The following is a 107,025-nucleotide window of genomic DNA, read 5'->3' on the forward strand; positions in this document are numbered from 1 at the left end:
TTGGATCCTGCCTTGCTGTGGCTGTGGTGTAGTCAACCCCTAGCCTGGGGAACTTTGTATGGTGCAGGTGGGGCCCTTTAAAGACAAAAAAAAAAAAAAAAAAAAAAGGCAGGACAATATATGCCTCCTTCCATGGACAACGAGGGGCAGGATGAGCCCCACAGCCCTGTCCAGACACAAAGGGCCTGGGGAACAGTTCCACTGTGTGCTGGGAAGGTCAGAGCATTGCAGACACTTGTTACCTGGCACTATAACGTCTGCCACGGTAAGGGAGAACGATAAAGAGCAAGTATATAAGCCAGAAGCTAGTCTGTGCAATCGCAACCACCAACAAGAACACATAGCTTTCTTTATTAAAGGCGTAAAACACATAAAGGAATACGCATAACGAGAAGGAATGTGTGTCTGAGTCCTTGTGTATCTGCAGCGTTTTTCCCTGGACTGGAATTTGGCCAGGATGTTTTATTTTTTATTTATTTTTACATATATTTTTTGCTTTTTAGGCCCAAACCCATGGCATATGGAGGTTCCCAGGCTAGGGGGCGAATCAGAGCTATAGCTGCTGGCCTACACCACAGCCACAGCAACGCCAGATCTGAGCCGTATCTGTGACCTAACCACAGTCATGGCAATGTCAGATCCTTAACTCACTGAGCGAGGCCAGGGATTGAACCTGCAACCTCATGGTTCCTAGTTGGATTCATTTCTGCTGCGCCACGATGGGAATTCCTGGCCAGGATGTTTTAAAATTGCTTCTTTGGGAGTCCTTGTCATGGCGCAGCAGAAGTGAATCCGACTAGGAACCAGAGGTTGTGGGTTCGATCCCTGGCCTCGCTCAGTGGGTCACGGATCAGCGCTGCCGTGAGCTGTGGTGTAGGTCGCAGACACGGCTTGGATCTGGCATTGCTGTGGCTGTGGTGCTGTGGCTGTTGTGTAGGCTGGCAGTGGTGTAGGCCGGCAGCTGTAGCTCTGATTAGACCCCTAGCCTGGGAACCTCCATATGCCATGGGTGCGGCCGTAATAAGACAAAAGACAAAAACAAACAAACAAACAAAAAAATTGCTTCTTTGGAAGATCCATTGTGATGCAGTGGGTTAAGGATCCAGCACTTTCAGAGCTGTGGCACGGGTTGCAACTTCAGCACAGCTTCCATCCCTGGCGGAAAATTCCACATGCCACAAGTGTGGCCTAAAAACAAAAACAAAAACCCCCAAACAAACAAAAAAACACAACCCACTTCTTTAAAATGTCCCACTGGAGTTCCCATTGTGGCGCAGCAGAAATGAATCCAAGTGGTAACCATGAGGATGCGGGTTTGATCTCTGGCCTCAGTCAGTGGGGCGGGGATTCAGCATTGGCTTGAGCTGTGGTGTAGGTCGCAAACTTGGCCTGGATCCTGAGTTCCTGTGGCTGTGGTGTAGGCCGGCAGCTACAGCTCCGATTTGACCCCTAGCCTGGGAACTTCTATATGCTGTGGGTGCGGCAAAAAAAGGCAAAAATAAATAAATAAAACATCCCACTGCACTTTAGCTTTATTTTTTCCCCCAAATTCTATTAGTCGGACGGTGGCCCTCCTAGCTAGAAAGGCTAAGTCTCTCACCTTTTCTACATCTTCTTTCTTTTTTAGTGGCCCTGCAACATATGGACTCCCAGGCCAGAGATCAGATGGAGCTGCAGTTGTGACCTACGCCAAAGCCGTGGCCATGCTGGATCCTTCAACCCACTGGGCCCCACCGGGGATTGAAACTTCATCCCGGAGCTGCAGAGACACCATTGATTGTGTTGTGCCACAGGGGGAACTCTTCACATCTTTCAACTCTGTTTCTCTGTTTTATCTTCTAGGGGATTTTATTAAAAAAAATTTTTTTTTTGCCTTTTTTAGGGCTGTACCCATGGCATATGGAAGTTCCCAGGCTAGGGGTTGAATCAGAGCTGCAGCTGCCAGCCTACACCACAGCCACAGAAACGCTGGATCTTTAACCGACTGAGTGAGGCCAAGGATTGAAGCCCCATCGTCATGGATACTAGTCAGGTTCATTACTGCTGAGCCACCACAGGAACTCCAGGGATTTTATAAATTTAATAAATTCTTTTAATTAATTTATCAAAAAAAGTTGTTTGACAATCCTATATTTTAATTTCCAAGAAGCCTCCCAGGGTTGTGCTCCAGTGTGTATTGAGGGTCCTGGGAGGTGGGTGTGCCTTACAGATAAGGGTCCCTACAGGCCACTGGTGTAGCTATGGGTGCTATTGGGTAATGTGGCACCATGGAGGGTGTTCCCCAGTGGGCAGGGCTCCAGTACTGACTTGGTTCCCTCGGTCATCCCCTTCAAGGTGACACTCCATTAGAGGATGTGACCCCTTGAAAACGATGTCTCTTAGGGATGACCTAGCCCAGTGCAGACACCAAAACTCTCTTGAAGGTGGTGTTTGTCAGGGAACATTTTCTGGGACAGGGGCTGGCAGTACAGGCCTCCTTGTCCCTATGGTTCAATGCAGACCCTGTCTTCTGGCTTTCATTTATTATTTTTAAAATATGTATTTATTTTTAGGGCCACATGTGCAGCACATGGAAGTTCTCAGGCTAGGGGTTGAGTCGCAGTTGCATCACAGTCACAGCAGTTTGGGATCCGAGCCAAGTCTGTGACCTGTGCCAAAGCCTGCAGCAATGTGGGATCCTCAACCCACTGAGCGAGGCCAGGGGTCAAACCTGCATCCTTATGGATAGTAGTCAGATTCTTAACACTGAGCCACAAACTTAGGGAACTCCTAAGAAAGAAATGAGAAGGATCTCTTTGTCTGGCTTTTAACCCAAGTATTTTATTTTTTCAGATGTCCCTGGACTCCCAAGCGGTCTTGGTCAAGGGCAGATCCTGAATTGTACCCACCCTCCAACTATACCAACCTGTAGGGTCTCAGCCCTGGGCGGTAGTCTGGCTGGGCCTCTGCTTCTCCTGGCTTGCTCTGCAGGGACCCTGCAGTGGGGTGGGGTGCAGCCCAGGTCCCTGGGCAGAGCGGCCCCAGGGGGGAAAACCAAGAAATGCAAGAGCAGTCACAGCAGCTGGGAGGGGCTGGCCCCCCCCAGGAATCACCCCCCCATGGAGAAGCCCCCTGGTTGGTGATCCAGGCCCTGACAATGACCAGGAGCTTCTCCCTGGGGATGAAGGGCACCCCTATCCCTCCATGGGGACAGTCATGAGCTCATGGCCCTGCTTAGGCACGGGGCAGTTCTGGGCCTGGCTGCTCACCCGAGGAGGCCAATCCAATTGGGGTGCAATGCCAGGGCCCCATTTCCAAACCACAGCCAGGGGAGGGGTAAAGGCCCAGTGCTAAGTGCCAAGTAGCTGTGGTGGCCACTGCAGGGTGGGTGCCCCTCCCTTCTTCTCCAGAGAGTGGGGGTGGCCTGCTCTGCCCTATTTCCCTCCCTCTTCCTGAGCACTCACCTCTCCAGAAATGGCTCACCTGCTCTGCTAGGGCATCAGGAACAAGGCCAGCCCCCCATGGGGTGTGTGCCCAACGTGCAGTGCAGAGAAGACAGACTCAGAACCGGTTCTGTGCAGAACACCTTGCAGGTGACAGCATGGGGACCACAGGACAAGAGCAGACTTGAGGGCAAGATGGAGGTGCCAGGCCAAAGCCCGAGGGAGCGAGGCCAGGTGAGGCTGGTGCTCTGCTTCCGGGAAGGTGCTCACAGCCGAGGCTCCTCCCAGAGCAGCTGGGCACTCCAGCAGGTAGGAGCCATGGGACCCGGGGAAGGAACCCAGGGTGGGTGCTCACCCCCACCTGCCACAAAGCCCCACAAAACACACAACCACCTTTTCATCCAAAATCAAGGCTGTATTTATCTTCATTGGTTGATGTGAAAATATTTAAAATAACCGGAGCCTACAGTGGAAACATGGGGTTGAAAATACAGAACCAAACAAAGCAAATGGCTAGAGATGGGTGAACTGAGGTTCAAACGCTGAGGACACAGGTATGGACGTCAGGAAACAGGGAACACTGATGACAGGGCACAGTGACGTTCACGGGGTCATGAAAGCAAACCAGAACCCAAAGGAAGTAACGCCAAGGCCTTGGCCGGTGGGAGAACATGAGACCATGTCTGCCGGTGGCTCCGCGGAGGAGACAGCTACTCTTCCCCTTGTAATCAGCCTTTGGACTCCTCACCTCCCCAGTCTTGTCTGGTGTGATTCTGTGAACACTGCACAGACAGCACCAGGGCAGACACTCCAGGGAGCGCGCCGTGGTCCCCCAGGCCCGGGCCGTCCCGAGCGCTTGCATAGTTGAAGGATGCTGCTGCAGTCAACCATCTGAGGGCGTTTCCAACTGACAGCCAGTGAATTTTTTTTTTTTTTGTGACCGTGTTAAACAAATAACCAGAGGAATTTCTAGAAACGATTTTTATAAAGTCTACCTAGGTTAAGAATTTAATAACATCATATATTTATATTAACAGACTATGTACACGGTTTCATTTGTTTTTTTTTTAAAAAAACAAACCAAAAAAGAAACCCTTTTACACTTCTGCATAATAAGGCAAAAAAAGTTTTGTACATTATTAATTATCTTAATATATATCTGTAACTTCTGTTCCAAGTACCAAGGGAGGGCCAGGGCCGGGCCTGAGTGGGGGCCTCACAGTGCGTTGGACAAAATGACCGTTTTTTTGTTTTTTGTTTTTTCTTCATAAATAAGACAAAAAAAACCCCTGGGGCTCTGGAGAGGGATCTGAGGCCATTAAATTGCAAATCCAAACTAAAAATAAAAAAGCAAAAGTCTTTTTGTTTCTTTTAAACGTCTAAAGAGCACAAAATTGAAAAAAATACAAATCTGTTAAAAACGCTTATCACCTGTGGGAAAAAAGATACAAACTTGAAGTTTTCCTCCAATTGCTTAATGTCGAGCTTGGAAAGCGAAAGATCACTCCTGGCAAAACCGTGTCTGAAATCCCTGGCTCCGCAGGCTGCAGGTGGAGGAGCGGGCGTCACCCCAGGACCGATGGAACTGTGCTTAGGTTCTAGAAACAACGTACAGTTAAAAAAGTTGACAGCAGTGCTTTCGTGGAGGGGCCTCTGTACATGCGGCGGGCGCGGCCCCGCGGGGACTACCGCGCCTCCACCTCCTGGGGGTTGCGGGACGGGGAGTAGTCGCGGGCCTCCCCGGGCGCGCGGGCCCCGAGCGGCGTAGTCCTGCTCCGCGGCGGCCCGGGAGGCGTGGGGGGCCCGCCCGCGGCCACCAGCGGGGGCGGTGCGCCAAGGGCGGCGGCGGCGGCGGGCGGGGGCCTCGCCAGGAGCCCGTTGTGCAGCGCGGCGGCGGCGGGAGCGAGGCGCGGGTAGTGCAGGGCGCCCAGCGCGGGCAGAAGCGCCGCGCCGTCCAGGGCAGGGCCGGCGGGCAGGTGCGGGGGCCGCGCGCGCTCCAGCTCGTCGCGGCGCGCTTCCCGCAGGCGCTCGGGGCTGTAGTCGTGCGGCTCGCGGTCGCGGTAGGGGCGCTCGGGGGGCTCGAAGAGGGCGGCGGGGCCGGGGCCGGGCGGGCCGCGGCGGGGCGGCTCCAGGCCGCGGTATGCGTCGCGCAGCGGCTCCCACGCGAAGGCCAGGCGCTCGCGGCTCGCGGGGCCCGGAGCGAGCTGTGGGGGCGCGTCGCCGTCCTCCCCGCGCTCCTCCTTGACCTTCACGTCGCTCTGGGGCCGCTCGGCCGGCGCCTCGGGCGGCTTCCCCAGGAGGCCAGCCAGGCGCAGACTGTCCCCCAGGGCCGCCTTGCTGAGAGGAGATGGCGGGCGCACGGCCAGCTTGGCGCCCTCCTCCTTGGCTGGGGAGCGGCTCTCCTTGACGCGGGGCTCGGCCTCGCGCTCGGCGGGGACTCCGGGCCGGCCCGGTTCGCCCTGGCCGCGGAGCAGGAGGCTGCCGCCCGGGTGGCCTAAGGGGGCTGCGGGCGAGGCCCGGCTCAGCAGGCGCGTCTTCTCCAGGAGGTCCCTGGGAGCGATAAGACACCTGGCTCAGCCAGGCAGGAAACCCCTGCAGCAAGCTCCTCTGCCACCAGGTTCCCATCTTAACAACATAAGGCCATGGTCTGCTACTGGGACCTCAAGGTCCTTGGGTGTGTGTAAGGGGCTTGTAGGATGTGGGCAGGCCCTGGGTTGCTCTCTGGGTTCTATGACAAAATGGTCCCAGCTGCTTCTATGCTAATTCAAGGCTGCCCTCTGCTTTGCTCTCTTGAGCCCCACCCTGTGAACTCCAAGTCCTGGCACACAGACTGCAATGCCCATGAATGAAATATCCTAAATTCAGGATTCTGGAAGGGTGGAAAGTGATAGGGCCAGACAGGGAGCCCAACTGGGCTCCTGTCCACATAGCTGGCTCACGACTCTGCAAGAACCCCCAAGTGCTAGACTCTACTGCTGACCTGGTAGTGTGGCTCCCACTTCCCCTGCCACAGCCTAGCCTTGCCACCTGGGGGGGCAGGGCTGGGGGTTACACAGACAAGCTCAGCCCCATCCTCCAGCCCAAGGGGCGCCCCACAAGTGTACCTCCCAGGCCCCCCCCCCCCCCGCCCCCAGTGGCTCAGCAGCACCCTCCAGTGCGCTGCAGCATCTTCTGCCCTGCTGATCTGAGCTCCCTCCAGAGGCCCTGCTGTGACCCAAGAGCAGACCATTCATGCTGGGGTCTGGGAGGGAGCAGAACCTGGGTAGTACCTGCCCAGATCCTGCCCCAGCAAGGGTCCTCTGTGGGGGCAGGATGGAGAGTGGAGCCTTCACACTCTCCCAACCAAGGAGGTCTAGAGAGCAGAATTGAGTCTGCCAGGTGCAAGGGGCTCCCAGGGCTGGCAGAGATGGCTGGGGGGGTGCAAATGCTGGGAGGGGCAGGGGCCGGGGTGAAGGGGGGCAGGAAACAGGCAGGATGGGGGCACAGGACCCCACTCACCGCTCCCGCTCCTCCTTGCCCTTGTCCGGCTCTCGGTCGTGGTTGGTCAGGGCTGAGACCCGCTCCGTGTCTATGGGCTTGGGCCACGGGGGTGGCGTGGGGAAGGAGGGAGGCGCCCGGTGCAGCCGGTTCCAGGCCTCATGGGGGCTGGTCAGCCCGTGCAGCGTGGGGCCCTCCTTGGGGGCAAAGATACCGCCTGTGGGAGCTGGGGGGTGGCAGTGGGAAGGTGAGGCTGGGCCACTGTTCCGCCTGCACTGAGTCCCCTGCAGAACCATCGGGCAGCCAGGGAGAAGCACGGATTCCTGATCCCAGGCCCGTAGCAAAGGAGGTGGCAAAGAGAGGGAGTCTGTGTGGCATCCGGGGAGCCCACACATGCACAGGTGCGTGTGGAGGACGCAGGTGTGGGCACCTGTGTGTGAGGGGAGGGCACATGCGGGGGAAAAGCAGATGGCGCGGTCACTCACTCAGCGCATGGCTGCCCAGGCCTCCAAAGGCGTTGCTGCCCAAGCTCCCCAGGCCCCCGAAGGTGCTTGATCTGCTGAAGGGGTCTGTGGAAGCAACAAGGCTCAGAGATCTCCATGTCCCCACCAGGCCCTCACCCCCATCCCGTGGCTCCAGAACCTGAAGGGTGCCCTGGCTCTCCAGGTCTCCTCCCCACTCACCTACATCCCCTAAGTTCTGAGGATGGCAGGAACCAGCCAGACCACACAGACCTCAGGAGACACCTACCTGTCAAGTGACCAGTGGGCAGGAAGCTGCCAGGATGGGCTGAGGGTCCAAACGGGTTGGTAGTGGGATGGGCGGCACCTGAGGGGAGGGGCAGGGTGCAGGTTGATGGCAGCCTGAGTGCACCTGGGGCCTGTCTGTGGCTTGTTCTCAGGGTGGGTGCCCTAGCCCCCATTCCAGGCATGTAATAGGTAGGAGGTGGGCTTTTGTCTCCCTAGAATCTGGAGGGACCCTGAGGGAGAGCAGGGAGGGAGGTGCTGCTGGCAGTGGAGCACCCAGAGGAAAGGGGGCAGAAAGAAAAAGTCTTTGAGATTGAGGCTCCAGGGGCTACTCCCCAAGCCAGAGACCCTGGAGTTCCTAACCACAGCTAATAAGTGATCCAGGTTTCCTATAGTAGTGGGGGCCTGGGTGCCAATGGACACACTGGCCCAAGTCAGGGCTGCTGAAGACGGCAGCTCCCCCTGTGGTGTCCCCTGGCTGCCAGCCATGGCCTACCGGTTTCACTGTGGTTGATGTCAGCCCTGGCTCCCCTGATGCCCCTCAGAACCGAACGTGGAGGGCAGCCGAGTGGGCCCAGTCCTGAGAAGGGGCTGCTGGGTCAAGGGCTGATCCAGCCACTTAGGGTGGGGCACCCACCCTTCAGCCTAGAGGTGAAATTTCTGGACCAGTGAAGTTGGTGCCCATTGTCTCTCCAGCTCCCTCTACCGGTGAGACCCCAGCAACTGCATGCTCCTGCCTGCCTGCTGTGGGTGCAGCAGGTGGGCTCTTCCATCCAGAAATGCACAGGTTCTCATCTGCACAGAGCTCCCAACTAGAAACTTAGCCTCACTCCTAAGTGACCCTCAAAGAAGTCAGAATGTCTAGGAAATAGCTGGCCCTAAAACTAATGAAGACCGTGCATGGGAGCACTGTGGGGTGCACTTAGGGAAATATGTCACCTTAACAAGCTTACACCACGAGAAAAAAGGAACTGATATTCTCAGGGATGAAAACAGTTGGAAGAAAGAAAACACATAGGAGGAGCGAGCAGAGACAGACAAGCAGGGTGAGCGACTAGGCGTCACAGACAGATGGCATAGCCCTGATCTCAGTGGGGCATGTGCTGGGGGAGGCAGACACAAGGCAGGACTGGGCTGTGGGTGGGGAGCTGCTGGCTGCCAGGGTTGAGGCCCAGATAGAGGCGCTCTGCTTTCTGAGGGACCCTGACACCTGGAGGCCACCCTGCCCTGGCTAGGGTCTGGAGGCCATCAGGGCAGTGGAGCCAAGGCTGGGAAGAGCTGTCATGCTCCAGAGGCTGGCCAGTGTGACCCTGTCACACCAGTGTGCTGAAGAGGCTGCCCTCACAGAACCCCACAGTCACGTGCAAGGAGGCAGCGGGCAGTGGTGAGCATACACGAACTTGGGGCAGGGAAAGGGGAGGGCCAGGAGGGGTCAGGAAGTGCTCTCTGAGGGATGGCCTCCTGCGAGGGCCTGAGAGCTGGGGAAGGGGCAACAGCAGACCTGTGGGCCAACTGACAGCGGAGCTTCCACCTTGGGCTCTGACCTCAGAAAGGCTGCCCCCTACTGGTGGCAACTGGGGTTTCTTGTGCCAACAACGTGGTTCATGCTGAGCACCTGCTTTCCTTCTGTGTGTCTGGAGTTTGGTCTGTGCGGACAGAGGGCCTATGTAGCTGGCCCCCAATAAACATCCTGGGTGCTGGGGCTCCGTGAGCTTTCCCTGTATTGTCACGGCTCCTTGCTCTGGCCCTCAGGGCAGCAGTCAGGAAGGGCCCGCTGATTCTGACCCTCCACCCTTCCTCCTTGGCCAACTGCTCTGTGTCCCTTCACTGCAACACATACAGCTCTGTGTGTATGTGTATGTGACTTGTCCAGAGTCCTGGGAGTGCTACTAGTCTGTGTGTGGCCCCAGGGACCCTGAAACAGCAAGACTGTGGTGTGGCTGTGAGTGGGGAGCTTAGGGGTTCACGGGAGCAGTTTCCTACTATCCTGAGAAAAGCCAAACCCTTCCTGGGGGCGGGGCATGAGAAATGAAGTCACAGTGAGGGGGTGCCCAGGCAAGGGCACACACTCAGGGCACTGGTCAGCTGTGAGGAAGTGTCTGTGGGGGTGAAGCGTAAGGATGGCTAACCTGCGGTCCAACTGAGAAACACTGCCCAAGTGGCCAGAGTTCTGCTCCCGCACCAGCCAGAGAGAAAGGCAAGGTGGCTTCTGCCCACTGGATACCCCCTTGCTGGCACAGTGGCTGGGTCCCCCACCTCCCGTGGGCCAGGCTGGCTGCCTTACCCGAGCTGGAGAAGAGGGGCCGGGCCAGGTCCTGCGGGTAGTGGAAGCCAGCGAATATGCCTGGGGCAGGGGGTCTGCTGAACAAGTCCAGCTTGGTGCCCACGTCCAGCTTGTGGGGGTCCAGCTGCATCTGCCGAGACAGAGCATGTGCAGGGGCTGCCTGCTGGAAGGCTGGGCACTCGGTCCTCCCAAAGAACCAAGCCCGCAGCCTAGACAAGGTGATTCCACCTGGTCCACTGGCCTAGTCCAAAAAGTGGAGAGAAAAGTGAGGTTTATCCCAACATGTTTCAAGTGACTCAGGGTGACTCAGTCACATGGGATCCATAACAGAGATTTTTTTTTTGTCTTTTTGCCTTTTCTAGAGCCGCTCCTGCGGCACATGGAGGTTCCCAGGCTAGGGGTCCAGTTGGAGCTGTAGCCACTGGCTTATGCCAGAGCCACAGCAATGTGGGATCCGAACCACGTCTGCAACCTACACCACAGCTCATGGCAACGCTGGATCCTTAACCCACCAACTGAGGCCAGGGATCAAACCTGCAACCTCATGGTTCCTAGTCGGATTCGTTAACCACTGAGCCACGACGGGAACTCCCATAACAGAGATTATTAACTGAGGTTTCCATTCCCTTTTATATGGTCTTTGAAAGCTGGTGTCTTTTATACTTAAAACACTTCTCAATTTGGATGCTGTATTTTCATTACACATACTTTGGGTTTGGGTTTTGGGAAATTGAGATAAAAAAGTACATTCATGTACCCTAATCATTCTACTTTTCCAATGACTAAATTTAGCATAGATATTAACATTTAATTTTTTTTTTTTTTTCTTTTTAGGGCCATACCTGTGGCATCTGGAAGTTCCCAGGCTGGGGGTGGAATTGGAGCTGCAGCTGCTGACCTATGCCGCAGCCACTGCAATGCCAGATCTGAGCCACATCTGTGACCTATGCCACATCTTGTGGCAATGCCAGATGCTTCACTCACTAAGCGAGGCCAAGGATGGAACCCACATTTTCATGGATACTAGTCAGGTTTTCGCTTGTTTTTTAGGGCCACACTCACGGCATATGGAGGTTCCCAGGCTAAGGATCAAGTTGGAGTTGTAGCCACCGGCCTACACCGAAGCCACAGCAACACCAGATGCGAGCCACGTCTGTGACCTACACCACAGCTCACAGCAATGCTGGATCCTTAACCCACTGAGTGAGGCCAGGGATCGAATTTGTGTCCTCATGGATACTAGTCAGATTCGGCTCCTCTGAGCCACAACAGGAACTCCAAAATTTAAATCTATTGAAGTTAAGTAAAACTAAGAAGCCAGTCCCTTGGTCACAAGGGCCACAGGAGGCCTAAGGCTGGACCAAGTACTTCTTGGGTCTACCTGCTTTGGCGATAATGACCAAGGGGTGCTCTGGCCCTAGTAGGGAGTGCCCCCTCCCAGCTCCCTCCCTGTGCCTCCTAGGGGGTCCCGTCCAATCATTTGCGTGTCAGAACCCAGTAATCTTTGGCATTTCTAACAATAAAGTGACTTGTCCTTTTGTAGCACATTTAGCATGAGATGATTTTATTTTTTATTTTTTTTTGTCTTTTTGCTATTTCTTTGGGCCACTCCGCGGCTTATGGAGGTTCCCAGGCTAGGGGTCTAATTGGAGCTGCAGCCACCGGCCTACGCCAGAGCCACAGCAACGCAGGATCTGAACCGTGTCTGCAACCTACACCACAGCTCACGGCAACGCCGGATCGTTAACCCACTGAGCAAGGGTAGGGACCGAACCCGCAACCTCATGGTTCCTAGTCGGATTCGTTAACCACTGCGCCACGACGGGAACTCCCTGAGATGATTTTAAAATATCGTGCATGGGCGTAACATGTTAACTGAGATGGCAGATGAGGGTATTAAGACCCTTCTGAGACATGGGGTTGGGGGCGGAGGGTGGTCCCCATCCTGGCCTCCTGTGAGGGGCCTACCCTGCTTCCTCAGTGCCCTAGCCCAATGCCCCTGGCTGTGGGTCCCCAGGCCTCCTAGGGTGCCTGGCAGCACCTGCTCGGCCGGGGACAGCCTCGAGCCCCGAGCCGGCCTCTTGTTCACCACCTGTCCCTCCCAAGAGCACACAGGCTCCATAAGCACTTTTAGTCGCTTTTGTCCATTGCTGAAAAGCCAGGCACACAGCAAACACTTAACAAACACTTCGGGGAAAGGATGGGATTGACAGGTCCAGCACAGGTGCCCATGGTCACCCCTGCAGGGTCTGCTCCTCCCAAAGCTCTGCTTAGTGATCAGGGGGGACATGACCTTGAGTCTCCCACACACGGCTGCCCTGCCTCCTCCCTCGCCCCAACCAGGCCCCAGGCAAGGGGCACACTGCAAAGGGCTGAGGGTCTCAGACACACACGTGCCCGTGTGCACACGCAATGTGAATGCTGGGGAGGACACGGCCCCCACAGGGTGTATTGGGGACGCTCTCACCCGTGGGCCTAGTGGGCAGGATGCAGTCTGGCTCACCTTGATCTTCTGCTGATGGTGGAATATCTGCCAGGCAATTTGCACGTGTACTGCACACCACTTCCCGGGCTTCTGCGACAGGGCAGGCAACAGGCTCAGCCTGAGGCCAGGACCTCCCTGTCCCGCCCCCTGTCATCTGGATTCCTGCTGTCACAGTATACCCCCATAGCCATCCAGGAGGTACCCAGACTCAGATCCTCCTCGAAGTCCTGCCAGGCCCCTTCCTCCTGAGGTGAGGCATGCCTCCACACACACCTGCATGCATGTAGACCCCACACACATGCACATGTAGACACACACACACACACACACACACACAACCACACTCACCCTGACTGTTGTCCGGTACGTGTCGGACACCTGCCATTGACAGAGGAAGAAGCATTAGGCCCAGGTTCTGTGAGCAGTCGAGGTGGGGGATGGGACAGGGCCAGGCCTATGTGTGCCTCTCCACCAGGGGCCTGGCTGGCTGGGACATCCCCCGGGGGAGGAGGGAGGGATGGACATAGCTGCCACCTACCCCTGGGGCTTTCTGCAGGAGGGTGTGAACAGCGCTGGCCCGGCCCGTTACCTCGAGTGGGTTTGAAGTCTGAGGGGAGAGAGAGACAGGGCGTGAGACCCCAGGCGCCTGTGCCCGCCTCACCCTGCCTGTGGGGCCCTGCACACCGCCTCCTGGGCGGGAGGCCTGGCCTCCCACCACATCCTCAGTCCGGGGGTTTCTGAAAAGGCGAGAAGAAAGAAACAGCTCTTGACTGATGCTCCTGGGCCAGGGCAGTCCCGTTTCAGGGAAGGTGAGTGAAGTGACCCCAGGCCCTGCTCCCAGGGCCTCAGGGGTCCTTCCTGCTGGGGCCTTGTGCGAGTGGACAGCCCTGTGCTGCTGCCATCCAGATCACACCTCGGCACTGCTCCCCCCACCCCTGACCCCAGTGGTCCCAGCTGAGGAGGGGGAATGTGTGCAGCAGGGCTCCCCCAAGCCCCTGGTTAGGCCTCCTAACCCACCGAGGCTCAGGATGCTCTGCACTGAGGTCAAGGCCCCTGGGGGGGCCCCCTGGGATCACAACAAGCACAACCACAGGCGAGGTGGCAGGAGCCTCCCCGGGAGGCGGTCCTGCAGCCCCACCCACTGTGCCCACCCCCTCCAGGGGGCAGCTGGTACCTTGGGCTGAAAAGCACCCTGCAGGGATCCAAAGGGACCTGGGTGTGGGAGCGGGGCGGGCAGTCCTGGGACGGCCGGAGGGAAGGGCGGGAAAAACTGCAAGAGAAGGTGGGAGGGGCGTTCCAGGGGCCTCGGCCAGCGCTTGGTAATCCTGGGCAGGGGCTCTGGGCCCAGCCCTCTGGTCCCCACCCCATCGCCCCTGCACTAGGTGGGAGGCTACAGGGACAAGATGCAGCCCCCGCCCTCCACACTCCCAACCTCCACCCCATCCTGGAGAGTCCAGAGCAGACTGTGTGGGGGCCAGAGCTCGCAGGGACACTCACGTTGGAATGTCGGAAGTAGGGGCTGTCCAGCTTGGGTGTGAACTTGTCAAACTGGAAGGGAAGACAGCACAGAGTGAGGTCTCCAGACCATGCCCATGCCCTCTACCGGCCAAGTACCTACCCACCCTGTTGGGCCAGGCAGTGGCCAGAATGGCCATCCTGCCTCCTGAAGCTGATGGCCTTCAGCTAGCTGTCCCCCAGGATCCCCAAGGGCGCTGCCCCAGAGCCCTGAACCCGCTCCATGGGGCCCAGGTTCTCAGATTGGGCACGGCCCTTCCCTGCTTCAATGGTTCCAGCATGGGAAGTGCAGACTTGCCCACCTAGATGTCTACTTATGCCGGCTCAGGCCAAGAAGTGGCTACAGCCATGATGGGGGAGGGGGGCATGGAGCCCAGGACTGGTGATCAGGCTGCGGGACACATCTAGGCCCCCGGGCAAACTAGTGGGTGTCGAAGCAGAAGCTGGGTGGGAGTAGAGGGAACTCTGTCCCACAGCCGCTGGCAGCTCAGGGGAGGAGACCCTGAGGCCCGGGAATACGGTAGGAGTCCTGGTTCCCGTGGCCCCTCAGTCCCGTCCAGCCTCCAGACCTGCTGCCTTGCTGCCAACAGAGACGCTGAGAATCCCACATGGGTGTAACTGGCCCCAGGGCCGTGTCACAGGCTGTGTGGATATGCCCAAGCCCCTAAAAAAGGCCCAGAATGGAGAACTTCATGGAACGACCCGGGGTGGGGAACACAGGAGGAAGGGGCTGGACGGACAGACGGACCGAGAGGGGCGGTGTCAGCCTGCGTGCGTGCGGAGAGCGTCTGCGTGTGCCTGTTTCATGTCCCGCACCAGGGCCGCCCCCGCCCGCCCGCCGGCACGCAGCCTACGCACCGGCGGGGGTGCGGCGGGCGGCAGGAGCGGCGTCGGGGGTGGCCCGGCAGGGAAGGGGGCGAATGTGTGTTGGTGCTGGTGTGTGTGCTGGTGTGTGTGTTGGTGCTGGTGGAACTCCGCCCGCAGCAGAGCTCCCGGGCCCAGGGGGGCGCTCTGGACCAGAAAACGCGCGTTCAGCTCTTGCCTGAGCAGCTCGTGATCTACAAGAGAAAAAGAGAGAGACAGAGAGGCACGTCGGCCGCGGGCTCCCGGCGGGGCGAGGCGGATAGTCACCTGGCACTCCCGGTTTCGGCAGGCCAAGCCGTGGTGGCCGCTCGCTACGTGCGGGCCCCAGGGTGGAGGTAAGAGAGGTGCCTGTGACCAAGTACCAATCAGAATCCCCGAATGAGGCTGGCAATACATGATTGGCTGGCTGAATGAGATCAACAGGCTGGCATCTAAAGGCAAGAGAGAACACCGTGAGCCACCCTGGGAGCCCCCAGACAGCCCTGCAAGGGAGCCCTGCCCATGGTGGTTGCCACCCGGGGGGGGGGGAGCCCATCCCAGCCACCTCCATATCAGTATCCTGGTCCCATCCTGGGGCACCAAGCTGCCCGTAACTGGGGCTGGGCTGATTCAGAATCTTAGAGAAAAACTGGAGACCCACGGAGAAGTCCTTAGTGACCTAAGATTTGGCCGAGAGGGAAGAGGGCAGCTGCTGGTATCAAGCAGGGAGGGAGCGGCCAGGCTGGGCCAGCCGCTGCTCACCTGGGGCTCCTCTACCCACAATTCAGCCCTACCCACCACACCCTCTCAGCCTAACGATGAGGGATGGGAAGAGGCAAGGCAGGCCCTGGGAGCTGTCATCACGGTGATGGAGCAGCGCCAGGCTTCAACAACTCCCCACCCTAGACTGCCTGACCAGGGCTCAAGCTAGAGCAGAGCGTGTCTGTATCCATGTACACATGTGCGCACCCATATATCTGTGTGCATGTATGCATAACTGAGGCCCTGGCGGGAAGCTTCCTCTGCCCTAGAAAAGGCGTACTGCTGGGGCGCTGCCACCTGACCGGTGGGATCTGGAGCGGCCGGTGTGAGAGAAGTCTATACCTCCGACCCCCTTCCCAGGGGCCGCGTCCCTCCCGCCCAGGGGTGAGGACCCCGGCCCAACCAACCGCACCAGGAGACCTACCGGCGGGGTGTCCTGGGATGACCAGGCTGTTGGCCGGCAGCGCCGGGGGCGGGGGCAGTGTCGGGGGCGCGGCGAACATGGCCGCCGCGTGGTGCTGGTGCTGGGCCTGCGAGCGGAGCGCCAAGTGTGAGGTAGAGAGGTGGGGGCCCGGCCCGTGAGGCGACAGGGACGCGTGCTTCGCGAGCCCCAGGCTGGCGCCGCTGCTGGCGCTGCTGCTCCTGCTGCAGGGAGGGGGGCTCAGTGCCCGGCCGCGCGCCCCGCCCCCGCCCCGCCCCACGCGGCCAGGCCCCGCCCCGCGCCCACCTGAGGCTGTGCAGGCCGTTGTGCGCTGCTGGGCCGTGGCCGTGGCCGTGGCCGGGGAAGGCGCCCGGGGGTAGAGGCACGTGCGTCGGGAGCGGGGCCCGGGGCTGTGGGGGCGCAGGAGGCGGCTGTGGGGCGAGGCGGGGCAGGGCCGGGGCTTCCTTCTTAACCAGCGGGCTGGCCGGGGCACCGGAGGGCAGGGCGGGCACAGGGCTGCGCACAGGGGGTAGGAAGGGCGGCTCGGTGCTCAGCTCGCGGCTGCGCTCCAGACCGGAGACCTTGGGTGCTGCCCCGGCCTTGGCCTCGGACTTCTCGCCCAACGTGGGCCCTGCGGAGAGAGGGGCCACAGTGAACTCAGGGAATCCAGGACCCACGGTTTCCAATGGGGAAACAGGGGGCGCTGGAGCCTTGGTCACAACACCTTGGGTCCCATGCAACAACTAGGGAGGAGGCCACCCATCCAGAGGGCCCACCAACAGGGAATGTCCTGGACCTCCTGCCTGTGGAGGGGCTGTTAGGGCCCCATTTTACAAAGGGAGACTGAGGCAGTGGCTTAAGCAGGACACTGGGCTGTGAGCCCATCCCACCCACCACCTTTCCTTCCTCTGTGGGAGCTTCACTTGTATCTGCAGCTGCTCTTTCTGCAAAGACCCAGGTGAGGGAGTTCACACTGTGAAGTGGAAATGAATCTGACTAGTATCCATGAGGATGTGGGTTCGACCCCTGGCCTCACTCAGTGGGTTAAGGATCTTGCCTTGCCATGAGCTGTGGTGTAGGTGGCAGAGCTGCTAGGACTCCGAATTGCTGTGGCTGTGGTATAGGCTGGCAGCTGTAGCTTGGATTCGACCCCTAGCCTGGGAACTTATATATGCCATGGGTGCAGCCCTAAAAGAAAAACAAAGACCCAGGTGAGGAGTTCCCATCGTGGCGCAGTGGTTAACAAATCCGACCAGGAACCATGAGGTGGCGGGTTCGGTCCCTGCCCTTGCTCAGTGGGTTAACGATCCGGCGTTGCCGTGAGCTGTGGTGTAGGTTGCAGATGCGGCTCGGATCCCGCGTTGCTGTGGCTCTGGTGTAGGCCGGTGGCTGCAGCTCTGATTCGACCCCTAGCCTGGGAACCTCCATATGCCGTGGGAGCGGCCCAAGAAATAGCTAAAAAGACAAAAAAAAAAAAAAAAAAGACCCAGGTGACCCCAGCCTAAGCCCTTTTGGGGCCCTTGACCTGGGGCACTTTCTGGATGACTAGCCTGCCTTGGTTCCCTTTGGAGGAAGTTGCTGCTCCCCAACACTGACCCACCCTCTCCCCACCCACCTCCCTCATCAGGCCCAGACCTTCAGGGAGCCCCTCTGCTCATTCTAAGCTCTCCTTTTAAGGTTGCTACAGGGCCTCAGGTCACATGCTAGGGGCCAGATGGTCAGCACGTGTCCACCACCTTCCATGGGAGTGGCTTTGCCTTCAGGGGATGACAACTCAGTTCCCAGGAGTGGAAATTCAGGTTATGACTTATGTTTGGGCTGTTGGCAGACCCTACTTCCTCCTCCAGGCCCAGGGACTGCAAATGGAGCGCTGGCCACAGCCTCCCCCCGTGGCTGCAGGGTGGTGTGACCTAGGCTAGCAGAGTTAAAAGAGGTCTGGACCCCCTGGGAATTCTCCTTCCCTAGGCCCACACCTCCCTATGCAGCCTCCGCCTTGGGTCTGTTTGTTTCAGGGACAAATCTACAGGAGAAGGCCACTGCCACCACCCCTGCAGTGAGGACAGGAAGCAAGGGCCAGTGGCTTCAGACCACTGTTCACCACTGCCCAAGGATACTGGCCCTCTCTCCCCTCCTGTCCCTCCCACATCTCCATACCAACCCTTCACAAAATAAGAGCAGCCATCAGCATGGAGAGGGGGCTATGCAGGCCTGGAGGCAACCCCCGACATGTGCCACCAATGCCCCAGCCCTTCTGTAGACTCCTGGAACCTTCTAGAGCCTCCTGCCACCGCGAAAGTGTAAGCATCGCTACTGATCACCCCATTTATGCCTCTCTCTGAGCGCCTCAAATCCTTGGCCAGTTCCCTGAACTCTGCTGAATTGTAACCTCCAGAACCTGTGGCTGTGTCCTTATATGAACAAAGGGTCTTTGTAATCAAGCTACGAATCTCAAGGTGAGATCAGTCTGGAATCAGGGTGGGCTCTAAATCCAGTGACAGTGTCCTTGTAAGAGGCCACATGAAGACAGAGACAGAGATGGAAAGAATGTAGCCTGCAGGCCCAAGACGCCAGGTTTGCAGACAATCCCAGGAGCTGAAGAGGCAGGAAGGACCCTTCCCTGGAGCCTCTGGAGGGAGTGCAGCCCTGTGCACACTTGCTTCCAGACTTCTGGCCTCTGGAACCTTGAGCAGGTGAATGCCTGCTGTTTCAAGTGGCCTGGTTTATGGTCATTTGTTGAAACTGATACACACCCTGTGTCAGTTCTGTTTGAGATGCCAGCTGGTGCCTCCTGGACCTCTTGGGGGGGGGGTCTCCTTACCCTGACTCTCCAGCAGGAGTCTGCTCTGCTGCAAGGCTCTGATTTGAGGAAGGGGCTTCTTGAGTTGAAGGCAGGATGCACTGCTGCAGGGGCCCCAAGGCCTGTCCTGTTCAGTCACATCCTGAGGCCCCTTCTCTGCGCTAGGTCCAGTGATACCTGCTTCGGGCCACAGTCTTGACTGACAGGTGGGGTTACAAAGGCCTGTCCTGGCCTCAGTGGGACCAATGCCACATGGCAGCATGGGTGGTTCATGAGCTGCTGGCCATCCTCAGAGCACCTGACCCCATGATTCTGGGGAGGGCCTGGGGAAAAGGCGTTCCTAATGGTCCCTAGGGGGTACAGGGACCCCACTTTGGGAACCAGAGCTCCAGAGCTGCCTGACTCAGGCTGAGACACTGGCCTCACTCTTAGCCTCCCCTGTTTCCTTGTGGTTTTCTGAAGTGGGGTGTGGGGTCACATCCCTCAGAAAGTCACAGCACCTAACTCCTGCCTCAGGCTCTGCACCTGAAACCCTAGACAGGGCCTAACTTGGAGCCTGCCACTGACTTCAGGAGTGTGTCCTGTCCCTTCTTAGAGGCCAAGAGCCCAGGGACACACTTACCTTTATCTGCTGCTGGGGCAAAAAGCTTCTCAGAGCCCACAGATGCCTGGAAGAAAAGAGAAGAGAGTCAGAGGCCAGAGGGCCTTACAGGATTGGGGCGAACCTGGCCTTCACCCCGTCCCTGGCACCCCAGAAACAGGTCTGGGCAGGTCCCATGTGCATGAGGGCAGCCCTGGCAAAACACGTCCTTCTGAGCCCATGGCCCCCATGTAGGAGGGGGACCATACCCAGGCCCAGATGCAGGTATTTGGACACAGGTCGCTCGGCCTGTTATTGGGAAACAAGAGATGCCCCACTCAGCAGGGGGTACAGGGCTCAGTGTCCCCACTAGGTTCCCAGTCTTGGGAATCTGGCCACCACAACTCAGAGCCGGCCCCAGGATCCCAAGGGCTGCACCAGGCCTGGCACTAGAGGTGGTGGGGTGGCGGAAGTGGAGTGTGGATGCCCCCTGCCCCCAGCCTCAGGCTGCAGGTCACCACCCACCACGCCTCAAACCACCTGAGTATTAGGTCTGGGGACCATGAGTGTCCAGGGTGGAGTGGGCCACTCTGAGCGGGCAACAACCCGATTCAGGGGGTAGTGTGGCCATTTCTGATGGGTCCCCTGCCCCTGCTCAGGCCCTCCCCTGCTGGGGAGACACCTATGTGTGTGCAGGGCCTTGGTAAGGACAAGCGGGACAGAGCGTGGCCCTCCTGCTGGTTCACAGTATGGAGTCCGGTAAGGCTGGCCTGAGCAGACCTCTTCTTTCTAGTTGGTGTTGTTTTCAAAGAGTTTCACAGTGATGATTCAAATACCATATAACACGGACATTGAAGGTACACAGGCCAGTGGTTTTAGTGTGTTCATAGCTGTGAGCACCCATCACCTCAGTCAGTTTTAGAACATTTTCATCACGGCAATCCTCTGTCACCCCCAGCCCGGGGCACCACACCTGTGCTCTCAGTGTCCCCATCCTGGACATCCAGGGCAGGAAGCAACCAGTGCTTCCTGGGGCGTGGGGCAACTATCAAAGAGCACGAGGCCTCCCCCACTGGGATGGCCACCATCAAAAAAGATAGTAGAGGCGTTCCCATCATGGCACAGCAGAAACAAATCCAACTAGGAACCATGAGGTTGCGGGTTTGATCCCTGGCCTCCCTCAGTGGGTTAAGGATCTGGTGGTGCTGTGAGCTGTGGTGTAGGTCACAGACGGCTCGGATCTTGCATTGCTCCGTGAGGAGGTGGAGAAACTGGAAGTCTTGTGCACTGCTGGTGGGGATGCAAAATGGTGCAGCCACCGTGGGAAACAGTTCGGAGGTTCCTCACAAAATTAAACGCACAGCTACAAAGTGGAAGCAATGCAAGTGGTCATAAATGGATGGATGATAAACAAAATGGGGTGTCTACACCCAGTGAAATATTATTCAGCCTTTAAAAAGGGAGGGGGACTTCCCATTGTGGCACAGCAGAAACTAATCTGACCAATATCCATGGGGATGCGTGTTAGTTCCTTGGCCTTGCACAATGGAATGGGATCCAGCATTGCCATGAGCTGTGGTGTAGGTGGCAGATGAGGCTCGGATCCTACATTGCTGTGGCTGTGGCATAGGGCAGCAGCTGCAGTTCTGATTCAAACTTCCATGTGCCATAAGTGCAGCCCTAAAAAAGTTAAAAAAAAAAAAGGAAAATTTTGGTACATGTCGGAACGTGGATGAACCCTGGGGACGTTATGCTAAGGAAAATAAACCACACACAGGAGATCTTTCCGGATCATGTGAGGTTCCTGGTGGGCTCAAATACACAGAGACAGAAAGTAGGATGGTGGGGGCTGGGGAAGGGGGATGGGAGGTTACTGTTTAATGGGGACAGAGTTTCAGTTTGGCAAGATAAAGGTTTCTGGAGATGATGGTGGTGAGGCTTGCACAACAACATGACTGTATTTCACACCCCTGAATCGCACACTTCAAACAGTTAAGATGGTAAATTCTGTTATGTGTATCTCACCATGACATATAACAAAGTTAAAAAATAAAGCACGAGGAGTTCCTGTTGTGGCTCAGCGGTTAAAGAATCCGACTAGGAACCATGAGGTTGTGGGTTTGATCCCTGGCCTTGCTCAGTGGGTTAATGATCCGGCGTTGCTGTGAGCTGTGGTGTAGGTCGCATACTTGGCTCGGGTGCTGAGTTGCTGTGGCTCTGGCATAGGCTGGCAGCTACAGCTCTGATTCGACCCCTAGCCTGGGAATCTCCATATGCCGAGGGAGTGGCCCAAGAAATGGCAAAAAGACAAAATAAATAAATAAATAAAGCACAAAAGGGCTTTCTGGGATGATGAAAACATTCTCTGACTGTGGTGGTGGGTATGTAGCGTTAAATGTTTGTTGAAACGCATCAAGCTGTACACTTCAAATAGGCCCATTTTGTTGCAGGTAAATGGTGGTGCAGGAGTCACCTATAAGATGGGGACTGAGGCAAGAACAGACTGATAGGTGGGATGGGACAGAAATGAAGAGTCCTGGACAGAGCCAGGCACACATGAGGCCCAGCACAGGCCAGGGCCCAGGCTGGGGAAAGGGTGGGAGCCGCTTGGAGGAAGGCTCCCTGGGCCAGCATCACTTCAATGCCGCTGATGGAAACAGGGAGTGCAAAACCCCGTTGCACAGGACGCCCTGCTACTTCCCACTCATGCAGGAGTGGGGTCACCTTCCTAATCACGCCCTGAAAACCTGCACTGGAAGAAAACAAGTGGCAAATGCAGCTCAAATACACAGGCCCCTGTGCCCCGGGCTGGACTTGAACCTGGACTTAGGAGTGCCAACCAGAGGCACAGAGAGGCTGAGGCCGGGTGTGTCCTATGCTGGAGTGCCGTGGCCGTGACCTCTTCCTGTGCTGGATCCCCAGGCATTCTGTGTGGTGAGAGAGCCTGGGTCATTGTCTCACCTCTGAGGAGACCCCATGGGAATGAAGGGGTTCCCCAGGGCTGGGGGGGTCTGTGGTGGCAGGAAGGTAGGGTCGGCGGCGTGGTGCCCGCCCACCCCTCAGGGCCAGGACCCCCCAGCCGAGATCTCCGGGTGGCAGAGCAAGGTCTCAGGACCAGGAAGAGGACAATTTACGGCTGTCTACTCTGCACTAGGCACTGTCCCAGTTCCGCCAGGGGCTAAGTCACATGTTGAGGTGTGAGACCAGGTGTACCCAGCATCTTATACCCTCCTGAGAAGGCCTAGGGGTCACCTACCTCCCACCGGCCCAGGGCCCACCAGAGACCCCCAGGCCTAATAGCACTGGGCCCTCACAGTACTCCAGGAGGGGTCCTGCTGTCACTTCCATTTGAGACCACACAGCAGTTGCTGTCATTATCACCTGGTCTCATTAACGCTCTCACAAGTCAGTTCTCCACAAAGCAGCCAAGAGTATCTCTAAAAACCGAAGCAGAACAAGTCACCCCAGGACTGAAAACATTCTGGTGCCTTCTCACTGCCCCAAACTACAGCCTGAACTTCTTCCCCAGCCCCTGAAAGGCTGTGCCCAGCTTGCCTGTCTGAGCCCTGACCTCACCTGAGCAACCCCCGCCCCCTGGCCCAGTGGCTCCAGCCGTGTCCTCCCCTGAGATGCAATGACCCAGAGCAGGGACAGCAGCCCCCCTCTACAGAGGCCCCCTGGGCTATCCGCACGCAGCCAAGAGGGTCCCCTGTCATCAGCAGGTGAAATGAGTGCAGGAGCTCAGTCTCAAAGCTGTCGTTACCTTCCAGGGGCATGGTCCCTGGCCACCAGGAGGGGGAGGGGCCTCCCCCACACCCTATGCACCAGCCTCACTGGAACCTCCCCCTCTGATTAAGGCAGGGCAGCCCTGGTTCCCCCAAGGGCTGTCACTCTGAGTTTGTTCCTGTGGGACAGGACTGCCCTCGGTCCCAGCCTGGAGGGATGAGCAGCAAGTTCAATTAAGGCTGCAGGCACCCCTGTGCGGCCCAAGAGGCCCAGCCAGACCGGTTCTGGTTCAGTTCAAGGCCCCAGGCTGGAGGACCAGCTCCAGGGCCAGGAGGTGGCGCCCCAGACACTGGGAAAGTGGAGGGGAGTAAAGGAGAGGGCGAGTGGAGGAGGGGGCCAGCTGTGGCCACAGGGAGTGTCTTCCCTACCCATCCCGACCCCTGGGACTCTACCCAGGCCAAGGCAGGCGGCAGGTGGAAAGCCATTCTGCCATGTCCATCAGGTCCCCACACCCACACTGCACAAGTTAAAGTTTGCTCAGGGAAGTTGGGGGATCCAAGTCCCCACAGGGGTCGTGGGTAGGTACTGGCACAGCCAGGGCCTGGACACCTGGCAGGGCACAGCCTCGCCCATTGAGAAGGCTCTCCACAAACACCCGCAGGGCCTCTGGGAGCCTGGAAGGTTCCAACTCTCTTCCCAGCACAGGTACTAACTCTCCCCACCCCCGCTGGGATTTGCTCCTGCTCAGGGTCCCCTTGGTTCTTTCCCTTCCAGGACCAGGGATCTGGAGCTGGCCAGCTGACCCAGCGGGTGGGCAGACCCCGAAGCAACCAAAAGACCTGTGCTAATATAACTTCCTGAGGACTAGCTCCCGGGACGTGACCCAGGCTGCGGAGGCAGACATCCTTCAAGCCTGGCACTGAGCCGGTGTGGGGGTGGAAGGAAAGGGTCACTTCAAGCCAAACTACAGGCTGGAGATCCTCAAGCTGCAGGTTCAGGGTCCCAGTGGAGGGGGCACGCTCGGTAGGGCAAGTGTCAGGGCCAGCACTCAGTCCCCCGAGGTGCGCAATCCCGGCCGCGGGCGTAGGTCACAGCGCGCTTTGTCTGCGAGGACCCGACCTGAGGGGCAGCCTCGGCCCAGACACGCGGCACAATCTCCGCCGGCCGCGCCCCGCCCCAGACAAAGAGCTCCAACTCCCGGCAGGTGAGAGCGGCGGGCGCCGGGAACACGGGTGGCCGAGCCCGCGCCGGGGCGCAAACAAAGGCGCGCGCCCTCCGCGACGCCCTGCTCCGCCTCCGCCGCAGGGCCCCCAGCGTCTTGGCCAAGGCCTGGGACCCTCTGCGGGGGCTGCACCCACGCCGATCTGCCGCCACGTGTGCCCCAGGGGCGCAGGCGTAGGTACGTGGGGTCTCCGTGCGCCTGGCTCCCGAGAGAGACGGAGTGAGCAGAGCAACGGGGGCCTCTCCTGCTGCCCGCTCCTCTACAGGGGGCGGCAGCTCCCTCAACCCCGGTCCCCGAAGTCCGAGTCCCTCCCCGGAGCCACTAGCGCGCACTCACCGTGCGGGCGATCCGGGTTCGGTGCGCTCTGTAGGCGATCGCTGCTAGTTTTCAGGCCGGAGCCGGAGCCAAAGCCGGGCAGCATGGACGCGGGCGGCGGAGCGCGGGCTCCCGCAAGCCTCCGCCCGTCGAGGTGGCCCCTCTCCCGGCGCACCGTGCCTAGCCGGAGCCTAGGCCGGGGGCGCGCAGAGCACGCATGTCCGCTGCGCCGTCTCGGCGCTCTCGGAACGTCTGGCTCTCGGTGCGCTCAGGGCTCCCGGGTGCCGTCGGGCACAGCGCGGGGCCCTGAAGCAGCAGCAGCGGCGGCGGGCGCACTGCTGGCGGGCGCGCAGGCGGCAGCAAGGGAGCGCGGCGGGGCGGGGCGGGGGCGGGGCGCGGGCAGGCCCGACTAATCCAGCCCCGAGGCGCGGATCTACCCGCGCGGGGCGGCGGGCTTGGGTTCGAGGGATCACTGCTTCATCCCCGCCACCAGGTCAGGGCGCGCGGTGCCAGCTATACCCAACACTTTATGGACCGTCTCCTCCAAAGCTCACAGCACCGAGTATGGATGGCCTACGACCACTTTACAGGGGGGAAACCGAGTCACAGAGCGGCGAGGTCAAGGAACGGGGACTTGAAGGAAGGACAAGAGCCCCCATCTCCGTCCGCTGAAAGCTCCGCCCTCGGTCTCACCATCTGAGAAACGGAGATGCAAAGTGGGAGAAAGGGGGTCTAAGCAGTTAGTGTAATTGCAAGCTTCGCAGCACGCGCCAGTCCTAACCACCAGTCTGGATCCGCCTGACTACTCCGTGAGCCAAAACCGAATTCAGATCCAGGGGGAACAACTGCCCCTTGAGAAGGCTGAGTGTAGGCGCACAGGGCGGGCACATTTCAGTCCGGAGCACGATCGCAACACCAGGACTCCAGCAGCGCCACTCCCAATCGTGAAATTTGCTGTGAAGAAATCCACACAGGGTAAGGGGACCAAGAGGTGCCTGGAAGGAGTTTGAGGACCCCCCCCCCTTAAGTTGTAGTGGGCTGGAGGCACCAGGAGGTCAGCGCTGGTGAGGGCATCCAGGGACCCCAGCTCAGGGCCTGCATAACACCTGCCCTAGGCTTGGTGATCAGAGGCGGGTCCATTCAGTGGTGTGGGAACCAGCTCCAGAACCATATGCACTGGGCCAGTGTTTGTTTTTCAAGAGGTGGCAAAACACAGGCGAACACATGCACTTGCATGGCCCACAGGAAACCTCCAACCTTACATAAGAAATGACTGATGGTACCAGTCTCTAGGTGGGGCTTTTAAAACCCTTTTGGGAGTTCCCGTCATGGCGCAGTGGTTAACGAATCCGACTAGGAACCATGAGGTTGCGGGTTCGGTCCCTGCCCTTGCTCAGTGGGTTAACGATCCAGCGTTGCCGTGAGCTGTGGTGTAGGTTGCAGATGCGGCTCGGATCCCGCGCTGCTGTGGCGCTGGCGTAGGCCAGTGGCTACAGCTCTGATTCGACCCCTAGCCTGGGAACCTCCACATGCCGCGGGAGTGGCCCAAAGAAATAGCAAAAAAAAAAAAAACAAACCCTTTTGTTCTATTTGAATTATTTACCAACTGTATGCATTCCCTTTACCCCTCCCTGAAGTCTTAACCCCAAATCCTGTTTCCTGCCATTAAAAAGAGTGCATGTGCAGCACTTGCTGGATGTCAAGCACCTTGCTAAATGGCTTCTTCTTCCTCTTTTTTTTTGCTTTTTAGGGCCAAACCCACGCCATATGGAAGTTGCCAGGCTAGGGGTTGAATCGCAGCTACAGCTGCCGGCCTACACCACCACCACAGCAACGCAGGATTGGAGCTGGGTCTGCGATCTACACCACAGCTCATGGCAATTCGGGATCCCTGACCCACTGAGTGAGGCCAGGGAGAGAACCTGCGTCCTCACAGAAATTAGTCATTGTTTCCTGCTGTGCCACAACAGGAACTCTCACTAAATGGCTTCTAAACATGGAATCACTGGGCCTTTACGTCTGTTCTTGGGGACATACTACTGTCATCCCCATTTTGGGGATTTGTTTTGGCCCTGCTCATGGCATTTGAAGTTCCCAAACCAGGGACTGAACCCCAGTCATGGCAGTAACCCAAGCTGCTGCAGCGACAGTGCTGGATCCTTAACCTGCTGTGACACAGGAGAACACCCCTATTCTGCTGATGAGAAAACTGAGCCAGAGAAGTGAAGGGACCTGCTGGAGGCCATGGAGCTGGTATGTGGCTGAGCCACAATGTGAACCCTGGCAAACTGACCTGACCCATGGGCTTAGTCAAGACACGCTCTTCCTCCGGGAAGGCAGCAGAGGCTGGACCTGGGACCTGGGAGAATCCCAACCTTTGTCTCAGGGGTGGGGGTGTCTGTGGGTCTGTGTGCTCCTGGGCACACCACACGGGGACCTGGGGGTTATGTCACCCTCGGGCCCAGCTCCAAGGCCTCTGGCAGTTAGAAGAAAGATGGTCATTCTGAGGGGTGTGTGATCTACGGTTCTGCTGCCGGCAGCAAGAGGCCTAACCCTGGAAATCTGTGAACAGCCACCTTACATGGCAAAGTGGAAGGAAGGTTGGTCATGAGTTGACCTTGAGATGGGGAGACAACCCAGGTGGGCACAGCTTCATCACAGCATCCTCGCTCAGGGGAGATGGAAGAGGATGCCTGGCTGGCTATGAAGATGAAGGAAGAGGCCAGGAACCCAGGAATGTGGGCACCTCTAGAAGCTCAAAAAGGCAGGGGGTGAGTTCTCCCCAAAGCTGCAGAGGTAGGTACCAGCCCAGCCCACACCTTGATCCCCACAGGGAGACTCCTGTGGGACTTCTGGTCTTCACATTGAGAGGTAATCAATGTGTGATATTCAGCCACCAAGTTTGTGCTCATTTGTCACAGCAGCCACATTCAACGTACACTCACATCTGGGCCCCTGATGGACTGCAGAAGAACGGGCCCTTGGGCTGCACAGAGCTGCCGATCCGCCCCCATCGCCAGGCCCGAGTCAAGCTCACAGCCTAGTGGGGGCGACAGGCAAGACGTGTGCAAGACTGGGTAGGCGGAACAGTAAAGGGTGATGTGAAAACTTGTGATGGGCACTGCTCTGAATGGCATTTGGGGAAGTTTTCCCATGAGGGGCATCTGAGCTGAGACCTGAAGGATGAGAAGGACCAAGCTGGGGGGAAGAAGCTCTGGGGAGAGTCCTCCGGGATGGCTAACAGCCAGTGCACAGGCCCTGAGGCAGGAACAACTTCGAGGGGCCATCCAGGGAGGTGGGGTGGGGGCTGAGGGCCTCGAGGGCCAGGAGGGAGCTTGGGCATTTGTGCTGAGCAGCAGGAGGAGCTAGGGGTGGGGGTTTAAGGAGAGATGATAAAGTCTTGAAGACCCTTCTGTAGGATCCACCACAGGGCCGGGGAGCAGAAGGCTGGGCCAGCAGCTGCTGTGACAAGCAGGTTGAAAGGGAGTGGGCAGTGGGCTCTCCTGAGATGAGGACAGGGACTGTTACCCTGGAGATGTCAGCCAGTAGCTGGTCACAGAGCTTGGAGCTCAGTGGGGCCATGACCCTGATGCATGGAGTCAGGGGCTCCTCCCAAATAGAACTACCGAGCCCTTGGGCTGCCCATATGCGTCCTACAGATGAGGGGCCCAGGCTGGGGCTGGTGTCCAGCAGCCAAGCTGCACCCAGTCTCTGCCCAGCTACCTGGAGACCCCACCAGGGCAGTGACAGGTTTTAGGAGCTAGTGGGGGTGGGGAGAGCAGCTGGGAGATTTGCCAGCGCCTCGCCAGTCCAGCCTGACCTTGTCATTCTGATCCAGAACGAGCCTCCAAGTCTGGCCAGCAGGCCACGGCCAAGGTCTCCCTGGGCCCCAGCTCCTCTCTTGGGGCCTCTCCTTGCTGCCACAGCCTCAGATCTCAGAGGAGCCCGTCTTCCTGTAATGATATGGCTATACTTCAGAGATCACCGTGGCACCAACTGTCCTTGAAGAGGCTGTACTCCCTGCCATGCTACCTTAGAGCCACGCTCCCACCCTCTGGTTTGGGAGTAAAATTAGATTTTGAGCCGGTCTGTCTTTAATTTTGTTTAGAAAGGAAAGGAGCTTGATATGAAAGATTTAATGAGGTTAGAAATCTAGAAGGAAATGGAGTGGGAGTAGATTACTAGGAGGAATAAAAGGCAGCTATCAGAGAGCACAGGGACATCAATGTCAGACTTCCAGGCCGAATGATGTAGTCTGATGGCAGAGGTCAGGGCCACAGTTACCCACAGCTCATGGCTCAATAGCCAGTATCATAACCGCACCTGTCATGTAACGCGGAGCAAGCGGGAGGTGTCATCACAGGGTCCGTGGAGGGGCTCCACCCCAGCTGGGGGGCACTGGGAGCGCCCACCCCACTGCCACTCAGCCACATCAATCACCAGACAACCCTTTGCTAGGCATGGCGGTGACAGCCGGCCCGCTCCCTTGTGGCTGCCTCTCTGCAGGGCACGTGAATGCAGAGGCTGCAGACGAAGAAGGCACGTGGGCTGTGACAGACACACCTGCCGAGATGTGTGTGAGGAGGCCAGTGTGGCTGGGGGGTTGTGGGGAAATGGGGTGGGGAACAGGCTTCCTGGGCCCAGCTCCCCGGGCCCGGCTCCCCAGCCTTGGTTGGTCTTTGCCGTGCTGCACAGAGCAACGCCGTGGGTGTGGACTGGGGCCCAGACCCCCTCCACCAGGCTGGCAGGCTCCGCTGTGGGAAAGGCCTGGGGGGTGGGGCAGAGTCCAGAGCGGTCGAGCCCCATGGTGTTGGGAAAGAAGCAAAGGCCAGAAAAACCTAAAATGCTCACTAATGAACACAGATCCTGCTCAACACCGCCTTACCACCCAGAAAATGCAAATTCGGTGCAAAACAGCTACAACGAGAAAACGCAGATTGTGCCAAAGACGGGGATTTCATGCAATTATTGAGAAGACCCTTTGGAAAGCTTGGAGGAGGGAGGATCTGATGGGACTGGGAGAATAGCATGCGGATGCTGAGTGGGACCAAGAGGGGCTTCTAAGGCCACGGTCCCGGGCACCGGAGGCCCTGGGCCCTCTGCCGTCCTCAGAGCTGTGGCCACAATAGCCCTCTGTGGCTCGTGCTGTTCCTGAGGTGGCTGAGTGTGGCCCCCAAAGATACATACACCCAGAACCTCAGAAAGTAACAGCACTTGGAATTGTCTTTGCAGCTGTGACTCAGATAAGGATCTTGATGTGAGCACATCCTGGAGGTGAGGGTAAGTCCTAGGACCGTGTCCTTCTGCACCGAGGAGACACAGAGAAGGGGTCTGGGGTGGGTGTGGAGACAGAACAATTGAGCTGCAAGCTAAGGGAGCCTGAAGTCCCCAGAGGCAGGAAGACTCCAGGGAGCCTGGCCCTGCCCACAGCTTGATTCCAGACTTCCAGTCTCTGGAACCGGGAGAGGATACATTCCTGTGGCTCAAGCCGCCCAGTGTGTGGTACTTGAGTCCAAGCGACATGAGGTGGGCACCCTGACCAACCCAGTCCTGACGGTAGTGTGTCCTCAGCTCGTGTATGAAGGTGCATGGGCCTTGAGCACACCGGTGTATGTGTGCACGTGAGTGCCCGAGAGCGCATGTGTATGTGACACTCTCTGGTGTGAGGGGGTGCACATGTTGGCGTGAGCATGGGAGTCTGTGTGCGAGTGTGCGGTGCAGGGCAGGGATGCGAGGGCAGCTCCCTGTCCCCTGACAGCATCAGCATGGTGGAGGCGGGAGGCAGGCCTGGCTCTTTTCAGCCAGAACAGCTGTCAAGCCCTTCCTTTTGGGGGTAGGGGGCTGCAGGTCCCATGGGGGTGGGGCGGGCTGGGGAGGCACCTCTGGTCCTGCAGGGGGACCCATGGGGCACAGCCCTGTGGATGCTAATCCATCTCTCCACTGTGGGGGAGTCCAGGCATGCAGGGGGGACAGGGTGGGTGTCTGGGCTGCCCTCTAATCCTCGCCCCATCCACCCCGGGAGAGACAGGCAGCTCCCCGCCACAGAGGTCTTCTAGCCTCTTCCTGCCTCCCTGCTTCTCAGCCTCAGCATTTCCACTCAGCTGGAAGGTGCAGGTTCAAGTCCCTCCCTGCACTTGGGTCCCGTGACCCAAGTCTGCACCCCAGCTTCCTGCTGAGCCCAGCAGGCTCGCCCGTCATTACTGTTGTGCTGGGCCTCATGCCACGTGGTGCCTGCGAATGGGGGCCTCCGGGGGTGGGTGCTCACCTCCAATTCTCTATCTCCAGGGGGTATCTTTGCCACCAAAGGCCCTTCCTAGTCAGTTTGAGCCATCACAGCTGTCTCACCTGTGCTGGGACATCCCTCAGGCTCCTTAGACCCAACCCTCCCAGTCTGAGACTCCCCCCGCTCCCTGAATCTCCCTGCCCCTTTCCCATCCCACTGCATACAACTGGGGTCCCACAAGCACCCAGAGAGCTGGGTAGGAGCATGGGAGCATGGGCTCTGGAGGGGCAGAGGGGCAGGCCAGCCAGCACTGGGGCTGCCACCTAGATAGGCGGTCCTGGGTAATCAGTGAGGCCCTGATCCCTGCACAGAGGAAACCCACTATCCTTCCAGTAACTTTCCCTACTTAGGCTACCGTGACCTGAGTTTTCGTCACCTCTCTTACCCTGACCTGCTCCTTCAGCACCCCTGGTCTGCCACCTGAGACCTGGGCATTGCCCCTGTAGATGGCAGGATGATAGTCCTCAAAGACGTCCATGTCCTAATCCTCAGAAACTGTGATGTGTCCCCTTAAGTGGCCAGAGGAACTCTGTGGACAAGGCTAAGGGTCTTACAACAAGGAGGTTATCCGGATTGGCCTGGGGGACCCAATGGGATCACAAGGGTCCTTATAAGTGCTAGGCAGGGGAGTTTCCTGTGGTGCAGCGGATTAAGGGTCTGGTGTTGTCACTGCTGTGGTGTGGGTTTGATCTCTGGCCCAGAAATTTCTGCATGCCATGGGTGGGGCAAAAAAAAAAAAAAAAAAAAGGGAGGCAAGGGGCCACTCAGAGAAAGAGACATGACCACAGAAGCAGAGGTCAGAGTGATGAAGAGGCCAGGAGCCCAGGAACACGACAGCCTCCAGAAGCTGGAAGGTGAGGAACCATGCTCCCTCTGGAGCCTCCAGGAGGAACTAGCCCAACTAGATTTTGGCCTAGTGGCCATTTTGGGCTTCTGACCTCTTGACCTTATAAACTTGAGCTGTTCTAGGCCATTGAGTCTGTGGCATTTTGTGCTGGCAATTTGAGGACACTAGCCACCCCTGCCCCTGCGTATACAGCCCAGGCCTCACCATCATCTGCTAGGACAGTTGCAGTAGCCTGAGAGCCCGACCGTGCCTCACTCTCCCTGCGGACTCCAGTCCTGGCAGATCCTCACTCTGGGGGACCTTGGGCACATGACAGAACCTTCCTGTCTCTTGGGTTCCTCGCTGAGAATGGGGCTGTGGGACAGAGGCCACTGCAGAGGGTTAAGTGGGGCTGAATTGGCTGATGTGTACAGGGCCCAGGAGGTGTGGGCTACGTTTTAGTCATCAGATCATGGTCCTTGCTGGGACCTACACACTGCCCACAATGCCTGCCCAGGACTCTCATGATCAACTGCCGAAGGCCCTCCCTCAGGCAGATCCACAGGAAGGCAGAGCAGCCCTAGGGGTCAAAGCGCTCGGCTCGGCTCGGGGCTGCTGAAGCCAGTCCACCTTCGCGACCCCTGTGAGGTCGCCCTGTGCAGGCACTCCCCGCGCCATCTAAGGCTCCTACCTCTGTCCCCATGGCAACCGGCCTGGGTTGGGGGCCCTGCAGCTGACTGAGAAGCTGGGAGAGAGGGGATGGGGTGGGGGTGAGGGTTGTTCTCAGGAGTGGGGCTGGGAGAGACACATAGAGGAAAACCTCTGTAAGCAGGGAGGCCCTGAGGGGCAGCTGTGGTGGTGGTGGTGGTGATGGTGGTAGTGGGGACAAGTGGAAACACCTGCCAGAGGGGCCTGGGATCCAGAGAGCACCTGTCCTGTGCAGGGTAGCAAGATACACACCCTTTCCTTGCCAATGCACGGAGGCCTGAGGGGTAGACCTGGTGAGCCTCATTTCAGAGGTGAGAATATGGAGTTCACGGGGCCCTAGTGAGGCAGGGGAGCCTGGGCCAGAGTCTGTGCCCACTGAAGACTGAGGACACAAAAAGGACAAGGCTGACCTGGGGCCTGGGAAGAGGATGTGCTGGGGAGGCGGACGCTGGCTCCGCTCATCTCAGTGGCCAGCAGTGGGGCTACTTAGGGCCAGGGGCTCACATTGCCTCCCCCTCCACTGGAACCCTTGCCTCCACCCCAGGCTTCAGAGACCACCTGACCACCTGTTCACAACATTTAGCAAAGAGGAAACCGGGGCTCAGAGGGAATCTGGCCCTCAGGCCGTGTCTGACCCTGTGCTGCCACCCGTGGAGGACCCCGTCCCTGCAGCCAGCTGCCTGCCCACCCCATCCCAGTCCTTTCTCGTTCCTGCAGCCCAGCGCTGGAAGCACGTCCTGGCGGAGTGTGTGTGTGTAGTGGAGGTGTGGGCTGGGGGGATGGGTAAGCCTGGCAGACAGGCCAGACAGACACACATCTCTTGAGAGAGGACCGAGCGCTGGCCAGCCAGCCACCTCGAGGGGCCGCTCAGGCAGACGGCAGCCAGTCTGGGCCAGCGGGCTGTCTAATGAGCCCCACACAATTTTTCACCCCATATTTTTCCAATAAAAAAGCAGTTAGACACCAACCGCAGCCATCTGGCTGCCCGGCTCCCGAGCCTTCTGGCAGCACGGGCTGCTTCCCCCGCCAGCAGGCAAGTGCCCAGAGCAGGGCTGGAGATGGGGGGTGGGGATGGGGAAGCACGTTGGGGGGGTTACGTGGGAAAGAGGGCTTCGAGGGGAGGGGAGGGGGACAGCAGTACCCAGGCATGGGCTGCCCTGGTCCCTCAGAGGCGCGGGGAGGGCATTTGCAAGGGGAGGTAATGCAGAGATTTTCCTGTCTGTCTGTCTGCAGGTCCGTCTTGGGCTAGGCTGGCTGGGCGAGGCCTTGCTGATCTCCAACTGTCTGCCTGCATCTGCAGGCACAATGTCCTCAGTGTGTCTGAGTCTTGAGCCAGAGGCAGAGTCCAAGGCCAGGGGGTGAGAGGCAGGTGGGCTGCAGGAACCCAGGGGGTGGCGTGGGAGGGGTGACTGTGGTTCCCTGAAGGTGCATGCATGTCTGACTCTGGGTGCTGGCAGGTTTGCGGGGAGCCAGGCTCTTCCTGCTGTGCCATCTGGGAGGGGACTTCCAGGGGGGCTTGCTGGCCTGCGTGCTGTCCCCAGTGCCCAGCACATGTGTGGAGTTAGATTCAGGGCAGGGAGCTGCGGCTGCTCTCTCTGCTGCCCGCCCCTGCACATGCAGCTGCCTCTCCTCCACTGACCTGTCCTCTCAGACCAGCCCAGGTGGCTTCTGACTGGCTGCTTCCAGTCTACTGTGCGCCCAGGAATGTGGCAGGTCAAGCTGGTTCCAGCTGTGCAATCTGGAAGGCACCCCGTGTGATGCTGCTGCCAGCTTGTTCTAGGTATGGGTTCATGGCCAGGCTCCAGGTGAGGCCAGGGCACTGCTGTAAGTGGACACTGTTGGCCCTCCTGCCCTCGCTCTGGTAATTTCATGAGGTCAGGACTTTCGCCATCCTGGAAACACTGTGGAGACGCTGCGCCTTCCTCCCTGACTGGCTCTGCGCCCAGAGGAAGGAGGTTGGAGGGGCAGGGGCCCTTCTCTCTGCCTCTGGGAGAGGGTTCCTGCCCACTGCATTGGGAGAAAGGGAAGGGGAGGGATGGCAACTTTGGCAGAGGCCCCAGATGAGTGTCCACCCTGGCCCTCTGACCTGCACCTGCCTTTCTTTTTTTAGCTGTGTCCATGGCATGTGGAAGTTCCTGGGCCAGGGATCAAATCTGCACCACGGCAGTGACAATACTGGATCCTTAACCCGCTGAGCCAGCAGGGAACTCCCCTCCCCCACCTTTTTCTTTTGGCCATGGTGTGCAGCAGTAGCTTGATGTGGGTGGGATCTCAGTTCCCAGACAAGGAATTGAACGTGGGCTGTGGCAGTGAAAGATTCCTAACTACCAGACCACCAGAGAACTCTCCCTTCCTCCCTTTCTTCTCTCCCTCCCTACCTTTCTTCTTTTGTGTGTCGGCCTTTTGATGGGCCTGGAGAAAGTTACTCATCACCCTGAAACCCAGCCCAGGTAAAGGAGGACAGAAGGAACTCCGTCTCTTTCTACCCAAACTCTTCATTCCCATCTCCCCAGCTCAGAACCAAACAGCCTCGAGTAACAGGGTGTCCCAGGCACGAAGGAAACGAAGTGGTCTGCACCTCAGATAATGTCCATGGTGCATAATTAGGGTCCCTGGGGAGCGCTGCCAGGGCAAGGCTGTGTGGCAGGGACCTCCCTCATTGCATTTGGAACATCTGAACTTCCAGCAGTGCAATGTGGCCCCTCTGAGCTCATCCCCTCCCTCCCTCCTTCTGCTTCAGCCCCACTGGACATTTTGCACCAATAACATCATGCCTCACTACGCAGGAGGTGATCTGTATGGTCAATGGTGTGGGAGGGGGCATGCAGATGTGACGGCTGGAGCTACAACTGCCTCTGTGGATTAAGAGGTGACTGTGAGGGAAGGGAAGGAAGCCAAGAATGGCCAAGCAGAAAGACAGAGGAGTCTGATGATCATGGAGAGGCCAGGCCAGCCTGGAAGGCCCACATCTGGACTTTTGGTTGAGAATAAGCCACTACTGAGTCCAGTTTTCATTACAGTGGTCAAATGCAGCTCCAAAATGATACAGGGACATATGATGGAAAGTCGGCATCTGCACCTTGAAAGCCAGGACAGAGGTAGGGGGTTTGTTGTGTAGATAATAGAGGTATCTGCATCTTTCTGGTAATGGCAGAGATGTGAGCAGATAAGCAAGGAAACAGTGGTGCCCAGATAAGAGACGGTGGTGGGTGGGGGTGGGGGCTGCTGCAGCATCCAGACCTGCAGCCCAGGTGTCATGCAGGGCCCGCTGAGTCCTCACAGTCCAGCCTGTGCTGACCACCCACATCCTTGTCCCAGTGGCAGAAATACCAAGTTTGTCCCTGCTAGTTGGTGAACTGCCCTGGGGCCCTAGGGGGAGCCCCTTTCCCACATGGCTGCTCCAGGAAGCCCCAAGATCTCCCCAAATCAGGCAGCCCTTGGACTCAGTCCAGACCCCCTTCCACCTGGGCTGAGCCAGCTGCACCACAGTCAGCTGCACGGCATCTGGCCTCTGCCCTCTGCCTTCCATCTCACCCTAATGTCACTGAAGCCCCATGTGCTCATAGAGAAGGCGACCTTGGGAGGCCAGGTCTTTCTCCTGGCTCACCAGCCAAGGGGCTTTCTGAATTGTGGCTTAGCTCTGCCCACTTCAGGGGACTGGTCCCCCCACAAACAAGCAGTGGCAGACAGGGGCTGCCTTACTCTGGGCTAACTCACTCAGAGCTCACCACCACCCACGAGAGGCACCCCCAGCACTCACAGGACAGCTGCGGACACTGAGGCATGGGGTGTGGGAGGCTTCTCTGCTCCCTATTCCTGCCCTGGCTGGCTGCCCAATGGAGTCCATGGCTGTCACACGCAGAGCTGGGGCGTCCCCTGTGCAGTCCAGTCGCAGCGTGAGAAAGACTGGGCCCCGCCCTTCCTCCCCAGGACCCAGAGCCACCGAGGCCCCAGCGAAAGTTCCAAGGGGGTCTGGGCCAGTGCCCAGCCAGGCAGAATGGTCAGCCCCAATGCAGACCTGGCCAGTTTCTCCCAGTAGAGGGTCCTGGAACTCAGACCTCCCCCTTCCTGAAAACCCTTTAGAGTGGGTTCTTCCCTCAGGTGGCACAGGGAATCGCCAGAAAGACCCAAACCAGCAGTTCCAGACCCACTCCAGACCTGCCCAGGGTCGACGGCCATGTGCAGAAGTGCGCGCTTGCTCTTGCGTGCATGGTCAGGCTGCTGTTCGGGGCTGTGGCCTGGCTCTGTCCCTGCCAACGCCCCCGGTCTCCACTCCCAGGGTCGTTGCTCCTGCAGGAGGGCTGGGCCCTGAGGTAAGGGAGAAACATACCAGGACTAGCACTGCCCAAGAAGCCAGGCCGCAGGGCCCCTGGATGAAGCAGTCAGCAGCCTCAGGGTCTCAGAAGCCCCTCCCCACCCCCTCCCTCAGGGCAGCCCTTGGCTTCAGAGAGTGTTTTGGGGAAACTGGTCTCCAATGAGAGGAGGCGCTGGAGGTGCTGGGGCTGATGTAGCACTTTACCAGAAGCCATAATCTAATCAGTTAAAGACATCCCAGGGGGGCACGGCACCTGTCCCAGTGCCCTGGTGGCCTGATGCCCTGGCCACTCATGGCTGAGGGGAGGGCACTCAGGACCACAGACATGTCCCAGCTGCTCTGCCCTCTGGCCACCTTCCCAGGACAGTCCAGACCACAACAGTGACCCCACACAGGGCTTTTGGGCCCACTCATCTTGGCTGGCTTGCCCTTAGAACTCATCTTGTCCGCACCTGCCCCTCTCCAGGGCCTTTGGGATAAAACACTCTCTCTGGGCCACAGAGAGCCACTTGCTTGGCCCAGAGGAGTGACAGTGTCACCCGGACCCCAGGCATCCTCTGCAGGCCTGCCCTGACCCCGCTCACCCCCTGCCAAGCGGCCTTTGCACATTGCTGACACCTCATCAGCTGAGCAGGGCTCGAGCACGAGGTTCGTCTGAGAGGGGGCTGGTGGTCCACTGGTCCCCATTCACGGCTCCTGCCCACACAGGCCAGGACACACTGGGAAGAGGAAACCAAGAACCACACACCACACATACCTCCTGAAGGAGCCACACTCCATTTCACAAAAACTTGCCTGGACACCGGCCAGTGTTCAGTGAGCCCTTCTGTCAGCCTCCCTTGCACACTGTCCCCACTGCCTGGGCACTCATCCTCCTTGGTGGTCAATGCCACCACTGGAGGGGTCCCGCCCTGAGAATGCAGGGGCTCTGCCACCTAAGACTCTTCAAGTGGGCTGCTGGCTTATTCAAGGATTGTGAGCCCAGCCTGTGCAGGTTCCAGCTGTGCGAGCTTAGGTAGGTTCCTTATCCTCTTTGTGCCATGGTCTCCGCCAGAGTCCTGCCCCATGAGGCTTTGGGACAAGCAGACAAGTGTGGGTCTCACTCCTGTCGCTGAGTGGCAACCCCTGCTGTATTCCTGCTGGCATAGAGCTCAGCACCCAGTAGGTGCCCCACAGCTGGGCGGAGAGCTCTGGGTGGCCTCTTCCCCTCCCCACAGGACACAGGGCCCAGTAGAAGACTAGGACCGAGGACTCCTGAATCCCAATGGGCAAATCAGGATTGGAAAGGAAGGCAGGAGGCCTGAAGGCGCCTGGATTATCCCTGTGCTAACATGAAAATTAGAGGCAACTTCACTGTTCCTGAGAAGCAGCGAGTGGGGGGAGGTTGCAAGGGGTAGGCTGCTATTATTGGAGTCTCTATTTTGGGGTGATGTTTATGGCCCACAGCCTGGAAATGCTGGAGGCTGCACTTGGCCCAAGGAGGCGTGGCCCCTGCTCTACCCACAGAGGTCCCACCCCAGGGAACCCTGGACAGAGACAGCTGCCGACGGCCCAGGAGCTGGGCAGGTCCTGTGGTCCCAAAGAGCCTTGGCAGCATCCCAGCACGACACATCTTCTGCATCTGGTCCTTGGCCAGGTGAAGTCAGGGCCTCCACCCCTAGGGAGGCCACAACCCCCCCACATGCCCCACAGGAGAACCATGACCTTTCTGCGTGGTGTCCAGGGCCCCACTAGCTGGGGTCCAGGTCAGCAGAAGGGGCAGTGAAGGGGAAGAGGGCTTACCTTATCATCCCCGTCGCTCTCGCTGTCGCACTGCAAGGGAGAGAGAGAGAGAGAGAGAAAAGGATGAGTCAGCGCCCCACAGCACCCCATGGGCAGGCTGGGTACTAGAGAAGGTGAGAGTGTGGGAGGGGTCTTGGCTGGGGCAGCCCCCACACCGATGGACCGTGGGCGCTGGTACTGGGAGCTAGGAGGGGTCTGGCAAGCCCCTGGGCTGGAGTTCCATGGAGGCCCTGGGAGGGTGCAGAGGGGTGGGCTGGGGAAGGGGCAGGTAAGGCAGAGGTGAAAGGAACACACCTGAGCATCAGATGCAGACCAGCCTCCCACGTCCAGGTAACCCCACTGAACACATGGAGCAGCCCCCCACTCCCTGGGCACCCCCCTCCAAGGTGAAATGTGGCTGACTTCAGCTCCTGGGGTGGCACCTTCTGCACCTGCATGAGGGCATGCTTTATGAGACTGATGAACCAGAGCTCAGGGGAGGGCACCTGGTCTCCAGGGTCAAGGCACTGCCTGGGCAGGGAGGCCCAGAAGCCCAGCCTTGGGGCAGCCTGAGCTCTCCTGAAGGGACAGCATGGGGGGAGGGGCAGGGTGCTGGGACCCCTGCTGAAGACAGGCCATCAGGACAAGCCTGGGGTGGCAGGTGCCCCACCCTCTGTGGACACTCCAATAGAAAGCGCGCTCCCACACTAGCACAGCTGGTTAACGAAAGACTGTGATAATCGTGCAAACAAATCTCTGTTTTCCATTTTCAGGAAGCAGGGCTTTGAAAAGACAGGCTGCTCTAGAAACCACAGCAATTGTCCCCCTAAAAGAACATAAAGGAAAAAGAATCCCTTTCCAGCAACTGCAGTCGTGACACATTTGTGTCAAGTGAAATGTACCGCTGGAAATAAATCTCCTGGGGCCCCAGGCAGACATGCGGGGTGTCCTCCACCAGACCCACGCAGGCAATGGGGCACAGGCCCCCAGCCCTGGAGTGGTTCCATGACAGACTTCACAGAGTCGTGCTGACCTGTCCTGAGCTTTGTCAGCCACTCACTGCAGCCGGAAAGCGACTCTGGGGACAGCAGGGACCCCAGCATTTGGGGGGTCATCCTGAGGCTGACAGCCTTCCTGGTCCAGCAGCCCCAGGGACCTTCTTCCCCCCAGAGGGCCTGGCCCGAGACCTCCAGGGTGGGTGTCCCTTCGAAAAGGAGAGAAGAGACCCTGAGCCCAGTCTCCTGGGCAAACAACCATGGTAAGAGGTCAGACACACCTCACATGGCTGGTCGGCGTAAGCGGAAGGCTTAGCAGGAAGGTGAGCGTGGGTGATGAGGCTGGAAATGTGAGTGGCCAGAACATGCCAGAACATGAGGAATATGCCAAGTTTCATTGCATGGTGAGCTCTGTGGTGGAGACACGTGACTGGCACTTCAGGACATTCTTTGTGCCTGGAGAGAAGGGTAGGGGAACCGGGGGTTGTGGCCTTTGGGGGGGCCTAGAGGGGGAGGGCTGTAGGGGGTTAGGAACCCTTCTGACCCTTCAGCTGATTCAGAAATAGCTGAGCTGCCAGGAGCTGCCGGAGACCCCTAGTCGGATTCTTCATGCTTAATTAGCAGCACTGAGCCCCTGAGGTAGAAACTGCAATCCCATCAAACTGTCAGGGGGGGTTGAGCCTTGCAGGCGGCACACCTCTCCCTTGGGGCGCCTGGAAGCACCCCCAAGGCCTGGCCCCGCTGCACCCCAGGTCTGGTTTCACATTTCTCCCCATGGCTTGCTTTCTGGACGGTGCCCCTGGTGAGAGCTCACGGAGCCTATAATTAACCAAAGAGCTCACCGTTTTCAGCCAGCACAGGCCATGTCGTAAATGAATTCACGTTATTAAGTCCTACTGAATTAATGTTTAACTGCAATAGAGTCGGAATTGAATGAGGCAATTAATCAGGACAAGGAGGGAAAAAGAGCCACATCTGTCTTGTGGGAGCTGCCTCAGCAAGGCGACCTTCACGGGCTCAGGCAGCCCTGGAGAGAGTCATCCTAGTAAGGGTTGGGAGGTCCAGGCCCGGAGTCCACAGAGCAGGGGACAGATCTTAGGCCCCCAGGGATGGGCTGGGTATGGTGGGGAGCCCAAGACACAGGCTCTGGAGCAGACGCCTAATCTGATGTCTGTGCTGCCACCCACGCTGTGCAGCCTTGGGCAAGTCCTATGACCGCTCTGTGCCTCAGTTATGCCTTGTAAAACAGAGCCAACAGCCCACCCACAGGATTGGTGTACAGCTTATATGAGTGAACACATGCAAAACACAAGGACAGTGCTGGGTCTGTACCCATTTCAATATACAGCACGATGGTATTTTTAATACCACCATCACCATCATCACTATCACCATCACTCAGCAGAATTATCACTGTCTTCCAACAAGGCCAAGAACGAAGGGTTCCCCTTTGGAAGGGCTGAATGCCCAAACCTGAGAGTTTTAGGGTGTCTCCCAGCCCTGGAAGTGTCGGCTCTTGTCCATGACCCTGACAGCAGATGCCCCAAAGGTGAGCCCTCCTTGGCCCTGATGAGAACCCCGTGTCAGTCCTTTCCTTCCCTGCTGGCCTCATGCTCCAATCCCACCCAGCAGGTAGCACAGACCTCTACTGGCCCGCAAGTTCCTCCCAGCCTGGCCCGGCCAGCAAACAACCAGTAGGATCACTTTCCCAGGGCTGCCCTCTCTGCCCATCCTTCTGCCAACCCTGGGGGTTACAGTCCTGAGCGCTCGTGTGAGGGACCCCAAAGCTCCTACACCCGAGCGTCTGGGGCCCAGGTGACTCTACCGAGTGGCTGGGGCGAGGCTGTCCTCCACCGCCGGGCTCAGTGCCTCCCTCCTGCCCAGGGGCTGTGTTGAACCTATGGCCCAGGGTGGCTAAAGCAAGGCACACCACCGGGAAGCCCAAGACTACTCAGCGTAGGTCAGAGGCAGATGTGAGCTCAGGGCTCCACATCCCAAAGGCCAAAAGCTCAGCCCCTCCATGCCTCAGGCCACTATGTGTCACCCACACTAACAGATGTGACGTGGGAACACCCGAGGGTCACGGCAGGTCGCCCCTGTGCACGGACAGGACCTGACGAGGGATGCCTGCTACCTCCCAGGCCCAATCGACAGCTTTCTCTCCCTCACCGCCACCCATGGGTGGACGTGGCCTTGAGACACAGCTTGAGACAAGCTGGGTGGTGGAGCCACAGATGGGCTTGGTTTGCCCCCATTTTTTAAAAATTCTTTTGCTGCCAACATTTAAAAATCTGGAGATTTCTCATGAAATCCTGCCTTTTACTGAGAATGGGGAGTCATTCTCTGTGCCCCATCCCTGCCTCTCCTGACATGCAGGGCCCAAGTGTTGGTCCCTGTCACATGCTGGGAACACAGCCACACAGTCGGTTCTGGAGACTGATCCTGGGGCTCTGTCCCACCTCCTCCACTTAATGGCAACGTCGGCTGCTCCATTTCACCTCTCTGAGCTTCAGCTTCCTCATCTGCAGAGATGGGGTGGGGCCTCCACACGGGGGTCGGGGGTTGAGGTTAAACGAATCAGTGTATGTGGAGTGCTCAGAACAGCAGGTGGTTGGCAGTCAGGGATCCATAAATGCAAGCCTCTGTCATCATCATCACCTTGTCAGTGTCATCATTGCCATTAGCACTGTCATCACCACCTCGACCTTCACCTTTGGTCAATTTCTCCAATGTCACCATCACCATTATCACCACCATCACACTGCCACCATCTGAGTTCTCCACGGGGCCCAGGCACACATATCTGTGACCTGATAGTGCCTGTTCCCCAGGAGCACCTGCACAAGCGGTCGGGAGAACTTGGCCTCCGTCATCAAGCCTCTTCCAGAAACCTGGGCAGCCACTTGCCTGGGGTGGGGCTGCTCCTCACCCTCCACAACCGGAGAGGCAGGAATCAACCCAGTCATTCAGCAGCCACAGGAATGGGCCTTTTTATTCTCTCTCGTTGTGAACGTTAATTACCGCTTCCCAGCAAAGCTCAGAGGAAGCCTGTCTGTCTCCCACTTCTCAAACAAAGGGATGAAAAATTCATGGGCAGGGAGACCTTGCTTCTGGGCCTGCTACTCCCCGTCAATGTCCCAGCATCCAGACCTGGCCCAGAGACACCCTTGGGGACAGGGAGGGTCCTCCCTGACCACTGTGGAGCTCCCACTGTGCAGTGGGGATGGAGGGCGAGGGTGCCCTGCAGGGAGCTGCTGGGGAAGGCATGAAGCCACCTCGGCCCTGCTTCTGTCCCCAGCTTCTCATTCAGGCAGCCCTGCCTCCAGCCAGGGGTCAAAGAGGGCAAGGGGCGGCACACTGCCTGGCACTCCGGGGATGAGCTGCGCAAGTGCCACCAAAGCCGAGTGCCACCAAGGCCCTGCCGACAGAGCTGCCAAGAGATGAAAGGGGGCCTGCCCTTCCTCCCCAGCCTGGGCTGCACTCCCCATGGGCATTGTCACCTGGAAAGGCCTGGGCAGCTGCGAACCAAATAAGGCTGTGGTACCTGTGGCCTATGTGTGAGCAGAAAACGTCAGAACATTCCGTCCAGCCTACCTGAGCATGCGGGCAAGGAAGGTCTGAGTTGCTGGGTGCAGCCCCCCACTGTGGGCTGCTCCTCTGTGGCTGGAGGTGTGCCTGGGGCCACCTGGGAGATGGCACCAGTCCTTGGCGTGGGCAGTGCTTGTTGTTTGTGTTCTCACAGCTCATGCGTGCTACGTGTGTGCATGCCAAGACTTGGGGAGTTGTGCTAAAGCTTCTCACACGTGAGCACCAGGGCATCCTGTCCAGAGGGGGCTCTACCCCAGGGTGTCCCGCCAAGTGTCCCAGTGAGTGTGATCTGCCACGGGGCCATGGGGCCCTACAAGTGAGGCCCAGGAACACTGGCTGTGTGGATGGTCTGTGTCTGCGCTTAGGGCTCCCGCCCTCCTGTGGCCCTGCAGGGGCTCCAGCTCATTAAACATTTCGCTCTGCTCGTTGGCGCCTCCTTAGAAGAACTAGGGGAGAAGCATGGGGCGTTGCATCTGGGCAGCAGAGTGACCTCCTCAAGGTGGAAATCTATCCTTCCCCGTTGATAAAGGCATGAGGTGTCACCTTCGTTTCTATTGCAAATGTTCCACTGGGATATTGATCACATGCCAATTAAGCGATTCAGCTAAAATAAGAAGCCAAATGAGGGACTGTGGAACCCCAGCCACGGGCTGGGTACTATCTTGCGGGCTCAGCTCAATTGTGTAAATAAGCACCGCAGCAGCTGAGGGTTTCAGCCAGGCTCCCCTCCAGGGAGAGGTAGACCTGGGGGGCCTTGGTGGCAGGGGCACCAGGAGTGCAGCGCTGGGCTTCAGCTGTCACATCTGTGGAATGGGGAGGCTGTGGGATCATTGGGCGACTGTCTGAAGAGTTGGGCGCAGGGCTGGGGAAGGCTGGCACCATACTGCCCTCTAGGGTAGCTGCCTAGAGGTATAAGCCCCATTTTGCAGATAAGAAAGCAGAGGCAAAAAGGGGCTTGCTTACAGCCACGTGACCACCGAGCAGGGGCCTAGAGCTGGGTCCAGACCCCAAAGGGCCCTGTGCCTAGACCCCAGACAAACCCCAGGGCCAGGGCTTTGGGCTCTGCTGGGTGTCGACCCTGAGACTACAGGGCTGGCAGGAGAGGGGCAGGAGAGGAGCAAAGGCCCAAGAAGTGGAGCTTGGGCTTCTTCACACTTCTTAGCCCCTAGCACAGACCCACTGCTTACAGATGGGAAAATTGAGGCAGAGCGGCTGGGAGCCCACACAGGGCATGGCTGGAGGGTGGGTGAGCAGACTCTAGAACCCACGGTTGTAACCTGGCCTGTCTGGTCAGGCCCCACGCCGGTGACTCCCTTGTGGCGGCTGAAACTGGACTGAGGTCCTAGCACTGCCCCTCCCAGGGCCCCAGGCCACCTTGGCCCAGGAAGCACTGTCACAGTTGAGCCTGATTAATTATGCACGATACCTGGATGGCAGATTCGGAAGATCCCATTCTTGTTTACTCAGCTAATTCACTTTTTATGAGTGTTTAGGCTTTAAAGCAAAACAAAGCACTAATTACCCAGTTAATGAGCAATTAAGTGAGTGCAACCTGATAGCCAGAGTGCAGCTGGCCTTAAGCAAAGAGGTGAGGGAGACCCGCTGAGCAAAAAAGCAGGCCAGCACAGGTGAGGCAGCGGGGACAGGAATCTGGGGGGCCAGGGCGGGGCAGTGGGAAAGAGGGGCTGAGGTCCCTGCTCCTGCCTCCACAGCCTCCTGCATTTTCAGACATGGCTGAGAGCAGCCTCTGAGGAAAGCCCATGGTGACACGGTGCAAGGCTTGGTGGCATCACCCCAGGCCCTGAGTATGAGCTGTCGCTGTGGACACGTGGCTTATGAGCAGCCAGCTGATGGTCCCTCTTCAGTGGGGAGAGTCAGGGTGGAGCTGGTGCCTGGCCAGAGGGGAGGCTGGTGCAGAAAGGCCACCCCTCCTAACCTGCCAATCTCAAGAGGACCTTGGAACAGAATTCCGCTCCTCCCCACGTCTGGCCTGTGTGACCTGCCTGCTCCCCAACCCCTCACATCACTGCCGGTCTGGCCTCCTCAGCCTTCTCTGAGCTCAATGTGGTGCAGAACCCACACAGCACCTGTTCAGTCCTGACCTTGCCCTGCAGCCATCTTCAATTAATTGCTAATTTGTTTGTCAAAAGTCTCATTTGCTTGAAACCCAAGTTTCAAGGAACAAAGATGTCATTCCTACAGTACAGTGAGGACAAGGAATGAATGAATGAATGAATGGAGTGTACACACAGACCTGGGACAGCGGGGCTAGGGAATGGATGGATGACTTATGGGGTACACAGACAACCTGGATAGGAGGGCAGAAAATGATGAATGAATGAATGACCTGGGGGTACACACACAGAACTGGGACAGTGGGGCAGGGAATGAATGAATGAATGACAGGGGTACACACAGACCTGGGACATTGGGGGCAGGGAATGAATGAATGACTTATGGGGTACACACAGACCTGGATCGGGGGGCAGGGAATGAACGAAAGAATGAACAGATGGATGACTTGGGCTCTGACCACTGACCTCTGAACAGCCCCACCCTCTTCCTCCCCCCAAGGGGTCTTGAGGGAGTGGCCTCCAGAGGGTGCTCTGGGTTGCACAGAGTGGGGGCACTGCCTGTGCTGGGGAGCCGTCCCCACAGCACTGCTGAGCACCTCACAGGATTCTGGAATGTTCTGTCAGACGAAGTCCACAAAGCTAAAAGCTGCTTAGTTAGTATCACTGGAGTTTTGACCCTGTTATGAAAAACACAAAACTGGAGTTCCTGTTGTGGCTCAGGGGTAACGAACCCGACTGGTATCCATGAGGTTGTGGGTTCGATCCCCGGCCTTGCTCAGTGGGTTAAGGGTCAGGTGTTGCTAGGAGCTGTGGTGTCACAGCTCAGCTCAGATCCTGTGTTGCTGAGGCTGTGGTGTAGGCTGGCAGCTGCAGCTTGGATTCCACCCCAGCCTGGGAACTTCCATATGCTGTGGGTGTGGCTCCAAAAAAAAAACCCACACAAAATCACTTTGTATTTTCTCTGGCTGCAGTTACCACAGGTATGGAAAAAACTGGGACACCGTTCCGTGGGTAACTTTTCCCAGAGTGACAAGGATGTGCAGGGAGCACCCCTTAGCCTCTGCTCTGTGGGGGACTCGCCTTCTGAATGGGGTCATTTTCCCCAGACTTCTCTCTTCCCAGCAGTTTCATCGAGGGCTGTGCAGTTTAATTCAATTTGAGGGCTCTGTGGCCCCCATGGTGACGCCTGATGCAGACTGCTGTGACAGTTGGCGTGGAGGGCACCTCCACCCAGCTGCCATCTCCCCACTGCAGCTAGCGAGGCTCTGTCCTTCCAGGGAGCCCCCTCACCCCACCACCAAGCCCCCTGCAGCCTCTGTCCAGCTCAGAAGCAAATCCACTGCCCCAAATGGGCCGAAACTGCCTGTCCCTCCACCCTCTGTCCCCGCTGTGCCTCACCTGTTCTCACCAGCAGCTCCTGGTGACAGACCAGCAGCCATATCACTGCTCGGTGCAGCCAGCAACACCCATCTCATTCTCGGGACAAACAAGACATCCCCAAATCTGCACAGGGTTCAAGGGCCACCAGCTGACCTGGCAACCCCCCAGCCACATGTGATCATAATTACACATGCCTGCACACACACCCCCGCACTGACACACACTCACTCATGTGATCTTATGTGCTCTGTTCCCCTGAGGAACACCAGTGTCCCGGGTACCCCGAGGCCAGGCCCCTCCCCGGATGGCACCCCCTACATCCCCATCTGCTCTATGCATATTTGCTGACACACCACACCTCTGATGCCTCTTTCCCATCTGCCCCTCCCTCTGCAGCCCCCGCTAGAGCAGGGGCTTCTGGGGTATCTTCAATCCTCTGATCCTGGGGCCTGAGTGGTGCCTGGCTCACAGTGAGGGTGCCACAGATACTTGGGGACCACTTTAGGACTGCATGCTTGGGGGGATCCCTGTGGATTTCTTCCCATGCCTCCCTCCACTGCCCTGCCTGAGCTGCAGGGGGACAGGCGGGGCCCCTCTGCTCCGGGCTCAGGGGCCTTATTGGGGCCTCGGTCCATTTCCTCCTCCACACCCGTGGACAGCGTGGCACACTGAACCCACTCTCCCTTTTTCTCATTAGCGGCTCTCCCAGCGCAGTGCTTGCTGGGCTGGCATAATTAACGAGCCCATGTCAGAGCGTGAATAAAAGACGGCCCCTGGCCCGCCGCACGCGGCTGACCTTTCGTGGAGTCGACTGTATTAATATATTCTCATGTTGTCAGACTTGGGGCTCTAACTGCCTTATGAATTATTTATCAACACAGAAAGTCTTAACCAGAACAGTGTTAACATTAATTCCTAACCTTCTGTGTCCCCGCAGCCCCGCCTGTGCTGCATAATTGAATTTCAGCTTCCGAAGGGATCCCAGGAGCCCAGCCTGGCACCCACTTGCTCTTGGACTGATCCTCCCCCTGGTTGTGGCTCCTGCACATGTGGCCACTGCCTTGAAGGGCTCCCGCAGGCCTGTCCAGAGTGTTGTGTCCAGCTTCCAGGGACAGGATGGTGGCCCATTCACCTGACTGGACAGGAGTCCTTTGGCTCATGCTGCCTGCAGAGGCCATGCAATCCTAGGCCCCCAGGGGGCCTGCATTGCTCTATGCAACTTGTGGTCAGGGGATAGGCAGGAAGGCAGACCCACCTAGGGACCGCCTTGACCAGCAGCTGAATGACAGGAATTAACCTGTCAGGTGATACAAGGGGTGAGGAGGCCCTGGGGGCTCACAGGGGCAGGAGGCTCCCCACTGGAGGGATGGCTGCACCCCAGGCCATGTCAGTAAGGGGTGCTTGCTGCCCCTCCCCTCCTGCAGCTTCCCCAGATGGTAGGGGCAGGCCAAGAGGGGCTGGCAGGGCAGGTCCAGGGCAGAAGATGTCCCCTGCCTGCAGAGTCCAGTGAGAGGAGGCTGGGGAGGGCCAGCACAGGCAAGGGGGTTGTGTCCCAGGGTCCACACTGGGTGTGATCCCAGCCAAGAGGACCCTGTGGAGTGACCATGCTGTCCAAGGCTCAGCCTCACCGTCCCTCCACAGGCCACCCTCTAGAGAGGGTGCTCCAGAACCCCTGGCCCTCAGAAGCTGTTATGATGAACACTGCTGTCCTAAGCAATTAAGTCAGGGCAACTGGTTACCCAGCAGCAGATGACCAATACAGAGTGAAAAGAAGCTACGAGACTGGCGGGCATTGGGGTGGGATCCCGAGGTGCTGGGCCGCAATACAGTGGGGCACCCTCTTGGTCACTCTACCATCCAGGCCTGAGGCCCATCCCCTCCGCTTGGACTTGGGCTGGCATGGCTGAGCTGACCAATGGAATATGGCACATGTGCCACCAGGCCAGCCACCCCCATGGCTGCCTTGCCCTCTGAGAGCCCTGAGTTGTCCCACTACCCCACAGGAGACCCTCATGGAGGGTCTCAAGCTGCCATGAAGAAGGTGGGTCCATCCCCAGCCAGAACACAGGGGTGTGAGTGAGGCCACTCTGACCCTGCATGTGTGTGGGGGGGAGGGGGGTGGAAGGGGGAGGGGGCTCTCTGGTCAGAGGCTCTGCACTGCTAGATGGGCTGGTGCCTCCTCTTTCATGGGCCTGCTCCAGTTTGAAATAAAATAATGGTTGTGGGGGGGAGGCTTTCAAAGGCAGTTACAAAATGCTGTGGAGACTGGAGGATTTTCTTGGAAAAAAGCCCTCCTGCCCTAAGTCCAAGCCGCATTCAGATGACAGCGCAAGGTATGCACGGGTTGGGCCATCACCCCCAGGGCCCGGACAACCCAGTCTGGGGGCTCCCAGCATCAGGCCGCCAAAGCTCCCCCATGGGGCAACCCCACAGTGTTTGGGTGTCTGGGACAAGCCTTGCTGAAGCCACAAGTTAGTGGGCCCCTCCCTGCCCCCTCTTGGGCCCCTGGCACACTTGCACCCCACACTGTATTTGCCCTTAGCCTGACCCCCTGCTGGCTCTTCCTGGGACGCTGCCCCTGACCAGTGGCACATTGTACCCAGAGGTACCCCACAGAAGCTTTCTCCCATTGTCTCCCCACTAGGGCAGGGACCTCAAGACTTGCTCAGCTGTACTGCCAGTGGAGCTGGGCCCCGGGTGGGCGGTGCAGAGGCCACAGGCTTCGGTGATGCCCTAGGCAGACATGTGGTGGGTGACAGTGACCTGCCCCACAGTGCAGAGCAATGGGGCTGGCAGTCACAGCAGATGCCCCGTGGGGCAGATCACTCTAAGAGGCTCCACTTCTTGCAGACAGAGGACTGAAGCAAATGGTGGTGCCCAGCCTGGAGGTGCCTTCACCTCCTCCTCTCTCGACCTAGACCCTACCCAGCCAGCCCCTCTCCCACCTGCAGGGCTTCGCAGAGCCTTGGCAGGCAGGGACTAGTGGCCTTTCGCTCTGCCATCCATGCCCCTCCACCACTTGGCCCTGGGGGCCCCCACAGGACCTGCAGAGGCAGCTCTGCCAGTGTTCCTGGCAGAATAAAGCCAGAAGCCAGCATGTTTATTAACCCCAGAGGGTTAAGCATCCTGCTAAGTCAAAGGCGAACTCTTCTCCTTTTTTTTGGCTTTTTAGGGTCACACATGTGGCATATGGAAGTTCCCAGGCTAGGGGTGAAATTGGAGCTGCAGCTGTTGGCCTACACCACAGCCACAGCAATGCAGAATCCAAGCTACATCTGTGACTCTACACTACAGCTCACAGCAATATCGGACCCTTAACCCACTGAGCGAGGCCTGGGATCAAACCCACATCCTTATGGATACTAGTTGGGTTCATTACCCCTGGGTCACAATGGGAATTCCAAGGGCTGACTCTTCAATGCCCAAAGCTCCCTCTATACCCAGCACCCTCCCCCTGCACCATTTAGGCTTTAAGAAGCTGCTGCCAGAAGTGCTCGTCCCTGTCCCCCCAACTCCCTCAAGGCCTGCCACAGGAAGCTCAGGAGTGGAGGCCCCCAAGGCCATGACCCTTCTAGTGCCACATCCACTGATTCAGAACAGTGATGATGAAGGAAGGTCTGGCTGTCCTGGGCACTGTCCCCTCCTGTCCCTCCTCCCAAAGGTAAACCAACACCCCCACCCCACCCCCATGTTGATCTCCACATCAGGGACCACTTCCTTGGGAATAACAACCTCGGACCAATCTTCATGCCACGTTCAAAATACCTGACAACCAGCCTGAGGGAGCGGCACCCACCCCCCACCCCTGCTCTGCCAGGAGAGGAATTGGATGGATGACAGGGGCAGGGGGACACAGGCTCTGTACCAGCCCCAAGGAAAGGATTTCTATGTCCTCCAACTGCTCAAATGTGGGCCACGGCTGCACCCCCAGAGCCCCTGAGAGACGGGCTGGGTGAAGAACGGGTGGACAGAAAAACGGATGAACAGAGTAGGTGGGTGGGTGGTGGATCCTCTGACGAGAAGCAGGTCAGGCAGGGATGGTCACCCGCCAGCCCTGCCGACCTCTGAGCAGCGGCCACCTCCCAGCCTCCGGCTTAAGTTCCCTGTGCTCCAAGGCGGGAGGAGAATGCAGCTCCCGACTCCAGGGAGAGGCTGGCCGGGTTTTATTGCTTTTGTACAAATTATAGCTGCTCGGAAGTGGCCCAAGGAGCAGGGTAATGGATGTCATAAACCTGCCTCATAAAGACAGAGTTTGTGCCACAGGGCTGCACGAGGTGGCTTAGCAGAGGCCTGGAGCAAGTGGACAGCTCTGTGGCTCAGGGGCTATGGGCACTGAGCTGCTAATGGGGGTGTGTGGGTGGCAGGCAGGTCTCAGGACGGCTCAGGGCATCCCCAGCACCTGTCAGTCCTCCCATGCTTCACTAAAGCTGAGTCCCCCACCATGTGCTGCACCTCATCTTTAACCTCCACTGTCCCCAGCTCCTGGGGGCAAAGCTGGCAGATGACCTGCATGCGACCACCCAGATACCCTGCGCTCTGTACCCACCACAGGGGGCCACCTGCTCTGCCCTCCTGAGCCCCAGACCTAGAGCTCCCAGAAGGCAGGGTTGTGCCCCTTCTGCCAGAGTGGGTGACAGTGGAGCCAGGAGCCACAAGGACCACTTCCAGGAGAAAGGGGTGGCAGGAGGCACACGCGCGTCAGCACACACGGCTGCATGGCCTTCGGCCTCCAGGTATGCCAAATAGCTGCTGGGGCCGACGGGCTACTGCCCAGAGCTTTGGCTAGAGCTCGGCTGGCCTGGCCCATCAGGCCAGACAGGGCCTGGCCCATGGCAGGTGCCTGGCAGATGTTTGTGGGGTGACATTAGCGGTCACACATGTGGGCATGCTTGTGTCTCAGCAGAAGCTGCTGTGCCCATCTGAGAAGCCTTTTGGGGCAGGGCTCTGTGCAGTGGCGTGTGCTTCCTGGGGCTGCCCAGTTGCCCATGTCCCTCTCACAAAGTGCTGACTCTCACAGACATGGGGTGGGGGGTCCATAGCCCCTCCCTGTGAACTTCGGGGGCTTATGACAATAGAGGATCAGGAAGCCATGCCACACAACCTGGAGCCTCAGCCACATCACTGCTACTGCATCCTCCTGACTTGCTCTCAGGACCCTGAAAACCCACCACCATGCTGTGAGGAAGCCCAACCAGCCCACAATGGGGATGCCCACGTTAGGGGAGCTGAGGCCACCAACCATGAACTGGCATCAAGCTCCAGACAGGGGAGTAGAGGAGACCTCTGTGACCACCCCCCCCAGATGTCAAGGTAGTTCCACAAGGAGCCTCGAACCCCACCCTGCCCCCTCAGACTTCCTCAGCAATTGAGGGGAAAGTCCACCCCTTGTTGTCAGCTCTGCCTGGGCCCTGCCAGCTGCTAGTTTTAACTCTGCCCCACTGCCTGGGCTCTCAGGTGAAGGGACTGGCCAGGGGCACGCCCAGGCCACAGCAGCCTCCCTCCACGGTCCCGTGGCAGGGCACCAGCTGGGCTCAGCCATGTCTGACGGCACCCACTTGGGCCAGGAGCCTGAGGTGTGGAGGCCCTGGAGACCCAGGAGATTAGCAGTCTAGCTGGGAAATTAGCTGTCTGCGGCCCAACCAACAACTTAGAATTCATTTCCAGAAATCCCCTGAAGGCAATGAAGCCAATCAGCTAATTATGCAGTGTGTGTGTGTGTGAGTGCAATGAAGCCAATCATATAATTATGTGGTATGTATGTGAGTGTGTGTGTGTGTGTGTGTGTGTGTGTCTCTGCCCTGGCAGGTTTGGCAGGTGGGGTAAACTCTGGGCAACTGGGCTGGAGGCCGCCTCTCACACAGCCCTAGGCCTCTGAGGTGCTGCTCGCTGCTCTGCTGTGCAGAGTTACATCCTCACCTCTGGTTCCTCACGCATGTGGTGGCTCCCTCCCACCTCAGGGCCTCTGCAGGGCTACCCCCCACCCCCGCCATGTCTGGGTGAGGTCTCTGGCCCCACCATTTACACCAGCGTCCCCCTAAGCCCGCCTCTTCTCAGCAGCACTCGCCACCTCCACGGAGGACGCTACTTGTTTGTTTTACTCAGCACCTTCTCTACCAGACCCGGAGGCCCTGGGCACAGGGACAGAGGCAGGGACGCTGGCTCTGCCTCCTCTCCAGCAGGGCTGACCACAGCAGGGCAGATGCTCAATCCAGGTTTGATGAAGGGAGGAAAGAAGAGATGCATCTGGATGTGCCTAAGCCAAGGAGGGGTGGGGGGGGCTCAGCTGAGACCCATCCCAGCAATTGAGAGGGGCTGGGCTCAGAGGTGCTCTGAGGCCTACGGCCAAGTGGGCGCTGTTGCCGAGGGCTGGGGAGGGGTCAGGTGGGTGCTGAGGAGCCTGTGGAGGGTGGTGCTGGGTGGGAGAGGTTGGCAGGGACAAAGGGGCATGTCCGGAGCAGGGCCAGCCTTCCCGCCTGGGGCTTGGCTAGGAGTACATCCCTGAGCAGAGGCCCCTCCTGATGGAGGGCGCCTGTGGCAGGCTCTCAGGTCCAAGGGCCTCAGTGTCCTCATCCAGAGGGTGGGCAGCCATCACCATGGTGGCAATGACCACCTTGGGGACAGCTGTGAGGACCCCTGCCCAGGTCATCGCAGGCCGGTCCCCTGAGAACTGCTTTGGTGTCACGGCCAGCATCACTGCTGCTGCTCTGTGTCCTCTGCTCCTGTCTCCAGGCAGCCACTCAGCACACGTGGGGTGGGGGCAGGGCCGGCTCCCCGCCTCGGCAGGCGTCTCCATTCTCATTTCTCTTTAATAAAGAAAACTCCCGAGTCCCCTGCTTCGGCAGGAGATGAATCCTCATGTCCTTGGTTGCAAGCAGCCAAATTAAGAAAATTACTTTCTAACTAATTTTCTTGCGCTAACGAACATCTGATGGCGGGCTGGGGAGGCTGCACCAAGCTTTCGGGACAGACGCTTTTGAGGATGAGCAATAATTGGGGATTTGCTGGGGATAAATCTCAGCAAATTAAACCCCTTCAAGTACGCCTATAAACCAGGTCAGATGACAAACGCCTCATGTCGCTGAGCAAGTGCAGGGACGCTGTTGGGAGAAGCAAGGATAAGCATAACCCCTGCTGGGCCTGAGGACCCAAGCACAGACATGCACAGGCGGCAAGGGGCACACAGGCTGACACCTACACGCAAAGCCATGTAGCCACAGGTCACATCAAGATACCCACGGCAGAATCACCGTCACACACCTACAGAGGTACCCGGGAGAAACATGTAATGCTTCCCATGCAGGCGCGCAGCCCCGCCATGGCCGTACAGGGTCACCACCTCTCGGACACAGGCATGTGACAGACACATGTCAACACTCAGGGGTACACACATTCCCCTTTCACTGAAAGCCACAAACACCCGACCTGTCTGAGGGCTCTACCGTCAAGTCAGAGGCAGGATGGCAGCCGCCCTGAGCTGCCCCTAGCCGCAAGCCTGTCTGCTGGCAAGCGTCCTCTGAACTCATTCCCACTCCTCCAGCCACAGGGGCAGCCCCACTTGCCACCATGCCAACTAGACAAGAGGGCCACCAGGGTTGGTTGACCCCGTGTGCCCTGAAATGCCGGCCGGCACATGTCAGGGACCAGCAGACACACCTGCTCGCACCAGGGCCTGGCGCACACACACAGGCTGCCTGCAGACACGGTTCAGGAGCCCCCCATGGCTGAGCAGCAGGCGGGGCCCCTGCCCACCACCATCTGTCACTCCTGTGCAGCGGCAGTGGGGGGTTAAGCTGCAAGCAGCTGGCATGTTAATTACAGGTTCTTCTCCAGGAAACATTCGAAACAGCATTTTGGGGAGAAGACCACGAACGACACATGCTGATTTGGAAGCAGAAGGGCCGCCCAGTGGCTCTGGCAAGGAGGCCCGGGGCAGGGAGACAGACCCCAGCTGGCCTGGGCATCTCAGACACAGCAAGAGTCGCAGCCTCGTGGGACCAGTGCGTGCTGGTGGGCATTCTGGCCCCCTCTCCCCATCACCGTCCCAGCCTTCCCTAGTCCTGACCTGCACCATGCAGCATGTTACCAGCTGCCTCCCACAGCACAGGCCTGCTGGAGTCTGGCGCTGGCCTAGCCTGGCCTGAATTCTGCTCTGTCAACTCGGTCAACTCCAGGAGCAGCTGGCATGTCAGGGCTGCCCAGGCCCATGGGAGGAAGGAGCAGCAGAGGGCCACCAACCATGACTGTGACCACAGATGAGAGCACCAAGGCTGCCCAAGGAGGGCAGAGTCTCTCCCAGGACGACATCCCTCTGGTGGCACTTGGGACCACTGCCCCGAAGGGTGCACCCCTCAGATCAAAGGCTGGAAGACATTATGGCCTGGCCTGGTAAGAGGCGGAAGGCGCAGCTGCCCGGCTGACAGACCCTGGGGGTCAGGGAGCTGGGGGAGGGGAGGGAGAGGGCCAGGGATCCATGGCTGTCCCTGCCACCCAGGGAATTAATGGGTTAATTACACACCCTATAAAAAGCCACTGTGATTTAGAGAGCCAGCCTGTCAAACCCGGGAACTCTGGAACTCACAGTAAATCAGAGACCGCAGGGATGAGGCGGGCGGAGCCCAGGCCCCTGCCCTCCAATGAGCCAAAACGGCTGTAAATCTGCAGAAATGGCTTTTATGGAGCTCTGGGTTTTATGGTGTCATTAACGTTCCTCCTGATACTTAAGGGGAAATGAAATAAAGTCATGAGGAGGGGGCTGGGGGAGAAGGAGGCTGCAGCAGGCTGGCTCCCTCCTGCCCCTGTCCACTCCCTCTGGCCAGGTCGAAGGGGGTTGCAGGAGAGGGTGTCAGGGCACAGGCTGCTCCAGGACTGGGCTCCCAAAACCGAGTGCTGCGCCATGAGACCCAGAGGCCACTGTCCTGGCCCACCCCTACTCCTACAGGCCAGGGCTGCAGGGCAGGACCCAGGACAGGCGCTGCCTCTGCACCTCTGCCCACTTTGGCCCTGTCCCCACCCCTCTACAAACCCCTTTCCCAGTCTGGGGGCAGCGTTCAGCACAGTTGGGGACCCCGAGGGTGGAGGGTTGGGGCATGCGGGGAGAGGACAGCAGAAGGGGGCAGGAGACTTACGGAGTAACCTCTGCCTGAGACCGCCTGCGCCGAGCTCTGCGGGGAAGGAAGAGGGACAGTCAGGAACTGGGCTGTGGCCCCAAAGGCCACCCTCGCCTCTGATGACCAGGGGAGTCAGAGCACCTGCCGGGGGTGCTGATGCTGTGACCCTGAGACAGGCCTGTTGGACCACTCCCAGCTCTTTGCTGGGACTGTGGGCAGGTGGGGGTTGAGGACTGGAGGCCCCACAGCCGAGTATCACAGAGCCCCAAACAGCCTGGGCTGTGCCTGAGGACCCGCCCCAGAACCTTTTCACCCCAGAGGAGTCTCCCCAACAGAGAGGTGGGCAAAGCCCCCACATTCCTGAGGGATGGGCTCAGCCCTTGGCCAGCCTCCCACCCCCTTTCCATATGTGGTTCTGGGCTGGGGGCCCAGGTCGATTTGTCCCTTGTCACCCACCAGCCTTCCAGGGTCACAGGGTCCAGCAGGGAACCCCTGGGAAGCCTTCCTGGAGGAGGAGCTGGGTAGGTAAACTTGGGGCCTCAGATGTCAGACAGGGTCAGCTCTGGCCTGGAGGCCATGTGAGGGTGACCCGATAACCCTTGACGAGCTTGCTTGGGCTCAAATGGGCATTTCAGATCTGATGGGAGAAACCAGTTAGGTGTGTTTCACCAGGGCTGACACCCGAGGCACAGGGGGACAGATGACTGGGCAGGTTGGGTGAGGGCGGGCCTCAGGTGTGTGGGACCCACAGACCAAGGTCCAGAATGCAGTGGAGGGGGGGTCCAGATACCAAGATTCTTCTGGGAGAGTGGGTGACCACTGCAGCCAGACCACTCTGCTGAGTAGGGCTAGGGGGCCCCTCCCCCACCCACGCAGACCCTTACCAGGGCCTGCAGCCAGCTTATGGGGGGGTCTGCCAGGCAGAGCTCACCCTGGAGGGGGTCCCCCACCCCCAGGCCCTGCCCATGGAGGTGGGTAGGGTTCCATAACCGCCCCCAAGCTTGCGCCCTCACGCCGGCCCGTGCTGTGCTCAGAACCGCCTCCGTTCATCCTGGCCGGCAATTAGAGGAGTTGGAACTAGGGCAGCCCCCGCGGCCCCAGACAATTACCAGCCTATTTTCCCATCTTGTGGCAACAAGATCGGAGCTGGGCAATTAGGCCCTCCTCCTGGCCTCCCGCGCCGGCCCTCCCCCAGCCCCCATTTAGATGATAATGAGAGACGACTCGTTCCATTTAGCCCCGTAGAAAACCCATCTCCGCTCAGCGGCCACTTCTGCAGCTGGGGGTCAAGAAGACAAAGCCTCTTCCCCGAGCAACGCCTCCTCGTAGGGACCTTTCTGCCTGAGTCCTCCCTTCCCTCTTCTTCCTCCCCCTGAGGGCCCCTCCATCCCCACCCCAAGCCCAAGCTCCCTACACCGCCCCATCCCCCTTCTCTAAGCTCTAGGGAGACCTGAGGCCATGGAGGGTTACCCAGCACCCCCATCACTGGCCAATCCTGGTGGGAGCCCCTGTGTGTTGCCTGGGTCACCCCTACCCTGGGCCCCAAGCCCCTCCAGCCCTCAGGGACCTGAGCTCAGGGACCTATCTTTTATTTTTTTTTTTGTCTTTTTAGGGCCATACCTGCAGCATATGGAAGTTCCTGGGCTAGGGGTCGAATCAGAGCTGCAGCCACTGGCTTATACCACAGCCACAGCCACAGCAATGCCAGATCCAAGCTGTGTCTGTGACCTACACACAGCTCATGGCAACCCTGGATCCTTAACCCACTAAGTGAGGCCAGGAATCGACCCACATCCTCTTGGATACTAGTTGGGTTCTTAACCCGCTGAGCCACAAAAGGAATTCCAGGGACGTGGCTTTTAGACAGGACACTGCAGGGTGTCCCCAGACCCAGGCCACCTTGTGCCTCAGTGGGGCACCCTCCCTCCATGCAGCCCTCAGTGCCCACCTTAGCATCAAGGCAGGAACCAAAAGACACCCTAGCTGACAAGGGTCAGCCCGCCTGGGCAAGTGGGAGCGCTTCCAGGTCTTCACGCGCAGTCCTGGACCCACTCACCAGTCCTGGACCCACTCACCGGGCCAGAGGCACTTCCCACCGGGCTTGTCTCCTGGCAGCCCTGCCTCCTTGTCCACACCCCTGCCCGAAGGCCTAATGCCTGGTCCCCATTTAAAGCCCTCCAGATGGGGAAGTCCTAATTGGTAAAAAACCACGTTTTAATGAAGGGGAATGGGAATTGTGAGCCCAAAACCCTCAAGTGAGACACCAGGCCCTAAGCAAAGGGTTTGCAGTGTCTGCTGAAGGCTGAGGCCTGGCAGTTCCCCCAGGGACTCAGAAATGTTCCGGTGAGCAGCTGGGGTACTCACGTCACTGAGCTGGTCCCGGGAACTGCTCCTCCGGGAGCTGCTGGCTTCTCGGAAGCTGTCGCCGTCACTGTTGTGGTCGCCCCCTCTGGACACCGCGACCTTCATCTGGGGACAGGGAGAGATGGGCTCAGCGGGTGGGGGGGGGGGGAACGCCAGGCTCAGGCTCCTCCCCGAACCCCACCTCTGTCCTTAAACCCGGGGAGGGGGTGGAAGAGGCAGAGCTAAGCCCTCTGTAACACCCACTCCTACCCAGGATGGGAAAGAACTGCCCAGGAGAGCTAAGAGCCAGCATGGTGACATCAACTTCCAGCTCTGTCCTCCTTTTCTCCAGACAGCAGATGACTTAAAAGACTTCTGGATGGGGAGTGGCCTCCCCACCACTTCTGACCATTCCACTGGCCGCAGGTCAGGCCGGTCATCAGGTGTCAAGAGAATTCAGCCCTGCTTCCCGCACACACACCACGCATGGGCCTCCTTCAGTCCTCACCACAAGCAGTCAGGGCTGCGAGGGCTGCAGAGCTGGGTGTGAACCAGCCACTCCTCACTGTGGGTCCCAGGGCCATCACTTAACCTCTCTGTGCCTTAGTTCTGTCACCTGTGGACTGAAGCAAGTAGTAGCCACTAGGGCAGGTGCTGTTCTGTCATTTATCTGCCAGAATTTTGGTGGATCTGGCTGCGCTGAGGGCCAGCCTTCAGCTCTTGGCTCCTCACACAAAAGCCCTGATTAAGCGCTTTGTGCCCACTTTATGAAAGAGGAAACCAAGGCCCAGAGAGGTTAAGTGACAGTGCAGGAAGTGGACCCAGAGTCCTGCTTGCATTTTTTTTTTTTTACTTAGAAACAATTTTTTTCCTTCTTTCTTTTCTTCCTTTTCCTTCCTTCCTTCCTTTCTCTCTCTCTCTCTCTTTCTTTCTGCTTTTTTAGGGCTGAACCTGTGACTTATGGAAGTTAAACAGGCTACAGGTGGAATTGGAGCTGTAGCCACTGGCCTACACCACAGCCACAGCAATTCAGGATCAGAGCCACATTTGGACCTATACCACAGCTCAGGGCAATGCCAGATCCTTAACCCACTTAGCGAGGCCAGGGATCAAACCCACATCCTCATGGTTACTAGTCAGGTTCATTGCCACTGAGCCACAATGGGACTCCTAGAAATAATTTCAAACCTCACAAAGCTGCAGGGCAAGGACACACATCAGACCCTGAGCCTCACCCCCCCAGGCCTAGAAGTCACTGCCCTGAACCACACTGGCTCCAGGCTGCCCTCAGGCCTTCGCCCCTGGACCACTGAGCTTTACCGACCCTTCACCTCTCTGTTTTAGAACACTGCCATGGCTTTGCATTGACAGTCCAAGCCCTGGTCTGTGCGTCTGCTGTCTCCTAGCAGCAGACCAAGGAGGTGGTTCTTGGCCCGCATGCTGCCTAGCACCCGATGACCCTTGCCCTGGGGGCTGCCAATGTCCCTGTGGGACAGTGTAAGGGACACCAGAGGGTGTGTGAATGGCCTGACCTCCCCTCCACCCTCCAGGCCTCCTAGCCCAGCACACATGCTCTCAGGAGTGCTTAGACCCTGCCCCACAGCCAGGGTCTGTGAGGCCCCATCCTCCACACCCAGCCATTCTGCTGTAAGCATCCTTCAGCCCTAGAGACCCCAGCTAGGGTGGAAGGTCAGGATGGGTCAGCAAGGTGTGCTAGCTATGCTCTGGAATATTCTCCCAGGAAACCCTCTCATGGCTTGAGTCCTTCTTCCTGCAGACCCCATGATGGGCTCAGCCAGAAGCCTCTCTCAAGGCAGCCTCTCAGAGTCCCTGGTCCCCAGGGCCACTTGAAGCCCTGAAGTGGGGGTGCAACCCGCAAAGCCACAGGACCCTGCCCTGGGTGGCCAGCCAAGTATAATGACAAAACACAGATCCAGTGTCTCTCTACAGCCCAGAGCCCTGGGGGCAAGGGCCCAGGTGAGGCAAACCCTCTGGGGAAGCTGGAACGCACACCTGAGGAGGGTGGTGGCGGAAGCCCAGGGCTGGGCCCCAGGCCTACCCTAGGCGGGAACACCCCCATCATGCGTCCCAGGGACCTCAGCCTCACTAGCTCCATCCTGCTCAGCTGAGTGGTGAATGCGTAGACCCTGGGCCAATGCTGCCCCTTCTAACTGTCCCTGAGCCTCAGTTTCCTCATCTGTGAAATGGGGATGTCGACAGGGCCCCTCACAGGCACTTCTGTTTGTGAGCCTGAGCCCAGAGCCAGCACCGAGAAGCCACCAGGTATCACTCTTGTCACCAGTTGGGCTCTCACTACCCTTGGGGGATGAGCCTTTCTTGGCCCTGGACCCCATGACAGGCCTCACCAAAAGGAGGGAAGATTGGTGCCTGAGGTGGGGGTGGGGCCTTCCTCACTGCCTGCTGGCAGGGAGCCTCTGCAGAAAACAAATCTCCTAGTCCCATGGTTTTCAAAGTGGGGTCCCTGGACCAGCATCGGCAGCACCCAGGAGCTTGTGAGAAATGCAAGACATCTTCAGGTCCCACCCCAAGACTTCCTGAATCTGAAACTTGAACCATGAATCATGTGTCATCAGGCCTTCTGGGGAAGTTTTGGGGTGGGGGGGTGCTCTAGTTGAGATGGCTCTGATTGTTACTAATCATCCCTGTGAGCCCCACACTCACTGCTGGGGGTGGCAGTATTTTGGGCTGGATTCAGGGCAGGGTCCTTGCCCAAGAAGAGGAAGGCTGGGCCCAGAGACACTGCAGAGAGAGGAAAGGCCTGGGGCAAGGCTGCTGTGTATGGCTGTGCAGGTTGCTCACTGCACAAGGACACCCAGCAAAAGGGGTGGAGAAGCAGGGGCTGAAGAACAACACCCACACAGCTGAAATGTGATGAGGGAGGATGCCACATTCCAATTCAGACATTCACACAAGCTGTCTTCTCGCTGAGCTGGGCCTGACTCCTCAGTGGTGCTCTGAAGGATGGGGCAGGCTGGGGTCTGTCGTCCCTCTTCAGGTGGCCAGTTTTAGCTATGAAAGCCCCATTTCCCAGAAAATCTTATAAAACCAAGTCCTGTGCCCTGGAAACCACCCCAGTTCTGGACACACTAGTCACCTGCTTCTGTTCCTAGGCCAAGAGCCCAAACAGTCCAAGCTGGGGTCTGGCTATCCTGCCTGCCTCCTAGTGGCTCAGAAATGCTGCTGGCCACCTAGGCCAGGAGGACTGAGATGCCATGCCACCATACCAGCTGGGGCTGGAGAGACAAGATCAGAGTCCCCGGGCCCTGATTGTCCTGGGAGAGCAGTGGGGAGCTCCTGTGCCTGTGCCCCCTACCTCTGGGCATTATGGTCCACCCACCCACCCATCCACCCCCCTGTAATCTGACCCATCCAACCATTCACCCTTCCACTATCCACCGTCCATTCATCCACCCACTCATTCATCCATTCACCCTCCCACTATCCACCATCACACATCCACCCACCCGAGGCTTACTGAGTGCCTCTGCGCCTGCTCTATTCCGGGCAGTGAACACAAACAGACACAAGTCCCTGTCCTCCTGAAGCCTACAAAGAAGAGGCCTGCATGGGGTCAGGAGATGGCCACAGGTGCTCTGGAAAGTCAACAGCAGAGCAGAGCCAGGGTCACCAGCGAGGGCCTCACTGAGAAGGTAATACTTCTGAAAGGTGAGGCGGCAGGTTCCAGAGCTATGGAGAAGAAAAGGAGTGGCACTGCAGGGAGAAGCAGGGGTCCCTGGGGGAGCGCCTCAAGAGCCCCACGATGGAGCACCTGTGGCTTCTGTGAGGTATGGAAAATTCCTGAACGCCTAACAATCAGCTCTTGCAAGGTGGCACACCGCCACAGCATGCCCTCAGACTGGCAGGGCCAGGACTCTGCCCTCAGACTGGTGGATATGTGCAAATAGGGCACTGCCCTCAACCTGGCAGGGGCAGGTCATGGACCTCAGCAGTGGGGCAGGAGTTGGTACAGAGAGGACACTTCCCTTAGATCAGCATAGTTAGGGTGCTGCCATCAGACCAGCAGGGTTAGGGACACCACCTTCTGACTGAGGCATCTGAGGAGCACCTGAGGCCCTGGGCTTTCTGGCAGTAACAGAGAAACGCCTCCTTAGCAGGGCAGCCCAGCCCAGGCTCAGCTGCACCCCCAGGAGGAAGCATCTGCCTCCCAGGCTGGTGTAGGTAGGTAATGCATACTCCCCCCTGGTGATCAGACCCTCAGGGTGTGGGGGGTTGGCGGCCAGCCCAGGGGGTGTGGCTGAGAAGGGGCCCAAGAGTCAGGAGACTGCAGTGTCCCAAGGCTGCCCCACAAGCTGCACAGGTTGGGGACAGGAACCCATCTGTGCCTGGGACGCCCTGGCACTCCTCACCCTAGCAGCGAGCAAACTCACCGGGACTCCAGACCCACACACCCCTTCACAGACCAGCACTTGCAGGAACACACTGTAGGAACTGCACCGAGAATCCCAGATGGCCCCCACGTCCAGACACGATGCCCGCCTACTCCTGCACCTGCCCACCTGGCCAAGACCCCCACATGAAGTAGGGTGCACACGAGGTTCCCACGACCCTTATAGCCCTTGTGTGCAGACGAGCAGAAACCGCTGCCCTCCCTAAACCACTCTGTGCCTGCAATGCTCACACTGCCTGTGCTGACAGTGGGATTGGTGGCCCTGGAGCTGCATAGTGTGAGACCAGAACGGCCATATGTGGTAACCCCTGCAGAAGCTCATTAGCCAGTTTCACCCTCCTGAGCATCATCCCACAGAGCTCTCAGGCAGGCACATGAGCTCACACACATTCTCAGGGGCTCTGGGCCCTGACTCATGCCTCTCCTCCTGAATGCCAGCCCAGCCCAGCCCAGGGGTGGGAGGTGCTCTCAGACCCACGGCTGGACCACACTGGCCTCCACACCTGCAGGCCTGGGAAGGGAAGAGGTAGGGCAAGGCCTGGCTGCAGCCCCTGGGGGACCCTGAGAAGGGGGCGGTGGCTGAGGCCACCCATGGTCTCCCTCAAACCAGTGGGGGACAGGCCCTGGGGCGGGAGGAAGGATCAGGCACCCGTCAAGCACCAGAAACCACCCCTTCGCCCCCAGTTGGCTGGGCCACTGTCCTGGTGAGAAGGGAGTCTGGATCAGTGCCCACCCCTGGCCACCTCCAGGGTGCCCTTGCAGAAACCGAGCACAGGCTCCAGACAGCACCCTACCCTGTGTCCATGAGCAAAAATGCATATGCACACACCTGCCTCCCTGCCCTGGGGCCATGTGGCAACTCAAGCCTGCGGTGGAGACCCCTCCACCTTGCACTCCATTTCCACCCCTGCTCCTCACGGCACCCCGATTTCCTCTCGGGGCCCCTGTGCAAACCATTAAAGCCCCTGGGCCTCCTCAGGGGTCAGATATTATGGGTCTCGCCTCAGAGACCTTCCTGGGCCCCCTGGGTATTCCAGTATGCACCCCAAAGTCAAGAGGTCCCCTGCTGACTCAGCAGCCAAAGGTCAAGCCCATGGCCCTGACTGGGCCCCCGCCGGCTGCCTAGGAGACGGAGCTGCGTTTATCCATAAGAACCATCTGCCTTCTTGCCCCCAACACCGCGGTCCCTGCTTGTTCCAGCTGATCCCCCATGTCCAGTGTGTTCTGTGGCCTTCCATTAACCCTTGGTGCAGGTGCCTGGCATGGCTAAGTGGGAGGTGACAGCCTGTCCCATCTACCTGAAGCCCTCACACTGCATGGTCCGAGGCCTGGTCTATGCCACAGCTGAGGACCACCCCACTGCCTCCTGGGCACCTCAGCCCCTGGCCCCTCCATCATCCCCTCCATCATTGCCCCAAGGGCTGTAAACCTAGTTCTTCCCAGGAAGCCCCTTGAGTTTCCCCAGGCCTGGCAGCTCGCTGGCCCCAGGTGTGCTCTTTGGTGAACCTGGGTGGGAGCTGTCTCAGGGAGGCTGGGCTTCAGAGCAGCCCAGGGAGGGACAAGGCCCCCCAGGGAGGAGACACTTCATGCACACTGTGCAAACACACCCACGAAGGGGGCTGATGGGCTGATGAGATGCTGCAGTGTGTGAGGAAGGCCAGGCCCTTCCTCCACAACTTGCCTGCACAGCCTCTCCTCTGCATGCACATGACAACCCCTCTGTAGGTCAGGGTGGAGAAGGATCCCTTTGAGGCTCAGCATTGAGGCAGGTGTCACCCAGCTGACAGCAGCGCCTGCTGGTGAAGCGTGGTAATGCAGCTGTCGGTGCCCAGGGTGGTGAGGGGGGTGGCAAGGGGGGGGTCCTCAGGGATGCAAGTAGGGGATGGAGGCTCCAGAATGAGGGAATCAACAGTAAGGAGACCCTGGTGTCCCCTGTCCTCTGGGGTGGCTGGGCGTGGGCCCTGTTCCTTCCTGGGGTGCCTCCCGACCCTCCCTTCATTCCTGCATCAACCAGGCCAATGAAGGCCCCTCAGGCTCCTGTGTCCCCAAGTGTCCTTGCTGGACCATTTGCTGTGGCCCCAGGTGTCCTTGCTGGTGCCCATCAGGCAGGGGCTATCCTTCATCCCCACCATCTAGCACAGGGCCTGGCACAATGAGGGGTTTGGTGGTGCGTGGGTGACTGAGTGTTTCCACAGTCAGCTTGGGGTCAGGGAGCGAGCTGCTGCCCCCTGAGGCTGGCCACCCCCCTCCAACTGCTCCACATCCTTCCTCTAGGAAAGGTGGACAGATGGATGGACAGAGATGGGATGGAGATGACAACAGACTGCACAGGGGGTGCTGGCCACCACCCGAGGAGCAGGCTCTGGGGACACCATCTGCACATGAGCAAGTGTGTGCGTCGGGTTGCCCCACCTATGCCTGTGTGGTCCTCCCTTCTGCTGGGGAACAGGGGCGGTGCAGCTGGGACCTGCCCCACAGTTGTGATGTGGACGCTAGGTGTGTGTGCCACCAGAGCTGGAGCAGGGTCTTCTGTGCTCCATCTCACCTCCTCTCATTGGCTTAGCCGCTCAGCCTGCTCCATCACTGTCCCTGTCTGTCCCCATCTGTCCAGTTGATTCAAGCCACAAGCACCTCCCTCCAACTGTAACAGCCTCCCTCCTGGCTGTCCACACAGCTACCCAGCCCTCCTCCTCCTGCGTCATTAGAAATGTGACCCCTTCCCAGGCATATGGCTGGTGGCTCCTTGTCACTTGGGCCTCAGCTTGGGTCCATCCCCTGGGAGAGGCCTCCCACCCCCCTGATCTAAAGAAGCCCCCTTTCCAGGCAGGCCTGTTGTCACCTCAAAATCCCCGACTCATTTCATGCCTGTCTGGAACTCAGCTCCCTGAGGGCAGGGACTGTCATCTGTCTTAGTCATCTTGGCACCCCAGGACTCAGACAGGGGGTGACAACAGAGCCCAATGGGCTGACAACATGCCAGACAGGGAGGAGAGGTGGGTGCCTGCCATGCCCAGGTATCCGCTCCCTGCCACCCTCCTCCCAGCTGTGCCCACCAGCAAGTTCCCCGCCCCATGGGCCTGGTGCTCAGTCATGAGGGCCACTTCTGGGGAGGGGGTTTGGGCTGCGAGCAGCCTTGCTTCTGTGCCCCACGACCCAGCCTGCTGGTCCCTAAGGGCCCCAGGCCCCAGCCCAGGTGCCCAAGCTGCAGAACGGCCAAGGGCTTGGCCCACGGGCGCTGCCAGGATGGCTGCCTGAGGGAACCAGGGGAGCCTGCCAAGGAGGCCAAAGCCAAGTGGGAGAAACCATGATGCTGTGAAGAATATGATAAAGCAGAAAATGCAATAACAACAGCAAACATGTGGATCTAGCACAGCACAGGCCGTGAAGCCAGCTGAGTCTTTCACCTCAACCACCTGAGAAACAAGTAGTCCTGAGGCCCCACTTGACAGATGAGGAAACTGGCCCAGAAAGGAGGAGTCACTGGCCTGGGGCCATGGAGGCAGCAGGGGCAGGCGTCTTTGTACGGAGCCAAACCTCCTGTGTGGGGCGGGCACAGTGACAGCCTGGCGCAGCAAGGGGAGGGCTGAAGAGTCACCCAGAGCAGCCCCATGTGGCTGCCCTCAAGCTACAGCCCAGGCCTCAGGACAGGTGCAGGTGGGAGGAACCATTCAGACCTGTACAGTGGCTGGCCAGGAGCCAGCATGGTTCTTTTTTTTTTTTTTTTTTTTGGTCTTTTTAGGGCCACACACGCAGCATATGGAAGTTTCCAGGCTATGGGTCAAATTGGAGCTACAGCTGCTGGCCTCGTCAGCCACAGCAAAGTGGGATCCAAGTTGTGTCTTCGGTCTACACCACAGCTCACAGCAATGCCAGATCCTTAACCCACTGAGTGAGGCCAGGGATCAAATCCACGTCCTCATGGATCCTAGCTGGGTTCTTAACCCGGTGAGCCACAACGGGAACTCTTGGTTCTGATTTATTTATCCCTCTTTTTAGGGCTGCACCCACGGCATGTGGAAGTTCCCAGGCTAGGGGATGAACTGGAGCTACCGCCACCGGCCTAAACCACAGCCACAGCAACGCCAGATTCGAGCTGCATCTGCGACCTACACCACAGCTCACCCCAACACTGAATCCTTAACTGAGTGAGGCCAGGGATCAAACCTATGTCCTCATGGATACTAGTCAGATTCGTTTCCACTGAGCCACGAAAGGAACTCCCGGGTTCTGACTTTAAATGAACTCACTGAATCTGAAAACCCCTAAGGAGAGTCATTAACCCCCTGTACAGATAAGAAAACTGAGGCACTGAGGGGCAGTCACCTGCCCAAGGCCACAGTGCTAACAAGTGTCAGCTACCACGATGCTCATCTGCCAAAGGCCAGGGTGACTTTTCTGGAAGGACTCAAGCCAGCCCAGTCTGGAAACTTGTCTTGTGAGTGAGGAGAAAAGCCCTCAACAAACTGGCAAATAGATGTGATGCTGAGGAGCACAGATAGGCTGAACTCTGTGTCACTCCCTCAGCATTTACCGGGGCTCCAGGGGCCCAGGCCTTGCCAGACTTGGGGTTACCAGGCCTGGTTTGGGGTGCAGGTAAAAAGTGGGCAATCGTACCATGGAAGTGGGGAAGGTGAACCCCAGGGTGAGTTACCCAGAAAGTAGGCAGGTTGGGGGGTGGGGTGGTCAGGCCCCAAAGGACCTCATGGGGCATCCCCAGGAGCCAGGACTTTGCCTGCAGATGAAGGGAACCTTCTGGAATGCTTTCAGCAGGGCAAGAGCATGCTCAGATGGGCTCCTCAGAGGAGCCTCACAGCCTGCAGAAGGGCAGGGAGACAGGAGACAGTGGCTGCCACTGCTTCAGTCTTTCAGGGAAAGGTCAGGGTCAAGGGCACAGATCCTGGAGCCAAGCCACCTAGTTTGAACCCTGGCTCAGCTGCTTTTTCTGCTTGTCTTGGGCAAGTTACTTGGATGCTTCTTTGGTTTTGTTTGTTTGCTTTTCTGTCAGTATCCTCATCTGAAAAACAGGCTTGCCTGACAGGGTGTGGTCAGGCTAACCATACTCGGTGAACCCTGGAGATAGTGCCTGGGACAACTATGGAAGGTCAGCTTCTCTTAGCTGTTAAGATGGTGGCGGGCTGGCAGTGATGGGTATGCACAGACATCCAGACTACAAATTCAATTTAATAGATACAGGACTATTCAGATCCTCTATTTCACTAAAAGTCAGTTGCATTTTTAAAATAATGCATTCATTTCACCTAAGCCATTTGATTACCAGAATAAAATTGTTTCTGCCCCATCCTTTCAATGTCCGTAGCACCTGCAGTGGAATTCCCTTCTTCATCCCTAACACTGGGAACCTGTGTTTTTTTCAATCCAGGGTGTTCTCACTTTTATTGATATTTTCCAAGAAACACTTTTTGGCTTTGTTAGTTTTCACTAATTTATTTCTTGTTCATTAATTATACTCTCATCTGCATTCTCTCCTTTCTTCTTTAGGATTTTTTCCTCTAGCTTCCCATGGTCACTGATCTTGAACCCATTTTCTTTTCCAACATGAGCACGGAAGCTAGAGGTGTCACTCTGAACACTGCTTTAGCAGCACTGCACACATTCTATAGGGTGAGTTTTCATTTGCTTTGAACTATTTTCTAGTAAAATCCCATTTGGAGGGACAATTAGGAGGTGGAAGCAAAGGCCTGGCCTGAGCTGGGGGAGTGAGCAGTGGAAGATGTCTCCCTGTTTCTGGTTTGATTCCCAGGGTAGCCGCCAGGCTCATCACTGAAACCAGGGAAAGGTTTGGAGCTGATGCATTCTGGCTTGTTCATGCTCAAGGAGGGGCCATGGCATATATGCAGAGTGCCTTGCTCCTGGATGTGCAGGCCTGATGCTCAGAGGAGAGGTTCTAGGTTGACACGTGCCGGGCTTCACGGCCCTGTGTTGGCGGTTCAAACCAAGGGCTGGCTGAACAAAAGACTGAGAAAAATAACAGGATTAGCAGTGTGAGGAGAAAGCGAACTGGGTAGGGCACCTCTGGACGCTCCCTAGCCTGCCTGCTCTGAGTCCCACTGGACCAGCCTGAGGCTAGTCTCAACTGAGAAGGGCTGTATGAGAATGCTGCACACTGCCTTTCCAAGACTTGGTACGAAAATATAGCAGAATATTCCACTGACAATTTTCATATTGAATACAGCTGCCCCTCAGTATCCATGGGGGATTGGGCTCCAGGACACCCCTGCAGATACTAAAATCCACAGATGCTCAAGTCCCTTGTATAAAATGACGTGGTCCCACTAGCCCTCTGCACCCACAGACACACATAGTTATTAGTGTATGGAGTCAAAATACATCAGGATTCAATTTGCCTCTCCTTTTCATGTTCCTAATGTGGCTCACATCACAGTCCTATCAAAGAGCGCTGCTCTAAGCTTTGCCTGCGTGGTCAGAACCTGCCTTTTAACAAGACCCCTGGGACCCCTCCCAGGGTTTGGGCTGGTGCCCCCTTCAGTCTCAGCTGCACCACACCCTGCAAGCCCCATCTCACCCTGGGACAGGTTTTTTGCCAAGCCCCCAGGCAAGGGCAGATGGGCAGACATGGCCATTGTCTTCCTTAGACACCCCACCCCCACCTTTGGTGAGCCACTAGGGATAAATGTTTTTCGGTCATTGCCACCTCTGGCTGCAGGAGGAGGGCCAGCTGGCTTTGCGGCCCAGCCAAACGCGAATGCAGACGTTGCACAATGCACACCTGCCTCTTCTAATGTACTAAGGGACTGAGTCACATTCTGTGCCTGCTAGAACAGAGACTCCATGGGCAGAGATGACCCGCCTTGCTTAGGAAGCAGTGACTTAAGGTGTTGATGAAGTCCTCATGCTAGGAATGGCTGGTCCAGGGGCTCATCCTCCCAGGGCATCTCCATCATGGAGGAGCAGAGCTTGTTGGGAGTGAGTGGGTGTTCACCTGGGGAGCACTTCTGCGCTCAGGAGAGATGCGCGAGTACATACGTGACATATGGGAGACAGGTGCATGGTGACAGACAAGCTGTCTTCCCCAGGAAACTGCCAGCCTGAACCAGGCATCCCGGGTGGACACTGCATGTGGCGCGCTGACCCCCTTCAAGGACAGGGAACCTGTCGCCTCATCAGGGTTCATCTCTGTCCATCCCACCGTGCCCCTCCCAAAGGGCTGCCCTGCCATTCACTGAGGGGTCCCAAGGGGTCTCTTAGTAAGCCCCCTCACAGTAAGCCCCACCTGCCACTTCCTGGATGGACCAACCTGGTCACCGCCCCCTCCACCTGACAGCATCCACAACCATGACTGCTGCCCTTCTCATCACAGGTTTAGTAGGGACCAGGCAGGGGCTCATGTGCAGGTGGCACACATCCCCCTACAGCCCAGTCTACAGAGGCTCAGAGGAGAGGCCCTGGCAGAAGCACTGTGCTTAGGATTGTCTCATCCCAGGGGGGCCCTGGGACAACATGGGGCATCCTCCAGGCCCCCATAACACCCACTAAAGACTCACTCTATCTTCACCCATCAGGCTGGGCTGCCCCACTCTCCCCAGGGAAGGGTGGGTTACACCTCACACCCCTGGCCTCAGGGCCAGATCAGTTGCCACCAGGCCAGGCTGAGCCCACACAGCTGTGCCCTTTGGCCAGCAAAGTGAGTCATCGAATTAGAATTAGTCACCAATGTTTCAATATCACTTAATCCACAGAAAAATCCAGCTTTCCAGTTGCTCTCAAAAAGAAATCTGGCCACGCAGGACCTATATTTCCTCCTGGCATCGTGGGTCCCCCAGGACACAATGCGTGTAATCTAGTCCCCTCCACGGCCAGTGGTGCCTAGCTGAAGTTCACACCTCTCGGGGTCCCAGCACTCTGAACGCAAGGCCAGCCGTGGCCACAGGTGGGCCCCTCTGGGTTCAAATGCAACCCAACCCCCTTCCTCAGCCAGTGACGACACAGGGAACAGGCCCCACCCACTCACCATGGGGTTCACCCACAGTGGGCCCTTATGGGTGAAAGTAGGCAGCCAGGCCCTGGCCGCGGGGACCCTGTGGGCTCAGCCCTCTTCTTCTGTCAGTTGGTGTCCCCACAGTTCTGTTTCTGCCACTAAGTGGCACCCAAGCACCATAGCCGACATTCCCAGGGCACAGAAGCCTAGAAAGGCAGTGGCTGCAGGTCCAGTCCTGGCCTGCCCATGACATGTCCAAACGTGCACGCTGGGCCCAGGGGGCAGATCTGCTCACACTGCCCCTCAGACTGGGAGGATTTCAGAGAAGTGGGAGGGAGGGGTGGCCTGAAGCCTTGCCACCCTCAGCTCATGAAAAGACAACAGTGGTATCAGAGGGATCAATGACAAGATCTCGAGAAGCACCTTCAGTGGCATCTAGAAAAAGACCCCTTTCAGAGCAGGGGCTCTGAGAAACAGGACAGGAAGAGCTTGTCCCTCCAGTGGGCTGCTAGGGTGGCTGGGGGCTGATTACGGCAAGCTGGAATCCCCCAAAGCCCACACCACACCATCTCCTCCCCCAACCCCCAGGCATCCCCTCCCTTGGCTGCTCTGCTGCAGCTCAGCTGGAATGTAATGAATGAGAGGCAAGTCCAGATGTGCAGAAAATCACCTGTTGGAATATATCACTTTCTGTAGGACACATGCTTTGTTAAATTACAAACACTGATGCTGTTATAAAAATAATGGCACAGCGCTTTTTATTTTCTTTAATCAGAAAAATAAGCCCCATGTTTCTGGGAAGGAGACCAGGCATCCGGAGGCTCTACTCTGGGTGTCAGGCTGTAGGGCAGACCCCTCTCTGGCCAGTCAGGACCCCAGAAGGGCCAGGGTCCTCATGAATAAGCACGGAGGAAGGCTTGGGCCTGGATATGGGTGTATGTATGCGGGGGGTGGGAGGGGATACCTCTGTGACCTCCATGAACCAGGGAGGTACAGGGGTGGCTGCACAACCTTGTGAGACTGGGCGCACGGAGCCCTGGGGGGAGCCCGGCCAGGGTACCCCAGGTGGCTGATGGTGCTCTCCCACCTTGTGCCCAGGACTCCTGGAGCACCAATGTGGGGCGGTCCTGAACCCGAGGTCTGGGGCAAGGAGGGGAGTGACCCTTAAGCGCAGGTGTGAGATGGGTGGGGGGCGGCAGAGAAAGCCCAGTAGTGTGAGGTCTGCCCTGACAGGCGACGTCCTAGAGACCAACAGCCAGAAAGCTAGCTGCAGGAGATGAGAAGGAGACTGAGAGGGAACATTCCAATAATGGCCTTGGGCCCTGTAGGCTTTCTTGATCCAAAGCTGGGGGGGTGATGGGAGACTCTGCCCCTACCTCTGCTTCAGTCCTGGGCCACTGGGGTGCAAACAGAGTCCTGAGGGGGACCTGCCTTGTCACCAGCAGTTCCAACTCAACCACAGATGGCCCTGAGCGCCCCTCGTGTCCCCTCCACACAGTCACAGGACCCTGGAGGTGCACACACATCACCCTTTGCCAGAAGGAAGTCAAGAAGAACCTCAGGCCTGGCTCCAGCTGTGCCCACATGTTGCCTGGGAGGGCGGTAAATGCAGAACTGGCCGGGTGGGTGAAGCATAAGGAGGGCAAGGCCCACAGCGGCACGTCCCCTAAATCACACCTGCACACACACCATGTACACATGCACACCTGCAGACCACACACCGCGTTCGTGCACACACAAATGCACACTCGCCAGGCAGCACACCTGGGGCAGGTATACACGGAAACTCCAACATACAAGGACATGTGGGCACTTTAGAGGCACAGAGAGATGCTGAGGGAGCCCCCACAAGCCTGAGCCCCTGGGGGACAGCTGTGTTCCCTCTCCCAGGAGCGTGCACGTCACAAAGCAGTGGGCACGGCAGGGGCAGGGTGTGGCGGGGAGGTGGGAAGATGCTGCGGGTCCTCTCCTCTCTTCCTGGCGTGGGTGGGCCTTGGCTCGGTGGCGGCCCTGCAGGGGCTCCCGCCTCTGCTGAGCCTCAGCTTCCAACTGCAAGTAGCCTGGCCTGTCTGGAGAAGGCCTCTGGCCAGTCTGACAACACATCTCAGGCCGCGGGGTGAGGGGCCCTGGCCCGGCCCAGCACAGCCACACCTGGGGTGGTCTGGAAAAACAGGCATCAGGCTCCAGGGCTCACAGATGGGGCCTGGCGGGCCACTGCAGGGGTGGAGGATCGAGTCCGTCGTGACCTCAGGGGCCGGCAGGGCTGGCCCAGGGCCAGGAGGGAGAGCTGGGGCTGATGGGCCCGAGCCAGGTCCAGCAGCGACTGCCGCGGTTGGCTTGGGGGCCCCAGGAGAGGCCGGCGGGGTGGGGCTGGCCGGCCCAGGAGCGACGGGCGCTCAGGTATGGGGAGTAATGGCTGGGGCTTGCAGGGCTGGCTCGGGCCCAGAAGTGATCGCAGGGGCTGGCAGGGCTGTTTCGGGCCCAGGAGTGGCCGCTTTCGTCGGCACGGCTGTTCTGGGCCCAGGAGTGGCCGCTTGGGTGGGTGAGGCTGTTCTGGGTCCATGAGTGGCCGCTTTTGTTGGCATGGCTGTCCAGGGCCCAGCAGTGAAGGCTTGGGGGGGCCAGGCTGCTCTGGGGTTTCAACTAATTGCTGGGGCTGGCTGAGGCCCAGCAGTGACCGCCGAGGGCGGCTGGGCTGACCCAAGAGGGACCTTCGGGGCTGGCACGGGGCCAATAATGCCCGCCGGGGACAGCGGCACTGGCCTGAGAGTGAGCTGGTGGGCCGGCGACGTGGACGCATCATGAGGAGTGACTGTGGGGGTTGGCACCGCTGGCACTGGGCTAGCAGTGACCTAAGGGGCCGGCACCGCTGTCCTGAGGATGCCCGGCTGGGCTGGCCACGGAGACACGGGGCCATCCATGACCGTGTAGGCCAGCAACGGTGCCAGAGGGCCAGCAGGGACCGACAGAAGTGGCATGGGGACAGGACAGACCGCAGGGGCCGGCAGCGGTGCCACGGGGCCAGGACGGACCACAGGGGCCTACAGAGGTGACATGGGGCCAGGATGGACCGCAGGGGCCGGCAACGCTGCCATGGGGCCAGGAGGGAGCGTAGGCGCCGACAGCGCTGCCTGGGGGCTAGAAGCGCCCAACGCGGCTGGCGGGGCTGAGCCAGGAGTGACCGCTGGGGCCGGCAGTGCTGATCTGGGGCTGGAAGCAGCTGCTGGGGCCGGCAGGGCTGACCTGGGCCCAGGAGTGACCGCCGGGGCTGGCAGGGCTGTCTTGGGCCCTGAAGTGACCGCTGGGGCCAGCCGCGCTGACCTGGGAGTGGCCGCTGGGGCTGGCAGGGCTGCCCGGGGTCCGGGAGAGCCCGACGGGGCTGGCAGCGCTGACACGGGGCTGGGAGTGACCCCTGGGGCTGGCTGGGCTGGAGCTGCTGCTGGTGCTGGGCCGGGCCGTTCTGGTCCCAGTGGTTGGCTGGGAGCGGCCCCCCTTCTGGGGAGCACACCTGCATGGAAGAAAGAGCACGTGTCCACCTGGGCAGGTGTGCTTGCAGACCCCCCATCCAGCCCGTGTCCCTGAGTCATGCTGCCCCCTCACCAGCATTCCAATCCCCAAGGGAGTTGAGAGTGGAGTGTGAAACACCAAGAAGAACCCCTCTCTGAAAAGAAGGCGCAAACCAATGAGTCCCCGAGAGGAAAGCAGCTGCAGTACTGAGCCGACACCTAGGACAGAACCCTGTCCTCTGGGAGAAGGTCCCTGGCCCCACTCTCCCCGCCCCATGCCAGCTGGGCTCTGGGGGACAGCGAGGATGGCCCCTTCCACTGGGGGCCTGCTCCCAGCGGCTGGAGAAGAAGGCCCCCGGGCAGGGCTGCTCCTTGCACCTGGATCACCAACCACAAGTGCCATGACTCCCTCCCTGTCTCGCAGACACACTGCGTTTCACATAAGTTTAGCAGATGGAGGGCACCCAGCAATGAGCCTGGTCCCCACACGTTACAGTCATGTTGGACACCCTGGAGTCGGCGGAGCCTGGCAGACGCAAAGGGGAAACGGGGCCAGCCTATCAGCAGGTGCACCTTCCTGCTCCACCTGAGCCGAGCACCCCGCCCCTAATTCCTAGGATCCTGGCCTGGTTTGGCCTCTGTCTGGCCGTGACCCCCCAACCCCCGCAAGGCAGGTCTCCTGCCTCTGCTCAGGACTCACAGATTTTCAGTGGGCAGCTACCCCTGGCCCCAGTCCACATGTGCCCCATACCCCACGCCCAACAACGATGGAGCGCGTTGCCAGGCAGGCCCAGATGCCGACGGGTGGTGTCCAGGTGCGGGTGTGGCCCCGAGGCTGCCCGGGGGAAGGGGGGCACAGAGCCCTTGGTTCTGAGCAGGGGTGGGGCCCGGTGCTCACCTGCTTGGTGGGCTGCAATGGGACCTTCTTCTTCCCTCGGTCACAGGTGGGCTCCAGGTCCTGCTCAGAGCTGCCTGCCTCCAGGGGCCGCCCGTTCTCACTCGGCTCTGCAGTTGGGCAGTTTTCTGACTCGCGGGGTTTCTTGACAAGGCGACGTTCCCACTTCTCCTTCCGCTCATGTGGCTTCAGGGCCATATCCTTCTGTGGGGTGAGGGAGAACAAAACCAGCTAAGTGCCAGTGACACAGGTACCAATGACACCATGTGAGACCCTGTTGTGTGTGAGGGTGGGGCATGGGCTGTCAGGCTGACACTCAGACCTTGGGAAGGAGCCCCCATCTTGGGAGGGCTGCATTTGAGGGGGAATGAAGGGGGATGGAAGGATGGGTGGGGAACAGACAGGGGAAATGAGCGTGGGTGAGCCATCAGAACTGGGGGTTGAGGGGAGGGTGACTGGGGTGAGTTTCCCAAGGAGCCTGGCCAGTAAATGCGGGCCTGATCCTTGGCCTAGCATGAAGCCTTGCCCAAGCTCGGCAGAAGCAGGTGTGAGACTGGCACCTGTGCTGGCCTTGGGGCAGCAAGGCCCTCCCTAGGGTGCTCCTTGGAGCCCTGGGCTGAGGACTGTCACCAGAGAAGCTGGCTGCAGGCAGAGGCGCTGAAGCTCCAGCTGCCCCAGGTCCCGAGCCACCACGGGCTCATCAGTCCAACTTTACATAGCCTGGCATCCTGACACGATGGAAACCTGGCTTGGGAAAGGAGTTTCCATCTCAGCAGGTGTGCAAAGCTTCAGGGATCTGTGCCTGCCATGCTCACAGCCGTACCCAGAGCCCAGAGCTGGGCCTCAGCACACAGTTGGTGTTTAACAAACACAGGCTACACCGATGCCAATGATGGCGGCCAGGCCTCTGCATAGCTCCTACTATGCAGAGGTGGTTCTGGACCCACCCTTACCTGTAGCCCTGCCAACGTGCCCAGAGCCCAGGATGGCCTGGTGCTTACTGATGGTGTGCAGGCAGGTGGCACCCACTGGCCTCTTGCTTGGGTTCCCAGGGGAGCTGGGGGGCAGCACCAGTTCCACTGGGCTGCTGAAGAGAGGTAAGGAAATGCCAGTAAGGGACCCAGGAGATTCTGAAAGCATGTGTCCAACAAGGAGGGGAGGAAGAAAGCCTGAATGAGGGCAATGGTGACACATCCCAGGCGGCACCTTCACGGCTCCCCAGGAGACACAATCACAGTCCCACAGGAAGTGTCCCCAGGTGACACCCTCAGTAAGTGTCCCCAAGTGTTGCTCACATACCACCACAGGAGGTATTTCCTAAGGACCTGAGGGGATCTGGCCAATAAAGCCAGCAGTGACTAGCAGCCTCTCTCAGAGCTGGCCTCTGGTCTCTGAGGCCTTGGGCCACTTGAACAGGTGGCATGAAGGACCCACACTGCAGTCTGCTGTGGTCCCCTGGACTGGCAGCAGGGAAAGGGATGTGCTGGGATTGCCCCATGGGGTCCTCTCATCCAGTAGTGCCAGCAGCGACCTCTAGATGACTCCTCATGTCCCTCCTCCTACCCACTGAGGCGGTCCCACACTCCCCAGAATTTGAGAGGGGCACTTATGAGGCTGGCCAGACTGGAGCTGGCCCTCCAGGCACAGGAGCCCCCACGACTGCTGGGCCATGTGCAGCCCACAGCCCACCTGAGAGGAGTCAAGGACAGCTGTAGGCTGACGACCACCTGGCCCAGCAGCTGCAGATTCCTCCCCTACCCCAAGAGTCCCCTGCACAGCCCTGGAGGGGCCCAAACCCACGGCCACGAAGACCTGGGGCTCAAGCAGGACCTGGGCGGGGGGGAAGGCCTCTCAGGAGGGGGCATGCAGCACCCTTTGACCTCTGAACCCCATGGCAAGTGCTGGTGTTCTCATCTTGCTGTGAGCCCTGCATCCCTGCCCCATCCCCAGTGTCCATTAAGGGGCACTGGGAAGGGAAAAGGATGGTGGTGACACTGGGGTTGGGGGCTCTGAAAATGTCAGCTGAGCCATGAGGCCACAGGTAGGGGGGAAGTAGTCCCACCAGCCTGGAACTCAGGTCCCAACTGATGACCTGCTCAGCTCACACACCTGGATCTGCCAAAGTTCCACAGGCTTCTATCTGAGCATCAGGGGACTCCAACTCCCTGGATGCAGGAGAGACCCTTCCTGACGCTCACGCTCTGGGCTATCAGACTCCAGGGACACCACAGGCCACCTGCACTTCTGCAGCCTCTGCTGGAGCCCTGGTCAGATGCCCTCACTCTGCTCCCAAAGCCCTCAGGGACCCAGCTCATCTCAGCCGAAAGTGCCACTCTCCCCCACACCCTGACAATGGAACCTGCTGACCCAGGGACTTCCCAGCACCCACCCTGCGCATGGACATCAGGCTATCATTTGGCTCCAGGCACCTGGGACCCACTCAGGAGGGAGCCAAACCATCAGGCAGGGCAGGAGCCACTTCAGAGTTGCTTGGGGAAGACCCTCAGTCAGAGCCTGGGGAGCCCCTGCAGGAAGCAGCCAGGGCAAAGTCCCTGAGGTGCTCCAAGCTCCTGCTCTGGTGCCCACCTTCCGGGACAGGGATGCCAGGAGGGGGCTCCAGCTCAGCAGCTGGCCCAGCACAGCCACAGGCTTCCCCAGGGAAGAAAGTTGAGGCTGTCCCTCCAGTGATGTGAAAATAATGGTGAAGATGGAAGCTCGCACCCCACGTGCAAGGGTTCATACAGACTGACTCCTGGTGCTCAAGACAAAGAATGCCATCCCCCTTACAGACAGGGGACAAAGCCCAGAGAGGTCCAGTGGGATCCTTGGTCACTAGCCCACAAGGTTCTCACTGCTGATAGGCTGTGTCCACACAGGCCCTGGAGAGCAACGAGGTCCCCCAGAGTCCCCACCTGTCCACCCTGGATGTCACCTCCTGACCACAGGGCGCCAGGCTGCATGTCTGTTGCCTCAGAACCCCCAGGCCCACCTGTGGGGTCTCCACCTCCCTAGCCCCTTTCGTAGGCCAGAGGTCAGGCCTAGCAGGCTGTAGTCAGAGGCCCACGGAGAAGAAACAGAAAGACCTCAGGCAACATGCTGTAAGGGCTGCATCAATCAGGGCTCTGCAGAGAACCAGACCAACAGGGTGTGTCTATGGGAGAAGCACCTTCATTATGAGGAGGTGGCTACACAACTGCAAAGGCTGAGACGTCCTGAGATCTGCTGTGGGCAGCCTTGAGATCCCGGAAGGCTGACAGTGTTGTCCGAGTCCAAAGGCGGAAGACCCCACACCCCAGCTCAGAAGGCCACCAGGCAGGAGGAGCTCCCTCCTGCTTAGGGGAAGACAGGGCTTTGTTCCAGTTGGGCCTTCAGCAGACCAGGCAAGATTGCCCACGCGCAGGAGGTCACCTGCTTTGCTTAGTCTACAGTGTGACCAGATCTTGTGATGTGCACTCCCCACTGGCACTGTGGGGTAGCCTCACTTTCAGAGGGGAGCCACCAGTTCTGAGGGAAGGAGCAGAAACCTTCCTCAGGCCTTCCTGGGGCTGTCTGAGGACACTGCTGACCTTGGCTAAAGTCACAACTGTTTCTAGCCCAGAGAAGGCCTCTGAGCTCTGATCCAACGCATAGAATGTGCAGAACATTCCATTACTAACTACGAAAACCTCAGGAAGAGCCTTCCCAGGGGACACCTGGTGGGGATGGGATCTATCTTTCTAACAAGCATTTGTGAACAAAGAACACAAAATGGGGTGGACAGATGGGGAAGGGCAGATATGCAGCAAGCAAGTGGTGACTTACATGGTGGGCAATGCAGACGGACCCTCCCTCTTAAGACCCACCCTGGCCCCTCCACAGGTTCTAGAAGGGCCCCAAGAAAATGCCAGGCCATCTTTCCAGACACATCCAGCCACTGCATCGCTCATGTGGTAAAAAGGATGCATCTGTCAACCACAAACTGTTTTCATTTGTCATACTTCCCATGAACCTGTTTTGGGCATTCTGTTGTTTTTTTCTTTCAAAACAACTAGATTATCAGAATCCTTAAAACATCAGTGCCTCTTCCCTAGCCTGGACTCAGTCCAGCTCCATCCTGACCACAGCCCAGGTGGCAGGTGGGGCCCCAGGGTGCAACTGCATCTGGAAGAAGTAGGGGAGCAGAAAAGCTGCCCGCCCTGACCAGGCCAAAGGTGAGCCAGTGCGCGGCAGGCGTGGGCCTCGTGTGGACAGAGGGGCCAGCGGGGAATGGCAAGGCCACGGGCTCTCTCCTCAACTCCTGGCTCATGCAGGCAGGAGGCCTCATATAGCACACGTCCTGGCTCCAAGACAGGCCCACAGTGTTTCCTGCCTGAAGGTTCAAGAGGACAAACTCTAAGCCAGAGGCCCCACTAGTTTACTCTCCTGGAAGAAGAATCACCATCTCAGCAGGGTTTCTCTGGAGCAGAGCTTGCCAGGGCCCAGATGCAGCCACTCCCACACCAAGTCACTGCCCTGAGAATGACCTGAGCTCCTGGGCTTCATGGAACAGACCTGGCCTTCGGCATGGGACTGAACAACTCCTACCCCAGGGCGTTGGTGACTTGGGACTTTTGTGCACCACAGAGCTGGTGAGCACAAGCCAGCCCTTCACCTGTCACCCAAGGCCAGGGCTGCCTTCGCCTGTGATGCCAGCTCTGAGGGCGTGTTTGACCTGTCCTGCAGTACCACAGTTCTGTGCCTGCTGAGCCGGCACTGGCAGTACTGGTCCTGCTATGCCTCTGTTTTCTCATCTGTGAACCGGGTGGCAATTGTGCCTGGGCTGGGTGCTCAGGAAGTGAAAGTAGAGCTCTGGTCAGAAAGCCTTGGTTGGAACTTCAGGGAGAAGAAAGGCTGAGGTGTGTGGGGGCTCACCAACAGCTGCCTGTGGAACCACACTGGGAGCCTACAAAATTGGTGCCATAAGTGTTCCAGTATGCGAATGAGGAAACTAAAGCACTGCCCAGGCTGCAGTGATTCTGGGTGAACAAGGCTGAGAGCTCTAGTCCAGGGTCTGAGGTCATGTCCACTGGTGCCCCAGGATCCTCCCACCATTCCCAGGGATGGCCGGCTCCTGCTGTCACCAAAGGGTGTCCATGCACAAACGAGGAGACCTGAGGGGGCATCCAGGCAGGGCCTCAGTCACACAGAGCCCTGGGCTACTCCTCCTGACAGATCTACCTGTGCATGCGCAGGTACAGATACACCTGTGAACATGCACAGACCCCTGGCACCCACATCCGCATGCAGGGGGCCCTATGGAGCAGGTACTGCCTTGGCACCCCCAGCAGCGGCCAGGCCCTTGGAGCCTCCCTGGGGGGCAGGTGCATGCTGTTTCAAAGTCACAGATAAGATTTTCCTGTAGCAATTTTATGTGACTATTTTTAGCTTCCCTAAACATCATTACTATTCAGCACCAATGAAATTTCTAACTTCACTTCAGTAAACCAACCGTGGAGATGTGAAGGTAATTATAACAAGCAAACATAGAGACAGAACCATTCCCTTGACAGGGACCAAAGCTGCTTGCTCCCACATGGGTCAGGCCCTTCCAGGTCCCCAGACTACGGGCAAAGGCGTGGCCACACCCCTATGATCAGGTGTGGGGGTGGGGGGTCCACTGACAACCACACTGGGCCTTCTCCCCGATACCTGGGCCCCAGCTGCTTGTCATCAAACAAGGGTGGCTCTCGCTGGTCCCCCTAGCAGGACGAGAAGGCCTGGCCCCAGCAGACAGCCCATCTGAGACCCCATTACCGCTCCCCCCGCACCTGCCCCTCCACTTCCTGCCCTGTGTGGGAGGGAGGCCTGTGGCATGACCATGTCACTAGTGGACAGGGCCAGGCTTGGAGCCCCCTCCCTATCAGGGGCCAGGAGGCTATGGGTGGTAGAGGTTGCCTGACTCTCAGAACCTCCTGGGCCCAAAGGCCCAGCAGCCCTCCCTGACTCATGGTTCAGACACCCACTCTCCATGGTTCCAGGGGCTCAGGCCAAATCCCACCCATGTCCAGTCGGAGTGTGGATTCCACCCATTCTACCTTCAGAGCCTCACCTGTGGCTCACCTGGCAGGCTGTCATCCCCCAACCTGGATGCCCTTCAGAGCACCACTTACCTGCAAGTTTTGGCTCAACTTCTCCCCCACCCCCACCTCACCCCAAACTAGAATAAAATCGAAGCCCCCATGCCCTGCCCCGCCTTCTCCGCTCATTACCTGGTCTGTATAGCTGTGGCGTGCACCCTGGGGCAGAGACTACATGTGTAGGCCAAGGGACACATGGCTTAGCGCAGGGTCTCTTCCCAAGAGGTTCCCTCTCCCCTTAGCCCCATGGCCAGAAGGGAGGTAGCTTCTGCACTGCCCACCAGCAACTGGTGCTTCCCCACCCCAAGTGACTAACTCTCCATGTTTGCCTGAACTAAAGAGGGTTCTTGGGGTGTGGGGCTTCAGTGCTAAAATTAGAGAAGCCCCAAAGAAACTAGGGAGACCCCATGAACCGCAACAATATCTTCCTCCATTTAGACAGCCCCCCTGGCTGCCCGTACTGAAGGCTGGAGTTGGTGGGAAGGTCCCTCTGCCTGGCTGAACCCCCACCCCAGGCTCTGATCCAGGTGCAGGAAGGCCTGGGGCACCTCTAAGGCCTGCCACTGACCACTGTCCAGGTTAAATGCTGAACTGGGAGCTGGCCTGGCTGCCTGCACCCTAGAATGGGGACCAGTCTAGTCACCTCCTGTAGCTATGCTGCTGGGATGGACTGTCCTCCCTGACCTGTCTGCCTCCTTAGTTCACACTCACACTACCCAGGCTCTGCTCGTCTTCTCCCCTGCCCTACGGCCAGGTTGCCAACCCCCTGACAAAGCATCCAGCCTGAGAGGTCCCTTACTTCCTGGCCCAGCACAGTCCACCAGTACCATGGCAGCCTGAGTGTCACACTGCCCTTGAGAACCTTCTAAAGGCCTCACCAACACAGGCCTCGCTGCAGCCCTCCTCAGTACCCTGACACCAAGCACCTGCCCCCAGTGCACTCCAGGCACTGGGACACCTGGTGGGGCCAGCACGACTGGAGGGCAGATGGTCAGAGACCAGGGAGTCAGCCGCAGGGCGACCTCCAGCAGGACAGGCACAGGCTTTGCCAGCACCAGCAGTGCTTCCCGAGTCCCTAGCCCCCAGCATGTAAGTTGGGGGGCCCCCCTCCCAGAGGAATGCCCCTCCCAGACTCAGTCCATCGAGCCCCTGCCATGTGCTGCCCCCAAATGGAAGAGTCACATGGAAACAAAACAGACAGACCCACCCTGTGGCTGAAGACAAATCAGACAGATGGCTGATGTGGGCCAGGGACTTAGGAGAAAGCGGAGGCACCTGCTGAGGAGGTGGCTTGAAGGTGGAGGAAGACGCAGGTGCAGCATCCGAGCCAGGCCTGGGCCACCTGTCCAGGTTTGCATCCAGCGGATCCATTTGAGCCACTGCCTAATACTATGTCCACACAAGGGTCCCCCACTGCGACCCCACAGTGACTGCCTGGGCCACCCTCTGAGCCACACTAACTGAGTTTTAAGGTTCACAACCACTGCCCTGACCGTTATGTTGTGAGATGAGTCTCTGTCCAGGCACCCTTGGCCACAACACTGAGTGAAGCAGCACAGCTCCGACTCCAGAGGCCCAGCCTGCCAGCTCCTCCACATCCAGGCAGCATGTCCCATGCCCGCCACCCTGGGAGTTGCCCCTCAATTCCTGCAACCCCCACCCGGGGGAGCTGCCCAGGGAGGCTGGGAGCCAGAGCTGCTGTGGCTGAGGCATCTTGTGTCTGCCTTCTGTCCAGGCGGGGGATGAGGAGAAACAAGCCAAAGGATCAGCTGGAAGAAGGGCCTTGAAGAGAAGATGGGGAAGGCACACGACCAGCACTTTTGCTTTGTCACCCCTAGACGGGGAAACTGGGGCCTCATGTGAGGAGGGGGAGACACTGGCTAGCTTCACCGGCCACCTCAGCTGGCTGGGAGGAACTTGCTCCTGGGAGATGGCAAGAGCACAAGCCCTGAGGCGAGAAGGTGGGCAGGGCCAGGCCTCGAGGGGAATATGGGATCATTTCACAGATGACAGACAGGAGACCCTGGGGGATATGGGTCAGGCAGAGATGCGATCTCAGGAGCCAGGGGGCCCCAGGCTTTATCCAGGAGATGAGGCAATGAATGTTATGTCTGACAAATTTTCACTGGGGCCGTGGTCGGAGGGAGCCAAGTGCTAAGGGCCATGGAGCAAGTGGGAAAAGCAATGGTTGGGGGCCTGCCAGGGTCAGAGGACCAACGTGTGGGGCTGGGGCTGGGGTCAAAGGGCACAGCTGTGGTGTGTCAGGTTAGATAAGTGCCCTGTGGGGACTGGCTCTCACTGAAAAGCACGAGCCCTGGGGCCACATGAGCATGACATACACATACCCCCTCAAGGCTGGAGTGTGTATGTAGGGAGAGTAGCAGCTGCCAGGCACTCAAGGTGGCACAATGTCTGATTTGGGGTGACCAGTGGAGTGGGGGCAGGGGGAAAGGAGTCAGGACAAGGCTGATGGCCACACAGGGCTGGAGGTTCCATGGAGGCTGGTCTGGATGTCCCACCAGGAACCTGAAGCCCAGGGGGGATCAGAGCTCACAGGGCAAACTTCTGAAACTGTGAAACTGTGAAGTCCTGCCAAGGACAGGAAAGGCAGGGTGGCCAGACATGCAGCCCCAGGCCAGAGAGGTGAAGCCCAGGCTGGACAGGTGGGAGCCCTGCGGCTCTCTGGTCACATGGCTTCCAACCTGGCTCCCATGCCCCCACACAGCACAGATCCCACACCTTGTTCCAATCCTGCTCTGTGACTTGCCAGCCACAGAGATTCGAAAAGTGACTTAACCCTCGTGTCTTAGTTTTCATCTACACAATGGGACCTGCAAGCGCCCGCTGCAGGGGCTGCTGTGAGGAAGAATCAAGTTGAGGCCCTGAATGACATCATTCTCATTTCTGTGACTTTCAGCATCTGCACCTATCAGGCCGTGCTCTGGCCTCCCACTCCTCCCTGGCAATGGTGTGTGAGTGGCAGCCACCAGGGCCACATGTGTGCCTTGCACAGATGGCTGCTCTGCTCCCCACAATCACCTGCTGACACTAAGCTCTCATCAGAGGATGCTCCCTTATCTGGGGCTGGGTCACTGTGTACAGCTCTGTGCAGAGTCCAGAGGGCAGTGACCACCCCAAATGGCTGCTCCAAGGAAGACATGGAGCCGGGGCTTCCCCAGGCTGGGTGCCCCCCAACATCCCTACCATGTGTGCACACTAACAGCATGGGTTGGCATCAGGGTCGAGTCAGCTCTCCCCCCATACACAGAGTCCTGGTGTGCTGAATAAAGGGGGCAACTCAAGGAGTGTTCCTTTCTGAACTACTGTGGCAAACGGGGGCAGTGGAAGTCTCCATACAGAACTACAACTAAATAGCACATTTGCCTTAAGTCCTCAAAGCACTTGATTGCATGCAGGTTTCAGATTCCAACTCCAAGGGAGAAAGCGCCTCGGGTAACCTCAGTGACTGCCCCGCCCCTGCCCAGCCACCCCTCCAGGCTTCACTGACCTTCCCCAGGGATCTCAACCTGCAAGCCCCACCTGGCCCGCTCCTCCTCAGTACCTGCCCAGTCATCTCCTTTCAGCCTGCGCTCATCTAGTTACCAGTCTGCCGCCTCCAGCTGGAACAAGGCCCATAGGCAGCACGGGGCAGCACACAGCCAGGGCTCAGTGAGTCAGGGAGGAAGGATCAGCACCCTCCCAGATCAGCTGTCACTTTGAGAGTCCTGGCAGCTCCATGCGAGCCTGGCCTGGCCTGCCCGGGGCCACCACTGCCTGGGCCCCAATGAGTGAGAGCAACAGGAAACTGTCTGGAGCAATAGTCCAGGCGAGAGGGGGCTGCCAAGGGCTGGATGAGAGAGGCCACAGCTCAGTTGTGCAACCCCCTATGGCGTCGAGACCTCTGACCCAGCAGTCCCAAGGCTTCATGAAGACTGCACCCAGGGATATATCCTCAAGGGGTGCTAGGGCCAGCAGGTATCCCAGTCACCAAGATGGGCAGAAAAAGAGGCAGAGGAGTGGAGGCAGACAGCATAGCAGGGCACCAGGGCCCTGTTCCTGACCAGTAGGACTTCTGCCCTAGACCAGTAGCAGAGGCCCAGGCCTTGGCTTCTCCATCTGCCCAGGGCTGACCTTGGTCTCCTCCTCTCAGGGCTCTCCACAGAACATGTGAACAGCACAGGTCAATGCTAGGATGGTGGTGTCCCCTAGCAGGCGTCTTGCCCAATCACTGTGTGCCACTGTTTTTACCCTGGCTGCCCCCAGCTCACAATGATTCTGTGGTTTCCAGACTCCAGCATCCTTCCTCCAGGGGGCTGCCACCACCACTGGAGCAGAACCCAATGGGACAGTGTTTGGGGACTGAGCCCCTGCCAGCACACAGGCTGCCCTGCTGGCGGGGGGGCGGGTACCTTGCTGACTGGGCTTCCAGTCAGCGGGGCCCATAGTTCCCTTGATTATTACCTGGACCTACATAGGTCCTGAGCACACGGACACATACGGGGGTTCACATGCATACCCAGACAGGGCCCCACCACACATAACACTTGTGAGTGTGTACACACATATGTATGCACCTACCTGGGATAAGGAGCCCCCACCCCATGTATGGTGCATACCTGCACACTATGTACCCGCATCTCTGGCCAGAAATTAGAGCAGGGGCAGAGGGAAAATAGGCGCTGCTTGCCACGGGGGAGCCCCCACGGCCCACGCCGCCCCACCTCCAACAACTGGTGCAGCCTCCAGGTGCTCAGTAGAGGGGTACAAGTCGGGAAGACAGACGGTCTGCCATCCTCACTGTTATCATGGCCTTCACTGGGGCTGGGGCACAGTGTGGGAAACTGAGACCAGAAGCCACAAGTGCCATGCATACAACCCCCAGCCATGAGGGGGCAGGGGACACCTTAGACGGTCAGAACCCAGGAGACGTCCCCCCTGCCAACCTCCGACCATATGGAGCTCAGGGAGGCTGAGGATAAGGAGGCTGGCCAGCAGAGACAGGGCCACTGTCCATCAGGGCTGTGGCTGCCTCCACTGCTGTGTGTCACCTCTGAGCATTCACCCTGTGACTCTACTGTCTACAATGGACATGTGGCAGGTGATGCAGTAGACACTGCCCAGATGCATGCAGCCACAGGCTCTGCAAGCCAGCCTCAATACCCTTGGTGCTCTTCCCAGAGAGGAAGGCCCTTCCCAGGTCAGGAAGTCGGCCCAGGGCCACAATGCTGCTCAGTCAGCCCAGGGTGACAAGGCTGCAGATGTCGCGCAAGGCCACCCTCTGCTCAAGCTCAGATTTTTCCCCAAGAGAGTCTGAAAGATAAGCCCAAGTTCAGGTGACAACCTGTGGTTCCTGCGGACTGGTACCGGGCAAGGACTTCACCATCCCGGGCCTCATCCTCATTCACGAAGTGGGTATGTGAGCACGAGTCCTCAAGACATGCCCTCAGAAGCTGCTGTCATACTGCTCTCCCACAACGCTTGTCTCCTCATGACAGGAGATAGTGACAGGACAGGGACCTCAGTGCTGGCTCGAGTTGGGCCCAGAGCCCTCCCACAATTAGCAAAATTGCTGCTGCCTTGAGGTGGTAGACACCCAGGTGGGCCCAACAGGTTTGGCAATGGCTTTGCTTTCTTTTGCGGGCAAGGTCCCCCCTAGAGGGAGCAGAGCCCCCCTGCCCCCAGCTCTGGGCCCTTGTGGGGCAAGGGGGAGCAGCCTGACACTGTCTAGGAAGGTTCCAAGCTCAGCACCACAATTCCAGCCTCTGATAGTAGGCAGAGCACCCCCTCTGTGGGCTTCAGTGTCCCACATCTGAAGAGCAGAAGGCAGCCTGGAAGAGGTGCCCTGGCCTGGAGGCTCAGATGCTTTCTAGCTGAAGACCTCTTTGCTGCTGGCCCACCTCACTGAGCGCCATCCCTTGCGTGGTCTCAGATCTGTTCCCCCTCTGTCAGGGATGCATGGGCACATGCCCCCCACCCAGGGCCAATCAACAGCATGGGCTTCCGTACAAGGGCCGGTGGGGCCGTGTCATAGCCCCCCCCCCCCCGCCCCCCGGTCACAAGCACCCAGAGCCAGCACAGATCATGTGCCCCCGGCCCCTGAGGAACACTGAACCTGGCTCACAGACAGCCCACCACCACCGAGCCTCTTGGGTGTGGCCCACAGTAGGGGGAGTCTTGGCACCCTTCACAGACAAGCCCACTCACCGTGAGGCCATGTCCAGACCTGAACCCACCCCTCAGCCACGGTCAGCAGACTTGAGACGCACATTCAAAGCTGGGAAGAGCTCCACTGTTTTCAGCAGAAATGCACAGCAAGCCCCCAGATAGGGGTGGCTGGGCCAGGACCACCTACCCACATACCATATCCACTTGCTGACATGGTGTGGGGAGCAGGAGCACAGCTTCTCAAGCTCAACTCTCTGCAGATCAGGGCACATATGGTTTCAGATGTGTGTTTTGCAGACTGTAAAAGTAACACATGTGGATCAGAATGTGGGAAACTGAGAATTAGAGAAAGGAAGTCACTTGTGACCACAGGTAAAATTTTGGGTGTTTTCCTTTCCATCTCTATTCCCAGGTACACACCTCCCAGACTTGTGTACATATATAGTGAATAATTTTTCCTTCTGCAAAAAAGGAGAGAGACAAGATGGTAAGTCTGTGTGGTTATAGCTGTGTAACATGCTCTGAGGAGGCCAGGAGCTGGTGAGAATACTTTACTGAGGGAGGTTGAGTTTTGAGCTGACTTTTTCCAAAATACACCTTTTCATAAAGCTTGACTTTTGAACCAGGTAAAAGTGTTTTACTGTTTGAAAAGCAAATTAACAAAAAAAATCATGTGGATGCCAAACCAGAAGGGTGGTTTCCAGACCTGTTCTCTCCCCAGAACTGCAGAGACAGAGCACTGAGGGCAGGGGCTGGTGCATGGCCAGGAGGCACATAGTAGGTCTGCCAGGCACATCCTGACTCTGCCTGCAAGGTGGATCTCCCCCGGGACCCGCGGCAGAGGGCATCCTTTGTCATAGGGAAGGAGGGGCAGAAGGACCTGGGTAGAGAGCCACAGCGCTGCTCTCGCCTGTCCCCCAAGGGCCTTCCCATCACCTCTGGTCAACACACTGGGAGGCATAGACATCACAGGAACCAGAGGGATAGCAAAAGCTATCCACTGGTCTGTCCCAAGTGAGAACAGTAGAAAGAGTTCCTGTCCCACCCAAACCACAAGACTGTCCCACTGCCCCCCACAAAATACATGGAGAATCGGAAAGTCGATGGGGGACCAGAGCTCAGGTGTACAACCCCAGGCTGGGACTGTGGCCTCCGCACACCCTTGGCTCAGACACTGGACTCCAGCCATTAGACCCAGGATTCCAGTGGAGACAAGTCTATCACTAGGACTGTGACTACTCCCTGAGCCAGGCCAGACCTGGGATCCCTCCTCAGTTGACTACGCCCTTGCCACATTATGGAGTGCTTCCCAGTGTCTGCCACACTCAATAGAACCAGTGAGCCTCAGCTGCCCTAGGGCAGGGAGTGTCTCATCTTCCCTCCTGGCAGACACAGGTACACCAAGTGGAGGCTAAGGGGGCCTGGGACCTGCCTGGGACATAGGGTTGGGAGGTGGGCTGGGGCACAGGGACAGGAAGGCCTTCCCAGGGCACAGGGGGTAGGGAGCCCATTGGGATGTGGGGGTGGGGGTTGCACCCTAGGGACACTGGCACTCTGCACAGGTCCCACCTCCTGAGAAGGTCTACACCTGACATTTGGTTGCTGAAGCTCCAGGGGTGGCAGCTTGTATCCACGTGGAGGCTGAGACAAACTCCTGAGGGCTAGGCAGAGCTCTGAGACTGGGCAGGCTGGGCCATGACACTCAGGGTGCTGGGCCTCAGTCTCCCCAACTATGCAGCAGAGACAAGAAGGCTCAGAACAGCACCTGGTAGAGCTCTCTTTCACTGCACGGTAGCCATCGCTAACGACTCAATATAAATTATCTTAACTCTGGGGGAAAACCACTACACTTTAGTAAGAACTGAGGCCAAACAAGTGGGTTGATTTACAATTCCTCCAGAAGCCCCGTACTTTCCAAGGCAGGCAGACCCCTCCCTGGCTCAGAAGGGCAGAGAAAGATGCATGGAGTGCCCTGGGGTGATGCAACTGTGCAAATGCCAGGCAGAAAGCAAGCTGTCTCACTATCGCCCACCAGGGCTGGTCTTAGCTTGCAGATGTCCCCCAAAACCACTGCACTTTGTGTCCCCTGACGCGGGAGGGGTATAGCCCAAGTCACTGCAGGCAGTGCATAGACAGGTCTGTTTCACCAGGGCGTGGTGAGTGACCTTGAGCGCAGCCTGCCTGAACCTCAGCTGCTCCTCTTACTCGTTCACTCCACAAACATGGATGGGGCACTAGGACCCCACAGAGGACACACACACAGACATGGCACCTGCCTTTTTTCAGCTACAAGTTCTGGTGAGGAGAGCACTGAAACAGGATGAGTAAATTATAAGACAGCTTCAGAAAGAGAGGTAATTGACAGCAAAGCAAGTATGTAGAGTAACACGGGGAGATGGGCAGCTAGGGGAAAGGGAGCTGCTTCAGGCCACAGAGGAGAGGCCCTCTCTGAATGACATCTGCGCTGAGATGCAAAGTTGCCAAGTGACCCAGGCAGAAGGAACAGCAAGTACGCAGACCCTGAGGCAGAACCTGAAAGTGGGTGATGTGCCAGTGTGACAAGATGTCCAATGGGAGAGGCCAGCTCATGGGGCACAGAGCCTTGGAGGCCTCAGTTTGGGTTCTGTCTTTTCCCCACCTGACAGGGAAGTTACATATCCAGAAGGTGGGTGGTGTAGCCACTCTCAGAGGCTGCAGGACAGGACCTGGCTTTTACAAAGGCAGAAACTCGGCCCTGGGGCCACTCCTTCCCACCAGCGCTAGACGAGGACCCCTTGGCCTAGGAGTCATCTCAGGCCCCACCAGATGTGTACAACAGCGGATCCTGGCACTGTGTCCGAGCGCAAACCCTGGTACAGCTGCCTCACTTCTGCGCATCCACGTGCCCAGACAAAAAGCAGCAAACGTGTTCCCCGGCCACCTCCCCCTTGCTGCCAGCACCTGACCCCAAGGCTCCTCACAGACTCGGTGTACCCCTGGGAGGGGGCTCACCGCAGAGACCTAGAGTGTGGGGACTTCCCCTCCCCCAAAGCTCAGTCTCTGAGACTGTGGAGTCCGAGGCCACTGGCCCCCAAGCCCCAGGGAAAGGAAGGGGAACTGGGACCCCCAACTCGGCAGATGCCACCCCCCCTAAAATAAGTGCTGCATGGGGCTCCCAGAGGGTGGCCAGGCTGAGGCTCACAGGACTCTGGAGCCTGACTGGCATTTCTACCCAGGCCAATTCTAGGAGACAGCAGCTTCCCAATCCAGTCCACTTGCCAACCCTGACAGCATTCATTTCCCTCTCCACTCCCTTGGTTTCAGGCGAGAAGGGAAGTATTTGCTCAACCAATATTGTCCACAATAACTCAATCAGACAAGCAATATTTTTTGCCAAGCTACTAAGCACGCAGTAAACAGCGGCGGCAGAGAAGGGACTAAAATGCGACCCTCCCTCTCCCCGTCTAAACAGCAACCTCAAGGGGGAGGAGTGAAACAGTAAGAATTCCCAAGTATCTATTTAATCACGCCTCTACCAAGTCCGGCAGTGTCCACCTCCCGAGTACATCCTGAGCCGAATCAAGTGATATTTTGGCAACAGAAACGCAATTGAAAAAAGGCCGACTGAGTAGCCAGTTTGCACAATGTAATTTAGAGGTTTTTCTTTCAAAAACCTCAAGACACTCACACCCCTGAACCCACCGCAAACTGCTGGGTCCGCCACCAGCAACCCACAAGGCGCGCGGGGCCCACACAGCCCCGGCAGCTCTAAGGGGTGGGTGTGCCCATGCCCCAGCGGCGGCCCGCTCGCGACTCGGGCGGCAGCATGCTCGTGGAGGCCCACCTACCTCCAAGGCCTCTAGCGTGCTGAAGCTGGCGATGGCGAAGCCGTCGATGACCTCTTCCTCCTGCGAGCTGGACTCACGACGGCGGCGGCGCGGGGGGCGCGCGGCGGCGGCGCGGGGTGGGGGCGCGCGGGGCAGGCCCGTGTTCTCCTTGCCCGGCCCGGGCTCTGGCTCGTCACCCGACGACGCGCTCTGGTCGCGGGCTTCGCGGGCCGCCTCCCGGCGCCGGCCGCGGTCCCGCTGCGCGCGTGAGCGCCGGCTCTGACGGACCTTGGCCTCCATGGCGCGCGGTGACCTTGCGGCCGTGCCGTCGGGCTCCCGCTCCGCTGCCGCTGTGCTACGCGGCACCGCCGGGCTCGGTGCGGACCGCGCGGACTCGGGCCCTGGGCGGCGGCGGGCGGCGGGCCGGGCCGGACATGCCGCGAGGGTGGCCTCAGCCCCGGGCCCGGCGCGGCCTGGGCTCCCGGGCGCGAGCGGCCGCGCACATCAGCGTGACGGCCAGCGCTCAGCGGCTCTCGGCCGCGGACCCGCGGGCACGCCCCATGGGCGACTGGCGGCGGGCAAAGGCTGGGCAGAGGCCCAGCGAGCGGGCGGGCGGGGCGCGGACCGGAGCTGAGGAGCCTGGGCTCGTGAGGCGACGGTGGCGGCGGCAGCGGCGCCCGGAGCGGATAACAACTGACGTACTTCCGCCAGGCAGCCAGCGCCAGAGGAAGTGGGCGCTCCAGCGGAGCCGATGGGAGTCCCACCCACTCTCCCCGGCCCCGCCCCTCCTGGCCCCGCCCCGGCCGCTCTCTACAGCCCCGGCCTTGCCCCCCCCCCCCCGCTCCGCCCCTCGGGGGAGGGAGCTGGGAGGCCGCGCCTCTTCCCGCCCCTAGGCTCGCACCTGGGCTCGAGTCCCTGCACGTGGGCGGTTTGGGGGTGCTGGAACTCTGCTCTCTTTCCGTTGCGGGCTTGGGGGGAGTCTTTGAGCCTCCCCAGCCTCGGCCTCATTACGGAAGAATCTTTAAATGGGAGCCCATGAGCAGGAAAGTGGGCATCTCCAGCCAAACATGGGCAGAGGGGGCATGCTCACCATCACCCCCTCCCGCCCGTTTTTGGGAGCGAGGAAGTACCGATGGGGGTCCTCGTCCCCATCCCTGATGAGGGGGTCATGGGTGGGGGGTACCCACTCCTGATACAGGGACATAAAGGTATTACTCGGTCGTGGAGGGGGACAGACCTCCTACATCCGGAGTGGGTGTGTGTGAAAGCTGGGTGAAGGTTTCTCAGCCTCCCATTACCCTGCATCTCTGTCCAGGACTTCGTCACCTGTCTCCTGCCCCCCTCACCCTGCAGGCTGGTTCCGAGTTCTACAGGGAAGTTCATCCCTTCTCCCTTCTCCTGGGTCAAGTTCCCCACCTCACCACTCTGGGTGGGAGGTCCTGGGGAGGTTGGGGTGGGGGGTGCCTGGTTTGTATAGAGACAGCCCCGTTTGGACTGCAGGGGCCGCTGGGCATTTTGGGCTGCATCAGGGCAGGAACCTATGAGACAGGGCACCTGGAGAATTGAAAGCTAGCTATAAAGAGGAACTTCCTCTTTCACCCACAGGAGATTGCAGTAAGGATGGACTGCAGGTGGGGATCCGCAGGCTGTCTTCCTCAAATCTTAAAGGTCATCAATTCATTTAACACATATTTACCAAGTGCCCTACATCCCAGCACTGTTTGTGAGGCAGTCACTAGGGAGACAGATGGCCCTTTAAGAAGTGAGAGAGAACATGAATGCAGAGCCAAATAGCAATATCAAAGAATGACAAGAAAACTGAACAGGGAGGTGTGGAAGTGGGCCAGATGTGGTCTCGGAAGGCCACTCCAAGTAGTGGTGATTTGAGCTGAGACCTGCCAGATGAGAAGGAGCCAGCCACACCAGGGCCCCATGCATGCAGAGCAAGGAGGTGTGTGGTCTGGGTTGTCAAAGGCTCTTGGCAGGGTTGTCCCTGGGGGCACCGGGGAAGGCAGTTCTACAAACTTCTGGATACAAGGGGTAGAGAGCTCCAGCCCCCAAAGCAGTTGGCCCTCCAGCCCACCCAGGCCCATCCTATCAGGCACTCTCTGCTCTGGGCCCTCCCACCCTCCCGGACCCTCCCCCCCCCCAGCAGGGTTCTGCTCCTCCTCTTCCCATTCCAGATTTTGTTATAACTCTCTCTGACTCTGCCAGCAGCATCTCTTGATTTTTAAAGAGCCTTGTTAGGAAGACAGAAAACTTTCTCTGCATTCCGGCTACCCTAATTCGCCTCTGAGGACAGAGGCCAGAAACTGTGTAAGCTGCGGGGGAGGGGAACCCCAGAGGTCATACTTTAGAATGTCATTTGGATACAGGCCCTTGGGCCTGCCCTGCCAGGACCCAGAGGGGCCTCCAGGCTCCATGCCTGCTAAGGTCTCAAAGACCTGCAGCCTGGGTCACTGAGCTGATCGTGAGGACTGCAGGGAGGTTCCTATGGGCCCTTTCCTGTCACCCATTCCCCACCCTCCTAGAACAATGCTTGGGAGTTTTCAAGTACAACTGTGTCTACTCGTCTGTTCCTTTTTTTAGGTCCGCACCTGTGGTATATGGAAGTTCCCAAGCTAGGGACAGAACCGAAGCTGCAGCTGCTGGCCACAGCCACAGCCACAGCCACAGCCACAGCAGCTCAGGATCCAAGCTGCATCTGCAAACTACTCCACAGCTCACAGCAGCACTGGATCCTTAACCCACTGAGGGGAGTCAGGGATCTAACCTGCATCCTCGTGGATACTAGCTGGGTTCTTAACCCACTGAGTCACAAGGGAAACTCCCTTTTTTCCCTCCTTTGATTCATTTCCTGGTGGCTGGCCAGTGCTTTAGGGACCAGCCACCATCTCCTCAGGATTCTGGGCACAGGGAAACTCCTCTCTGCAGAGAGGCAGGGTGGAGTGATCTGAGGCAGAAGCCTGATTACCTGCCTTGTGCTCATCCCCCGCCAACTATGCAGAGAATGATGGGTTACCCCTCCCAGAGCTCTGAACGTTTTCCCCAGGGTGTGCGGGAGCCTGTGCAACGGATCCCCTGCTTCCTCCACTTCCTGCTGGTTTACGGGGTGGCAGGGCCACTGTGCTTCTTGTTTTTACTTGTTGTTTTGCACACACATTTGCCCTCTTCTCCCCGGCGGGGCATGTGGGGCTTTGGGGAGTGGACCCCACCAGTGGACAAGGCGGGGTTAGACGTTCACACTAGCAATGGGAACTTTCTAGATCTACGCTGTCCAGTCTGGTGGCTCCCAGCCTCACAAGGCTCTGGAATCCTTGAGGTGTGGCTCATGCAAACGAAGAACTGAATTGTCCATTTTACTTATTAACTTTCACCTGAAATGAAATAGCCTCTTGTGGCTGGTGGCTAACGTGCTGGGCAAGGCAGTTCTAGGACCACATTGCCTGGACTGTGGGCAAATGATCTAACTTCTCTGCATCAGCTGTCCCTTCCATAAAACAGAGAATGATGGGCAGGCTGTGATGATGCAGCTCTGTGGGGAGTAGTCTGAACCTTGGCCTAGAGTCTCCCATGGGCAGGAGGCTTCTTAACATACCAGAGATGTTCTCCTCCTGCTCAGGGCTTGAGAATTTGCATTTCGGACAAGCCCGGCCTGTGAGTCTGGGGACAACAGTTCGGGTGCCCCAACAGTGCCCCACTTCAAGTGCATCAACCAGGGTCCCTAAGGAGCCTGTTCTTAGGGAAGGAGGCTTTGCTCCGCCTCCTGCAGCAAGATGCTGGAGATGCTCTCCGTGGCTCTTGGTGACTTTGCTCCCCTCCCTCTTTTCCCACCCTCCCACTTGCTCCTTCCCAGGCCCCTGGGGCTCTGCTCTCTGGTCTACAGCCAGCCTAGGTGGCTCCTTGTGCCTCATGCCAGCCCAGAGGACTCATCCTTCCCAGTCCAGTAGGGGACATGGGATCCCTTCCCAAGGGCAGGATGCTGCCAGAGAAACCTCTCCCCACCCCCAACCTGCCTTGCAAGTGCTGGGCTATTGCTGTGTAGCTTGAAGCCCAGCCATTACCTGGTCACCAACTGCAGCTCAGGCGCTCACCTGGGGTTGCCATCCATCCCAGAGCCAGGGCCTCACCTAATTAAACCTCTTTCCCCGCCCCCCGCCCCCCGCCCCCGCTTGCTGCCCAGCCAGGTCCTCCCCAGCAGCCCCCCTGAGAGGCCTTGCTAAAAATTGTTTACTTTCAGGCTAGCCCAGCAGCCCCGGCAGCTTTCGAGTCATTGCTTTTCTGTAAGGCTCTGAGCAAAGTTAATTGACATGGAATTGTATTCAAAATTCAATTTGCTCTCACAGATCCGATTCAGGCCCTATAAATCCTTGAAGCCAGCTGCTCCTTTGGGGTTCAAACATCCTTTTGGCTTGTAGGGTGACAGTCAGAAAATGAGCGCTGGCTAACTGGCCAGCCCCTGGTGCCATATTTATGAGCTGGAGTTTTTTTTTTCTGCCATGGTGAGAAATGTCTATTGGTTTCAGCCTTCCCAGTATCTCTGCTACCTTCTTCTGGCAATGGCAGCTCAGTGTATTTTGGACGCAGCCTACTTCCGTGGATGCAGTCTAGGAGGGGTGGACAGCTCCCAGTCAAGGAGTGGGCAGGTGTCCTAGCTCCCACTGTGGTGATGCTTTATGACGTACAGCCCCAGAATCTCTGTGACTTAGAACATCATCTATTTCTTTCTTGTTCGTCACGCTGCAGGCTACTGGAGGGTCCTGCTTCAGACTGTGGGTCAGGTTCCAGTCTGTTTCCAGGATCTCTCAGAGTTCCCTGGTGGCTCAATGGGTTAAGGATCTGGCATTGTCATGACAGCGGCTTGGGTCAGTGCCGTGGTGCAGGTTTGATCCCTGGCCCAGGAACTTCCGCATGCTGCAGGCACGGCAAAAAAAAAAAAAAAAAAAAGATCTCTCTCTGGGAACTAGGCTGCAAGAGGTGAACCACCTGAGGCATTTTCTTGGCAAAACTCAAGGGGCCAGGGAGTTCCTGCTGTGGCGCAGGGGAAACAAACCTGACTAGTATCCATGAGGATGTGGGCTTGATATCTGGCCTTGCTCAGTGGGTTAATGATCTGGCCGTTGCTGTGAGCTGTGGTATAAGTTGCAGACACAGCTCAGATCACATTGCTATGGCTGTAGTGTAGACCAGCAGGTACAGCTCCGATTTGACCCCTAATCTGGGAACTTCCATATGCTGTGGGTGCAGCCCTAAAAAGACCAAAAAAAAAAAAAATACAACCATGGGGTTGAGCCACACCACGCAGGCCTGATGAAGACCTGGGCTTTAAACCTCATCATCATCATTTCTGCTCACATCACATCCAGAGCAAGTCACTCGGCCAAGACTATCACCCTCACGGGGCAAGGAGTTGATCTCTTCCTCTCTGGGGGGAGGGGTGGGGGAGGGTGGCACCGTAGTCACATGGTGGGAGTGGGGGTGTGATCCTACTGTAAAGAGGAAGCAAAGAGGTTTTTTTTTTTTTTTTTTTTTGCTTTTTAGGGCCACACCTGTGGCAGGCATATGGAAGTTCCCACATTAGGAGTCTAAATGGAGCTGCAGCTGCTGATGTATGCCACAGCCACAACAACACCAGATCCAAACCACATCTGCCACCTACACACCACAACTCACAGCAATGTCGGATCTCTGACCCACTCACTAAGTGAGTCTGGGGATCGAACCCTCATCCTCATGGATACTAGTAGGATTCATTTCTGCTATGCCACAAGGGAACTCCCAGGAAGTAAAGATTTGGGAACTAGATTCAGGTGGCCCAGCCTATGCCAATTCACTGGCTTGTGTCTGAAGTTAGAGTCTGTCTTGAGGGATTGAAATTTGGGGTGTACTCAACCCCAATGTGCCCCTTGCCCTGATTCCTGCTCCTTGGGGATCTGCTCTGTGGTTGGTCTCCACCCACTCCCGCTGGGATCTGCCCAACTGTCCCAATACCCCCACCCCCCCCACCCCCATCACCCCCCTCTGTCCACACTCTCCCTCTTCAACAGCCCTAACTCAGATGTCACTTCTCCCTGGAGTACAGTTGGTGGCTTTGTGCTAGGTTGACTCAACAGAATGGGAGTGTTTCTCAGAATTCCCCTCACCCCGTGGCCAATCCGTGTGCGCTCAGCAGGCAGAAGTGAGAGCAAGAGTGGTCAATTCACCTCCAGAACCCCCCCATCCCACCCCCCGCAAGGTGCCCATCAGAATGATGATCCACAGCCCCATCCCCCGACAGGCTCAGGCAGTTCCAGACTGCAACCCTGGGGGCTTCTGCCTGTCCCCTGCCAGCCCTGAGGAGGGAGGGGCTCAGCTCCATGGGATGGCTGCATCCTGCAGGCATAGTTTGTCCAGCTTCTGTGACTTTACAGCTGCCGCCCAGCCCCCTTGCCACCCTACAGACACACAGGCAATGCCCAGCAGGGCTGTCCCCACTACCGCTACTGGCCTATCATGGAAGATCAGGCTTTGGCACCCAGTCCCACTGAGTCACCTGCCTGGGCCCAAGGCTTCTCCAAGCATGGGTACCCACCTGCCCTTGTGGTCCCCTCTCCTTCACGGGCACATCAGCTCCAGAAGTGCAGCTCTGGGCCTGACTCAGTGCTGGCACACAGCGGGGGCTGAGAGCACTGTCTGGGGCACCACAGGCGTTCTGACTTCCTGACTTTCCTTGGAGGGTGTCTTCTAGCAGGTCTAGCCTGGGTGAGGAATGGAGGCTTATGCAAGATGGGTGTTTGCAAGACGGGATGGTCCAGTCTGAGTGGTTCCCCCCACCACCAGCTGGCCCTTAACAGTATGTCCAGCTGGTAGGGGGCAGCCTGAGGGAAGGAGGGGCGGGCCACAGGACAACTGGGACTCTTCCACTTGAAGCTGACAAAAACCCACACCTGGACTGGCTTATTTTGCTGTGGAACTTCAGATGTCCACCTGGGCTTCAGGTGGGGCTGGACTCAGCCTGGCTTTACCTGGGGAGGTGAGGGGTGCAGCAGTGTCAGTCTGCTAAGTTCAGGTTCACAGTAAAGATGGTGTCTTCTTTTTTTTTTTTTTTTTTGGCATTGCCCATGGCATGCAGAAGTTCCCAGGCCAAGGACTGAACCTGTGCCTGCCCTGACAGTGACAATGCCAGATCCTTAATCTGCTGAGCCACCAGTGAACTCCATGCAGTCTTTACAGAGTCCTCAGAGGGGGCATAGGATCTAGGCTCTCTGGCCTTCAGAACTGTAAGAGAATGAGTTTCTGTCCCTTTAAGCCACCCAGTTTGTGGCCTCAGGAAATGACTACAGACTGCTACTTTGCCCCTACCAGCACCCTTTCCTGGGTCCCTACACCTCACCTTGGTCCATGGGAGGGATGGAAGTGACCAAGTGCCCTTTCTGAGCTTGGAGTAAAGAGACACTTGCTCCCTTCTGCCCGTGCCTGGGCTAACCCACTGGACCCAAGAGACACACCTGGGAATGAGTGCTCTGGCGATGGTTCTAGGCATGCCCATCCAAGAGTGAGTCCACTCGGAATGAGCAGGTCAGCGGAAAGCCTGGTCAACGGGGACCTGCTGTATAGCACAGAGAACTCTACTCAGTGTTCTGTAATAACCTATATGGGAAAAAAAAGAAGAAGAAGAAGAATGGATGTGTGTATGTGTATAGCTGAATCACATTGCCGTATGTACAGAAGTTATCACAAAGTGGTAAATCAACGCCATTTCAATAAAACTTTTAAAAGTGAAAAAAAAAAAAAAAGAAATGAGCAGTCTAGTCAATCTCCAAATACTAGAGCCATAAATACTTATTATTCGAAGAGGCTAGGATCTCGGGGCTGTCTGTTACATAGCACTTTGTGCACTAGCTGACTGATGCAGATGGGGATGAAGAGGGTGGAGGGGCCATGCAGCTAGGCTCAGAGAAGACCTTGCATAGCTCCTCAGCTATGGCTGGGTGCCTCGGGCACAGACTGGGATGCACCCACCAGTTAGGAATGGAAATCTTTCTGCTCTGCCAGCCTGCGGGAACAAGCTGTTAGTTTTGCAGTGACTTTTTGGAATAACTACGGTGTGCAGCGGAGGTAGTGGTGACCTCGAGAGGCACAGATCTGGCCCCCTGGGGCCTGTAGTCAGCACGTGGTGGTGGGTAGTTAGCAAGACATTATGCTCCAAGTTACCAGTTTCTGCCATATAAGGAGGTGGAAGCCATAGCTGATTGACTGTGTGTGTGAGCTTAGGAAGCATAGACATCTCTTGCAACAAGTGTGATGGTGAAGGGGAACATGGGGTGGGATGGTATCTGGAGAGGAATATAGAGCCAAGAGAATTTCCCATAGAGGAAGCACGATGTACAGCAATAGTGATGATGATAAGGAGGAGGATACTAATAGCCCTCACTGTTTTGCTTTTTCTTTTTACGACCACACCTATGACATATAGAATTTCCCAGGCCAGGTGTCGAATTGGAGCTATAGCTGCTGGTCTATGCCTCAGCCACAGCCACACTGGATCCAAGCTGCATCTGTGACCTAAGCAGCAGCTCTTGGCAGCACTGGATAGCCTTAACCCACTGAGTGAGGCCAGAGATTGAACCCACAACCTCACAGAGACAACATCGGGTCCTTAATGCACTGAGCCACAATAGGAAACTGGCCCTCACTTTTTGAGAACTTATCTATCAGATGTGGTTCCAAACACCTTTCCTGTGTTACCTCATTTAATCTTTAGTTGAGCTAATGTAAGACTCTTAGTTGGTAAGTGTTCTTGATACAAGATACCATCTCTTAATTGAAATTCCTTTTTTTTTTTTTTTGTCTTTTTAGGGTTGCACCAGCTGCATATGGAGGTTCCAGGCTAGGGGTCAAATTGTAGCTGCTGGTTTACACCAAGCCACAGCCACGCAGGATCTGAGCTGTGTCTGCAACCTATACCACAGCTCATGGCAGCGCCAGATCCCTGACACACTGAGCAATCCAGGACAGGAACTCTCTTAATTGCAATTCTTAACTGTCCCCAGGTAGAAAAATTCAGAACTCAATGAATTCTCGCAAAATGTTGTGTTCCATGTTACCCACAGCTTTGGCTTTTATTCCATTTACTAATGTTTTATAGCTACAACAGGGTTGCTGCAGCTCTAGCTATCATATTCTCACTCCAGAGCCCCATGCGGAGAGGAAAGCAACAGTGGTACCAGCCCCAGGAGTTCTGACCAGAACAGTGTCTCATGTCCATTAATTGTTGTAAAGGAGGCTGGAAAAGTGAAAATCTGGCAAAGGGGATGGATTTAAAAATGACTGTCTTGGAGTTCCTGTCATGGCTCAGTGGTTAACGAATCTGACTAGGAACCATGAGGCCTTGCTCAGTGGGTTAAGGATCCGGTGTTGCTGTGAGCTGTGGTGTAGGTTGCAGATGCGGTTTGGATCTCCTGTTGCTGTAGCTCTGGCGTAGGCTGGCAGCTATAGCTCTGATTAGACCCCTAGCCTGGGAACCTCCATATGCCATGGTAGTGGCCCTAGAAAAGCCAAAAAAAAAAAAGACTGTCTTAGACCAAATATGATTTATCACAAGGCTAGAGGTTAGGGGTGTCTTTCCCGTGGCCAGGAGTTTCTGACTCTCCTGGAACAAAATGGGGCTCTGTGAGCTGGGAAGAAGGACATGGATGGCTATGTGATGGACAGGGAGCCTTGTCCATCACACATGGTGCATCATGTGCTTGGTAACAGCACCGTGATTTTCCTCTGGGGACTCCCTCCTCTCTATTTCAGTCCATGAAACACAGGGGAGGTGTTAAGTCCATCTCTGGCTCCAGGTACGAGTGTGCCAATCCAGCTTTGCCAATTGGAACATCTCATTTCTATCCCCGCTGATTGGTCCAGGGGTGGGCACATGACCCAGGGCCCTGGTGATAACCATGGAGGGGAGGCTTCTTTTTTCCTTCAGGTCTTGGGGGCAGGCAGGTGTCAGCTGGGGTCTTTCCATCACAAGGGGAGTGTCTGCCAGAGAATGGATCCTACGTGGAGGACAACTGGACAAGGAAACTAAGGGCACTAAGACCTAGGGACGTTTTTAATTTCTGGATAAGATCTATGAGTGGACTTCACATCACACAATTCACTATACTCCCCTTTTGCTTAGTCTACTTTGAATCTTTTGCTACAAGCCACATCTTACTGAAAGAGTGCCTCTGAAATGACCCCTTTATGGGTCAAAAGCCCGTGAAAGTCACAGAGGAGGGGCTGGGGCCCAAATTCTCCGGTTCCCTGTGCCTTGAAGCTAATGCTCCCTCCCAGACCCCTGGCTGCCCCTCAGTCAGGGCTGATGCCCCCAACCACCTGCTCCAGCAGGAAATGGCCCCTGAGGAGTCTGGCCCTGGCAGCTGTCAGGCACCATGCTGCCTGACATGTTTGTTTATTCAGCAAACACTTCCTGAGCTCCTTGGTACTCCAGACTTTATCTTCGGTTATGGAAAACCCAGAGATAAGCAGGATATCGTTGGCTCTGTCAGGTTTTCTTTGGCTGTTGTTGCAAATGGCAGACACCTGACTTCAGCTTCCTTCACTCAGACATTTGCTGAGTGGGATGGGGGTGGAGGAGGGCCTCAGGAGCCACTGGGATGTGGGCTCAAACCACTTCCATGCTCCACGGGGGCTGCTGCTGGTCTCAGAACCCTTTCCTTCTGTGTTGCCTTCTGCTCTTTGGAAAACCCTCAGGCCTTAGTCATGACAGGTTAGGTTATACTGTAAATAACAATCTCTGGAAGTCCACAATATTATTTTATTCCTTGCCACGCCACCTGGTAGGGATGGTGTTGAGGCTCTGCTCCATGTGGTCATTCAGGGATCCAGGCTGGTGGAGGGTCTACTTTCTGGAATGTTATTGACTGCCCCAACAGTGTAAGAGGGAGCTGGGAACTGGGAGACGATGTCCCTACTTGTCACACAGTGGCCCTAAAGTGACACAGGGCAGAATGACCACATGGGTCTCCAAAATGCAAGAGCAGGGCACACAGGTTTTTTTGTCAGCAGTAGATGTCTTCCCAACAGTGTTTAAGAGTACTAGAGTGTAGGAGTTCCTGTTGTAGCTCAGCAGATTAAGAACCTGATGTTGGCTCTGTGAGGATGCAGATTCAATCTCTGGCCTCGCTCAGTGGATTAAGGATCTGGTGTTGCCATGAGCTGCAGCATAGGTTGCAGATGTGGCTTGGATCTGGTATTGCTGTGGCAGTGGTGTAGGCTGGCAGCTGCAGCTCTGATTCAATCCCTGGCCAGAGAATTTCCATTTGCTGCAGGTATGGCTATAAAAAGAAAAAAAAAAAAAAAAGAGGAAGAGGGAAAATAAAAGGAAAAAAGAGTACTGGAGTGTAGACAGGACTCAATACTCACCAGCTGTTATGTTTATGGCTCTCTGGGCTCATACACAGAAGCCCTAGTTTCCAGTCTTCAGAGATCATGTGAGGTCTTTAGTCTCAGGTTAATCCAGGTTGGCATTATTTCCTGAGCACCCATGCCAGGCTCTCAGTGGGAGACACAAGACACCATCCCTGCTTAAGACCCAAAGTCTCTATTTCAAAGATTCCAAACTTGACCTGAATTCTGCTGTGGGCTCACTTTTTTGGCAGGTCAAGGCATTTGAACCCAACCAGCAGCATATGGAGGTTCCCAGGCTAGGGGCCTAATTGAAGCTGCAAGCTGCCAGCCTACGCCACAGCCACAGCAATCCCAGATCTGAGCTGTGCCTGTGACCTACACCACAGCTCACAGCAGCACTGGGTCCTTAACCCACTGAATGAGGCCAGGGGTAGAACCTGCATCCTCATGGATACTGTGGTTCATTTCCTCTGTGCCATGACGGGAAGTCCCCCTTTGAACCCTTTTAAGCAGAGTTCGCCCTTCCCTGCCACAGCCCCCAACGCTCCCTATTCCCTTCCACCATATGCTTCACTCATCCGTTTTCTGTCTGTCTCCACAGATATTTGTTGCCTCTGGATTTCCTTATCCAGTTGTTTGGGTTACTCTTTAAGCCTCGTTTCAGATATTTCCAAGGAATTGATAACAATCCCAGCCGACCTTTAGAGATTTAGGTCACAAGTTATCACTCTAAATACAGGCTGGAAAGCCTGAGTGCTGAAGGTTGGTGCCTGCTGGAGTTGTGCAGTGTGCAACTTGTGTAACTGTCCATGGAGACCCTGATCTGGCGGAGAATAAGACATGGGGCAGTTCTGGAACCCAGCCACCATGCTGTGAGGAAGCTCAAGCCACTGCCCATGGCCAGGTCTTGCTCTCCTTCCTTATCACACTCTTCAGACTTTGCATGGCTCATGCTTCAGTTATCATCTGCCCTCAGGGCTCTGTAAAGGCTCACAAGAACCCACCGGGGCCCTTTCTGTTGTGAAGGACCCAAACCCAACCCAAGTGGCTTACAAAAAAGAAAGGATTTTATTCATGTAGCTGTAAAGGCAGACACAGCTTGACCTAGGGTTTTAGATAACCTGCCAGGACCCTGTCTCCCTCCATCAGCTCTGCTGTCCTCTCAGTTGGCCCTGAGGCTCACACCCTGGGGTGGCAACATGGCCTGGAACTAAAGCTCCCGGATCACACTCCACCAGATTAGTGACCCCAGCGAGACCATCCTAGTAGAATCCCAGGATTCACTCTGATTGGATTCACTTGGTTTTTTTGCCCATCCTTGATCAAACACTGTGACCAGGGGGAAGATGACAATGATAATAATAGTTAGCAATTATTATTATTATTATTATTTTTAGGGCTGCACCTGTGGCATATGGAAGTTCCTGGGCCAGAGGTTGAGTCAGAGCTTCAGGTGCAGGCCTATACCACAGCCACAGCAATATCAGATCTGAGCCACACCTATGACCTACACTGCATCTTGTGGCAATGCCAGATCCTTAACCCACTGAATGAGGCCAGGGATAGAACCCATATCCTCACAGAGACCACGTTGGGATCTTTATCCACTGAGCCACAACAAGAACTCCAGTTAGCATTTATTGAGGGCTCATCAGTTGCCAACTATCTTTCTATCTAGATATTTGTCATAACAACCCAATAAGATCAATTTTTTAAATCCTCATTTTATAAATGAGGACACTGCAGCACATAGAGGTTGAATAACTTTACCCAAATCACATTGCTTTATGTGAACAAGGCCTGAACCCAGGCATTATTGTTCCCAAATCACCATCATCACCATCATTTTTATCATCATCTATTTCACCATCTTCCCCGTCCTCATCCTCATCTTCCTCATCATTGTCACTACCACCAACATCAACATCCTAAGAGTGAAAGTGGAGACGGAGGTGGTAATAGCGGGGAGGGGTGCGGGGAAGATTTCTCTGGCCACAGGGGTCTCCAGCCCAGATGTCAGGCAAGAATGCTTCACCTGTGGGGGGAGTGTCAGGGGAACATGTTGGAAACATCAGAGCTAGGACAAGCCTTTGCTGAAGGATCAATATCTTGTCTTCATCATCTCTGCTGGGTCACTTTTCATAGATGAGACGTGATGGGGAACTTGCTCACAGTTAGAGTAAGTTGCAGAATTTTCCTCCAAGAAGGCAGAGTTGGATGTGGGGTGATCCCTTCCCAGCCCCCGAGCCCCATTTTGAACACCCACACCAGGCCTTGCAGGAAGCCCTGAGGGGCATGAGAGTTCCTATCCAGGGTGATGGACACACAGTCCCCCACCAGAGACTCCCTCCAGCCAAGCCCAGGCAGAAGCCAGCCTGGGAGGCTCCACCTGCTTGGTCAAGATTGGACAAGGAGTGAGTCTCAGGGCAAACAGTTGGACACAAGTTGGAACACAAGCAAGGACATAAGAAAGACCTTCTTGGCTATGCACACAGACAGGCTCTGCTTGTCCCATAGAAGCAGAAGTCTCAAACCTCTGTTGAAAAGCTGGTGACCAGCCCTTCTTGTTTCCCTGTGTGTCCTGACATTTTTCTGAAGATAAGGAGAGGCTGACATCACAAGGAAATTCTTTTGGGGTCCTCATTATGGCCCCAAAGAGGAGGATGCTCGCAGTGAGGGGCCACTGCGTGTATCAGTCCCCATGACACATAAAGACCAAAGCTCCTGGGAGTGGTGATGGTAGTTGGGGTGTAAGTGTGTGTGATTTGTTCAAAGTCACACAGTATTGAGACAGGATACAGCCCACCAGAAGCAATCTCTTTAGGACCCAAAGGCTGTCAGTAAACTCACCAAAAGTGACAAAAGTGACTCTCACCCAAAGGGACAAAGACTCCACTCATCAGGCATTAGTAAAAATGCAATTGTTACCTCAGGCAATTGGAGATATCAGGGATTCTGGCTTCAGGTATGGCTTGATACAGAGGTCAATCCAGGCCAACACATCTGGGTTTCCCTGGCTCTGTGCCCAGCTGTTTGTCTTTATTGAGTGTTTGCCCAGATCCAGGAGTGTCACTGGTTTGGCTAAGGTTACCTCGATCAACCTATGACACGGGTGGAGGGATGGGGAATGGCACAGCTGACTGGCCAGTCCTGGATTTGACCGAGGTGAGGGTAGGGCCCCTGAGACTGTACTTACAGGGGGAGGGTGCTCCTCAAAACAGATTGAAGTGCCATTCGCAAAAAGGGGAGGGAGGTGAGCAGGCAGAAAGAGCCCATCCCCCGACAGTGGGGCTCCCGTGGCTCTGACAAATGGGGGGGGGGGGAAGGGAGCAGGGGCAGGAGTTGGGTGGGGTGGTTCTCAGTATATTCCTCTCCCAGGGAAGGCCTCTGGCTTCTCACTGAGGCCCACTGGGAGCAGGTCTCCTGCCACATGTGTGCTCTGGGCACTGGGCCAGCAGCCTGGCTGAGGGGTCCCAGGGGAGCAGGTGTAAGGCTGCCAGGCAGCCCACGCGCTCTGGGCTTTTCCATGGCAACAGCTGGGCCAGCTGGCAGCTAGGCAGGCACTTCACCGGCCTCTCAGAGGACCAGAGGCCATGTCCTGCATCCTGATGAAGAAAGGAGCCAGGCTTGAGGGCGGGGCTGCAGTGCAGCCAGGAGGCAGGAGGAGGCTGGGATTCCCAAATCCCCCAGAGGCTGGAACCAGCTGAAGCTCTGTTCTCACAGATCCTTGGTGTTCTGAACCTGGGCATAGGTTCAGAGCTCAGCTTTGACGTCAGCCTGTCCCGTTGTGGGGGTGAATGAGCTCAAATGCCATGCATGCAGCAGTCCTGGCCTCAGTTTCCTCATCTGGAGGGCAGGAATAATCCTGCCCATGTCATGGGGTTGTTGGAAATCATAGGTTTAAGTGAAATGGAATCAGGCGGGCACCCTCCAACTGGGCCCTCTGAGGATGGTGTGAAAAAGAGACATGGGCACCAGGAAGCTGCCTTGAAAGAAATTTTGGAAGAGTTTCTTTAGGCTGATGGAGAATGATTTAGGTCAGAACTCAGATCTGCAGAAGAGAAGAGTGTTCTAGAAGGAGCTCAAGAAGGCAGACTAAAATGTTTCCTTTATCTTATTCTAATCGTCCATAAAAATATTCTTGTCTCTCTCTTCCTTTCTTTCTTTTTCTTTTCTTTTTTTGCTTTTTAGGGCTGCACCTGTGGCACAAGGAAGTTCCCAGGCAGGGGTCGAATCAGAGCTGCTGCTGCTGGCTGATGCCACAGCCACACAGCAACACCAGATCTGAGCCACATCTGTGACCTAAACCACAGCTCACGACAACGCCGGATACTTAACCCACTGAATGGGGCCAAGGATCAAATCTGCATCCTCATGGATACTAGCTGGGTTTGCTACCACTGAGCTACGATGGGAACTTCATTCTTTTGCTTATTCTAATTGTCCTAACAGATAATGGTTCTTTCAAAAGATACTGAAACAAGGTACTGGGTGATTATAACTGGTGGGTAAGTGAAGGAAGCAATGTTACATTCGGAGAAGAGGGGGGAACTAGCAGTATTTTGTCCCAAGGGGCTGACACTCTCTTTGAGGCCCTTCAGTGTGATTGAAAGTGGACTTGGCATCATTATGAATGCATATTGCAAACTCTAGGGCGGCGACGAAACTTTTTTTTTTTTTTCCTTTTTAGGGCTGCACCTGCAGCATATGGAAGTTCCCCGGCTAGGGGCTGAATTAGAGCTGGAGCTGCTGGCCTACACCCAGCAACGTGGGCTCTGAGCCATGTCTGAGACCTACACAACAGCTCATGGCAA

General features: G+C 57.6%; 1 protein-coding gene across 17 annotated transcripts; it reads right to left on the bottom strand.

Moving 5' to 3' along the window:
• Positions 1 to 3,816: 3,816 nt before the first annotated feature.
• FBRSL1 (fibrosin like 1) lies at positions 3,817 to 91,535 on the bottom strand. 17 transcript variants are annotated; one of them, XM_047761462.1, is made up of 21 exons: positions 90,851 to 91,532; positions 74,767 to 74,967; positions 57,998 to 58,102; positions 55,652 to 55,687; positions 38,510 to 38,539; positions 36,571 to 36,720; positions 19,375 to 19,420; positions 16,262 to 16,586; positions 15,959 to 16,179; positions 15,156 to 15,224; positions 14,788 to 14,987; positions 13,912 to 13,962; positions 13,589 to 13,684; positions 12,953 to 13,021; positions 12,763 to 12,792; positions 12,433 to 12,504; positions 9,930 to 10,059; positions 7,650 to 7,727; positions 7,385 to 7,468; positions 6,921 to 7,125; positions 3,817 to 5,972 (listed from the first exon to the last, which is right to left on the bottom strand). In XM_047761462.1, the coding sequence occupies exons 1-21, from the start codon at positions 91,127 to 91,129 to the stop codon at positions 5,108 to 5,110; spliced, it is 3,342 nt and encodes a 1,113-aa protein (XP_047617418.1). In that variant the 5' UTR covers positions 91,130 to 91,532; the 3' UTR covers positions 3,817 to 5,107. The 17 variants fall into 17 exon arrangements, with proteins under 17 accessions (XP_047617418.1, XP_047617415.1, XP_047617412.1 ...); XM_047761459.1 differs by adding an exon at positions 73,684 to 73,870 and having other exon boundaries at positions 14,788 to 15,224; positions 90,851 to 90,990; XM_047761456.1 differs by having other exon boundaries at positions 14,788 to 15,224; positions 15,959 to 16,176.
• Between the last annotated feature and the right edge of the window lie 15,490 nt (positions 91,536 to 107,025).

The sequence above is a fragment of the Phacochoerus africanus genome, chromosome 15 (genome assembly GCF_016906955.1).
Source record: "Phacochoerus africanus isolate WHEZ1 chromosome 15, ROS_Pafr_v1, whole genome shotgun sequence".
Taxonomy (NCBI): Eukaryota; Metazoa; Chordata; class Mammalia; order Artiodactyla; family Suidae; genus Phacochoerus; species Phacochoerus africanus.

Bases quoted from the DNA above. Each gene is read 5' to 3' on its own strand.
- FBRSL1 (XM_047761455.1), bottom strand. From the start codon at position 91,129: ATGGAGGCCAAGGTCCGTCAGAGCCGGCGCTCACGCGCGCAGCGGGAC. The intron at 38,540-55,651 runs GTAAGTCTCCTG...TCTCCCTTGCAG, and splicing joins TCTCAGGCAGAGGTTACTCC to TGCGACAGCGAGAGCGACGG. The intron at 13,685-13,911 runs GTGAGTGTCCCT...CTTCTCTTGCAG, and splicing joins CCTACTTCCGACATTCCAAC to TTTTTCCCGCCCTTCCCTCC.